The following is a 102,511-nucleotide window of genomic DNA, read 5'->3' on the forward strand; positions in this document are numbered from 1 at the left end:
TCGCAGGTGGCTGGGTGACCTGAGTCCTTAGGCCCCTGATGTGCGTAGGTGAGAACCCTGTTTAATAGGCAAAGTGGTGTCAAACATCAAACACCCACCTATCCACCACACAGCTGAAACAGTTGCAGTCTGCCAACAAGGGCCTATTCTCCTAAAATAGGCCCACACAGGTGCATGCAGCGGGAAAAGTTATTCAAAGTCCACGAACCATTTATACCTGGACAGGAGCTGCTTCTGTCCTGAGCTCCCCAGCTTAGTGGAGCTGGCAGATTATCTTTTCCCCAAATTGTGAATTTATTCCTTCTCCAAGGCCAGGAGAATGGCTCAGTGTGCTCAGCAGAGCCTATCTCAGGCCCAGGGAAATCAACAGCCACTGAAGCCACCTTGGGAGGTGGGGGGTGGTAAATATAAACAAGTACTTAGCTTTTGCTGAGAGCGCCTTTCTTCTCTGGTTCCACAGGTGTGAGTAGGCTGTTTCTCCCTGAGGAAACTGCATCCGGAGCCCTGCCATGGTCGCTCCAGGGAGTGATGCTTGAGGGTTCCCAGCAATTCAGGTCCGGCAACTTCTCTCCGCTTCTTAACAGTCTGTACCCCCCTGCCACTCAGTCTGTTTTCTAACTTTGCCTTTGGTGTCCAGGGCTCCTAGCTTGTCATAAATATAATCATTTCACTTGTTTTTTTGGGTCTTTGTTGTAAGAGGGATCACTGACTACTCCACCTTCTTGGCCCCGCCTCTAAACTGACTGGCTTTTTAACTTACGTGTATTTTAAAGGGGAACTTTATATCCCCACTTTAAATGGAAAAAAATATGTTTGTCAATACATTTAAAATAACAGTCATTAACATTAAGTGTTTGCCCGGGTACCATCTAGAACCATTCTGCACCCTCATTCAGAGCTCATCACATTCTTTCTTTTCAGCCTCCTGTGTGCTGTATGTTAGAGGGCTCTCCATCATAGATGAGGAAGCAGGAGCTCAGTGCTGTGACATGGGTCTACATGGAGGATGTCTGATATTGTCCATGCAGCGTTTCCCAAATGATGCTCTCAGGAACACTAGGTGCCCTTGAAAAAGAACTTAAACATGTTCTTTGCTGCAGGACTTCCAGCACCAAGAGGAGGGTTAAGTATACCACATTTCCCAAATTAACTCCACCAGGAAACTTCCCCCCTTCCCTGTGCTCTCACCTGCTCTCCCTCAGGAGCCTCTTGATGATCCCATCAAACATGCTTTGGGGAGTGCTTATCTAGACCAAACTCCTCCTTTATCAAGCAGGAAAGCAAGGCCCACATTTAGGAAGGGGCTTACTCATGGGCACATGGATCCCCTGCTTTCCCCCACAATGCAATACCCCACTCTCCTTCTACTCCTCTGCCCCGCCCCAGGCTTGCCATCTGTCCATTACCCATTTACATTACTCATTGCTGTCAGGACAATTCCTACTCATAGCAACCCTATTGGACAATAGAACTGTCCCATGGGATTTCCAAGGCTGTAAAGAAGCAGACTGTCACATACTTTTGCCCACAGAGGGGCTGGTGTACTCCAACCTTTTGGCTGGCAACTGAGTGCTTAACCACTGCACCACCAGGGCTCCTTATTTCTCCATTAAGAAGGGAAAAACAACCAACAAAGCCCTCTTTTCCTTTCCACAATGGGCACATTCACTTATCTAACATATTGAGGCCCTGCAGCCCTGGAGGTGTAGTGGTTAAGAGCTCAGCTGCTAACCAAAATGTCAGCACTTCGAATCTACTAGCCACTCCTTGGAAACCCTATAGAGCAGTTCTACTCTGTCCTATAGGGCCACTATGAGCTGGAGCCAACTCAATGGCACCTAACAACAACAACATCTGTCATTGATCTAGAAAATAATATTGGAGTCGTTATTGCCTGTCTTTGAGCATAGAGAATGTGGCTCAGCTGGAGTTGGTCTCACAAGGACTCGCAAGGACACATCAACTGGGCCCTGAGGTATAAAGACAATATAAAAAAAAAAAATTTTTTTTTTTTTTTATAAAGAAAATAGCTAATCGATAATTGTGGAAAATATATTATAGGGAACTTTTCACATAAGCCAGAACACAAAAGGCTTTCCACTCTTAACTTTTTTGTATTAATATTTACTGAACAGAAATTTGTTGGACCAATGAAGACCCTCCTGACTGTCCTTACCGAAACCCATACCAATGATTGTCAAGAGGGACAATTCAAAGTGTAGGATCAGTTTCTAGCCAATCTGTGAAAAGGTGAAGATTTTAATGGTTTTGCCCATTTTGTAGTGTTAATATATACTGATGACTCTAATGTTCTTTGGACTAGGGCAGACGTGGGTATGGCAGCATGCTTGTCCACTTCACAACTTTCGCCTTTTTGAACGTATGCCGAATAAATCTTTCCTTTTGCTTCACTAGACTTTGTGATGTTTTTACCTACCCTTCAACACCATGTAGCTGGCATCTAATAACAAGCAAGATGGACGTGGTCCTTGCAATGGAGGAGGTTCTGTAGTAGCAAGGGAAGACATTTGCACCCACAAATAAACAGTGTGCTTGTGACTTGCTCTCTAGATGTCTGTTGTCACTGCCCCAGTTATGACTTTTGGATCTGGCGTGGCTGGGTGTGCAGGAAAGGATTAGCTCAGTAAGTCTGGGCTGTTGCACACTCTGCACATTCCATCGAGAGGCTTGGCCCTTGCCTGCCTCCTGGGAGGTAACTCTCAGCCCTTTTAACATCCTGTTTGGTAAGCACCTTTGTTTACTTGAGGGTCTTGGGTCATGCTGGATAGTTACGTTAACGATGTGATTTATGGGGGAGTCTTGAGCCACATGGTATTAGCTTGACCTCTGGAGGGGCTGGGGACTAAAGGTCAGCCACGCCCATGTGACTGATCCCAATACACACCCCAGACAGCAAGGCTTGGGTGAGCTTCCCTGGCTGGCACTACTCTGTTGTCACACATCATTGGTGGGAGAATTAAGCACTGTCCTCCTGACTCCACTGAGAGAGGACAACTGGAGGCCCGTACCTGGTGGCTCCTGGACTCTGTTCTATGCTCTTTTTCCTGTTGGTGATTTTACTCTGTATCCCTTCATTGTAATCAATCAGAAGGTTTTTTAACTGGTGAGTATAATGCAAGGAACTCTGGTGGCCCATGGTTAAGTGCTTATCTGCTAACTGAAAAGCTGTCAGCTCCAACCCACCACCCACTCCTCAGGAGAAAGATGGTGGCAGTCTGCTTCTGTAAACATTACAGCTTTGGAAATCCTATGGGGTAGTTCTACTTTATCCCACAGAGTTGCCATGAGTCGGAGTTGACTCAATGACAATGGGTTCAGCTTGGTTGTTTTGATGAGTATAACAGCCTCTCTGAGTTCTGTGAGTCCATCTAGTGAATCATTGAGTCCAAAGGTGGTCTTGGGAACCCCTGAACCCACTGGGCTTTAGTTGTGCAGTTCCTGCTCTTATTGCCTCCCATCTGATGCCTCTTCAGAGAGTCACTGCCCCAGTTTAGGCTTTCCTGCCTCTGCCCTCGCTGACTGAAGCAGGCTACTATGACCACCTTCTGTGCCCAACCCAAAGCCCTTCCAGTGAACTCCTTTTCCTGTCCTTAAGGAATAAGTAGACTCATCCACAACCTCTTCATCTTGGCCTGATGTTTTCTCCCAGTTAGGACAGGGAAGGGAAGCACCTGGAGGACTCCTAGGTGAACTTCACCAGCTCCCCTGAACTCATGCCCAGTATCTAATCATGACTTTGTGTACAAGGACTGAGGGACTAGGGGTCTGCATGCACACACCACACACACACACACACACACAAACCTTCTCCATCTACTCAGTCTTCTACACATAAAACCCTTCTCCATCTTCTCAGTCTTGTTGTTTGTTGTTGTTGTTAGGTGCCGTTGAGTCGGTTCCGATTCATAGCGACCCTATGCACAACAGAACGAAACACTCAGTCTTCTTACGCCTCCTTTATACACTATGTGGGATGCTCTTCAGGTCCTCCCATGCCATGCCTCTCTCAGCTCCAGGCCTTTGCAAAGGCTATGTTCTCATCTTCTTTTCACCTAGCTGACTCCTGCTCACTCTGCAGTCTCTGCTTAGGTAGCGCTTCTTCCATTCCTCCCCGAGAGCCATCACTCTTGTCCACGATTGGTTTTTCTCACCTCCAGCAGACTCTAAAATCCAAAAGGGCAGTGCAGGGACAAGGTCCAGCCTGCTCACCATGACATACCCTGGCCCTAACACAATGTCTGGCACATGATGGGTACTCAAAAATCATTGCTGGATGAATGCAATGGAAAAAGTCCACTGAGGAGCAGTGTTTCTGGTTTCAACTCTGCTCCTTATAGGTCCGTGGCCTTGGACAAGTCAGCTTATCCCTGAGCCTCTACAAAATAAGAAGAGCTAGCCCACGCGCCTAGCTTATATGACAAGGCCTTTGAAAATCATCAAGTGATTGTTACATAAAACCTGCATTTCTAAGCCTCAGATGGCACTTCTCAGACAGATGGTCACACTCTAGTACACATGTGGCTTCCAGCTCCCTCCTGGCCATGTAAAGATTATTTATCTCCATTGTTGATTACTTAAAATGCCACTTCTAACCAAGTATCTGTCTGCTACTTTTGATGATGTCAAATGAAGTGTTGATTAAATGTAACTTATACCTGTGTTTCCCAAAACACAGCCCAAAGATCAGACCTAGGAGCATTCCCCGAGAGAGGCTGCAGACCACATGGCTCTTTTTAGGTGCATCAGCATGTTAAGTCATGCAGTAAAGAAAAACCCATAAACTTGGCAAAGTCTGAGGTTTCTAAAATTTACTTGACCATGGAGCTCATTTTTTGGAGTGTTTCTTCCATAGAACTAGCACTCAAGAACATACACCTTGGTAAATGCAAACTTAGGAAGCTGCTATGGCCCAGGTTCAAATTTGGGTTTTCTTGTTTTTCGTTTATTTACTTTTTTAGCTGTTTAATTGCTACATAATACTGAGGACCCAAACCAATAATTTCCTAAGCATTAATAATGGTGACAAGTACATTATTACACTACATTTACTAACTCTGGTGGGAACTCTGATATTTCTGCCCCATCCCCCCACCAGCCAGCAGTCATCTGCAGTCTGATGGTTCCCGTTTGTTGTAGAGGGGCTTGAGCCAACCTGAACCCTTGTCAACCTCCCTCAGGAGCACCTTCCTTGGATATTTTGGTCCCGTGGAATGTGGAGCTTAGTCACCACAACCTGACACCACAGGAGGAGCGGCCCCGCTCATTTAGAAGCAGGAGATTGACACTGCCAGCTGCTGGGGCTTCAGGTTCCTCGCCAAATAGTGATGCCTATCCTCTGAGAAATGACAGTCTTTTCTACCCAAGACTTTTAAAAGGCTTCATATGACTTCTAGTAATCACTTTGATAAATCACCAAGACGTAATTACCAAGCATGCAAAGAAGCCAGCCTTTGGCAGGCTGGGGCAAGGCCATCTCTGCTTTCGCTCTTGCCAGATCCCTTCTCTCCATCTCATCACTTTTCCCATCATTTCAGACCCACTTCCTCATCCCTAAAACTCTCTAAACACTCAAGACATCGTTTCTTTCAAGCGAATACTGCCTACACAACTTGTCAACAGCTACTGCCTTCGGATAGTGCCCCTGCTCAAAGGCAGCCTATTATTTCAAATTTCTTGCCATTTAACTCTTTACATGATTATCTTAGCTGGCTTCTTAAAGTAAAACCATACATAAAACACCTTGGTATCCACCCAGCATCTAGCAATGAATTGCTCAGTGAATGTTTGTGATGTAAACAATGCTTCCAGGGATGATTAATTTAAATGGTCACACCCAAGATAAAAAAAGCTGGGTCACTTTGTCAAAAACCACACTGACCAGACTTTTAGCATTCTACCTCTTAACATTACACATATGAAAAACACACAGAGCTTTGCTTTTATGACTCAAGTCTCAAAACTCATACTTTAAAAAAAGGATTAAAATCACAAAAGCTCAGCTTATAAAAGCATGACATTTGAGCAGGTGAAACTGCTGCAGAATTGCCAAGGTGGAAAGAACTTAATGCCACTGACTTTAGAGAACTGAACTTTGATGGGTTACTGCATAAGCCAGTACCGTTTAGATCAGGTAATGGGGGCAAACACAGGTATATTCTTAGTAAATTAAAACTTCCAAGGCCTTACCTTACCATTCTTCAATGGTACAAACAGTCCTTCTATAAAAAGATGTGAAATTCAGCCACCAGTGACAATGGACACAGAGTAAATTGCTGAGATGACAGGCGTACAGAAGTCTCTACCAGGGTCATTCATAGTAAAACTTTATTGAACAGAAAACCCAGCGAAGGCTTTCACCTCTGCCAAGTTCCCCTGGGTTTAAAGTAAAGCACTGCATTTTAAAAAGCAATTATACATAAGTCTTTCCTAGAAAAGTCCTGCTAAAACATGTCTAGCAATTTCATTTGATTATATAAAGTAGTACACTTAGTGTAATTTCAACATTCCAACAGGAATCAAATCGTACCAGCAGAACCATTTCTGCATCTATGACATCTATGTACAAACACACATGCAGACACACACATCTGGAGAAGTTCCTCAGGCATTAACATGCGACACTAACGCCTTCTACTTACAGTGCCTATTAACTACATACAGTATATATTAAAGCTCTTCAGAAGAAAGACATGAAAAGCCTTGTGCATTTGTTTGCTCATCAATTTGTATCATGGCTTCATGTCGTACTTTCTGCTTTTGCTCCATCACAAAAGCTTATCATCCTTGTTGGTTCATTTTTTAACAATTTTGTGTCATTGTCATGTCCAGGTGAGGAATCAAACTGGAGTCAGAAGATCCAGTCCATTCCTGTCGAAGCCACTAAGCAACCAGGGAGCAAACACCATCAGTTTGCTATGGCTGGAGGACCTTCTGGAAGAAGAGAGGCAAAGAAAGTCTTGAAGACGAGCCATGCTGTGCTCATGAACGAGGGACTGGTCTGCTCTTCGAGTACATCCCTGTCTGGAGGGAGGTGGTTGGCGTCTTCTGTTTCAGGATCAGAGCCACCTTCCTACAGTTAATGAAACACAAACGAGTAAGGTTGTGATGAGCACAAATAATTTATTAGGAGAGGGCAAAGTAAATTCTTGGCCCCGGCCTCATATGCAAAGCAGCCAGGCAGGTAGGACCCCAGGGAGCGATGTCCTAGGCTGGGCGGGCTCTTCCCCAGGCCTCCACAGCACCTCTGTGCTAGTGACAGTTCCATAGTTTTGAACATTGCTAGCAGCAAGTAATAAAGAAGACCAAGTAACTAGATCTTCAACTGTTATTAAACTGGTAAGTTAACCGCTCATGACTTACGGATATTCCTCTAGTTTTGGCACTGTTCTAAGAACCCCACAAAGGGAAACCCAGGATTCTAAAAACAAGTGACAATTTATATTATACAAGAATTTCCTTCAGGATCATGCATTAACCTGCCTTATAGAAATTCAATATCTGCCTATTATTTTCCAGGAAGTCTATTCTGTAAATGCGACATGCTTCTCCTTGTAATCCTCGGGTAGAAAACGACCCATTAGTAGTTTCTATGGTAGAACGCGTTGTAGTCCCGGACCATTTAGCACTCAAAATAGCGGGTTTTAAAAAACATTTACATGTGCCAAAATGCGAACTGCCACACGACAAAAATACATGATGGATTTTATGACACATTCAACGTTCTTCAAATATCTGCTGCTATAAGAATTAAAAAAAAAAAAAAGAGAGAGAGATATTTAGCCTAATAAAATGGTAAACCAAGTGGCTGGAAACCTAAAGGTTAAGGATTCGGGAGTCTGAGGTTCATGTCAGGCTCGCCTGGGCTCCATCGAGGTGTCATACCTGCAAGTTATTGTTGGGGTCCTGATTTACAGCTTCGAAAGGAGGACCATCATCTGGGAAGTTCTCGACCGGCCTCTGTCTAAATGGAAACCACCCAACGTGATGCCTTCAAAGGAAGCACATAAAAGTCCATCTTAGCTAACAGCACAGTGAGACTCAAGAATTTAAGCATCCTTCTCAATTAAATCAGGTGCCTCTCCCTTCCCTCTGGTCACAGCAGCAGCCCGATTAGAGGCTCACAGCAAGACCCATCTCTGGCGCTACTCTATCGCACTGTCTCCCAGACTCTCTCACAGGCCTATAAGGTCCCTGAAGTCAGGGACCATGCTGTATAAACCCAGCAACTTAAGAGGCACCTGGCACAGAGTAGGTGCTTGACAAATACTTGCTTATCTAAACTAAACCTTCACTTGAAAACCTTAACAGGGGGGAAAAAACACACACAAAAAACTGTAATTATAGTATTTCACAACACATAAAGATCTAAATTTGGTCATCTAAACATACGACTCTAGAGATGATGGAATGAACTAAGTTTTCTTTGAAAAATCCAATTAAATCCAAGTCTTGAAGCAAATGACAAGATACTAACATCGATCAATTCTGGATATATGAGTCTTACATTATTCTAAAAAAAAATTTTTTTAAGGATTTTAAAAAGCTAAAATAAAACGAGTTACTATAAAGGAAAACTCTCAGTTTCAATTACAAACAAGGACCCATCACTCTAAGCACTCCAGGCTTTTCAGCCTTAGCAGTACTGACATTTTGGGCCGAACGATTACTGTGGAGGCTGTCCTGGGTGCTGCAGGTATGGCAGCATCTCTTGCCTCTACCCACTAGATGCCAGTAGCACCCTTTCAGTTGTGACAACCAAAACACGTCTCCAGACATCGCCAAATGTTCTGGTGGTGTAAGGGGAGCCGAAATCACCCTGGTTGAGAACCACTGCGCTAAGCAAAGCCTCAGGTCTATAAAGGTTCCCTAGCTCTTCAGGGCTGCCAACAAGTCCGTGCCTGACCTTTATCCTGGACGGCAGCTGTAGCCTGATAAAGACAAACATATTCTTATTCAAAACAAAAACAATTTTCCTTTCCGTGCCTCAGTATGGCCACATTATCGCAGTGCGTGAGCTTGGAAGGTACCTCACCAGAGGGAAAGAGAACATTCTTCTTGTATTAACACGATTAGGCATTCTTGAATACACAATCAAGCCCTGAATTCTTTGTAATGGAAGTACCAGATTGACATACTTTTTAATCATGCCTCTTACATAATGACCAAGTTTGCTCAAAGAGGAGCTGAACGCGTACTAGGTCTGAGTGACCATACAGTGTAACTGTGGTAACGGGGAGAGAAATCATCCGCTTACAGGTACATAACAACGGTGGCCCCCATGACCATGAGGAATCTGCTCAGGGAGGAGTAGAAGTAGAGGATACTGAGGAAAACGGAGAACGTAGCTGCAGAATAGGTCCAGTCCAACCAATCTCGGTTTATCTCGTCATCTTCCTCTACGATTGGGCCACCTTGTGCATTCATCCGCAAATTCTGATTGGCTCCAGGATTGACCACCACTTGAGGAGCAGCATTCTGGTTGGCTGGCTGGTTTTCAGCTGGAAACTGGTTGTGAATTGGGGCTGGAGCCGGTGCTGTGACCACAGGTATCTCTTGTGCACTTGGTGGTGGGACAAAAGCCCCCGAGGCAGCAGTGGCTGCTAAACTAAGATAAAAAAGACAGAGACAGGAACTGTTGGGAGCAAAGCACTGTGAAGACAGTGGCTCACCTAACCTTACCTAGCAGGGGTCTTTACTGTTAACAATCAGAAATAGGTACGTGCAGACTTGGTTCTTCTTTAACGTAGTGAATAACTTCATTGCTGAAGGTCATATCCATAAATGCCTTGTCTGTCCCTGAGAGAGGCCACACAATAAATTTCCTCCAGAATTAAACATCGCTGTCACTATAAAAGTATGGTGCAGGAGCAAATTAAAATTTTTACAAATGCAAAAAAAAAACCTTAAAAATTGAAAAAAGAAAGGTAATATATTCTAAATAAATTCATCAGACTCTGTGCCAGACAAAAATCAATTCACAAATGAGGTAGCGCTTGTCACTTATACTCTCTTCCAGCCACAGAACCGGAGAGAGCAGGGCTCTGTAGAAATTGATGAAAATACACTCATCCTCCACTCTCCACTGTATAGGTGACATGGGTGGGACTGCCCTCATTCCCAGAAGCCCTGGCCACACCCACACTCATCCTCCACTCTCTACTGTACAGGTGACATGGGTGGGACTGCCCTCATTCCCAGGAGCCCTGGCCACACCCACACTCACTACTGCATGTAGTACTGCCGGGCGTATATCTGCTGGAACCAGGACAGCTGCAGCCACCCGTAAGTTGTGTAGCCCGTGAAACCAGGCCCCAGGCCTTGGAACGTCTGCTGGGCAGCTTCAGGTCTATAAAAGATTAAAAAAAAAAAAAATCATTTCAAGTTGGTTTAGTAGAATAAAAGAAAACTACGTTTAAATTACAAGCAGGGATTGGAGTCAAAGAGACAAGAAATGTCAAATGGACGTCCACTCTTAAGATGGAAGGATGGGCTTCAGGAGAGCTTTACGGTACACGGCGGTATGGTGCACCTGTGTAATGCAGGCACAGAAAGCGACGGCTGGTGAAGCCCTCCTACCGCAGCGCAGAGCCCACAGGAAGACAAGAGCCTCTTGTCCAGCACTGGGTTCTCATCATCCCAGTGACTAGAGCGACTGGTGCTTGTTTTGCATATAGATGAAGTAAGCTGGACCTTTTCAGGTTAAGCGGATCCCCGCCTCACGTTTTGCCTTGCTTAGTCTCACTGCAGGCCAAATACACGGCTGATCCTTTAGAAGGCAGCTCTAAAGCCCCTTCTCACAAAGCCTCTCCTGACAGATCTCTGCCTCTTCTCTGGTCCTGGATCTCATTATTGGAGCCAGTTATGTGTGCATGTGGCATCACTTGTGTGTGCTGTTGACCACCTGGTGTCCTGTACAGGCTGCTGGGCTAGGCACCTTCAATCTATTCTCACTCGACCCCAAATGACCCTGTGGGGAGGGTCATCTCACCCCCACTATACCGAGGGGGAGCCCGAGTAGAGCTTAGGGAAGACAAGAGATTGGCACAAGGTCACTAAGCTAGTTAGTGACAGGGCTGGATTTGAGACCTGGTTTTCTTTGGTGCCAAACTCACACTTCTTTCAGGCAACACAGCCTTATACTGCCATGGGCCGGGGGGTGGGGGGTCATCTTTGGCTCCGTGCTTCTCACACAGAGCTCCTGTGACAGCACTTCGCAGCACTGAAATTATCGTAGACTTATGGGAAGATCCAGGGCTGGTTATGTGGTCATCTGTGCAGGCCAATATATATCTTTAAGGAAAGCTCTATGTACTGGCTGTTCAATAAATATCTGCTGAATGAAGTCACCTGGTTTTAATACGGTGAACTTCGCAAAGACATGGGCCGCAACTCTCAAGTCACACAACCAGAATATCCAATTATCCAATTTGTATGCTGACAGTCTATTAACCAGATCCCATACCCCGAGTGTTTCTGAAATAGTCCTCTAATACAACAGGTCTTGGTCTGATACTATTTTTGATCATTTAAAAAAGCTACAGTGCATGAAGATGGGATGATAACAAAGAGCTTTCATTAATTTAGTTATATCTGATGATGGCATTATAGATATGCGAAATAACTAAAGTGTTTTTACAGCTGTATATATTTTTTTTATATTAAAACATGAGACAACATGATAGCTGGGACTCACTTCTAAACACTTACACAAACAGGGAAGCAGGTACTAGAGGAAGCAAGTATGATGAAGCTTTGATGGTTTATTGGGCCTGGGTATGTTGATGTTATACAGTTCCCTCTGCTTCTGTGTTTTTAATATTCATGTTTTGATAAAGCCAGATGTTCGAGTTTTCTTTTTATTTTCATTAAGAAAAAGAAAATGCCTCAAACATCTGGCTTTATCAAAACACAAGTATTAAAAACTAGTAGAAAACTACTAGGGGGAGGTGAGTAGGAAAGTTTCAGAATTTCAACTCAGTTAACAGATTATTTTTTTCTGTAGTAACTTCCATAATCAGGTGTTCCTCCAAGGGCTAGAAAACCCCAGTGTCAGGACATTTAGTCACTTCTGGCTTTTGCTCTAAAGAAATGGCCTTTTTTCCTTGTATCGCCAACACAGTGCTTAGCAGAGCACTCCTTAAAGTCTCTTCACCTTTTGTCACCCATTGTTACAATAAACAAAGCACAAAGCCAACCAGCAAAGCAGCAGCAAGAGGCCAATGACCAATTGCTTTTTCCCTGCAGCGGCGGGAATTAGGCAGGAATTCCCAATCTTCTTCGGGGCAATTGAGGGGTCAGCACAATGTAAACACACTCAGGTCGGAGGGACAGATGCCTACATTTTCCATACTCAGCCTCTGACTTTTTTACATGTTCTGAAAAGGCTGTGCATAAAGAAAAATTAAATACATACATGAACCCCTTTATAAAGTTTTGTGTGTTTCAATGTTTTGTGACTCTGTGTGTATAAAAACATGTTAGTCTTAAATTCTTGCTAACGTTACACGCTCCTGTTGTATAAATTAGTCCTTTATAATACTCACTCACCTAGACATGTTCTCCCATCCAGAGGGAGAAAGGTTTCGAAGAGCCTCCCTTTGTCTTAAACCATCACTTGAGGAATTCCCAGGGTACTGTCCCTGATTAAGACCAGTGGGCTGCTCTGTGGATTCAGCAACCTAAATAAGGATAATGCAAACATCAGAACAAAGGATCTGATGCAACTGTGTGAAATCAAGCTAAAAGGCTGATTTTGCTGTGAATGGCTTAGGACCCCCACCCAAACCTCTGAACCTGACAAAATTAAATAGGTGCAATGGTATGTAAGAAAATGTCCTGAAATTTGTTCAACCCAATTTTCAATATATGGATACTTAAAAAAAATCTTTATTTTTCCTTAGAGTAACTACCCTATAGTTTCATTAAAGTCTTCCAACAAAGTTATCATTGGTGAGAAAGCTTAGATAATGCTCTATCTGTCTTACAGATGCTAAATTTACTAATTTGACTCAACCAGCAACCTAAAGGAAAGAGAATTTCCTATGCTACATTCAGATGTTTTAGGAAATGCAATGGCAACGCAAACTTAGAGAATGTCACCATGTCTAAACATTAATACTATACATATGCAAATAATCCTTGTGAAACAAAAAAATAAATGATTGACTGTCAATCATAAATGAGTGTCGTCGTTGTGCGCCCTGCTCGTTGGGTGATTCTGGTACATAGTTGTTGGGCAAATCACACCCCAGGAGACAGTGTGATGTGTAACTCTGCTTTTCCACTACAACCCTAATGGAATAGTCTGCTATATTACAGGAAACTCTCACTGGCGCTGATAACAGATTTCCTAATTCCTGATACTCACTGAGGAAGAAAAAAAATGTCACCTGGTAAAAATACAATAAAATCTCTCGTAAAGAATTTTATCCTACCTTCTTTATTCCTCCCTTGAGAGCCTGAATGACAAGATTGTTCCCGTCATGAAAAACCAGACATACCTTTGCACTGGTTTCTGGCGTTTTTGAAGGCGTCTTCATGTTGCACACCAGATGCAAAACATGCCGTTTTTCCTGCTAAAAGTATTAAGGAGGCACTTTAGAACCCGAATTCAATCTGGTAAGTGCTTAAGACATTCAAAAGTTCATGTGTAAGCGATGTACCTTTGGAAGCAAGTCCCTGAGACACTGGTGATCCAACAACAGCTTCCCAGAATAAATTAACCTCTGGTCCTCTGGACGCTTATCATGGAAAAGAAAGAGTCACACAGGTCAGCAGCATTCGGCCCCAACAAGTTCCCAAACACAGAAAGGACTGTTTCACACAAATCATCAGAATATATGTGCTTTCCCCCATAGGAAAACACTTTTTCAAAGGCCTCATACACAGAACTTTTTATTTAGAAAGTGCTTAACTTTAAACTGATCAATAACATGCAGCAATTCTAAACTGAAGTCCTCAAAGGCTTTTCCTCACATACATATGCAGTTATAGAGGAGATGGTGAGTGGGAAACGGTCCACACAACTTTGTGAGAGTCAGTATCCCTACCTTCACGGGAGAAACTCTGAGAAATTGACTTGTCCAAGGTCAAGATCCCAATCCCTCTCCTCCTCCATACCAGGGATTTTAAAACCGTAACGACTCTAACACACTTTTATACAAAACTGACTTTTAAAATAGATTTTTAATGTATTTTGCACTTCTTTTAAAACCTTACTTTTAAAAACAATGGCCCCAATGATATATACCAGAGTACACTGGAACTCACCAACTTGTCAACCTACTCTTGCCAGAATAGCCAGTGACGCAAAACTTGGAACAAAGCTGTTCCTGCTAACAAGCCTGAGATTATAAAGCACACTGTTTAAAACCAACGAAAGAAAATAACAAAAACTATGTGTGCTTATCTGCATAAATCAGGATTTTGGACGTTGTGGAACTACAACAAAATGCAGAACTCTATTGGGTGCAGCGATCACCACTGTTCTCACTGGCTGACTTTATAAGTAAATGCCATATATATGAATTTGTAAAATACTACGATATATGTGGGACCCTGCATTATACTGAAGATTTCTGCCACTAGAACTGTGTTTGAAAACTAGCGCCCTGTAGTAACAGCTGCCTGTGGATCTGAATTGTTTTCTCTTTTAAAGGCCTGACTTGACATTCTATGCCTTTACCCAGAAGACGCATCTGAAAAAAAATACATTATCTTAAACAAACAACTGTTACAAAATAAAGCTTCTCACTTTATACCATTTTATACTCCCCCCGCCTAAAAAAAAATGAAGAACGTCCTCCAGGCATCCTAACTTTTAGATGTAACTTTGTATAGCTGAGAGGATGTTTTATTTAGAACTCTGGGTCTTCAAACACACCTATTAAGAGCGATGTTCCTAACCAGGGCAAGTCCTCAAGGAAAATGCTTCTCCACAACACTGCCTTTTACCCTATGATGCAACTAGAAACTACACCTGCTTCCCAGTTTGTGTACCTACTTGCCATTCTCACAGCCAAACAGCCACTTAGCTTCTTGGGAGCAGCTACCATAAAACCGCAAAGAATGCCAAGGTGAATTCTAAACGGCGCTGAGATAGAAACTTAAATAAATGAGCGAATTTCAAAATAACAACTCAGAAAGAAAATCCACTTCTACACTCCTAACGACAAAAACAACCTAACACAGGAGCTACACATACCAGAACCCTCTAGGGAAGGATTAGCAATTTCACAATTTTTTCCTGCCCCGGTGCCCTTTCCTGTTTAATCCAGGATTACAAACGTGGGCAGCACAAAACATTGCTGACATTTACCTAATATCCGAGGAGAAAGTAAATACAAGAGAGTCCAGAGCACAATCTCCATCACGTGGTGGGAAAGGAGGCGCTAAGGGTGAGGTTGACAGATGTGCCAACCAAAACAAAGCAAGGAAGTCTCCGTAAGTGAGGGGCCAAAGTCGTAAAACCCAGACTCAAGGAAGCTCCTTCTGCCTGCTTCCCCACGAAGTCACTCTTGACCATAAAGTGCGCCCGGCTCCTCCCTCGGACCCAGCAAAGGCTGCAGAGTCCAGCGCGACAGGGAGGGGCCGATGGCGGAAAGTGCACCGGGAGGGGAAGAGCCACGTCTTCCTCCTGGGTGTGGGACCTTAAGGACGCTGTGCCTGGTGCTCTAGCTACTGGCGCGGGGTGGCACCTGCACCCTCCTCTCCGCACTGAGCCGATACATTCATACAATTCATTTCACGGCATTTTTTATTTTCTTGTTTCCATCCATTGGATGCAATCCTATAGGGACACCTAGTCGCCCAGACGTCTGGGGAAACTAAGGCCTGGAGGGTGAAATGACTCACTCAAGGTCAAAATGCTGTTTCAGTGGCTTGGCTAAGGGTGGGACCTTGATCTGGGGCGAAGAGGAAGGGACCTGGGAGGTGGGGCAGGGCTGTGACAGCGTCTGGGGGCTTGGGGAAGTGGGGAGGTGGGGAGGCGAGATGACAGGAGACGGCAGCCCGTCAGGAAGGCAGGGTGATGGCGGCCAGGGAGAGGAGGCGACAGCCACGGGGCAAAGAGACGGGCGCCTACGGTACCGGCGGGCAGGGAAGGGGGGCAAGCCACAGCCTTGGGGAGGCGACCCGGCGGCCTTAACTGCCGCCGGAGGAAGGACAACTAAGGAGGAGGCTACTGGAAAGCGGAGGCGGACGGGGCATCCCTGGGAGGAGGGCTTGGGGGCTCCTCTCACCGGGCGCTCGGGGTAGACACGGCTCAGGTGGGCCTTGAGGTGACCCACGGTCCAGCTGCGTTCGCAGCTCAGCTCCAGGTCGCGGTGGCGCTGGTTGGGGCTCTTCACCAGGAGCGTGAGGGGCTCCAGTTCAGGCTGGGCATCTGGCTCCATGTCGGCTGCGCTGTGGGCTCCGCTACGCTCCGAGAAGCCAGGCACACGGCGCCGCACCCCCCCAGGCCCCAACGACGACGGTTCACGTCTCCCGGACGCGCGGCCCCGCCTTGGGCACCTTTTATAGGCACGCCGCGTCCGGGCCCTGCGACAGAACGCACTGTGGCTGCAGCCCATTGGCTGCGGTGGAGGCCACGGCCCCAACGTGGCCCAATCGGCGCGCGGATTGGGGCGGGCTGAGGACGTGGGCGTGGGTGATGCAACCGGTCGCCGTTGCGTCAGCCCGAGCCGCGGCCGTGGCCCGGGAGCCGGGGTTCGGCGGCCATGTTTGGGTGCGTTGGACGGCGTGCGGGGCAGTTCGGCCCTGCGTCGACCAGAGAGCTTCGTAGCTCAGGTTGCCTGGGGCGCCTTAGGGAAAGCCATCCCACCCGGCCCCCAGCCTCACAGTCTCGGCAGATTGTTTCCTCACAAAGCAGCACCCCCGCCCTTTTTAACCCCGGGCACCAAGGCCAGCGTCCCCTTTTCGTTCTCCCAGGGGCCCGAGGACCTGCGGTTCCACAGCCAGTCAGCTCGAAGAACGGCTGGGTGGCTCCTATGGCTGGGTGGCTCCTATCGGCGAGCCCAGCCTGGAGTGCGCCCGGGATGTGCATTAGAAGGGCAAGGAAGAAGTTGCGCAGACATAGTGGTCTGGGCTCGTGGCCGAGAGGGTGAGGACATCCAAACGGCTGTTACCAATTTATGGCCTCTTGGTCTTGAACGTTACACCCTCAAGTGTGGAATATCATCCTTATTATGAATGGCAAGCAGGCCACAGTCCAGCTTACACTGGGAGACGCTCGAAAAGGATCTGCACACATGGTTCCTTTCAGTTGGGACTGAGGCAAGGGAGGTTTCCTAAAATGTGACCACAAAGGCCTCTCTGTCATAGGCACTCCCTCCCTCCCTCCCTCCTTCCCGTCCGGAGGAGAAAATGTATTGAAAAGCAAAACTGACGTTGCACTGCCCCCATCCTTGTTCCAGCCCTGTTGGGACATTTGTTTTTCCAGGTGTGTCAGGGAGCCAAGGCTTGGTTTGGTAAGAACAGAAGGGTAGCAGGAGGAGCCTAGCGGCCTTAATATAAACAACATGAGGTGATTTCTTAGCTGTCTTTATACTGAGAACAATGGAGAGAGCCTTGGAGATAAATTGCCCTCAAGCTCAGCTTTCTAGGTTGGTTTTTGTCTGCTGAGGAGGGCTCGCTCTGTCCCTTTTCATCGTGGTTGGCTTCACGGATCGGGCCTGTGCAGTTAGTTATACAGGGCCCCATACTTGGTTTAGTGCTCTGCCATCGCTGTCTTGAAATTTTTAATAAACTGGAACAAGAGCCCCACATTTTCATTTTGTACTGGGTCCCACAAATCATGTAGCTGGTCCTTTTTATACTTCAAGATGGAAGAGAAAAACTGATTATGATCTGGTGTTGCTACTCATTAGAAGTTGACCTATGGGATAAGACCAGATGAAACAAGCAGAGGCCTTAGAGGGGACAGCTAGACAGGAGATAACAGCTTCACTGGGAAATTAAGTATGCCACATGTCATGGATTGAATTATGTCCCCCCAAAAAGGTGTGTATCAATTTGGCTGGGCCATGATTCCCAGTATTGTGTGGTTGTCTTCCATTTTATGATTGTAATTTTATATTAAAGAGGATTAGGGTGGAATTGTAACACCCTTACTAAGGTCACATCCCTGATCCAATGTAAAGAGAGTTTTCCTGGAGTGTGGCCTGTACCACCATTTATCTTACAAGAGATAAAAGGAAAGGGAAGCAAGCAGAGAGCAGGGGACCTCATACCACCAAGAAAGCAATGCCAACAGCAGAGCACGTTCTTTGGATCTGAGGTTCCTGTGCTGAGATGCTCCCAAACCAAGGGAAGACTGATGACAAGGACCTTCCTCCAGAACCGACAGAGGGGAAAAAGCCTTCCCCTGGAGCCGGTGCCCTAAATTCGGACTTTCAGCCTACTGGACTATGAGAGAATAAACTTCTCTTTGTTAAAGCCATCCACTTGTGGTATTTCTGTTACAGCAGCACTAGATGACTAAGACACCACATAACATGGTTTCGTCTGGCCTGTAGTAGCAAAGGTTGTTAATTGCCGTCAAGTCAAATCATAGCCACCCTATGTACAACAGAAGGAAACTGCCCAGTCTTGCGCCATCCTCATAACCTTTGCTATGTTTGAGCCCGTTGTTGCAGCCACTGTGTCAACCCATCTCGTCTAGGACCTTACTCTTTTTTGCTCACCCTCTACCTTACCAAGCATGATGCCCTTCTCCGGAGACTGGTCCTTCCTGATAACATGTCCAAAGTAGTGAGACAAAGTCTCGCCATCTGCACTTCCAAGAAACGCTCTGGCTGTACTTCTTCCAAGACAGACTTGTTCATTTTTCTGGCCAGACCTGTTTTTCTGGCAGTGCATGGTATATTCAGTATTCTTCACCAACAGCATAATTCAAATGCATCAATTCTTCAGTCTTCCTTACTCATTGGCTAGCTTTCACATGCATGTGAGGTGACTGAAAATACCATGGCTTGGGTCAGGTGCACAGTAGTCCTCAAAGTGATGTCTTTGCTTTTTAACACTTTAAAGAGGTCTTTTGCAGCAGATTTGCCCAATGCAATATGTTGTTTCATTTCTTGACTGCTGCTTCCATGGGCGTTGATTGTGGATCCAAGTAAAATTCAAGGTGTATGACAAACATTAGGACCCCTCAGGACATCTCATTGGTTTCCACTCAATAGCTGGGGAAAAGGTTATCCAATTTCTGTGATTCCCTCAAGTTATCTCATGAGGAGAGAGCTTCTTTTAAAGCACTTCTATGATTGTGTCTATAGCACATTTAGAAAAACATTAAATTCAAGTCAACACTGGCCGAGCCACTCCCCATCTCTGAGCCTCCATTTCCTCATCCGTAAAATGGGGAACATAATAACAGCCACTCCTAAGAGTTGTTGTAAGGACTGAAGAAATTAAAACCCAGAAAGCCCTCAGCAACATGCCTGGCATCCAGTAAGGGTGTAATAAATGTAGGCTGGTGTTAAAGCAAGCTGAGAGGGTGAGAGGGAGCACACAGCCTCTGGCCACAGAAGGTCACTTCATGACCATCGTGAGGCCAGGATGATAACACTGGGTGAGACAGGCCGGCCCCACTGACAGATGGAGCTGCTGGCCCTCCCTTCTGCTCACCAATCCTCTCCTTGTGCTCAGCCCAGTCGCTTTTCTGAGAGCCAAGAGGTAACCAAGTGTGGTCTGCAGGGCAGGGAAGGCTGCAAAGAAGGGGTGGGGAAAGCTAGCAGGGTGGGCTCCTCTGACCACCCAGTGGCGTCACTCAGGTTGATGTCACCCAGTGCAGTAACTCATGGTAACACCCCCCACATGGACCTCCTCCCATACTAGACCATAAAGAATCCTTAGTAATGTCTATTATCAATTTTAATCATAGAATAATATGTGATATAGTTGTAAATTACTTAAATGTAGTATTTCTCAAATTATATAAATACTAACAACAAAATTGTTTTGTAAAATCTTTTGACGTTGAATTACAACATTATTAGTTTTAGAAAAAAAAAAAAGCTTATGTCTTTAGAATAAATTTCCAGCAATGGTTTTAAAAAGAAAAAAAAAATTCAAGTCAACAAATGTGCCAGGACTAGGATGATAAACAAAGCACAACCTTGTCCTTAGTGACTTTACAAATATAATGGGGATGATAAGACAGTACAAAAATAAAAGACAACCCAAATGTCTCATAGGTTCCTGGGGGACCTGTGAGAGAGGCAGAGAGGAGGAGTCAGAAAAATTGATGGAAGGGGTGGAATTTGAGCTCAGGATGGAGGATAGGTGGGATTTGAAAAATACACACATATGACGGCCTCTATTGCTGCTATGAGTTAAAATCAGCTCAATGGCAACAGATTTATTTTATTTTATTGATTAACTACCACCCGTCTGTCAGTTTGTGGTAGTGCTGTGGCTTGAGTGTTGCTATGAAACTGGAAGCTATGCCACTAGTATTTCAAATACCAGCAGGGTTGCCCGTGGTGGACAGGTTTCAGAAAAGCTTCGAGACTAAAAGAGACTAGAAAGAAAGGCCTGGTAATCTATTCAGAAAATTAGCCAATGAAAACCCTATGGATTACAGAATTTTGTCTGAGACTTCAACTTGCTTGCTTTGGACACGTCACTGAGAGGGACAGATCAGTGGAGAGGGACAACACGTTTGGCAAAGTGGAGAGCCAACAAGGGTGAGGGAGATCCTTGATGAGAGGGATTAACTCAGTGGCCACAACAATGGACTCAGATATGCCAACAATCATGAAGATGGTGCAGGACCAGGCAGTGTTTTGTTCCATTACACATGGGATCACCACGAATCAGATTCAACTCAATAGCAGCTGATACTGGTAACTGGTATACCCATACAATGAAGCACTACTCAGCAACAAAAAGGAATGAACTACTGATACGTGCAACAGCATGAATGAATCTCAAAACCATGCTGAACAAAAGGACCAGACACAAAGGAGTACATATTATATGATTGCATTAATATGAAACTCAAGAACAAGCAAAACTAATCTATGGTGACAGAAAGCAGATCAGCGGTTGCCTGGGGATGGGGGTGGCAGAGAGAGTTTGGGAGGGGGTCTGGCAGTGGTGTGCCGATGCCGTCTTATATCGGTTCAGGAGTTGATTGTGAGCCTCTTTCCAACGCTGCTTTCAGTGACATCAGGTTGATAGCTTGAAATTGGCCAAATGGGAATATTTGCACCAGAGAGATCAGCAAATGCTATAAATCAGAGCTTTTTTTCTCCCTCAAGGAGCCAGTTATTAAACTTTTACCAGCACACTGCTGGGCATGAGGGAACTTTCTGGGGTGATGAAATGCTCTCTCATGTTGATAGACGAGTAGTTTATACATTTGTCAAAACTAATGAAACTATACACTTAAGACCTCTGTCTTTTACTATCATAAATTATAACTCAATTTCTAAAATGAAAAACAATTAAAAAAGGACAGCTGTCTGGGTCCCACTGCAGGCCTACCAATTGGGCATGATGCATCCAATTGAGTTCTGGTTCTAGGGCAAGGTTTAGGAACTACTGGCTAAGTGTGACAGTAAGTACAGGATTTATTTTAAAATAATAATAATGATAATGTCACTGACCCCCAACTGTATGTCAGTTTGTCATACTGTGGGGGCTTGCCTGTTGCTGTGATCCTGGAAGCTCTGCCACCAGTATTCAGATACCAGCAGGGTCACCCATGGAGGATAGCTTTCAGCTGAGCCTCCAGACTAAGAGAGACTAGGAAGAAGGACCCAGCAATCTACTTCTGAAAAGCATTAGCCAGTGAAAACCTTATGAATAGCAGCGGAACATTGTCTGCTATAGTGCTGGGAGGTGAGCCCCCCAGTTGGAAGGCACTCAAAAGATGACTGGGGAAGAGCTGCCTCCTCAAAGTAGAGTCGACCTTAATGACGTGGATGGAGTAAAGCTTTCGGGACTTTCATTTGCTGATGTGGCATGACTCAAAATGAGAAGAAACAGCTGCAAATATCCACTAATAACTGGAACCTGGAATGTATGAAGTATAGAATCTAGGAAAATTGGAAATCATCAAAAATGAAATGGAACATGTAAACATCGATATCCTAGGCATTAGTGAGCTGAAATGGACTGGTATTGGCCTTTTTGAATTGGGCAATCATATAGTCTACTGTGCTGGGAATGACAACTTGAAGAGGAATGATGTTGCATTCATCATCAAAAAGAACGTTTCAAGATCTATCTGGAAGTACAACGCTGTCAGTGATAGGATAATATCCATACGCCTACAAAGAAGACAAGTTAATATGACTATTATTCAAATTTATGCACCAACCACTAGAACCGAAAATGAAGAAATAGAAGATTTTTATCAGCTGCTGCAGTCTGAAATTGATCGAACATGCAATCAAGTTGCATTGATAATTACTGGCGATTGGAATGCAAAAGTTGGAAACAAAGAAGAAGGATCAGTAGTTGGAAAATATGGCCTTGGTGATAGAAACAATGCCGGAGATGGAATGATAGAATTTTGTAAGACCAACGACTTCTTCATTGCAAATACCTTCTTTCACCAACATAAACAGCGTCTATACACATGGACCTCGCCAGATAGGACACACAGAAACCAAATTGTCTACATCTGTGGAAAGAGAAGGTGGAAAAGCTCAATATCAGTCAGAACAAGGCCAGGGGCCGACTGTGGAATGGACCATCAATTGCTCATATGCAAGTTCAAGCTGAAACTGAAGAAAATCAGAGCAAGTCCACGAGAGACAAAATATGACCTTGAGTACACCCCACCTGAATTTAGAGACCGTCTGAAGAATAGATTTGACGCGTTGAACACTAGTGACTGAAGACAAGACAAGTTGTGGAATGACATCAAGGACATCATCTATGAAGAAAGCAAGACGTCATTGAAAGGACAGGAAAGAAAGAAAAGACCAAGATGGATGTCAGAGGAGACTCTGAAACTTGCTCTGAAACATCGAGCAGCTAAAGCAAAAGGAGGAATTGATGAAGTAAAAGAACTGAACAGAAGATTCCAAAGGGCCCCTCGAGAAGACAAAGAAAAGCATTATAATGACATGTGCAAAGAACTGGAGATGGAAAACCAAAAGGGAAGAACACGCTCGGTGTTTCTCAAGCTGAAAGAACTGAAGAAAAAATTCAAGCCTCAAGTTGCAATACTGAAGGATTCTATGGGGAAAATATTAAACGATGCAGGAAGCATCAAAAGAAGATGGGAAGAATACGCAGAGTCATTACACCAAAAAGAATTACTCGATATTCAACCATTTCAAGAGGTGGCATATGATCGGGAACCGATGGTTGTGAAGGAAGAAGCCCAAGCTGCTCTGAAGGCATTGGTGAAAAACAAGGCTCCAGGAACTGATGGAATATCAATTGAGATGTTTCAACAAACAGATGCAGCACTGGAGGTGCTCACTCATCTATGCCAAGAAATATGGAAGACAGCTTCCTGGCCAACTGACTGGAAGAGATCCGCATTTATGCCTATTCCCAAGAAAGGTGATCCAACCGAATGTGGAAATTATAGAACAATATCATTAATATATCACACACAAGCAAAATTTTGCTGAAGATCATTCAAAAACGACTTCAGCAGTATACCAACAAGGAACTGCCAGAAATTCAGGCTGGTTCCAGAAGAGGACGTGGAACCAGGGATATCATTGCTGATGTCAGACGGATCCTGGCTGAAAGCAGAGAATAGCAGAAGGATGTTTACCTGTGTTTTATTGACTATGCAAAGGCATTCGACTGTGTGGATCATAACAAATTAAGGATAACATCGCGAAGAATGGGAATTCCAGAACACTTAATTGTGCTCACGAGGAACCTTTACATAGATCAAGAGGCAGTTGTTCAGATAGAACAAGGGGATACTGATTGGTTTAAAGTCAGGAAAGCTGTGCGTCAGGGTAGTATTCTTTCACCATACCTATTCAATCTGTATGCTGAGCAAATAATATGAGAAGCTGGACTATATGAAGAAGAACGGAGCATCAGGATTGGAGGAAGACTCATTAACAACCTGCGTTATGCAGATGACAGACTTGAAGTACTTACTAATGAAGATCAAAGACCACAGCCTTCAGTATGGATTGCACCTCAACATAAAGAAAACAAAAACCCTCACAACTGGACCAGTGAACAACATCATGATAAACAGAGAAAAGATTGAAGTTGTCAAGGATTTCATTTTAGTTGGCTCCACAATCAACAGCCATGGAAGCAGCAGTCAAGAAATCAAAAGTTGCATTGCATAGGGTAAATCTGCTGCAAAGGACCTCTTTAAAGTGTTGAAGAGCAAAGATGTCACTTTGAAGACTAAGGTGCACCTGACCCAAGTCATGGTATTTTCAATTGCATCATATGCATGTGAAAGCTGCACAATGAATAAGGAAGACCAAAGAAGAAGTGATGCCTTTGAATTGTGGTGTTGGCGAAGAATATTGAATATACCATGGACTGCTAAAAGAATGAACTAATCTGTCTTGGAAGAAGTGTGGCCAGAATGCTCCTTAGAAGCAAGGATGACGAGACTGCGTCTTACATACTTTGGACATGTTGTCAGGAGGGATGAGTCCCCGGAGAAGGACATCATACTTGGCAGAGTACAGGGTCAGCGGAAAAGAGGAAGACCCTCAACGAGGTGGATTGACACAGTGGCCACAACAACGAGCTCAAGCATAACAGCAATTGTAAGGATGGCTCAGGACCGGGCAGTGTTTCGTTCTGTTGTGCATAGGGTCGCTATGAGTCGGAACTGACTCGACGGCACCTCACAACAACAAAGTCACTGAGAGGTGAGACTGGAAAGAATTCCTGGGACAGGTTCAGGAAAGACTTTGCATGTCACCCTTGGGAGTTTGAGCCTTATTTTGTGGACACCAGTTTTGTCAGCAGTGGGAAAGACATGATCAGAACTGTGTCAGGGGCAATCAGTCCAGATGGGTTTGAAAGGGAGAGACTTGGGGTCAGGGGACCTGACAGTTTCATTCAAGAGAAAATGTGGTTAATGAGAAGCTTGTTTGTTCTGTAAACCTTCATCTAAAGTACAATAATAAACAAATAAGAGGAGGAAATGTGGAAAGGCATTAAGCTGGACCAAAAATGGAAACATGAGGCCCATGTAAGAGAAGTTGCAGAGAGACATCAGCATGGACAGAAATTAGATAAAGAAGACTGCTCATGAATAAAAATAATGGCTAGCACTATAGAGTGCCTACCATGTGCCAGGCACAGCTTCTGGAACTCTGCATGACTTCATTCGTTCATTCAATACTCATAACACCCTTATGAAGTAGAATGCTGTTATCATATTCATTTTACGGCTGAAGAAATTGAGGCCCAGAAAGTTTAAGTAACTTGTCCAAGGTCACAGAGCTAATAAGTGACCAAGACCAGAAGCCAACTCTTTTTGACATTATTAGTTTTTAATTATATTTAGGCATAATTTATATACAGTAAAATACAAGGATCTTAAATGCATAGGTTAGTGAGTTTTGATAAATGTGTTCACTTGTGTAACTCACTTATGTCAAGACAGACAAGACTTCCATCATCCCAGAAAGTTCCCTAGTGCCCCTTCCCCATCAACCCCCTCACCCCCACCACTCCTGGTCCCAGGTATCCACTGATCAGCCTCTGTCACTACAGTTTGGTTGTGCCTGTTCTAGAAATTCATGTAAATGAAATCATACAGTATGTATTCTTTTGTGTCTATCAAAGACAGAAATTCAAGCAGATTAGAAAAAGAAAGATGGGAAGAAGGGAAATCCACATTCTCAAGTGAGGCTTCTGGACATATGGAAATGAAAGGACGATGGAAAATTTTCAGCTTGATTGTAGTCGTACTGCTGCAGTGCTATGTCTCTACAGTTACCTCCTTCATGTTTAAATTCTGAGAAGAGGAAGGGAAGAAGGAGCCAAGAACCTATCTCATTTTTTGGACATCAACTTATCAGGGTCAGGAAGGGGATTTACTAAAAGCCAAGCAGGTAAAAGATCACTAACAGTGCGTGTTATGTTTTAAATAATCTCATGTCTTGGGCCCTGCTGAACTTCGGTCCTTTGTTTTTGGAACACTTGTTTTTATGTGGTTTCTAGTGATTCCCTAAATAATTCAAACCCCAATCAGAAACCTTTCCTTTTACGGTCATTTCTGAAGTGCCAGTTGGGCAATGGGGGCAATGATGGTTCAGTGGTAGGATTCTTGTCTTCCATGTAGAAGACTGGTTTGATTCCTGTCCAATGCACCTCCTGTGCAGCCACCAGCCATCTGTCAGTGGAGGCATGCATGTTGCTATGATGATGAACAGGTTTCAGCAGAGTTTCCAGACTAAGATGGACCAGGAAGAAAGGCCTGGTGATCTACTTCCAAAAAATCAGCCAATAAAAACTCTGTAGACCACAACAGTCCAATCCCAGTGTGCATGGTGTCACCATGAGTTGGAGGCTGACTCATGGCAGCTAACAACAACAATCTGGTGACATACACACCATCATCTTTAGCCCAGGAAGTGGGCATCCTGTTCTGTACCCATGAAATCCATCCCACAGTGTAACTCTTGTGCCCACACTAAGCCAGAAGCAGCTTTCCTTCCTTACCGGAAGGAGCTCTCAAGGCAAACCTTCACTTTCTATGTGGCCAGTGATGGGGAAAGTTTTAGTTTGATAAAAGAAGGGGAAATCTCAGTCTGTAGTTCTCAATCTTTGAGAAGTGATGACACCCACTTCCCTATTCATTTCATGACACCTTGCCGTCTCTTAAAAGTTCCTGTTACATACATTTTTAAAAAGAAGAAAATTAATGAACACTAAGATGTCCCTTGAAAAAAAAAAATTTTTTTTTTTTTTTAAGATGTCCCTTGAATAGGAGACACCAAGGGGCATGGTCAATCTAGATTGACAATTGGGTCCGAACTACAGTAGCAAAACATTGGGTCCAACAGTTAACTGCAGAGTGAACTTTGAAACTCAGCCCTCACAAGGCTTAAAAGTGTACCCAGGACTGCAGGTCTAACTGCCTTGATGGGCTACTGCCTCCTTAGTCATGAGATCAGAAAACTGGATGGTGCCCAGCTACCACTATTGAACGTTTCGATCAGAAAACTGGATGGTGCCCAGCTACCACTATTGAACGTTTCTATCAAAGAATCAGTAGAAGAATCCTGATCAAAGGGTGGAAAAATATGGAACAGAAGTTCAAATTCTTACAGAATCCAGATCTACTGGATCTATTGAGGCTGGAAAAGCCCCCAGATCTATCACTCTGAGAAAATCTTCAAACCATGAACTGAAATTGTCCCTCAAAGTCATCTTGAAACTAAACAACTGTTTAGCTAAACAAGCAAATAATGTTTGCCACAAAAATTGTACTCTTTTAAAGAATTACCTATATGAAATCAAACTATCATCAGTAACTCTAAAGCCCAGATGAGAAAGGAGTTTAGGGTGTAGTGAGGCCAAGTCAAAGCTGATGAAACAGTATGAGAAGAGATAGTGAGAATGGAGATGTAATGTGAAGAATGTAACCAATGCTATTTAATTGTACATGGAGAAATTGATGAATGGGTAGATGTTCTGCTGAGAATGTTTTCACCAAAATTAAGTTTTAAAAAATGTATCCAGGCTTCTCTGTTATGTTGAAGATTGTCTTCTAGCCTTTCCTCCAATGAAGGAAAGAAGCAAAATAAAATAACTGTCACTACCACAACAAAATCCTTACTGATCCCTCCAAAAGGGGCTTTGGTGCTGGACTGGAAGGCTGAGTGGGTGTCTACTCCAGTTAACAATCTCTCTCAGAGTAAATACTCGGCCTAGTCCCATACTGCAGGTGCCAAGGCTCCAGGTTTATGGCTCTGCCCAACTGCCTGGCTTTGGCTCCAGAGCACACAAGAGTCAGGCGGGTCCTGCTTTCCAACCTGCATCCAGGGCAGGGATCACAAGCTGTACTGGGAGGTCCCACATGACTCTCAGAAACCATGTTCCTCTTTCCCCATCACAGCCCTGCCCAGCCCTCTTCTAAATATTTTGATTGCACACCAGCATTTAGCTTTAAAAAGAAAACGTATATTGATATTTATCTATTTAAGAATTTATGATTTTTTTCATATCTAAGGAGCGCTGGTGGTGCAGTGGTTAAGCACTCGGCTGCTAACTGAAAGGCTGGCAGTTTAAATCCACTCCACGGGAGAAAGATAGGACAGCCTGCTTCCTTAAAAGTTACAGCCTTGGAAAGCCTATGGAGCGGTTCTACTCTGTCTTACAGGGTTGGTATGAGCCAGAATCAACTCAATAGCAGTGGATTTTGGCTTTCATATTGTCATGGATTGAATTTTGTTCCTCAAAAATATGTGTCAACTTGGTCAGGCCGTGATTCCCAGTATTGTGTGATTGTCCACCATTTTGTCATCTGATGCAATTTTCCTACGTGTTGTAAATCCTGACTCTATGATGTTAATGAGGCAGGATTAGAGGCAGTTATCTTAATGAGACAGGACTCAATCTACAAGATTAGGTTGTCTCTGAGACCAATCTCTTTTGAAACATAAAAGAGAGAAGCGAGCAGAGACAGGGAGACCTCATACCACCAAGAAAGTAGTGCCAGGAGAAGAGCGTGTCTTTTGGACCCAAGGTCCCTGGGCTGAGAAGCCTCTTGACTGGGGAAGATTGATGACAAGGACCTTCCTCCAACGCCTGCAGAGAGAGAAAGGCTTCCCCTGGAGGTGACACCCTGAATTTGGACTTCTAGCCTACTAGACTGTAAGAGAATAAACTTCTGTTTGTTGAAACAATCCACTTGTGGTATTTCAGTAATAGCAGCACTAGATAACTGAGACGCATATATAGAATCTTTTCTATACTCTAAGTGGAATTTTGGTTGTGTATTGGTTTCTGGGTCTTTCTCTTTCTTTCTTTTTTTCCCTAATAAAGCCCCCACCTCCCCCAAGCTGGAATTTTTCATACTAGACATAGCATTTAGGCAAAGACACATAAAACTACAGAAATAGCTTTATGGCAACATTCTTGTTATAATAAAAGTAGGGCTTTTTCATCTCCCCCATGAGTTTAATCCAGCCTGCTCAGCCCTCCCATTCAATGTGGGCTTTTCCTCCTGTCATTACCAGCCCAGGCAAACACCTCCACCCATTCCTCCAGCTCTCTTATCTCTGCCACGGTCTGTCCGGTATCCCTTCCCTGCCCCAGCCCCAGATCACTCAGGTCTGCAGAAATGAGCCCCCTGGTCTGGTTCTTTGTCAACAGGCTCTGGTCCCCTCCCTCTGCACCTTGCCCTTCTACCTACAACCTCCTCACATTACCTGAACCCCACTTTCACCAGGGAGGGTCTGTTGAACACCTCCCTATTGCTTCTTGCTGTTGTGCAGTTTAGCAGCCTTTTCTGACCTGAAGACCTTCCTGGCCATGCCTGCCTGCTGCTGTCGAGTCGATTTTGACTCATAGCGACCCTGTAGGACAGAGTAGAACTGCCCCATAGGGCTTCCAAGGAGTGCCTGGTAGATTCAAACTACTGACCTTTGGTTAGCAGCCTTAGCTCTTAACCACTATGCCACCAGGGTTTCCAAAATACATACCATAGGTACCCTCTATTGACCTCTAAGGCTGTCTACCAGGATCTCAGCACCTTCAACAACTGGCTGGTGAGCTTGCTTTCATTCTTGCCCATCTCAACTCCACCGACATCCAGCTCATACCCACTCTCACAATGCTCACCTCCACCTACCTTTACCTCCTCTCCACTTTTCTCCCACTATCCTTTCCTATGATTCATCCACTCATCATTCATTCATTCACTGCACAAACATTTACTGAGTGCCTACTCTGTGCCAAGCCCTGTGCTGGGTACTGGGATACAAAGATGAGTCAGAAACAGTCACCATCAGAGCTGACGTGCAGCTACTGCAGTGGCTAAGAAACTGAAATACCCTTGTGCCAGTTGGTGGATAGACATTGCCCAGAGTAACCCCTAGCTGCCTCAGCCCCTCCCCTGAGGCTCACTACCACCAAACAACTAAAAGGTTTGTCAATCACTACCCTCCTAGAGCTCACAGTCAAAGTGTGGACACCTTAGACTTTGATAGTGCTCAAAACTGTTTACCCCCTCCAGAGCTTCAAGTTGGAAATGCACTCATACTGACCACAAACTTCCCTTTATTATTCCCCCATCTCCCTGTCCCCCATTCCCACTGAACACTCTTTTTGTCCTCATGCTAGCAGCCCCGCAAGTCTTCCCAACTCTTGCAGCTCTCTGCCCACCTTGGAACTCATGGCCAGCCACTTCCCCATACTTGTGCTATCTTCCTTGAGTTTTTCATGCCTTAATTTTCCATCCTTCTTACTTGGCCAGCCCTAGCCCTAGGAAACATGTCACCTGCATCACAAGAGAGTCACAAGGTCAGGTGTCCTGAGAGTTTTGCATCCTGAGGCTACCAGACTTCACCTGTGACCTCCTTGCTGCTGGGCAAAATTTTCGCCACGTTTTGTTGATTTACCGTTTCTACCTCTTCATCACTGTCTCCTTTACATCTTCAATCTCTTCTTTTACCTACAAATACACCCAGGTCTCTAATGTTCACCCTAACCCTGTAACAGAGACACTAACTGCTCAGTGAATATTCATGTACCCCCCAAATTTCCCAGCACTCTTGCAGTTAGGTGGAGCCATGTGACTACTGGCTTTGAGTGGACGTAACATGTCACCCTGGGCTGAAATATTTAAAAGCCAGTGCACTATGGAAAAGCGTCACACTCTATGATTCCAACTATCTGACGCTCTGGAAAAGGCGAAACTATAGAGTCAGTAAAAAGATCAGGGGTTCAGGGGGAGGGAGGGAGGGATGAATAGGTGGAGCACAGGACATTTTAGGGGCGATGAAACTACTCTGCATGATACTGAAATGGTGGATACATGATATTACACATTTATCAAAACCCATAAAACAGTGCAACACAAAGAGTGAACCCTGAGGGCCTACTCTGTCCTTCGTTCCCTTCTCCGTGCCTTCTGAGGCCCATGGTTATCTGGGTTCCCTCCAACGCTCCTCTCCAGGGTGTTTTCCTGGTCTGCTCCTCTCCCACTGCCCCTAAATGTAGCCTTTCTCAAGGTCCTAGCCTTGGTCCTCTCCTCTCTCTACACTTCTTTCTTGATGATCTCACCCAAGCTCTGGCGTCAATATCCCTGACCGTGGCCATGACTCCCAATCTATTTACTGTCACTGCTTTCGAAGAGCTGCAAGCTACCAGTGAGATACTCTGAGCTCTTCCCAAGCTCCAGGATCACAATTCTGACCACCTGGATGTCTTCACACTGAAAATGTCCAAAATCAAACCCACTTACTCTCTTTTCCTCCAGCAATAAGCCTCTTATATCACCCCATTTCTCCATTATTGTAGGAGAACTACAATACAGGCTTAACTTCTGGGGCCCTACCATATAAAAAAAAAAAAAAAATCCAGGCAATTCCCAGTTCTGGTAGATTCTATTTCTTTACACTCTCCCCATCTCTTCCTCTTTCTATTTTCTCTGCCACTCTTAAGAGTGTTTAGCCTTGTTAACTTGCCTTTGGAATTCTGCATAGCCTCTTCCCTGGGCTCCTGTCTCTTCTCTTCCTGCCTTCTCCCTTCTCCTTCCCAACCAAGCTTCCTAATTTTACCTTCAGTGTCTCTCCTCCCCCCAAAAAACAGAAACCAAACTTGTTGCTGTCAAGTCAATTCTAACTCATGACAACCCCATGTGTTACGGAATAGAAAAATGTTCCCTGGGATTTTCTTGGCTGTGATCTTTATAGAAGCAGATTGCCAGGCCTTTCTTCCACGGCACTGCTGGGTGAGTTTGGTTAGTAGACGAGTGCAAACTGTTTGCGTCACCCAGGGACCCTATTGTCTCCCCAGTGCTTCTGACTTAATTGTGAGCTCTCAGCTTGACAGTCAGGGCTTTCCACATCACGACTTACCCAGTCTTATTTTCCCATAGATATCCCTCATACTCCCAGCAAACTGGTTTATTCCTTGTTCCCCAAACATGTCTGAGGCTGTCCTTGCTCTGTCACTTGCTCGAGCCATTCCTGCCACCTGGAATGCTTTTCTCCAACCCCAGCCCCCAAGTCTGTCTGCCGAATCCTACCTATCTTTCAGGGCCTATTTTAAATACTGTTTTCTTTACAGAGACTTTCCTAATTCCCATGAGCTAGTGTGTTTGCTCTCTTCGCAGCCCATCTGGCATTTTATTTATCTCTCTTATGAGGTGGGATAAAATGCACTTGCCCTTTCTTGCCGCTGTCTTTCGTCCACATGACAGTCTGCCGACCAGCTTACCAGGGCTCTGTCCACTTGGTATTTTTAGAACCTGAGTTTGTTCTGGCTCCCTTTCAGGAAGCGGTTCCTGACCTGTACTTTCAGTCAGAGGATTAAACCTCCCTTCAAGACGGGGATTACCAATGAAGCCGGTGCCTGGGCTTTCCTGGGCCCTGTTTTGGTGAACGCTTTTGAAGTTGGCAGCATTTTTTCTGACATCCTGAGCTATACACAGATAAAAGTGAAACCCAGCTGCTTTGCATGTACTTGGGGGCTTCCAGCCAGATGGTTCTTCTCAAGAACATTCCAGCTGGTCTCATCATCGTGACACCTGCCCCTCCCTTGCCACATCAGAGGGGCCAGGCGGGTGTCTAAAAGGACATTCAGGCCAATCTGGACTCTGTGTGGTAATGAGGCCCACAGCTTTCTGCTTGGGACTGGAACTCAGCCAGCCTATTGAGCGAAAAATGGGCTGTACTTGCTGACTTCAAAGCCAAAACTAGTCTGGGCAAGAACTGAGAGAGGATTCTAAATCTGGAGGCTGAAAAGCCGGGAGGGCAAAACTGGGAGCTAGCTGGGCAGTGGATTCCTCCCCAGGGAAAAAAGTGAGGCGCCCTTGCTGGGGCGACTGGGTGGCTGCTGACTGGGGCTGGGCCTCGCCCTATTGACCCACATGTCTATGCCTCAGGTTTTCCATGTGCAACACAAGAGAGGCCTGTGGGAATTACACACTAAAACTTGTGAAAACCAGAACCTGTGTAAGACGGAAACTTTTCAGAGAAGGAAGATTCAAATATTTTCCACTAACAGAGAGCGATAGAAAAGTGGTAAGACTGTACCCTGTCAAAGGTGGAAAACTTGTGAGACCTGGAAAAAACAAGGCGGTCCCGTCAAGTTCCGGCTTTCACAGGTTTCACTGTACCCCCCCCCCTTTCACCCCCAGCACACACACACACTAAAACTCCTAATGTGAAGCATTTTACTACCCAAAGACAGGGAGAAAAACACGGTGTAGACACAATCGCTCACCCTCCCACTGCCCAATAGGCCAAACAAGGACCTGGAAGGCCTTTGAGGTCCCCGACCCAAGAGCTCACACGGTAGGGCAGTGGGAAGTGGTGGGCCAGACTGGGGTGGGGCTGGGGGGACAGGAAAGATGACTGGAGAATGTGTCACCTCCCCAGCCCCCACCAGGCACCCACAACTTCAGTCAACAGGCACCCACAACTTCAGTCAACCATGCATGGGCCCAACCACACTCATCGGGAGGCCAGCTGGCTGATGACGCCTATTCTGGTCCAATTCTCTTAATTATACCGACTGAGGCCCAGAGAGGTTGAGTGGCCTATCTGAGGTCACACAGCCAGTTTCAGGGACAGATAGAAACTTAAAACCAGGTCTCTGGGTGGCCATCCCAGGTCTCTTCCACTTCACCTCTTTACCTCTCTGTTTGAGTAAGTGGAAAATACTGGGAGACTTTTACCTGAGGCTGAAGAAAAGGGTTCCCCATAAGTGTAAAGATGAGTAGAGAAGCTGGGGGAGACTAAGTGGCCCCTGTAAATATTCACACACAAATCCTGCAATGTGACCCACAGGCCCAGTGCAAGCTCAGGAAAAAGTTCAATTCAGGGTCAAAAAAACAATACAGCCCATTTTTTCCAAAACATGCTGGGAGTTGAAAAACTGTATGTTCCAAAATAAATAAGTTCTGTTGACAGAGAAAGTATTTTTATTCATTTCATTGTTTTGGGCCTCACTGTTAACTCAAGATTTTGTTTTTTTGTTAAAAAGCGATTATCATTGTTAAAAATTCACTGTTTCCAACATAGTGAAAGTCTGGGGTCTTTTTTAAACACTCAAAGCCAAAACAATCTGTTCTCTTGAGTTAGGGTCTCCCTGAGGTCTGAAGAGGGAGTGCCTGTTCACAGGGAAGGTTCTCTTCCAGGTGGGCCTCGAAAGGCAGGCATCCCTGAGGCCGTGCTGTATCAGGAGTTGGGAGGTTGGTCCCAGGGTCCAACTGAATAGCTCAGAGGGCAGGTCTCCTGGCAGCAGAGGAGCTGCCCCCAGTAAGCGTGGCCGGTCTCCCAGTTTCAGTCTCTGGGTCTCCCAGCCTCTCCAGGCAAACCCTGAGGCAGTAAAAGCACAGGGGATTTTATAACTGTCTGGGAGCCCGGAGCCTTTTGGTCCCCATAGTAGGTTGACCTGCAGAATGCTCAAGCCCTTTGGATTCTAACCCCACCTAAGAGGGGGAGGACAAAACCCAGGAAGGCCTTGTTCCTTCTGCCACCCCAGTGCCACTGGAAGAAAGCATGGCCAGTTCTATCACCAAACAACTCAACTTTCTGATGTTTGTGGATCTAGAGCTGCAAATGGCCTTTCAGGGACCATCACCCACTGGCCTTGGGTGTCCCTTAAGGCGCCTTCTGCTCTTGCATCCTACCTTTGTGGGGTAAACACTCTCGGGGTGTTCAATCCATAGTAACCTTACCTGAGCCAGGTCTAAGTCCTTTCTCCATGTGACCCAGCTTCTCTCCCACCTCTGACCCCCATCTTACATTCAGGCTGATTTAGAAAATAATATTGAAGTCATTATTCCCTGTCCTTGAGCATACAGAATGTGATCCAGCTGGAGCTGGACTCACAAGGACACATCAACTGGCCCTGAGGTATAAAGACAATAGCTAAAATAATCTTAGAAAATATTTTTGGGGGAACCTGTCACATAAGCCAATCAAGCAGAACACAAAAGACTTTCCACTCTTACCTTTTTCTATTAACATTTAGTGAATAAAATTTATTGGACCAACAAAGACCCTCCTGACTGTCCTTACTGAAACTTGCCCCAATGATTGTTAAGAAAGGCAATTCAAAATGTAGGATCACAGTGTCTAGCCAATCTGTGAAAAGGTGAACCTTTCAATGCTTGTGCCCATTTTGTAATGTTAATATATACTGGTGGCTCTGTAAGGTTCGCTCCTTGGACTCAGGCAGACATGGCTGTGGCAGCATGCTTGTCCAGTTTCCCATTCTTTTCTATTCTGTAATATTCCTTGGATTTGAGCAGACATTAGCTGTGGCTTTTTGGCTTCCCACTTTTGCCTTTTTGAATATACGCCAAATAAAACTTTCTTTTTGCTTTACTGAACTTTGTGATGCTTTTTCCCTACAACAAGCCTGACCTCGGCTCCCTCCTCCACCAGCTCTGTTCTCACTGGTGGTTCCTCCTCGCCTATTCTTAAACCTGACCTTGGGCTGGGTTTGGACATGCTCCTTCCTTTTTGATCCTTTGCCCAGTCTTGCCATCTGCTTCCCCACCTTTGACATCTTTGTCCTTCATCTTTAACCAAACCCATAATTTCGCCCCCTTCCCCTAGGCTCCTTAAATCTTGCTCCTTGTTTAAAGCTCTTAACACTCCCACGAGTTAATACTCTCCTCACATGTCTTGTTGATTCCCTTTTCCTCCCTGTGGGATCAGCTGGGGAAATAGCAGAAATGCCTAACAGTGGCCCGTCCCCAATCAGCCAGGCTCCTCGTTGTGCAGACAAACACAAACGAAAATCTAGACTGTTTTTCAAATTGTGGGTCACCACCCATTAGTGGGTTCTGAAATCATTTCAGTGGATTGCAATTAACACTAAAAAGAAACAAATAAGAACAGAAAATAGTAGAGTGCATCACCCATTGTTGTTGTTAGTTGCCATCCAGTGGGTTCCGACTCATGGTAACCCCACATGTGCAGAGTAGAACTGCTCCATAGGGTTTTTGAGGCTTTGACCTTTTGAAGGCAGAACGCCAGGACTGTCTTGCTAAACACCTCCAAGCAGGTTTGAACTGCCAACCTTTCACTAGCTGTCGAGCGCTTACCTGTTTACATCACCCAGGGACTCCACATCACATGCCGTAAAGGTAAATATTGTCTTGTGACATTTTTGTTTCAGTTGTATGTGTGTGTTTTCCAAGTCTCAGTGTAAAATATATTTCTTACTGTGGATTGCAGTCAAAACGGTTTGAAAGTCCCTGGTCTAAAGAACAAACCAAAACACTGAAAACCTAGTTATTGAAAGTGAAAGAAGTGAGAAGTGGTTAAAGAAATTTGCGTTATTATGGAGGCTCCAAGGACCTTGTATTCCTGGTGCAGTGCAGTGAATTAGTTTGTAACTCCCACCAAATTACTGACTGAGACTATGCAGATGAGGTGCTTGTGGCCCACCAAGGGAATTGGATAGCTTGCTACGTAAATAAGGTGCATGGCAGACTTACAGGGGTGGGATCATGCAAATAAGGTGTATGGAACTCTAATGAGGGGATCGGTTAGTTTTGCCATCTGCTAGGCTTAAAACAAGCCATCCCAGAGGCAGAAAGGGGGATCTCACAACCACCAAGAAAGAAGAGTAAGGAGTAGAATGTGTCCTTCGGACCCAGACTCCCTGCACCGAGAACCTCCTAGACCCAGAGACAGCGAGAGACGTCAGCGAAGAGCAAGAAGCAGTGGCAGCAGAGGCAGCAGAACCAGGAGACCAGTGGGAGACAGCGCCGTGGGCTTCCTGGCCCACAGAGCAAGAAAGCTGGGTGCCTTTTAGCAGAAGGCTTCCTGGCAGAGTGGGGTGCCTCACAATGGTGGATTAACCAATGAACACGGTATGCACTGGCCTGCATGAAACAAGGCACACATGTGCTTCATTGTATTTACTTGCTAATCTGTGATGAGCAACGTTAGGTGGGTTTTACCACATGATTGATGTTGAGGGAATGCCCCTACAGTGCTGTATTCTTTACCTGGCTTCCTCCCCTATAGTGTTATATTGAGAAATGTTTCCTTTGCTGGGCTTCTCCTCCCACCCCGAGCTTTGCATTGGAATCCCACTTTTGCTTGGAGGTTATATGTAAACCCCATTGCGCCTGCGAAGTATGATTAAGAATGTTGCTGACGTAACTTGTATGAGCTCCCTACTTGTAAACCCTTTTAAAAGTAACCTGCCTGCCCACCCTTGTCGAGCAGTCTTGGCAGCAGCAGCTCCGACGGATTCCTTTTCCTTGTACAATGAAATGAAGGTGCCTTTCCTGTTCTCCCACCTCAGACTCTCATTTATTGGGCAATACAAGTCATGTCAAGTAAGAACCTGGGGTTTCTACCTGGTAACATTTCAGTGGGGGACAGGTGAAATTGTGCACTGCAGATTGGTGGGAAGGAACAGTTGGGCCTGTGTGTACCTTGCTTATTGGGTAATCCAGCCCTGGCTCTGGGAATTTATCAGCAGAGCTAAAAGAGTTTTATAACACTTGCCTGAGCAGGGCAGAGGCTGAGGGGCCAGACAGAGGTCTGAGAAGAGGCTGTCCTGATGGAAGAACTGTACCCTGAGCATTCCTGAACCTGAATTGTAACCTGTTTCTTCCCTAAGAAACCCCATAACTGTCAGTATTTTCTGTGAGTTCTGTGTGATTTAGGAAATAATATTGGAGTCATTATTCCCTGTCCTTGAGCATAAAGTGACCCAGCTGGGACCAGGCCCACGAAGGCTCACAAGGACAAATCAACTGGGCCCTGAGGTATAAAGACAATAGATAGGATAATCTTGGAAAATACCTTTTAGAGAACCTTTCACATAAGCCAGTCAAACAGAACACAAAAGACTTTCCACTTTTACCTTTTGTCTATTAGCACTGAATGAATAGAAAATTTGTCAGACCAATGCGGACCCTCCTGACTGTTGTTACTGAAACCTGCACTGATGATCATTAAGAAAGACAATTCTAAATGCAGGATCACATTTTCTAGCCAATCTATATAGAGGTGAAGCTTTCAATGGTTTTGCCCATTTTGTAATGGTAATATCTACTGAGGACTCCATCATGTTCTTTGGACTCAGGCAAACATGGCTGTGGCAGCACGCTTGTCCATTTTCCCATTCTTGCTGACTGTAATATCTCCTTGGACTCAGGCAGACATGGCTCTAGCAAAGTGCTTCTCCACTTCCCACTTTTGTCTTTTTTAATAGATGCTGAATAAAACTTCTTTTGCTTTACTAAACTTACCGATGTTTTTTACCCTGCAACATGTGTGAGCATTGCAACAAATCACCAAACCTAGCAGAGAAGTAGTGCGGTGGGAGGGATAGTTGGTGTCAGAACTGATAAAATGGTTGGAGGGTGGAGACCTGCCTGACCTCCACCTCATTAGGAATCAGCCTTGGGCTGTCGATGCTGATGGTGACTCTCCTTCCCCTTTGCAAGGTAGAGGTCAGCCAAGACTGGGCCCGCCCACCATGCCATTTTTGCATTCGTTGCAAAGGTTCCAGACTCATGGAAGCATGGGACTTTGTAAGAGAAAGAACTAGAAGGTATGGGAAGTAGAGCTTTGGATTCTTAGATGGTTACTTTGGTTGTTGTTACCTGTAATGGCTAAAAGGAAAGTAAGTGATGTTTGCTATAGCTAAGAGGAGAAAAGCCCAACTGGAGTCACCTGGGGCAAAAGCCAGGTTGATTAAACAAGATGACTGACGGGTGGCCAGGATCTACTGGTTCCACCAGGCCAGAGGCCTGAGGCCATATACAGACAAACGGAAAGATAGTCAAGGGGTGGAGAAGCTGAAACTGGTATGAGTTTATTTGAACTACAGATATGTGGAAACCCTGATGCCATAGTGGTTGAGAGCTTGGCTGCTAACCAAAAGATTAGCAGTTCAAATCCACCAGGCCTGTCTAGGGTTGCTATGATTCAGAACTGACTTGACAGCAGGGTTTTTTTTTTTTTTTGGACTATGAAAAACAGACTACATGTATGATAGAAACGCATATTGGGTATTACAGATTACAGACAGTGTGTAAGTCTACTTTTAGCCAATACTTGGCTGGATATGCTGAAAGAGAAACTCGGATTTGCCAGAAGGAAACACAGGCTGTTTGCCTGAATGCAGCAGCCCTGTGTATAAAGTACATACTATGGTCTTTTTTTTTTTTTTTTTTTTTAGGTGGACCTGAGCTCTGCCCAAACCCTTCTGAGTCAGGAACTTTGCATTTGAAAAGACTTGCAGAACTACCTAGAACTGCTGGGAGAGGAGGAAATTTGCATTTGAAGGAAGAACCTACAGAAAAAAAATGACTGTTTTGCTTTTTGAATTTCAAGCAAGTGGTTTGTCTTTGGATGCACTGAGTCAGGAAAAGTCAGTACCCATCAAAAGAAGCCCCTTGTGAAGTTAGAGGAGGTCAACCGGTGCTCCTGTCATGCCACTCTTACACCTGGGTACTCCTGTAAGTCTTACAGGTGGGGCTCCCAGTCTCCTGGCTGCTGGAGGAAGGAGGTGTGATTTGGGGACTACTACTGGGGGAAGACCTTCCCCCAGTAAAGAAAAACTTTTTAGTTTTTCTTTACTGGGGGAAGGTCTGCAGAAACTGTCCAGATTCACACCCAGCACTCTGACTCAAACTTGCACACAAATCATAGGCTGAAATCTTAATTAGCTATAATCAAAAGAAAACTTTAAAAAGGAATAGGGATCCTCCAGAGAGTTTTCCTGCGTCTCCATCTATTTCTCCAGCCCATAAAAAAGAGGCCCAGAGAAAATGTCTGATGGAAGCGGGGTGAAGCCGAAGTTTGGAAGTCTACCAGCTTCTTCCGTCAGATCATCAGAAGCCAACCCTTCAAGTGTAACAGGACAGGAGCCTGGTCCGGTGGAATGGAAAGTGTCAGTTGTCCCACGCACCTCCAGCCTTGGGCAGGGATGGCCAGGTCTGGAGTCACTGACAGTAAAACGTGAGCACGTTTTCTTGGTTTCCTCGGATCAGGATGACCGGGGGTCTGAGGTCCTGTGACAGGGTCTCCAGCCAGGCCATGTACAGCGAACTGGGACACTTCCCCTTCCTCCCTATGGGCAAGGTGCTGCAAGGCAGGAAGAAGCAGAGAAAGGAAATCAGGAAGGGGCCTCCCCACCCAGCCAAGCTCATGGCTTGTTTTCTGAACAGCAAGTCTGTGTATTGTTCCCTTCAGAGCCCCTCTTCCCACCCATCTGATAAAGAACCTCCCGCTTTTTGAAGCTGAATGTTAATAATAAGGGTGATGGAAAAAATTGGGACCAGATAAGGGTGATGATTGCATACTAGGAATGCCACTGAACTGTACATGTGAAGATTGTGGAAATGGCAAATGTTTTGTTACATATACGTATTTATCACACACACACACACACAATTTTAAACAAACAAAAAAATCCTTGCTCAAAACAAACCTTCAGCTGTGGCCTGCAGGCCCACATGATCTCATCCCCGCCAACCCCCATAACCTCATCTCCTACCACCTTGGCCTCCTTCATGCCCCTACAGTCACAGGGGCTTTCCTTCCATTCCTGAAAATAAATAAATAAATAAAGCCAAGCTTTCTCCTGCCTCAGGGCCTTTGCACTTGACGGTCTGTCTCCTCACCTGGAAGGCAGCGCCTACAGCTCCCTACCTGGCTGGCTTCTTTGCATCACTCAGGTATCAGATCAAGCCTCCTTCTCTGCTCACCCTGTCCAAAGTGGCCCTCCCACCTCTATCATATCACCCTGATTTCCTGTCTTCTTAGCACTTCACACCCCCAAATCCATCTTTTCATTTGCATGTGTGTTGTTTGTCTGCCCCGACTAGAATGTATGTTCATTCACCAGCAGGCCAGCTCTGTCTTGTTCACCACCCTTTTCCCTGGGCCTAGAACATAGCCTGATACAGTGGGGCTCAGTATAGGTTTAAGTGGGTGATCCCACCCCATCAGGCCACTTGCATCTCACCAGCCTCACTTCTCCAGCCCCACACACTGCCCATAGCCATACAACCTGATATGTTCCCAGCCTTCAGCTGGGTGTCTCTGTCCTGCCTCCTGCCCTGCATGTCTGGCCCTGGGAGCCAGGCCTCTGTCCTTGCCTTTGGAGAGCTCCCTTATCGGAATTGTGCAATGCTATGCAATGAGATGCCTTGAGAATGCTGTTCAGCCCTATCTTCATAGCTGTTCCAGGAAGTGGCTTTTCTACCATCCTGAGAATTCCAAAAATGCACTGGGATGGCCACAGCTGCCCGTCTCAGAGAAGGCAGCGTCTCAAAGACCAGCTGGTGTTACATGAAGCTGGCGCACCAGCACCTTACGTGGAACAGCACTTTACAGTTACTTTTCCTGAAGCACATCCACAGCCGTCATTTCATCTGAACCTCAAAACAGCCCTGGGAAACGGGCAGGGCCTGCAGCCCCCTGCCTCCTCCATAGTGGAGAGAATGCAGGCAGAAACGGGGGTGCTGGGCAGCACTGGGTTTCAGAGCACAGGCTCTAACATCAGAGATACTATATCTGAGTGACTGCTCCTGTTATGAATTGAATTGCGTCCCCTCAAAATATTCTGACACACACGGGGTTGCCATAAGTTAGAGTCAACTGGACAGCAACTGGTATTTTCCAAGTATCTGGTGAGCACATCCTTACTACCAATCGAACCAAACCAGACCAGCTGCTGTCGAGCCGATTCTGACTCATGGTGACCTCTTGTGTGTCAGAATAGAACTGAGCTCCATAGGGGTTTCAATGCCTGATTTTTTGGAAGTAGATTGTCAGGACTTTCTTCCCAAGCACCTCCGGGTGGACTGGAACCGCCAACCTTTTGCTAAGCAGCCAAGTGTGTTAACTACTACCCTTCTCTAAAAGGCAAGTTCTCCAAGATTAGGGAAGGAGGGTGGGAACAAGGACTTTTCCTTATGCTATTATCATCTGGAAACTGGTGGCGTAGTGGTTAAGAGCTACAGCTGCTAACCAAAGGGTCAACAGTTCAAATCCACCAGGCGCTCCTTGGAAACTCTATGGAGCAGTTCTACTCTGTCCTATAGGGTCGCTATGAGTTGGAATTGACTTGACAGCACTGGGTTTTTACTGGGATCATCATTTAGTTAAAATGTGTTTGCCTGGTGACTTCCCAGGGAAAAAAGGAAGTAGGGATGCTGAAACCAAGCTTTCTTGATTTGGCAGTTATGCCAAAAACTGAAAACGCCCTCTAGGAAACACTACATTGTTTTCAGGGACAGAATGCAGAAATGTCGAAGGCCAGCACCTCCAGTGCCAATCAATGATACGCTCTGTTTTTGCTCACAGGATGGTCACGCCTTAAGCTATTAATCTTCAGAAATAAAGCTGCTCCGGGAAGAAAGGAGCTTCTTGCTCATAATTGCATCTCTTAGCCACAAAGAAGTATAACCTTGGATCTGACCTAGAGACAGAATGATCACCTTGCATCAGAACTCAAGTCACAGGCTTCAAGATTCAATCTCCACTTACTAACTGAGAGGTCCCAGGCAAATTGCTTAACTCCTCTGAGGCTCAAAACCAAAACCAAACCCGTCGTCATCAAGTGGATTCCCACTCATAGCGACCTCATGGGACAGAGTAGAACTGCCCCACAGGGTTTCCAAGGAGTGGCTGGTGGATTCGAACTGCTGACCTTTTGGTTAGCAGCCGAGCTCTTAACCACTCTAACACCAGGGCTCCTCTGCGGCTCGGAGGAAAGGAGGACAAAAAAATGAAACCCGTTGCTGTTGAGTCAACTCCAGCTCATAGCAACCCCATGTGTTACAGAGTAGAACTGCTCCACAGGGCTTTCTTGGCTGTAATCTGTATGGAAGCAGATCACCAGGCACCAATGGATGGTTGAACCACCGACCTTTGGGTTAGTAGTCGAGCACAAACCATCTGTACCGCCCAGGGACCTAAAAGTGGGGGAACGGGGTAATAAAAGAGCCACTTCATGGAGTTTTGAAAATTAACAGGCCCAACACCTTGAGTATCATAAGCACTCAATCTATGAAATGAAATATTATTACTATTTCATCCCAGTCAAAATATTGTTCCACTATAAAAGCAGTACAAATTCATGAAGGAAAATATAAATTAAAGGAGTAAAAAAAGCTGACTAAAATTATTCACTATCCAATCCCAATTACTATGAATACTTTAGAGAATTTTTCCCATTTTTAAGTTCCTTTGCGTATACATTTTGAACTTGATTGGATCCCTAAGATATATAACATCCTGTATCCTTGAAGCTTAATGTTAAGCATTAAATAGACACAATCCTTGTAAACATCATTTTAATGGTGCATAATGTTTCCTTCATGGTTTACTGAACCTATTGTTATCATGAAAGTCTCAGGGTCGTGTGAAAAACTTATGGCTTTGCCAGCTTTTGCCAAAGGAAGGGAACAGGGCTCCCTAAGAACTAAGAATCTGGGTTGTTTTTGTCCCTTTCTCCACAAGGGCAACCATATGGGTGACCAATGTCGGAGAAGTGATTTTGAGTGGTAAAGCATGTGTTGTTGTTGTTAGGTGCCGTTGAGTCGTTTCCGACCCATAGCGACCTTATACACAACAGAACAAAACACTGCCCGGTCCTGTGCCATCCTTACAATCGTTGTTATGCTTGAGCTCATTGTTGCAGCCACTGTATTGGTCCACCTCGTTGAGGGTCTTCCTCTTTTCGCTGACCCTGTACTCTGCCAAGCATGATGTCCTCCTTCTCCAGGGTCTGATCCCTCCTGACAACATGTCCAAAGTATGTAAGACGCAGTCTCACCATCCTTGCCTCTAAGCATTCTGGCCGCACTTCTTCCAAGATAGATTTGTTCTTTCTTTTGGCAGTCCATGGTATATTCAATATTCTTCACCAACACCACAACTCAAAGGCGTCAACTCTTCTTCTGTCTTCCTTACTCATTGTCCAGCTTTCACATGCATACGATGCAATTGAAAATACCATGGCTTGGGTCAAGGGCAATTTAGTCTTCAGGGTGACATCTTTGCTCTTCAACACTTTGAAGAGGTCCTTTGCAGCAGATTTACCCAATGCAATGCATCTTTTGATTTCTTGACTGCTGCTTCCATGGCTGTTGATTGTGGATCCAAGTAAAATGAAATCCTTGACAACTTCAATCTTTTCTCTGTTTATCATGATGTTGCTCATTGGCCCAGTTGTGAGGATTTTTGTTTTCTTTATGTTGAGGTGTAATCCATACTGAAGGCTGTGGTCTTTGATCTTCATTAGTAAGTGCTTCAAGTCCTTTTCACTTTTAGCAAGCAAGGTTGTGTCATCTGCATAACGCAGGTTGTTAATGAGTCTTCCTCAAATCCTGATGCCCCGTTCTTCTTTATATAGTCCAGCTTCTCAAATTATTTGTTCAGCATACAGATTAAATAGGTATGGTGAAAGAATACAACCCCGATGCACACCTTTCCTGACTTTAAACCAATCAGTATCCCTTGTTCTGTCTGAACAACTGCCTTTTGATCTATGTAAAGGTTCCTCATAAGCACAATTAAGTGTTCTGGAATTCCCATTCTTCACAGTGTTATCCATAGTTTGTTATGATCCACACAGTCGAAAGCCTTTGCATAGTCAATAAAACACAGGTAAACATCCTTCTGGTATTCTCTGTTTTCAGCCAGGATCCATCTGACATCAGCAATGATATCCCTGGTTCCACGTCCTCTTCTGAAACCGGCCTGAATTTCTGGCAGCTCCCTGTTCATACACTGCTGCAGCCGTTTTTGAATGATCTTCAGCAAAATTTTGCTTCCATGTGGTATTAATGATATTGTTCTATAATTTCCACATTTGGTTGGATCACCTTTCTTGGGAATAGGCATAAATATGGATCTTTTCCAGTCAGTTGGCCAGGAAGCTGTCTTCCATATTTCTTGGCATAGACGAGTGAACACCTCCAGCGTTGCATCTGTTTGTTGAAACATCTCAGTTGATATTCCATCAATTCCTGGAGCCTTGTTTTTCGCCAATACCTTCAGAGCAGCTTGGACTTCTTCCTTCAGTACCATCGGTTCCCGACCATATGCCACTTCTTGAAATGGTTGAATATCGACTAATTCTTTTTGGTATAATAACTCTGTGTATTCCTTCCATCTTCTTTTGATGCTTTCTGCAACGTTTAATATTTTCCCCATGGAATCCTTCACTATTGCAACTTGAGGCTTGAATTTTTTCTTCAGTTCTTTCAGCTTGAGAAATGCCAAGCGTGTTCTTCCCTTTTGGTTTTCCATCTCCAGCTCTTTGCACATGTCATTATAATACTTTACTTTGTCTTCTCGAGATGCCCTTTGGAATCTTCTGTTCAGTTCTTTTGCTTCATCAATTCTTCCTTTTACTTTAGCTGCTTGATGTTTCAGAGCAAGTTTCAGAGTCTCCTCTGACATCCATCTTGGTCTTTTCTTTCTTTCCTGTCTTTTCAGTGACCTCTTGCTTTCTTCATGGGTGATGTCCTTTATGTCATTCCACAAGTCATCTGGCCTTCGGTCACTAGTGTTCAATGCATCAAGTCTATTCTTTAGATGGTCTCTAAATTCAGGTGGGATGTACTCAAGGTCATATGTTGACTCTCATGGACTTGCTCTGATTTTCTTCAGTTTCAGCTTGAACTTGCATATGAGCAATTGATGGTCTGTTCCACGGTCGGCCACTGGCCTTGTTCTAACTGATGATATCGAGCGTTTCCATCATCTCTTTCCACAGATGTAGTCAATTTGATTTCTGTGTGTTCCATCTGGTGAGGTCCATGTGTACAGTCACCGTTTATGTTGGTGAAAGAAGGTATTTGCAACAAAGAAGTCGTTGGTCTTGCAAAATTCTATCATTCCATCTCCAGCATTGTTTCTATCACCAAGGCCATACTTTCCAACTACTGATCCTTCTTCTTTGTTTCCAACTTTCGCATTCCAATCGCCAGTAATTATCAATGCATCTTGATTGCATGTTCGATCAATTTCAGACTGCAGCAGCTGATAAAAATCTTCTATTTCTTCATCTTTGGCCCTAGTGGTTGGTGGGTAAATTTGAATAACAGTCGTATTAACTTGTCTTCCTTGTAGGCATATGGATATTATCCTATCACTGACAGCGTTGTACTTCCGGATAGATCTTGAAATGTTCTTTTTGACGATGAATGCAACACCATTCCTCTTCGAGTTATCATTCCCAGCACAGTAGACTGTATGATTGTCTGATTCAAAATAGCCAACACCAGTCCATTTCAGCTCACTGATGCAGAGGATATCAATGTTTATGCATTCCATTTCATTTTTGACGATTTCCAATTTTCCTAGATTCATACTTTGTACATTCCAGGTTCCGATTATTAATGGCTGTTTGCGGCTGTTTCTTCTCATTTTGAGTCATGCCACATCACCAAATGAAGGTCCCGAAAGCTTTACTCCTTCCACGTCATTAAGGTCAACTCTACTTTGAGGAGGCAGCTCTTCCCCAGTCATCTTTTGAGTGCCTTCCAACTGGGGGGCTCATCTTCCAGCACTATAGCAGACAATGTTCCGCTGCTATTCATAAGGTTTTCACTGGCTAATGCTTTTCAGAAGTAGACTGCCGGGCCCTTGTTCCTAGTCTGTCTTAGTCTCGAAGCTCAGCTGAAAGCTGTCCTCCATGGGTGACCCTGCTGGTATCTGAATACCGGTGGCAGAGCTTCCAGCATCACAGCAACACAAAAGCCCCCACAGTACAACAAACTGACAGACATAGGGGGGGAGGTAAAGCACATGCAAACTAAAAAAATCAAACCCATTGCCATCAAGTTGATTCCGACTCATGGCAACCCCATGCGTCACAGAGTAGATCTGTTCCCTAGGGTTGTCAATGTCTAATCTCTATGGAAGGCCCCTGGGTGATACATATGATTTACACTGTACTACTAACCTAAACAGAGGCCCTGGTGGTGCAGTGATTAAATGCTCAGATGCTAACTAACAGGTCTATAGTTCGGACCTGTGGGCCACTTCTCAGGAGAAAGATGTGGCAGCCTCTTCCATAAGGATTATAGCCTTGGAAACCCTATAGGGCAGTTCTACTCTGTCCTATAGAGTCGCTATGAGTCAGAATGGACTCAACGGCAGTGTGTTTGTTTTTTTGGGTAACCTAAAGTTTGGCAGTTCAAACCACCCCTGGGGCACTGTGGAAGAAAGGCTTGGCAATCTGGTTCTGTAAAGATTACAGGTAAGAAAACCTTATAAAGGTCAGCTCTATTCTGTAACACTTGAGGTCATCATGAGCTGGAATTGACTCAAAGACAATGGGTATTTTGGATGGGATCTTTATGGAAGCAGATCACCAGGCCTCTCCTCCCACAGCACCCTCTGGGTGGGCTCAGTCCTCCAACCTTTAGGTTAGCAGCCAATCCTAATCCACTTGTGGCACCCAGGGACCTTAAAGCATATGCGGGGAGTTGGAAAGCAGGGCGTGCCCTAGAAAGTAACAACTATGAGATCAGGGCTTTGCCAAGTCAGAGGTCTTCAGGGTAACCCAGGGGTTGGGGCTGAGGGTTGGGGTCGCTGTGGTGGGGGCTGTGCAGGGCTTGAAGGAGGGTTACCAGGGGTTCACTTTACCTGGACATAAGAATCACTTGGGGGTGTTGTCATACTTAGGGAAACTGAGGCATGCAGGTTCCAGGGCCTTGCCCAGAGCTGTGAAACCAGAGTCTGCACGGGAGCAGACCGGGGTTCCTATGTTTGATGAATGCCCTCCCCCACCCACGCAAGATCCACAGGATTGGGATAACAGCTCTGCACTGTGCCTGAGAGGCACCTGGGGCAGTGAAAATCCATTTTTCAGAGGAATGGATGAAGAACACATGCCAGGGTTTTCCTTAGACTTGCAAAAAAGGAACTGGAAAAAAGAGGTGTCTGAACCCCACGGTTAGACAGGAACCGGCTGGGAGTCCAGTGGAGGGTTATCGACCTGATTACAGGGCTGGTTTACAGCTGGGCAGGCAGAACTGAAACAAGGAGCCGTTCCTCAGACAACTGCTGATAGTAGCCAAGTGTTGCCTCAAACCAGCTCTAGAAAATGGTTTGGGCCTGTGCTCAGAAATGCTGGACAATGCGAACTGTTTCTTCCTTGGAATTTTGGAGGGGGGAAAAATTTTTTTTTTTTTTTTTACCTTGCTGGGCTCTACCTCAGACCCTGATCTGGGAAAAAAAGGATTGAGGAATTTGCCTCTTCCACAGCACCCCGCCCCCACCCTCGTTCTGAGGAAGTTGACCCTCAGAGTGACGTTTTAGAGCGCCAGGCATGTCTCCAGGTGCAAAGATGCAGCTGCTGGTCCTCCCCTCAGAGTCGCCTGACAGCGGGGGCCCTAGCAGCTGTAGCTGCTGCTGTGGGGTGTGAGGCTGTGTGCAGGCGTCTTCTCTGAGGTGACTGGACTCATAATTATCCGCATCAGCTAATTCCAAGTATGCGGAGCCAGGGGCGGGGGGGGGGGTGGTTGGTTTTCCCCATGAGATGGGGGGGGTGGGGATTCAGGAGGGGAGAGGCGCCAGTCAGCAGGTGGTCACCTCCCATGACAAAATTCCTCATCTTATGGCCTGAGTAGGGAGCCTGGGTGGTGCAAACAGTTTGCGATTGGCCGAAAGGTTGGCAGTTTGAACCCGCCCAGGGACTCTGCGGAACAAAAGGCCTGGTGATCTGGTTCTGCAAAGGTCACAGCCTAGAAAACCCTATGTGGAAGGTGTACTCTGTAACCCTGGGATCCCCACGAGTCGGGGGCCGACGCAAGGGGTAGCAAACAACAACAACATGACCTGAGCGACGGACTGATTTTAATGGCAGATAAACTTATAATTACACCACGTTAGAATGAAAGAGAATCTTAGAATAATTCAGTTTAACTCAGCTTGTTATACTTATGGAAACTGAAGCTCGGAAAATAGTGGGTTACTTTTCCAAGGCTACCCTGTGGGTCCAAAGACAGAGACAAAATGCAAAGCTGCATCTCTGAACAGAGGCCCTCTCGCTAAGCCGTGGATTGCTATCCCAGGGACCACACCCAGGGAAAGGGTTGGGGGGGTGGGGCACCTGAGGACACAGCCGTCCCCACTCTGACTCTGCCCACACCTTCACCAGCCTTTCCCAGGAACATTCTTTGCCAGGTTTGGCCAGAGGCTTGGAGAGAAACCCAGTCCCTTCCCTCTCACTGTCTTACATCAAAGGAAACAATGGAGAACTTTCTTTGTATAGAAAATGATCTCCCTGAAGGCCTTGGGTAGCCTTGTTTCAGGCACAGCCAGCTGCATGGACGTGTGTCTTCTGTAGTCACATAGGACTCCATGCTTAGGAGGGTCCCACAATTGGTTTAATGCTCTGCTGTTACCATCTTGAAATTCTTAATAGTTTGAACGACAGGACCCACATTTTCATTTTGCTCTGTTGCTGTTGGGTGCTGTCAAGTCAATTCTAACTTATAGAGACCTTATATGACAGAGGAGAGCTGCCTCATAGGGTTTCCTAGGCTGTAATCTTTAAGGGAGCGGATCACCAAGTATTTCTCCTGCAGAGCTGCTGGATGGGTTCACAGCTGACCTTTGGGTTAGCAGCCAAGCACTTAACCATTGCACCACCGGGGCTCATAAATTATGACCCATAAATTATACAGTAGGTTCTGGTTTCAGGGTATGAAAAAACAGATTCAGCAGGCCTCTTGCTGCCCCGTGGAATTTCCAGGTGGTTAGCCCCCAGGAAATGGAAGAAAGGCCAATTATGCCCCTTAGCAAATACCCCTTTTCCATCTGAGCGGGGCCTCTCTCTGAGTCCCACTGAGCAGGGGACACAGTTGGCTTCACTGACCACGTGTTCCTCCTGGCCTCAGACAGAACAGAGCCACACTGAGACCCTCTCTGTGTCACTGTCACCTTCTACCTCACCTTCCTCACCCCTGCCCAGGCCAATACCCACGGAGGCAACTGAGAAAGGGATACAGGCAGCATTGGAAGCCTGAGGGCCCTACAGGAAAAGAACCTGGACCAGGTTTGGCACCAACACTAGCTGGGGCAGCAAAGACCCAAAGAGGGCTGAGTGATTCCCAAACAACTTGGAATCACTTTTCTTCTGGAAAGAGCTGGGCTCCTTTTGTCAAGCTGGGTTTGGCAGGAAGAGATCGGCAAGAGGGGAGTCGTGGGGACCTTAGGTTTCTGTCACTCAGGTGAAGGGTGGGAGTAGCCAGCAGGCCCAGCCATATGCTGAGAACCACCTGGGCTGTGTTTACAGGCACTTTGGGCTCTTCTGCCTCAAAGGAAGGGCTCAGTTCCTCAGCTGGTGCCCACCTCCCGTGCCCCTTCCGGAGCTGACACCCTTGACCTTCTCCTCCCACCAGGCACTACTTACATGACAACAAGAGCAGCATCTCGGGAGTAATCCAGCAGAATCTCATTCAGCCTCACCTGCCGAAGGGACTAGGGCAAGGAAAAGACAGGTGGTCACTCCCCACACCCTCATACATAGACCCCCTGCCAAGCCCAGGTGTCTTTTTTACATTTGAACTGGATACATGAACTATCCTTCCTAATTTATTAGGGACTCTTCTGCCTCCAGGAAGGAAGGGACCCCTTGTAATAACTGAGTGCCAAGCTCACCTCCTTCAAGAAGCCCTCCTGGTTTTTCTCTTGCCTGACTTTATTATCCATGGCCATCTAGTCGATTCCAACTCATATACTGGAGCCCTGGTGGCGCAGTGGTTGAGCACTTGGCTGCTAACCGAAAGGTCAGTAGGAGAACGATAGGACAGTCTGCTTTTGTAAAGATTATAGCCTTGGAAACCTGATTCGGCAATTCTCCCCTGTCCTACAGGGTCGCCATGAGTTGGAACTGACTTGATGGCAACAGGTTTGGGTTTTTTGGGTTTTATTACCATGACCACCGGGATAGTAGGAGAGAGAGTACGTTGGGTATTAGGAGAGCCCTGACAGTTCGTAGCAGAGAGAACCTGAGCAAGTCCCTTTGCCTCCCTGAGCTTCACGGCCTTCATCTGTAAAATGGGTTTGATATTATACAATAGCTGCCCCAGGGGAATTTGGGGAGGATAGAATGAGATAATCTATGCAAAAGCACCGAGCAGAAGGCCTGTCATGCAGAAGGCAGTAAAAGAGGAAAGGACTTGAACCAGGGGCGGGGCACTCCACTTTCTCTTCAACTGAGTCTGTAAGAGCCTCTCTGGCCACTGCCTGTTATTTTCCAGAGAGAATGAAGGTGTGAGCCCTTTGGGGCAAGGTCTCCTGGCTCACAGATCAGGGAATTCCCTAAGACTTGTGCAGAGTTGAGGGGAGGGAGGCTCCCTCTCACCCGAGGGCTTTTCTCCAAGTTGTTCAGAAATAATTTACACTCAGAATCTGATAGTGTATGGACATCCCATTTTAGAGAAGGGAAAACTGAGAGGGAAGTGAGTTGACTTAAAGGCTCACCATCTCCCACCACTGACATTGGGGGCTGGATAATTCTTTGTGGAAAGGTGTCCTGTGCTCTGTAGGATGTTTAGTAGGATCCCTGGCCTGTATGCACTACATGCCATTAACACCCTCCGCCCTCCAGGTATGACAACCAAAAATGTCTCCAGACATTGCCGAATGTCCCCTGAGAGGCAAAAGTTCCCCGGTGGAAAACCACTGACCCATAGCACACAGCGGCAGAGCTGTGACCTCACTCCCCACCACCCCACAGCTGGTCCCCCACCTCCTCGGCCTCAACAGCCACTTCAGGAAGCACTTCCCTCCCACCCCCATTCTCCCTTAACTCTTACTAGAGTCCTGAAGAAGCAGTTTAGGAAGGAAGAGGACACGGCTTTAGGCTGCGTCTAGGGTGGGGTCTATGGACTAAAGGGAGAAGCTTCTAGAAGGGCACAAAGTGGGACATCTGAGCCCCCTGAAGGTCCGCCAGTTTTGTTGCTTTAGGAAAAAAAAAAAAAGACCAATCCCATCACAGAAGTTGATTCTGACTCATAGCAACCCTGCAGGACACAGTAGAAAGGCCCCATAGGGTTTCCAAGGCTTGTAAATCTTTGCAAGACTACCACATCTTTCTCCCGTGGAGCGGCTTGTGGGTTCTAACTGCCGACTTTCATTTAGCAGCCAAGTGCTCCACCATTGTGTCACCAGGGCTCCTTTTTGTTGCCTCACAGAATAAATTATACCTGACTCTCACCATTTGTCCCACTAATCCATGCCAGAGGACACTGGAGACGAGAGGAGGACTCCAGACAATCCCCAGCTGGGGGCCTCAACGCAACAATGGCATACACTTAGACTACTGGGCGACCTGCCAGCCTAAGCATTTGTGGCTGGAGGATGCCTCTGAGGCTGGGAGGGGAAAGCATGGTTGAGGGGTGGAGGGAGGGACAAAGGAAGCTCAGGACACACGGGACATACGGCTCTGATCCAGTGGAGCACCTTGACCCCATTTCCACTCCCACCCCCAACAAGGCCCTTTCCTCTCCTGCACCTTGGTTCTATTCTTGTTGATCTCCTCATCCGAGATCTTCCAGGGGCAGTCCCGCCTCATCTCGGTGACAGTGGCCTCGTCTTTGAAGCCATCATTCAGGCGGAAGGGTGCAATCATGTTCTCAAACCGCTTGGTGCTGGGGACAGAGAGAGAAGTAGACTTTGGGAGACGGCCCAGTTTCCAGGGGAACCAGGTCTCAGGAGGGGGATGGTGGTGGGTGCCACAGGAGTGTGCTTTTCAGGTGAAATCCATTGTGATGCTGTTATTTACTTCAAAGCAGCTTCCCTATTGAATTAAGCCCTGGCCATTGAGGCTGACATTCAACCAACTGACCTGGGATCCACGCTCCACCCACCCATCCATTCAGCAGGTGTTTACTGATATGGTGCAGTTCTACTTTGTCCTATAGGGTTGCTAGGAGTCAGAATCGACTCGTTGGCAATGGGTTTGTTTTTTGGCTTTTTGTTGACTATGTGCCAGGAGTCCCTGGTTGGTGCAAAGATTTTGTGCTTGGCTGCTAGCTGAAAGGTTAGCAGTTCAAACCCACCCGGTAGTGCCATGAAACTAAAGATATGGCAATCTGTTTACAGCCAAGAAAACCTTATGGAGCCATTGCCTTAAGTCAAAGTCCACTAGATGGCAATAGGTTTGGATTTTTGTTGTTGTTGTTTTGTTTTTTGGTGCTTGAAGCTGCAAATTACCGCTCTCTGCCCCTGTAGCTCCAAGCACCAAAAAAACAAAACAACACACACACACACACAAAAATGTTTTTTTTTTGTGTGTGTTGTTTTGTTTTTTGGTGCTTGGAGCTACAGGGGCAGAGACCAGTAATTTGGTTAAGTGCTACGGCTGCTAACCAAAGGGTCGGCAGTTCGAATCCACCAGGTGCTCCTTGGAAATTCTATGGGGCAGTTCTACCCTGTTCTCTAGGGTCGCTATGAGTCGGAATCGACTCGACAGCGCTGGGTTTTTGGTTTGGCCCTCCAGGGTTTACCCAGGCTTAAGTGCAGGCTGGAGGAAGTCAGGTACCATCAGAATGTGCTGCAGAGAAGGACCAGAGCATGCAAGAGAAAAAGGTCTTCTCTGTTGGTGAGGAGCAAATCTGCATTTGAGAAAGCCCTTGATGGACAGAGAGATAGAAGATGTCCCAGGTGGAGAGGACAACATGAGCAAGCACGCTGCCCCATCCAGCATCTCTGGTCTTTAAACTAGTTGCCGGGGAGTCATTTCCGACTCATGGCAACCCTATGTGTGTCAGAGTAGAACTGTGCTCTGGGGGGTTTTCATGGCTGATTTTTCCCAAGTAGATTGCCAGGCCTTTCTCCTGTGGCACTGCTGGGTGGATGTGAACTCCAACCTTTAGGTTAGTAGTCAAGTGTGAACTGTTTGTGCCATCCAGAGACCTCTAGCAAATGGTAAGACTCAAAATATCCACATCTATTATCTGGCCAGCCACGTGACACTGCCATTCATCCTTCCTTTTATCTTTGACTTCTTTTCCCCTTGTCTACATTTTTTTCCTTATCCTGGTAGGTGGGAGATGAGGACAGAGGGAAAAAGGGCTGGGAGGTCAGGATTTGTCATTGTGATTGCTAGTTGCCATCAAGAAGGCCAGGATAGACCTTACTTTGTGGAGGAGACAGGGTCCTGGAAAACCACACATAGACTGATTTACATAAAACAAATCCAATGACAAATGTCTTATTTTATGATCATGAAATTGAATCGTTTTAGAAAGCAAATAAACCCTTGAGTCAGAATTGATTCGACGGCAATAGGTTTGGTTGGTTTGGACTGTACAGTTGATCCTGGATACAAATTCACATAAAGATTCGCTTAAAGTCTGTGCACCTGCCACTGCATAGAGGGAGAAGAAAGTTGCTGCCCAAACCTTTTGGCATTTCTCCCACTCCAAGCACCAACGTGCTAACCAGGGCTTCGAACCAGTTCTTCCCAGCTCAGTCATGGCCGAGGAAGTGAGACTAGAACAGACCGGAAATTCTTAAACTTGGGTGAACTGGAACAACAACCAGAACAGGAAAAACGACAGGTCCAAGCCCAACTAGAAACCTAATTTCCCTCTCAGAAAATAAGGACAGCCTGTGTGCTGCCTCTAAATCTCTTGCCCCTTGAGCAGAGTCAGAAACAGCAGTGCCCCACCAGGAGATGTCTGCAGACCACGCTGCTTTGAATGTGTGTTGCTTTCTACAATCCTGCCAATAATCCAATCTCATTATGCCTCTTCCAGTCTCCCATTTCAGGGCCTTGACCCATAATTTTTCTCATTCCAGCTATCGTTCTGGATCACTCAAATTGTACAAATTTGGGTCTGTTCTGGTTTCACTTCCTTGGCCATGACTGAGCCGGTTTGAACCGGTTAGAAGCCCTGGTGCTAACATAACAATGGGTGCTGCAGCTACCATGCCCACATCCCCTTGGCCCTGAGGAGGGAGGTGCCTCTGCCACAGGTGATTGGGCCAATGGTAGCCAAGAAGCAGACTTCACAGTAACCTCTCCCTTGGCCTGGAAGGAAGGGATGAGCTGGGCTGGTCACAGTCCCTTTATCAGGAATTTGAATTAAGCAACACCTAGAGAAGGAGCCAGTTTGCAGTGGAGCTGGAACTGCAAGGACAGGTCAAGATGTGGCCAGCTCACATGGAATCCAGACTTTTAGGAGCCTTTGAGGTTGGATGACCCCCACAACTATTACCCTGAGGAAATCTTTAAACCTTGAACTGAAATTATCCCCTGAAGTCATCTTTGAACCAAATAATAGTTAGCTTAATTAGGAAAGAATGTCTGTATTAAACATACTCTTTTAAAGAACTGTCTATGTGTGATCAAGCTGACAACAGCAACTCAAAAGGATAGGCGAGAAGCCTGGGGGGTAGTAAGTTTGTGTTAATGATGGTGAAACTGTTTGGAAAAGGTTGTTGAGCAAGGTGGCACAACTTGAAGAGTGTAACCAATGTCACTGAATTGTACATGCAGAAGTTGTTGGAGGGGAGCATGTTTTATTGCATATATTTTCATCAAAAAAAGAAAAGATATGGAGAGCTCAGAAGCCATGAGGAAGCTGACACCACTAATGATGGGAGCGACAAAGGTAATATTTAATCAGCTTTGACTCTGGCCCAGATGCTGTGTTAAACACTAGGTGGATAGTATCTAAGACAAAAACAAAAAACAGTGGTTATGGAATCGATTCTGACTCATGGTGACCCCATATGTGTGCTCCATCGGGTGTTTAATGGCTGATTTTTGGGAGGTAGATTGCCAGGCCTTTCTTCTGAGGTGCCTCTGGGTGGACTCGTATCCCTAACCTTTCAGTTAGCAGCCAAGAGTATTAATCGTTTGCATCACCCAGGGATGGCAGTGGTTCGCAAAGCAGGGTCCCTGGACCAGCATCACTAGCATCCCCTGAGGGCATGTTAGAAATGCAGGTTCTCAGGCCCCACCCCAGACCTACTGAACCAGAATCTCTGGAGGTGGGACCCAGCAATCTGTGTTTTCACAAGCTCTTCACAGACCTCTGACGCAAGCCAGGTTCGAGAACCACTGTTTTATGAAATAACTCAGAGCCCTGTGGAAAATTTAGAAAACCAGTTGCTTTTGTAGGTAAAATCAGTTTCGTGAGCAGCCAGCAGCCTGGGCTGACAGAGTATGAGACCGGAAACACCCTCGGCCCCAGGTATGTGGGGGTGGGGAGCCTTTGCAGATAAAACACTCACTTTGCTCACGTGGCAGACTCAGCATGACCTGGCCACCAGTAAGAGCTTACAAAACACCTGATCTAAGAAGGGCATAAGGAGCCCTCATGGCACAATGGTTAAGTACCCAGCTGCTAACCGAAATGGTTGGCAGTTCAAACTCACCAGCAGCTCCAAAGAAGAAAGACCTGGAGATCTGCTCCTGTAAAGATCACAGCCTAGAAAACCCTATGGGGATAGTTCTACTCTGTCACAGGAGTCCACTGGACTGCACCCAACAACAACAACAAGCGCATGCAAATATTCATCAGCCTCCAAAGCCAGGTGTGTTTCTGGCAAAAACCAGCAAACACAAAACACGAAAATAAACAGCGGCAACTCTCTCTCTTCCTCTTTCTCTCCACATGTGGCAGCTGGATGGGAGGAGAGGACAGCCCTTTACTCTTGGCTCATCAGAGAGAAAGGAGGCAATGGGCAGAGGGGCTGCGAGGCACACAGCCGGCCCTTCCACCCAGAACCCCCAGCACTGAGAACTCACTGCTCGGCCTGCGGCTTCTGGTTGATGTCGGGAAGGACTTGAATTTCGTGGAATCCCAGTCGGAACTTGCTCAGGAGAGAAATGATCCTGGAAGAGAGACAGAGATTTTAAAAAAAGCTTTCATTCATTCAGTGGATTTTTATTGAGCACCTGCTAAGGATATAGGTTTAGACAAGACAGACGAAAAAGAACCGAAAGCAAACATCCTACCCTCATGAAATTTACATCTTATCAGAGGAAGGACAGACAATATACAGAGACTGAGTAAAGTGGGTCAGATGAGGTGAAGTGGTAAAGTGCCAAGGGGAAAAGTAATTGACCAATATTTCCCTAGTGGAGTTCCTGGGTGCTGTGAACAATTACCACCCTTAGCTGCTAACCGAAAGGTTAGAAGTTCAAGTCACCCAGAGGTGCCTCAGAAGAAATGCCTGGTGATCTATTTCCAAAAAAGCAGCCACTGAAACCGCTGCGATGCACAGTTCCACTCTGACACACATGGGGTGGCCGGGAGTCCGAGTTAACTCAATGGCAACTGGTATTTCCCAAGTATCTGGTGGGCGCATCTGTACTACCAACAAACCACACCACACCAAACCAAACCAACTGCTGTCAAGTCAACTCTGACTCCTGGCGACTCCATGTGTGTCGGAGTAGAACTGTGCCCCAGAGGGTTTTTTTATGGCTGATTTTTCAGAAGCAGATTGCCAGGCCTTTCTTCCGATGTGTCTCTGGGTGGACTCTAACCTTTCAGTTAGCAGCTGTACACGTTAACCACTTCATCACCCAGGGACTCTTACCTCCATGGTAAACCAAACCAAAACCCACCGTTGTCAAGTTGATCCTGACTCATAGTGACTCTATAGGACAGAGCAGGACTGTCCCATAGGGTTTCCAAGGCTGTAACCTTTATGGAAGCAGACTGCCACATCTTTCTCCTGCTGAGTGGCTGGTGCATTTGAACCACCGGCCTTTTGGTTAGCAGCTGAGCACTCAACCACTGCGCCACATCCTTACTAGTGTGCCTCAGAATGTAATGTGTCTACACATGTGTTGGGGATCTTGCAATAATGTAAATTCTGATTTACTAAGTCCAGCATGGGGCCTGGGATTCTGCATTTCTAATTAGCCTCTGTCCATGGATCACACTTTGGGTAGCCTAGGTCTGAGGGATGGGCAGGTTGAATAAAGGAACTTACAGAGTAGCTAAGGCAACGAGATAACACTCATGAAATAAGCACAGAGCCATGATGGTGCTGACTTTGGGTCCAATAGAACAGAGGAGGAGAAGCCAACTGTGGTTTGTAGCCGTCAGGGAAGACTTCATGGAGGAGGCGGTGATTGATTGTTATAGACCAAGAGTACTCAGGGGGTAGGGTGGGGTGTCCACACTGGAATCACCCAAGGTGCCTTCAAAACAACACACCTTCCTTGGCCCTTGTTCTGGGCAAGGCATGTGCTGGTAATGCCCCAGGCGATTCTGCTAGTTAAGAACCACAGGCTTGTTGGTGGGGAATGGGCAGCCCATGAGGAGGAGTCCAAATGAGCAAAGACACCAGAGTGTGGGGACAGAGCATGAATGGGGATGAGCTCACTGGGATGGAGCACAGCATGTAGGGGGAGAGGATGGAGGCCTGAGTGACCAGGCTGGGACCCAGTGCACTCAGCAGAGGTCAGCAGGTTGTCAGCAGGGAAGCCGCTGCTGGCTCCTGAACTTGGGGAGTGAAATACTGAAAGCAGAACCGTGGGCAGAACCGTGGGCAGATTTGTCTTGGTGTGCAATGGTGGAGGATGCAGGCCTGGCCCCAGGGTCACAAGGAGAGCAGAAGATGTGGGCTATCAAGAGACACTTGAAAGACAGAGAAGGCAGTGCTGGAGTTTCACAAACTTGCATGAAGGACATCCGGCTACCCAACCGTGCCACGGCCTTAAGCAAAACTAAGCCTACTGAACAAGCTTGGAGTCAGAGCTGGCACAGGAAACTGAGCACGCAAAGCAGCCTTTGTGGTCTATTTGCTTTTAGGAGATCCCAGAGAAGCCAGGTGCTGCTTTTCCCAAGCGACGCTCTCCTTAGCATGCTGGGCAGGGGTCTTCCCGGGGAGAAGTTCTGAATAGGGGTGAGGACAGAGATGGGATTGCCGGGGTTGCCCTAGACTCACACAGGGGCGACTAGAGGAGGGGGGTCGTGGGGCTGTGATCCTGACCTAGGACTAGGGTAGAGGGAGTGCTGGGGGCCACGTGGCCCCCTCTCATCTAGGCACCGTGGCTGGGGTTGTTACAAAGGGCATAGAGACTGTGCAAGATGTCTTCTGGTTTGCTAATTAATTGAGCGACCTTGGGCAAGTCACCTAATCTTTCCCAATCTGCCTGCACAAACCTGTAACTCTTTCAGCTCTGACTTCCTCTATTCTATGACTCTTGACATCAACTGACTGCACTCTGACCTTCCTCCATTCCAAGAACCTTGATGTCAATTGACCTTGCTCTGACCCTCCTCCCTTCTCCGACCTTTGACCTCACTTGGGCTCGCTATAAAGCAGCAGTTATCCAACTCTAGGCACATGTATGCCACCTGCCCAACTCCTGCCATTTTCACACCTGTGCACTATCTGTGTTACTATTCGCTCCTTTTTACTTGAAACCAGCTCACGTTCTTTAGTAGATAAAATTCAAAAGGAAGTTTTATATGACATTTTAAACAGAAAACCAGCATCTCTTGCCAAAGGAGGTGACCAATAAAACCCATGCAAATAAGCTAATGTTACTAAGTTCTGGCTAGATGCTGTCGCTTGCCAGCCTACCGTTGCCTGCTCTCTCTTGCTTAAAATGAGAGATTAACACGGGTTACCAAGCAGAAAGAGAGACCTTGGCCTTCTAAATTATCCACAAAACTGAAAGAGAATTAAAGGTATCAGAAGATGCCCACAGCTGACATGGAGTTCTGGGTAACACAAACTGTTAATGTGCTCAGCTGCTAACTGAAAGGTTGGAGGTTGGAGTTCACCCAGAGGTGCCTTGGAAGAGAGGCCTGGCAATCTACTTCTGAAAAATCAGCCACTGAAAACCCTCTGGAGCGTAGTTCTACTCTGACGCACAGGAGGTCGTCAGGAGGCAGAATCAACCCCACAGCAACTGGCTCCGGTTCTCCCCGGGGAGACGAGTGGTTTTAAAGTGTAACACCCCTCCCATCGTGGTTGGGAGCAGGGCCTCTGTGCCTTATTAAAGTGGGACAGGAAACCAAAGCAGCATCCAGAATGGCCAGAAAGCTGTTCCTGCCCAGAGCTCTGCTCCCATGACTGTGATCCAGGGAGAGGAGCCCTGGGCGTCCGGGGTGTGGTGGTGTGTGTGGAGGGGTGGGGGAGGCACAGAGCGGCAGGGGAGGGGCAGGGCAGGCAGCCTTGGTGGCTCTGAGACAGGCCGGAGCTGGCCTTTCCCGCTTACGCCTTTCTCTCCTGGTCCATCCTGTTGATCTGGCCGCCGACAAACACGCGGACCTTGCACTTGCTCCACCTCTTCCTGCGGCCCAGGAGGTAAGGGATGAGGAGGGTGAGGCCTGGCAAGGAGAGTCTGTGAGTCAGGAGGAAAGGACCTGCAGGCACCCTGGGTTCCCACCCCACTCCGCCACTAGCCAGCCCCTTCTCCTCTCAGAACCTCGATTTTCCCATCTGTATAGTGAGCGGTGGTGGATAGTGAGCACGCAATCTGAGCCAGAGTCACACGTGGTGCTCTGTGGGCTAGGGTGTATTTGGTCTGCACCATGCTTTTAAATAAACGAACTTGCATTTACTACTGGGGAGATTTCACATGAAACTTTAGATCGCTGGCATTTCTTGAAGTTTGAAAATGTCACCAATGGGCGGGAACTCTCATCTCTCCCTGTCCTTTCTTCATATGCAGCTAAGGACCAAGTGTCATTTGTTGTTATTGTGTTGCATGCCACTGAGTCACTTTTGACTTGTAGCAACCCTATAGGACAGCGTAGAACTGCCCCATAGGGCTTCCAAGACTGAAATCTTCACAGAAGCAGACTGCTACATCTTTCTCCCAGGGAGTGGTTAGCAGCTGAGCACTTAACCACTGTGCCACCAGGGCTCCTTAGCTGTCTTTTGGCACTGCGGAATCCTGGACAAATGACTTCACCACGCTGTGCCTCCATTTCGTTATTAGCAAAGAGGGGTTAGTGCTAGTAGGTACTCCCGGGGGACTGCATTAGATTAGCACACGTGAACACTGCGTGTCATCATGTAGGAAGTGCCCAGTCTATATTATTATATTTATATATATTCAATTGCCATCAAGTCGATTTCGTCTCATACCAACCCTTCAGGACAGAGTAGAACTGCCCCATAAGGTTTCCAAGGAGTGGCTGGTAGATTTGAACTGCTGAGTTTTTGGTTAGCAGCTGAGCTCTTAACCACTGTGCCACCAGGGCTCCCCAGTCTGTATTAGCTGTTGTTGACTGGATATATTCTGTTAGAGCAGAGACATTATTTTCTCTATGATGCTAACAAAAGTGCTAACAACGGGAGCCTGGGAGTCACACGCTTTAAGGGAAACGGGAGAGAGCATACTGCTTTGCGAAATGAATATTCCTCAGCTTTCCTGGGCACCAGCCCACCTCCCACTTTATGTCATGGGCCTGTAACCCCTGAACTAGCCCATTCCTAAGGATGGTGGTCTGAGGGTTCACCCTTATGTTGATATTAGCTCTTCCCCTGAAGTTCCCCATTTTACAGCTAGAATTCTAGAGGCCAGGGAGCAACGCCCTGCCAGACTCGCCCAAGCTCAGTGGTGGGCTAGGGCCCCCATTCCTCTTTACTGGGCTCTGCTGTCCTACCCAAGATCCCTTGATGAGACCTGGACCAGAAGGACCTGCCCAGAGGACTGAGCCATGGAAGAAAACCCTGCCCAGGAGAGCTGATGTTGAAGAGGGTCCTGACCTCCGTCGTCAAAGAGCCAGTAGATGTCAATGGTCTTCTTGCCCTGCTCCGACTGAAAGATGGTGCTGGCCTGCTCCTCTCGCACCAGGGCTTCGGGGTCCACTGCAGGAGGAGAGGAGGGGCAGAGCAGAGTTAGATGTTTGCAGAAGGAGCTGCCTTGTTGGGGGGCGGGATCGTCAGCACTGGGGGTGGGCACGGCAGCTGGAAGCCCCAGGTCGCGCATGCATCGCTAACACCCCTTCTGACGCTGAGACTTGATTCTCCTGCAGGTCATCCAGGAGCAGAAGGCTGGGAACCACAGTTCTTTGCTCCCGGGATTCCTGTGGGCATTGGCAGGGGTGTAGGGGTCCCAAAACCTTCTGGGCAGCCCACGCAGAGGGCAAACTTTCTTTGTTAAATTCCTTGTGGCCCTTGCAAATGCCCCCAGGCTGGCCTCAGTCCCTGCAGTGTCAGGCTCCCTGCCTCCACAGCAGCAATGGAAGAGGACTGAAGGAGAGTCCATCACACCGTCTTTGCCACAACATTGAAACTCAACCAGAGGGGTCCTGGACAGGGTGGAATGTGGGCCCAGAGCCTACTGAACGAGTCCCACGATCCCCAGACATGAATTCCCCACCAGGCTGGCTTGGCCCCAGCAATCTTTAATTTCGGCCAAGCCCTCAGTGAGCCGACCCCAGGTGTCTCGGGAGCTACCATCACAAGGAAAAACCTTCTGCCCTTGACCAAGTTCCCACGTGGCCCACCCGCAGGTGAGGGTGCTCTGAGCCTCAGGTGGGGAGGGGACTGACGTGTGCCCGAGACTGAATGCCTGGCTCTGTTGGCTCTGGCTTCTTTACCGTCCTCCGCTGGGTCAAACACGGGGTTAACTGCAAAAGGAGGAGTGGGCTTTGGTTCACAGGCTTCCTAGCCCAGGGGTTGTCATGGGGGAAAAAGTCCTGTCTCCTCACCTGGCATCTAAGGCCTGCCCCACCTGGCTGCTGCCCCTTCTGACTTGTCCTCTGCCCTCACCTGTCACACTCCAGCTGCAGTCTTCCTCCAACATCCCCAGCACTCCTGCTCGTTCCTGTAAATTTGACTTCTTTCACAACTATACCCATTGCCCTTGAGTTGATTCCGACTCATAGTGACCCTATAGGACAGAGTAGTACTGCCCCGCAGGGTTTCTAAGTAGGTGGATTCGAATTGCTGACCCTTTGGTTAGCAGCCAAGCTCCTTCACGACTATAATCATTACCAATTTGGAGTCTACACATTCATATATGACTATAAACATAAAACAGATCCCTACTCTGTGCATCTTCCAGACCCAGATGTCCAGTTTTCATGGCCTTTCCATTTGTGTTTTCATGTTTCGGTTTATTTATGTGAGCACTTACTTCTCTCTCCATTTTTCTTTTTTTCTCTATTAGATCATTTCCATCCCACCTGTTGCAAAAACATTAACCATGATTCAGGGAGCTCTGGTTCCAGTCCTGGCTCCGCCCCCAGCTGGAAGTGTGACCTTGGCCTTGAACTGTCACTTCCCCTTTCTGGGCCTCAGCTTCCCCATTTGGAAATCTGAGGGCCTCTAAAGGCCCATCGAAAGCTGGCCTTCTAGGAGTCTGCGGCCTTTTACTATGTACTAATGTTTCCCTCTCTTCTCTCTACCACTTAAAAAAAAATTGGCTTCTAGAATTTTCTGGAACCCTGTTCTGGTTTTGGACGGGGGCGCCAAGTAGGCGTGGTGTGTACTCACTGTGTGCCTGCATCACCTCCGAGACATTGAGGCCCTCTCGCATCCTCATGACACACACACCGAAGTTGAAATCAAAAGCATCGCTGGAAAGAGGGGAGACGGGGTCAGGCTCCTCTAGCCCAGCCCCATACTGGGGATGTGACCCAGCTCCTAGGGGACCAGATGTCTGGAGGTGGTCCTGCCTTCCACCACATCCCTTCCTTTCTCTGTGCCTCACTTTCCCTTCTGTATATTGAGCAGTCAGGGCTAGACAGTTTCCCCTCTTCTTCCATGGTCTGTGGCATGGTGGATCCTGCACTCAGGGGGAAACCAAGCCAGGCCTGTCTTCAAGCTGGGCCCTGCCCTCCTGATACATATGGATAATCCTCCCAACCCTGCCAACAGAGATTGGGGTGGGAATTATTATCCCCATTTTACAGATGCAGAAACTGAGTTTTGGGGAGTAACTGGCCCATGATCATACAACTAAGGATGTGGCCAGCTGGAATTAGAATCCAGATCTCTTGAATTCCAAAACCAGGGCTCTTTGCACTGTACCACACCATCTCTCTTTAATAGTTGAGAATGCAAACTCAGAGGACAGGCAGGCACATGGGAATGGCCTTACTCATGGATGCAGCAACATGTTGTCTATATGCAATGTCTCTTCAAAAATACATTTACTGCCTTGTTGACACAGTGCCCAAAAGTCTACCAGTAGGGTTTGTTCTAATGGGCAAACCATTGCCCTCTTTGGACTCATTAATTACACATCTCTGAACAGGAAACTTGCAGTTCCCAGCATTTTGAAGTTCTGGAAATGTTGGAGCTAGAGGAACTTGGAGACCAGGTACACCGCTGCCTCCTGTGGCAATTTTGTTAGAGGCAGCTAAGATTTACTGCTCAGAGTCACACAGCTGGTTAATGGCAACTCGGGAACGGGCCCCCAGGTCCCCAACACTCAGCCTTGTGTTCTTTAAATGCTACTGCACGCTGCCTCTCTGCACAACATCAACGCAGAAAAGCAACTCAGGCTGGCAGTTCTCAGACCTTGCACAGCAGAAGCTGAGGGAGAAAGTGGTCCGATTAACCCCGAAATCCCCGGGGAGTTCAGTCCCCCAATCTCATTCCCTGAGTTTTTGCCTCCTCTGCTCAGTGAGACCACCTTAGAGCTCACGAGCTGACCATCTGGTAGCCTTCTGTGGCCCACAGCTTGGCCTGAGGATTTCACTTAAAAATGCACATTTTTGGCTTCTTGAAAAACTAGATGATTTGGCAACACTGGGCCCACATTTCTGCATAGCCACAATTGGCTGGAGCAAAGTAGCAGCTGCTCTCCGGTTTGCCACAGTCCCCACCACTGTCTGTTGTCCCACACCTGTCCCACTTTACTCTTTGTGTAACCTGCTTGACCCCTGCCAACCCTGGTGGCCATGACCCATAGGGCAGGGTAGGGGACCCTTGGCCTTTCTGTTTCTTCCTCACCTTTGAACCAGTGAACTCACAGCTTCTTACACTGCCCCCTCTTCCTTTCCATTTCCCAAGGCCCAGGAACCTCCCCTGTGCCCCCACTCACTGCAGGACGCCAATGTAATCTTCCACTGTCGCCGGGTGAGCCGACTGCCAATTCTTCTTGAACCCAAGCACCAGGATGTTGGGCTTCATCCTCCCAAGACCTGTGGCCTGCCAGGGTGGGGGTAGGCGGACCAGCAGAGGGGCAGAGCTGGTGATCAGGCTTCATGCCCCAAAGGGACTCTGTTCTGTGACAAGTGGGGCTGTCTCTCAGCCCTGGCCAGTCTCTCCTCCATTTAGCAAGGGCTCAGGAAATACACCCCCCTGTTCAGGGTCCTGTCCACCTGGACACATTCATTAGAGGGGCAAAGCTACAGCCAAACTTATCCTTTGTGGCCTTGCCAGCCCTGGGCCCAAAACTGGGCTGTCCTATTAGTTCTGGATTATCCCAGCTCCTGCTTCTCCAACAAATTATTTTTCGTAACAAGAGATGTGAATTTCTGCTCAAGTCTGGAGTATTCCTGGGTCATCTAATCTACACATTTCTATATATCTCTTTTTTATAATTTTGAGAAACATTTAAAACTATTGAAAAGAATCCCCATATGTCTAACACTCAGAATTAACACCTGTTATTATCTTCTGTATCTGCTTTCACAGAAATGAGAAAACTGAGCAGGAAAATGAATTGCCCGGTGGAATATTTTAGATCTTGATCCAAATTGTGTTTGGATACCACTGGGTGCTATCTAAATATGGAAACATTTATCAAACGACACACTTAATATTTTTTCACTTTACTGTCTGTAAATCGTATCTTAAAAAACAAAAAATGCCCCAGGTCACACAGCCCTCAGACTCCAAGTCAGGTTCCTCAGGTCCTGGGCACTCAGAGGGAGTGCCTGCATCAGCACTTTTGGAGGGGTGGGAGAGGGGGGACTGGTGGTGCAGCCAAAAAAACCAGTTGCCATCAAGTAGACTTGGACTTATGGCAACTTCACGTGTGTCGGAGTAGAGCTGTGCTCCACAGGGTTTCCAAGGGCCGATTTTTTGGAAGTAGATTGCCAGGCCTTTCTTCCAAGGTGCCTCTGGGTGCACTCAAACCTCTAACCCTTCAGTTAACAGCCGAGTGTGTTAACTGTTTGCATCACCCAGGGACTCCCGTGGTGCAGCAGAAGGGGCTTAAGCTGTATCCCAGGGCTTCCTGACTCCCGGGTTGTCACACCAAGTAGTGAGTCCTGCTGGGAACCCCCAACTCGTGGCACCTGCATGAGAATCTGTGCCCCACTTCGGAGGTCCTCGGCGATGACATCTGAGTAGAAGGCCTTGATCTTCCTCTTGTTCAGCCACTTGGTGTGCCCGCTGGCAATGAGCCGGAGCTCCGGCATCCTCTGCTTGCGGGGTCCCTGTGGGCCAGGGTGGGACGGCGATGTCAGGGATGACCTCACCCTCCAGCCTGAGAATCAGCCCCTTGCCTGCCCTGAAGGCTCAGCAGCACCCAGGGGTGCCTGTTTCCCTTACAGAGTGAGAGGAGGGGAGAAGGTGGGGGGAGAGAGGCAAGATGGTGGAGGGATAGAGTAAGCAGGAAGGGGAGGGGAAAGAACTTGGCTTAGTCTGGCTCCGCTTGCTCTGCCTCCCCTCTGTCCCCCACCCCGTGGGGGACATCGCACCCAGGCGGCTTCTCCGAAGAGTACAGCCACCTTCAGAGGGGACTCACAATGAGCACGTGGCCACAGATCATCAGGCTGAGGTTCCGGGTGAAGGTGCCCACAAAGTCCACCAGCGCTGGACGGAAGTTGGGGGGCCCCGTGAGCACCAGGCACTGGGGGCTGGTGAGGGGCAGGGAAAAGGGTAAACCATTAGGAGAAAGCCCACCAGGGCCTGGCACTCAGGAGCCACCCTCTCGGGTCTCCTTTCCCCACTGGAAGGACGGGTGAGCCATGGTGCGGCCTTGGATAAGACGCTATATGCTCTTGGCCTTATCTACCTGGCTGTAACTCCAGGGTGACATTCATGGCCCTTTCAGCTGGGTCTCCATTGTCCTTTCTGAGCAGTCCCCCAGACACTCCACTTGGGCAAACCACCCTTCCTTCTCCACCAGGTGCTCCTGCCTGCCCCCGCACGGCACAGAGTTGGGAAGGATAAAGACTTGGAGTGAGGAGACCTTTCACTTACAAACTCCCTGGGTGGTTCAGCCTCTGCATCTCAAGGTAGCAGAGGGCAGCAGTTGAGGGCCACCATCAGACTAAACTGGCCACTCACCAGGGGTGTGACAGGGCCAGCTACTTAGCTGTGCCTCAGTGTTCTCATCTGTGAATGCGGTCGGTGACTTCGTGTACCTCAGAGGTGCTGAGGTCATGTACACATGAGGCAGTGCAAGGCACTTAGCGCAGTGCCTGGCTCATGGTAAGCGCAACATAAAGGAAAAAACAGTTGCCATGGAGTCAGCTCAGACTCATGACCCCATGTATGTCAGAGTGGAACTGTGCTCCCTAGGGTCCTCAATGGCTGATTTTTTGGAAGTAGATTGCCAGGCCTTTCTTCTGAGGAGGGGTGGACTCGAACCTCCAACTTTTCGGTTAGCCCCTGAGTGTGTTAACCATTTGTACCACCCAGGGACTTCAGCAACATAAATGGTGTTGGCTATTATCGTTGTTGTTATTGTGTTTCCTCACTGGTGAGAAGGGACGGTGGGTGCACAATTCTCCTCGCAAAGCAGGGGAATCAGCTTTGAAGTCCCGGGAGGCTCATCCCAGCCAGCCTCGGGGTGTTATTGGTAATTATTAGTGAAAGCATGGGAATCACACCACCAAATCATCCTTATATTGCTCTTTGCAGTTCACAGAGCATGTTCCGCTGTGAAAACTGAGGCACAGAGTGGTTACTCGACTTGCTTGGTCCCCACTGGGCAATGTCCACCCAGGTCTCCTGACCTCCTGGGTACTTCTCCTCTCCTGGTTCCCTCTCTGAGTGTGGGCTGTGCCCACCTCAGGGGACAGGTCTGGGCCTGGAGCCAGGGCCTGGGGGTGGGCTCACCGGTAGTTCTTGATGTGGTCCTCCACCTCGTTGAGGCCCACTGAGTGGCTCAGGGCCAGGTTGTAGGAGCCAGCCTGCACCGAGGAGCCCCAGTTCACCTCTGAGGGCATCGAGGGATGAGCGGGAGATCAGAAGTTTCAGGTAAAAACATACAGAGGGAGTGAGTGAGGGAAGGAGGGTGGGAGAGCATAGCATCATCTCCTTTGGGCACTGAGAAGCCACGGGAGAGGGACAGCCCGGCAGGGGTATGCCTGCTGTTCCCTTCCCAACAGTTGGGAGGCCGGAGCCCCACATGTCATGTGGCTATATATTTAAAAGTTACAATTTGAAATATTCCCCCCACTTTGACACACAGACCTCCCATGGTCTTGAAGGCCAAGTTCATGGCTCTCCTTGCCCGCTCCTCCAAGCTCTGCCCTCATGCCCTTCAAGCAGCTGCTCCTGGCCCTCTCAGGCCCAGCATGCCCACCAGTGGGTGCCCATGCTCAGAGGGCAAGCCTGGGAAGAGGCCGCCCAGGGCCTAGGAGCCAATTTGGTCCTTTGGGTAGGAAATCCCAAGGTCCCAGGTATCTAGAGGTCAAGGTGTGGGCTCTGAGGGGCACATTCCTTGGACTACTTGTCCTGAGGGGAGGATGAGGCTGGAGGGCCCAAGGGGAAGAGGTGATGAGCCCCTACCCCCCGCAGTCGAGAGCACGCACCTGGCTTCTTGTAGAGGACGTAGAGCAGGAGGAAGAGGACCACACCAATGGCGATGAGGGCTGCCCACCAGGTAAGAAGAAACATGATGACCACTGAGACAATGGCCCCAAACAGCGACGCCCACTTGCTGTAGTACCGGAACGAGGGTCTCCAGCCTGGGCCGGGGCAAGGTCCGAGGGCACACTTAGCCTCTGGAGCCTGCTCCTGGGCCAGAGCGGCTGCGCAGGGCCTGGGCAGCCAGGCCAGCAGTGCCCACAGCTGGGGTCCCAGCCTGTGACCCACTGGCCATCCACACTAAGGTGTACCGCCCACCCTGCCTGCTGGGGCCAGGCCTGGAGGGTCTAGGAAGGACCACTTGCCCACCTTAACTGGCATTTTACCATGTTGACAGGCCACATCAAGGAGGATGTGGCCATCTCTAGCCAAATACCGTCACAGGATGCCCAATGTCAACAACAGCACCAGCTCCCATGGAGTAAGGTGGTGAGATGGAGGAGAAAGGACATGAACTGGGAACCAGGAGGCCCGGGCTGTAGCCTGGCTTTGCCACCACTAGTAAGAGCTGCCCCCTCACAACCCCAGGGGGCTCCATGCTCCTTGCGGTCTTCATAAAAGGCAGCCCAGAGACCAGCTCATCAGTGATTTGGGGCTAATTACAGAAAGTAAAGACTCTACTTCCATCTTCCAGAAAACGTTCATAACAACAAAAATCCATGAGATCTGCAATATGAACAGCACCCCCTAGAGCTGTGGAGTGTGCAACCCCCAGCAACCACATGTGACAGCCCAATCTGTGACTTTGGGCAAGTCCCCTCCATCTCTGGGAACCAGACTCCTTGACTCCTATATGATTGGTGGGGGAGGGACTAGAAAAATCTCTAGGCTTCCAACTGTAACAGCGTGTGAATCTATGGAAAGTACACACTCCAAGTGCTCACTAAAGGATGTTGGTGTTATGAGGTGCTGTCAAGTCGATTCCGACTCATAGTGACCCCATGTGACAGAGTAGAACAGCCTCACAGGGTTTTCCAGGCTGTAATCTCTATGGGAGCAAATTGCCAGATCTATTCCCCTGCAGAGCCACTGGGCGGGTTCAAACTGCCAACGTTTTGGTTAGCAGCCAAGCGCTTGACCATTGCAACACCAGGGGTCCTTTGATAAAGGATAGCTGTGATTAACATTATATGAGCATTCCCTTAATTGTTTTCAATTTGAGAAGGACATTGGTCTGTCCACCTCCACCACGCCTTCCTTCGCCACCACCCCCAAGTGCCCCAGCCTGTAGGTCCCCCTCCCTTGGAGGGGTGAGGGATTGGCTTACCTGCTGAGTTTGTGATGGAGGCATGGAAGCAGCTAAAGTTGATGAGGGCGTAGGAGCACAGGAAGAAGTTAGAAATGATGGGGGCGATGGTGTTGAGCTCGGCTTCAGGGATCCAGAAAGAGAAAGGACAGCCCATTGGGAACTCTGCCAAGGAGCCGCCTGATGCCCTACCTCACAGGGTGGGGGACCCAAGACAGGCCACTGAGGCTCAACCTTCTCATCTGTGAAATGGGTCCATCATTTTGTAAAGTTCAAAAGGACTGTGTTTTGTAAAGTGTAAGTGCCATCTGTGAAAAGGGAAGGGGGAGGGCAGTGGTGAGAGGAGAACCCACAAGGCGATGAGGTGGCCTGAGGCGGTGGCTGTCACAATCTTCTGACCACAAATTCCAGTAAGGAATACGTTTTACAGTGTATGACCCCAGGACACTGCGAGACCACATCACAATTCCACCCACAGTGGTAACCTCCCCAAGAATTGGCTCCTGCTCTTTCTGGCCTCACTGTCCCCCTCCCGTGCATGCCCAGACAGGTCAACTCTTGCATGTGAATCCTTGTCTCAGGGCCTATTGTAATGATTTCATTTAATCAGCACAGGAGCCCTGCCCAGAGATCTGAGACCACGGCGCTCAGTCTGAGGTCTTGTCAGAACCACCCAGATAAAAAGATGTCAAATCCAAGTTGGGGGTGGACTCTGGGGAAATGGAGTTCTGGGACCCTGGCAGGAGAAGAGGGGTACAGGGAACACCAGGCCCCACTAGACTGCCTCATCTCCCCGTGTGCCCCTGCTGCCCCTCCACTTGGTTCAAGACCCAGAAACGTCTGGTATCTGGAAAGGTTCACTTGAGTGAAAGCGACAAGATTGTTGGGGTGAGTCCTTCAGGAGTGGCGATGCCGGCCTGAGAGCAAGGATTCTCTGTGGCAGGGAGATGCTTACCAGCCCAGGGAAGATCACCAACAGCCTCCCCGCCTCCCACCTGCATGGAGAGTCAGGGTTTGGGGGCCACCACACCTCGCCAGGGCCACTGCCCTTGTTCCTTGTTGTCCCCTCTCTCTTGAAGAGTTCCGCCTCCTTGGCTAAGCAAATCAGGAAGTTACAGTATGTGTAAAATGTGTGTGTTTGCACCAGAGTGTGTACTTGCCTATATGAATGTGTGTGTCTGTGCATGTGTGCAGAGGCACGTGTGTGAGTGCATACGGATGGGTGGGCGTCCATGAGTGTGTGCACACGCATATGTGTGTGTTCACGTGCGTGCAGTGCATGTGTGTGCATGCATCTGGATAAGTGTGTGCATGTGTGTGTGTGCAAACACAAGTCTCTTTCTGCCCATCTGTGTCACGCCTGCTATGCGCTATCACTCCCGTTTTGCAGATAAGGAAACAGATGACACAGCTGACATGTGGCAAGGCCAGGATAGAAAGTCAGTCTGATTAACTCCAAGCTTGGGCTCTTTCTTCTAAGGAATCCCCAGCCTGAGAAACTGGATTTGTCTAGCTCATACCTATGAAGACATTAACTCAGTCATTTGTATTGACTCCCAAGGAGATGGGAATCCTGGTGGCGTAGCGGCTAAGAACTACAGCTGCCAACCAAAAGGTTGGCAGTTCAAATCCACCAGGTGTTCCTTGGAAACTGTAGGGGCAGTTCTACTCTGTCCTATGGGGTCGCTTTGAGTTGTAATCAACTTGACAGCAATGGGTTTGGTTTTTTGGTTTTCCCAAGGAGACCAGTCAGCTCTGTGCCCCATGGATATCTCGGAAATTAACGTAGCCCCGGGGGCTGTCCCAGCAGCCAGGACCCAGGAATACAGAACCAGAAAAGAGGCCAGGGTCCCCTCTACAAAACACAAGGGCCCACCTGCCTGGCCTGTTTAGGCAGAAGCTGTCTGGGGGCAGGCAGGGGGACCACACACCTGACCTCCCCAAGTCTCCTTCCAATGGGCTTCATCCACTGCCTCAAGAGTTATCTGCTGTTCGGACAGGCCCATAAAACAAAAGGAGAGTAAAGAGGCACACCAGCCCAGGGACAAGGACTAGAAGGCAGGAAAGAACAGGAAAGCTGGTAATAGGGAACCCGAGACTGAGAAGGGAGAGTCTTGACATGTCGTGGGGTTAACCAATGTCATAAAGCAATATGTGTACTAACTGTTTAATGAGAAACTAGTTTATTCTGTAAACCTTCATCTAAAGTACGATTTAAAAAAAAAAGTTATCCACTGAGTGCCCGCTAACGGCCAGGTCCAGCTGAGCGCTGGGCACAGGGGTGACTGGACAGAGAGGAGGCCCTTCCCCATGCCCTGGAGCCTCTTACCAATGATGATGAAGGCCACAGCGATGGCATAGGCCAGGAGGTAGCTGCGAATGGGCTCCTTGTTCTTGCCATAGCCTTTGCCAAAGAAGCCGATAAGTGGGTACAGCTGGTCCTCACAGAGGCACTGTGGGTACAGGTCACCACACTTATGCCCTGGCTGGACCTGTCACCCTTCTGTGACCTCCATAGGGCACCTTCTCAATTTGGGTCACAATTTCTATTAAATGGGGTGGTATCCCCACTCTCGCATCTCCCCAGGTCTGGGAAAGCCCTGGGAGACAGTGTGAAGGCAATAGGAGAGGGGCTGATCACATTGGGCCAAAACTGGATGGCGCCATTTCAGACATGGCGACAGGCTGCATGGGTGGGCGAGAGTTATGGGTGCCACAGGAAGGGGACAGCGTCCTTGACACTAGCTGTCCTGGTCCTTCTCCCTTCGGTCCCAACACCCCGGTCACATGACTCCTTTGTGCCCACCTTCAGGCCTTTGTATCCATCACCCAGGACTTTCCACGTGGGCCTCCCAGCCTACCCCACGGGCCCCCTTCCATCGGTGGTCTCACCTGGAAGACTTTGGCAGCGGAAACAAGGCAGGCCAGGGCGGAGGAGAGGGTGGCCCCAAAGATGCCGGCTGTGATCAGGGGTGCGAACCCTGACACCATGCTCATAGTCTGTGGGATGCAGGGTTCAGGGCCCGTAGTGGGGGCTGGGCTCAGAGCCCCCAGCCCAGGCAGGAAGAGACTGGAACCTGTAGCTCCACCTGAGTCCACAATCTTACTTGGGATCCCAGTGCCCAGCCAGGTGAATTCTCATCTCAGCCCTGAACCCCTCTCCCTGACCCTGGGTCCAGCCCCCCATCCTCAGGTGGGAAGGCTTCCTGGCAGAGCCAGCTGAGACCCAGGAGGGTGAGGCAGGCCCCCTGCCCCAGGCCCAGGGGTACCTGGTAGTAGTTGATGAGGCCATAGCGGCAGCTGTGCCCCTGGGAGCACTCGGTAAAGTTCCAGCCATAGCCGCAGGCCAGGCCTTCGCAGGTGCCCACACCTGGGGTCACCGTGTCGTTCAGTCCCCCGGAGGCATCACGTACCACACAGGAGCCTGGAAGGAGGAAGAAGGTGTGAAAGGCTTCCTTTCCCTCCCCTCTGCTCTCCTCCCCTCCCATTCCCCAAATGCTGGCCCCTTCTGTGGACAGCAGGATGCTGTGGGGGGGTCAGCTCTTCCTTGATCAGGTAATAATAACAATAATAAAACAGTTGCCGTCAAGTTGATTCCAACTCATGCTAACCCCGTGTGTTTTAGAGTAGAACTTCACTCCACAGGATTTTTAATAGCTGTGACCTTTCAGAAGTAGATCATCAGGACTTCTTCCAAGATGCATCCGGGTAGATTCGAACCACCAACTTTTCAGTTACTAGCCAAGCACTTAACTGTTTGCACTACCCAGGGACTCTGATGATAATAATATTAATAGCTATTTTTTTGGAGCAGGGGCACATACAACGTGCCAGACACTGTGCTAAATACTTTATAACAACCCTGGGAAACTGCTATTATTTTCATTGTTGTCAATCCCATTTTATAAAGAGCTTCAGTGACACATTGTCTTCCTTAAAGCAGAGACCTGGGTCTTAAGCCCTGACTGCCTGTGACCGAGGGCTAGCCCCTTGGCCATCTGTGACAAGCTTGCCTCATAAGGTGGTTATTGGGAGCAAGCACACTTGGGAGGATCTCGGGGAGAGGGAGGTGTTAACAGAACAGGCCTGGGGTCCAGTCCCACTCCACCACTCAGTGGCTGTGTGACATTGGGCAGGTGACTTAACCTCTCTGAGCCTGGTTTCTTTCTCGGTAAAATGCGGGACATGACAGTGCCTGGACTAAATGAGGTAAGGCATGTAAGGGCCGAGTACGTGGTAAGTCAGTTGTTATTATTCCTAGAGTCGGAGTATGTTTGTTGTGTAGGAGCTTCACACCCATGAATCTGGAACCCCAATGTTTGAAAGGACCAGAGGGATTTGTCCGACCCAGACCCCCTAAATCTCCCCATGAAGATGCTCTGGTCCATCAAGGTGCTCCCAGGGATAGGGTTCTAGACTCGACTTCCTAGGACCACTGTGTCCTCCCAGCCCAGCTCTCCCTGTCAAACAAGCTGAACCCTGCCTGCGACTCCCTGTCCAGTGGTCTGGGTCCCACCCATGGGCCAAAGAATGAGGCTGTGCCATGTGCTGGCAGGCTCCACAGGGCCCACGGAAACTGCGGGTGGGGGCTGGGTTCCTGCCCCCTCCTCTGCCCCCAGGGTCCGGCCACTTACCAATGGTGGCTGAGATGGCCAGGTAGGAGATGGTGGTCCAGAAAATGGCCATGAGCGTTCCCTTGGGGATGGCTACTTCGGGGTCCTGGGGGAGGGAGGGTGTCAGACAGCCTCTGGGCCTCCTTCTTGCCTGAGGCTGGGGGCAAGGGGGGCAACAACCCCTGGCCTTGGCTTCTTAGGGCCTCCTTCCAGCAGAGAGAGGAAGGAGCCTTGGGATTGAGGTCCCAAAGAGGAGGATGAGACATAGCCGAGAGCGCGGGGCTGAGACCACATCCAGGGCCCTGGGAGCCAGAGGCAGGAAGAGGAAACCCAGCCAGCCCATGTCTGGTCCAAAAGGGCACTGGGACCAATCCCTGCTATGGGGGTATTAAGGGTGAGGGTGAAGATGGCAGGGGTCGGGGGTCAGCGGCCTGAGTTCAGTTCCAGATGACCAACTAGGCCACTTGCTTATTCTCCCACCCCTTGGTCTCCTCATCTGTGAAATGGGGGTGACAAGGCCCACCTCACAGGATGTTGGCCAAATGCATTAATCCATGTAAAGCTTCCAGGTCAGAGCTCTGCTCACTGTCAGCCCTAACACGCGTTAATCATAATTATACATCAATGGATTTTTCTGCTGCCATAATACGATATAGGAGCAGAAGACAAGCCTCAAACTTTGACCTTCCCCTGTGAGACAGGCAGAAAAAACTCTGTATTTTCCTAACCACAGTAACAAAGTTTTACATACACAAGGGGTCCCTAGGTGGCAAAAACGGTTTGCGATCAACTGCTAACCTAAAGGTTGGCGGTTCGAACTCACCCAGCAGTACCGTGGAAGAAAAGGGCTGGCAATTTGCTTCCATTAAGATTATAGCCAAGAAAACTCTACGGAGCAGTTAGTTCTACTTTGTAACACATGGAATTGACTCGACGGCAATTAACGACAACAATAGACACAAGTCCCTTTTCCACGTAGCAAGCCCCTTCTGTCTCTGAGTTTCATTTTCCCAATTCAGACATTGGGCTAGCAATGCCCACCCTGTCCATATCATGGGTGGTTGTGGGGATGAAAATCAACATGTAATCATGGTTGTGAGGTTGCTCCGCAAATGCTAAAGTGTCGGGGAACATAAGGGACAAGCAGTACCAAAAACAGCCCAAGTGGCACAACAGTTATGTACTCGGCTGCTAACTGAAAGTTTGGCAGTTTGAACCCCCCAGCAGCTCCAAGGGAGAAAGACCTGGCAATCTGCTCCCATAAAGATTACAGCCTAGAAAGCCCTATTGAGCAGTTCTATTCTGCCACATGGGCTTGCTATGAGTTGGAATTGACTCAACGGACCCAACAACAACAAAAAGCAGTACCACTGGCAACTTCGTCATCACCTGTCTAGGTCTCTGCTCCAGTGGCACCACCTCTGGCCACCCTGTCTGTCTACATTTGCACCCCACCCCTTCTCTGCTTCGTTTGTCTCCTCAACACTTGCCACCGTCTGATGAATGTCACATTTTACTTATTTGTTTGTCGTCAGTCTCACACCCTAGGATGCCAGCTGCAGGAGGGTGAGAGTTCATGTCTGGTGTGTTCACTGCTTATCCACAAGAGACTGGCAGAAAGCAGGTGCTCAAAACGCAGTTGTTGAAGGAACTGTGATAAAGTCAAGGTCTCTTTGTTCTAGAAACTTACATTCCAGCTCCTCTGTCACCAGGGTGGCCCTGGGCAAGCCCCTGAGGCCCGCTGAGCATGGTGCGCTAGTCGTAACATGGGGGTGATGACGGTATGACACTCTTAGGTCTGCCTTGAGGAAAGTGCTTGGTGCCGCTGGTCACATGGCAAAAATGACAATGACAGCAAGCGCTTAGCTAGTCCTCTGTGCCAAGCCCTGTTCTCAGCACTTTCTGCGAATGAGCTCATTGAATCCTCACCAACCCCCTGCAAGGTGGAGGCTGTATTAGGCCCATTTTATAGTTGAGGAAACTGAGGCCCAGAGAGTTTTTTTTTAATTTGTTTGTTTTTTTAAGGGAACTGTCCAAAATGTTGCAGCAAAGACTCCACCAACAAGAATTGCTCTTCTGCTTTGAAGGCCGTCTATGAAATCCCATGGAATGAGCCAGAAGGCCTGGTCCAGGAGGCAAGGGCCCCTTCAGGGCTTGAGGACATTTAAGGCAAAGTGAGGTGTTGCCTCCTCAGCTCTGAAACAGACGCCTGCATGCTGGGCTGGATGGTAACCTAAGGTACTTGTTAAAGCATCCAGATAAATCCAGCGAAGATTGTGGGGCTTGGAGGAAATCACCAGCTTGACCCCTGCAGTGACCTCGGGGCAGGAGCCCAGGCCTCTGCTGGCCATTCCAGAGTGGTGGGGAGGAGCCAGACACCCACAGCCGCTCTCGGATATCTAGGCCCAGCTACATGACCCCCGGGGCATAACCATTTAGAACCAGGCCAAGCTTCAAAATGGTCTCCAATGCACCATTTTTAATTCATTTAAGAAAACACTTCAAGGAGAAACTTTTGAGTGTGGGAAGGGTTAGTTGGGATCTCCAGTCCAAAGGCAGGCTCCCCACCATTCACACCCCGCCCCTATAAGCCTGTTTCTCCCACCTGCAAAGTCTCACAAGGCCTAGCAGCAATTCTGCCTCCGCCCCAAAGTTTTTTTGGATCCACTAGCCAACATCAGTCAGTTTTCTGCCTTTCTGCACAGTGTACTCTACTCTAACACTTCCCTTCTGCTCCATTTCACCGCCATTCACTCAACAAACGTGCAGAGCACCTAGTATGTGTCAGATTCCAAGACAGGAATAGGGACATAGAGTACACATCCGTCCTTGAGATGTGAGAGGAACAGATGCATAAACGGCCAGCAATCATTATGGAAAAGCTGCTAGGGGAATCATGACTCTAATGGGGAGGACTGAGGGAGGTGTAAGGGTAAAGGTGGTATTTGAAAGAGGAACAGAGTTTGCGAGGTAAAAAACAAGGGCAGGGAGTCCTAGGCAGAGAGGATAGAGAGGCAAAGGCATGGACAAGCGACAGCCCACTGATGAGTGACACGGGGAGGTGGAGCAGGGGCCATGGGGATGGCGGCTGTGGTTGGAGGCCTTGAATACTGAGCCAAGAAGCCTGCCTACATGGTTGAGGCAGTGGAAAGAGCTCAGCAAAAATGTGCATGATCAAGGCTGAGTTTTGGAAAGGTCATAGTTGGGACAGTCTTCCCCTTAGGCTGAGAGTCCCAGGAACACAGGGAGGAAACGAGACCACTTTTGGGTGCCCTTCAGAGCCTAGAGCACAGTGGATGTCAACCAACAACCCCAGAATTGAACTGAGTTGGGTTGAGTTGAGTTGAGTTGGATTGGGTTGGATTGGATTGGACTGGATTGGACTGGACTGCACTGGATTTTAGAAGCTCTGGCCCCCCTGGTTTCAGTGCCAAGCTTGATGGTACAGCAGGAGATACTGGGAAGAGAGGGAGCAAAATTCTGCTCACAGCTGACAGTGCGAGGAGGCCGGAAGGATGGGCATTCTGCTCACCTTGAGATCTCCAGAGATGTTGGCCCCTGCCAGGATGCCTGTGGCCGAGGGGAAGAAAATGGAAAACATCCCAAAGAAGCTGCCGTCCACACCCCGCCAGTCAGGCACTAAGTTCTGGACAAAAATGTCCCCTGGAAAACCAAGGCCTAAGTCAGGGTCACTCTAGCTTCCATCACTGGGCCCAGCTGTGGCATCGGTCGGCTCCCCTGGCCACCTCTGGCCATGCAAGTAGGGAGTTCCACTCTCCCAGTGCCCACAGGATGGGCCAGATCTGTGGGTGGTCTGCTCCTGCCCCCAAAGCCCTGGGCAGTGGCCCAAACTACACGTACCTCGGTAGCTGAAGAAGCCTTTGGAGGCCTTGTCTTCAGATGGGGGGATCAGCGTCCCCACAAGGTAGTTGGCAAAGGAGACCATGATAATGAGGAAGAATAACACCTGGGCCTGGGGAGCAGAGGGAGGCCTAGAGGTCAGATTGTCCGGTCCCGCTCATTCAGGGAGCTCCAGCAGGGAAGAATTTGCCCAAGGTCCCTCACTCATTTAATTGATTAATTAATTAATTCCTTCAACACCCACAATGCAGCAGGCTCTGCTCATGAAGTTGAACGAGACAGCCAATGTCTTTGTCTTGGCTAATGAATAGTAAGAGGAAATCAGAGTAAGAAGGGTATGGTGGGGACTGGGTTGGGTGGTCAGGGAAGGTGGCTCTGAGAAGACATTGGAACAGAGGCCTGAAGAAGGAGGAGTGAGCCATAGAATGATCTAGGGGATAAGCTTGGTGCATTCAATGAACAGCAAGGAAGCCAGAGTGCCTGAAGTGCAGAAAGCCAGAGGGAGAAAGGGTCTGAGAGGCAGCAGGGGCAGAGCGTGCCAAGTCTGCCAGCTATACCCCAACACGTCTTCTTCCCTTACTTCATAGTAATAAACCTCTGCTACTGGGCTGGATAAAGCAAAAAACCAGTTGCCATTGAGTCAACCCCAACTCATGTCAACCCCATGTGCGTCCTAGTAGAGCTATGCTCCATAGGGTTTTTGATGGCTGATTTTTCAGAAGTAGATCGCCAGGCCTTCTCTTCCTAGGCACTTCTTGGTGGGTTTGAACCTCCAACCTTTCAGTTAGCCAAGCACATTAACCCATGGACTCCATCTGGCTGGATACATGGTTCAAAAAGAGACCACACTTCCCCAGCCTCCCTTGTAGCTATGTGTGGCTATGAGACCACGTTTTGGTCTATGGAATGGAAGAAGTGATCTGTGTGACTTCCAGGTTGTGATGTAAAAGAAAAGGGAGGATTGTGGACATGGGGGTGCATCTCCATCATGGACCAGGTGGGTAAGGGTCACTTCCAGGGGTTGGAGGAGCCTGGGTACCCGACACCCTGGACTGTGCACACCTGGACTGTTGCACAAGAGAGAACAGACATCTCTCTGTTTAAGCCACTGCTACTTATAATAAATTTTTTTTTGTGTGTGTGTGTGTTTTTGGGTTACTTACAGTCTCTTTGTCACAGCAGCAGAACTTCCAGCCCAGCTAATACACGCAGCCAGGCAGAACCGGGACCAGGACCCAGGTCTCCCAACCTTCCCCACAGGACCACTCCATCCTACCCCCACCAGCTCCAGCCCCTCCTCACCTTGGATTCCCATTCCATACCAGCCAGGGAGATGGCCAGCAGCACGGTGACGGTGACCACGCCGATGATGCGGATGTCATTGGTGGGGTCCACAATGGGTGAGTCATGCTCCTGGAGGAGGGGACAGTCCAGACTCCATCTGCGCTCCAAACCTCCACCTCCGGGGAGCCCTCTGCCTCGCATTCACCCATTGATGGCGCCCTCTGGTAGGAAAACACAGACTCGAACATACCCGCCCACCACAAGCAGCCACTGCATAAGGATGGACAATGTGGCCCTGAGGGCAACCACACTCCTGAAAGGGACCTGTGGAGTGATTTTTCTTGATGAGATCATCGCTGTCACCCTCAGTGGTCAGATTGTGGCCTTGGTCCCTGGTAGATGAAACCAGGCAGGAGGCCGGGAGGCCCAGCTCAGACGGAGTGGAGCAGAGTGGGGTGGGTGGCCTGGGGTCCAGCCCCACCTTACCTGGAGCAGGTCCCGCACCGTCTCCGCAAAGCCCACGGTGTGCATAGCCACAGCCACAGCATTGGCAAAAGCGAAGATGAGGCCAATGGAGCCCCCCAGCTCTGGTCCGAGACTCCGGGAGATGAGGAAGTAGGTGCCACCTAACGGGGCCAGAGCCCAGAGCCGTGAAAGCAGAGGTGCTTGCTGGCTGGGGTGGGCTCAGGGTAGGCAGAGGTCGAGGATGGGAGTGGGGGCCCACGGGGCAGGATGACTGAGAGAACACCTTTGTGGGGCGGAGAGCCTGCCTGGAGCCCTCACCTGGAACTGGAAGGAGTGGCCTGGGGAGTCCCAGTTGGGACGGGGCTCCCAGGGCGAAAACTGGGGGAGTCTACCAGAGGAGGGCCTGGGGGGATGGACGTAGGGTGGGTGGTACTGGGGGTGGGCGGGGCCTACCTGACCTGACCTTGCCGTTGGTGGAGATGGCGGAGATGGAGAGGCCCGTGATGGAGGTCACCATGACTGAGAGCAGGATGATGATCCAAGTGAGGACTGTGGGGGCAGGTGAGGGATGTGGTCACCCCAAAACTCAGCCGGGCATTTCCCAGATGGGGAGGGACACCAGAGGAGCCATGTGAGGAACTTGAGTCACTTTCCCTCTCTGAGCCTCTGTTTTCTCATCTCAGAAATGGGCCTCTGTCCATCTCCTGGCATATTCTAAATAACCAAGGAGATGACTAGCCAACATAGAGGATCATTAGGTATGAAAGAGATAGAATCCCCCTTTAACTACTAATAAAAATAAAGCAATACCTGCCCCTTGATGAGCATCTCTGGGTGCCAAATCCTGCGCTGTATTGCTCTGTGTATTGTTAGCTGCCATCGAATTGGCCTCTGACTCATGGCACCCCATTCACAACACAAGGAAACACTGCCCATCCTGCACCATCCCCATGATCAGTTGCAGATAAGACCCTTGTGATCCGTAGAGTTTTCATTGGTTGACTTTTGGAAGTAGATTGCCAGGCCTTTCTTCTTAGTCTGTCTTAGTCTGGAAGCTCCACTGGAACCTGTTTAGCGTTATAGCAACACACATGCCTCCACTGACAGATAGGTGGTGGCTGTGCATGGGGTGTTACCACCCCCATTTTACTGATGAAGAAACCCAGGCTCAGAGAGGTTAAGAAACTTGCCCAAGGTCACACAGCATGATATAGAATTAGTATCTGAACCCTGGTCTGTCCAGAGTTCAAGTGTCTAATCCCAATACTCTGTAGTAGAAATTGGTTCAAAGAGGTTAAAGGATTTACTCGAGGGCAAACCAGGTAGCGGGTTGGGCCTGCTGACTCCACCTCCAGTGCTCCTCTGCCACACCACCCTGACCTTCATCATTGGAGGGCTGGAGGCTGAGCTGAGAGGGAGCAGTCCTGGCCTGTGGTCTCTGCAGCCCAAGTGTGAGCCTGCTCCAGGGGCCTTGCAGGGCCAGGACTTGAGCATCCACACCCCCTCCAGGAGGCAGCACTCACCAATGCCCGCCTGGGCCGTAATCCAGGGGAGCCGCAGGTAGAGGATCACACCCCAGATGTTGAGCATGCAACGAATCTGGGAGGAGAGTGGGGTCAGACGCTGCCTGGGTGGGCCAGACACTTCAAGCCCAAAGACACAAGTCCCCGTCCCTGTCCCCAGTCATGGCATGGCATCAGCCACCTGGGCCTAGGGAACCCTGGATCCTTTCTTTGCTTTACCCACTTCAGCGGGCTCTGGTCTTCTGGTTTTGTGGGGCGGGGGGTGGGGGGGTGAGTAGCACCTGGAGAACTGCCTGCCCTTCCCCCATTCTCCTGGTCTCCATCAAAGACTGAAGACTGGCTGCAAGCATCCTCGCCCCTCACTCCTGTTCCAAGCACTGACCCCGACCCCGTGTCTGCCTGCCCCAGCCACAGCTCCGAGTGGCCAGCTGTTGGCCCAGGGCCTGGCGTTTAAGTGAAGCTCAGCAAACGCCAGCTGAGCCAATGCCCCATATTGGAGCAGAAATCAGAGCTGGGTGCTGTGACTTCAGCTTCCAAATTTAAAGCAAAGCCTGAGGCTGTAATTGAGGCCACAGTTCCTGGGTGGGAGGGGCTGGTGTGGTCCTCAGCTCCAGCCACGATGTGGGGTGGTCAAGGCATGCAATGTTTACAACTAGGAAGGCTTCTTAGAAGGCCCCCAGTCTGCTCTGAGATGCTAAATAGAGGCCATTCCAGGCTCTGGCCAACAGTCTGGAAAGGAGATCCCGACTCTGGATATGAGCCTCTGGGGCAGGAGTGGGAGAAGACTTACTGTCCAGATGGGGAAATGGAGGCACAGCCAGTTGGCAGCAGAGATCAGCACCTGGGCTTCCTGCCTCCCAGGGCAGGGCTAAAGCTTTCTTCTACATCCTATGCAGTCCTGTCTGTAAAGTCTCATAATGCCGTCCAAAGCCAAGCTCACTAGACTCTTAAGTGTTTGGGGATTTATTTGTGCTCCACACTATAGTAAATCTTCCCCTTTCCATCACAATGGAGAATGAGAAAAATATGGTTGTGGAGTTTTTGTTTTGTGCTGCCCCCTGGTGGTACTTTGAGGAAACACAGCTTTTCTTCTAGTAACTCTGGCAGGCGTTGTCGTAAGCGCTTTTACATCTCATCAGTTAACGCTCATCACAACCCTGTGAGTAGACACTATTACCTCCAAGTCACACGACTAGTAAGTGGCCAAACCGCGATCTGAACCAGGGCAGTTACCTACCAGGTCCTTGCAGGCATAAGGGAGGGAACCAACAGACACTGCCCGTGGAAATGGATTCAGCCTAGGGAGCAATTGAAGGTGGGGGCAGCACAAAACCAGTGTGCAGATGGGGAGACTGAGGCCCAGGCTGGGCCCTGGATCCGCCCTGGCCACTAGGGCCTGTAGGTAAGGGCTGAGCTTAGAGGAAGCCTTGTCTCCTCCCCTGCCCCATCCCTGGGTCATCCACGACCCTCCACTCCCCACTCACCATCACTCCTTTGACCCAGCCGAAGCGCACGGGCTCCCCAAGGTCCTTCTCACCGTTGGCACCTGCCTCATCCTCCACCAGCCCATCGGTCATCTCACGGCTGGGCCGGCTGTCGAAGGTCAAGGCATGCAGGTGGCTGCCTTCCTGCTGGAAGCCCAGAGGCTAGAGGTCAGGCAGGTGGGGGTGGGGTGGGGGGGACTGGGTCTCTGCATCCAGCGCCCAGCCAAAGCCGCAGTGAGCAGCCTTGGGGGCTTTTAAAAAGCTCCACAACTGCAGTGCGGAACAGACGCCACGAGAGGCTGAGAGTTCGGGGTGCCTCTGTTCATAATACTCCTTCCCCCCATGAGATCAGTGGGCCTCAGAGCTGACCAGGCACTTGCACAGCCTGTGAAGGGACAGGGCAGGGCTATTGTCATGTCCTACTCGCCCCAAGAGGTGACAGACACAGTGCAAGACCACACAGCAAGTCTCTGGCAGAGCTGGGGCTTGAACCCAGGCCTCCACCTCAGGGAAGTCAGTAGGTCTCCTGGTTGTGCCTGAGGTGACTGAAGCCTCCCTTTGGGGTTTTCTTACAGACATCTCATCTCAACAGCTCTGTATGGAGCAAAGGGCCATGTCTGGCCATGGGAGCCAGGATGGAGGTTTGTTCAGGGATGGGCAGGAGTCCTGGGAATGTTATGAGTCTCAGCCCCCAAACCAAGAATGATTCTGCCCAATCGTCAGATGGGAAAAGTGAGGCCTAGAATGGGGTGGTGAAGACCCAGCTCCCAGCCCTCTATCCTCCACAACCGAGCCTCCCAGGCAGCAAACCCAGTGAACCCCCTCTCTGACCTTCCCTCCCCCTCTTCTCTCCATCTTCTTCAGCTATGTGCAACCTCTGTTTGCATGCTTCCACCGACTGTGAGCTCATTACCTCTTTATACAGCCCACCCTACTTTTGGGTTGCCCTGTGACTGGATAATGAACATTACAATGTCTATGACATGTGCCCAGAGCTTTCACCTCTACTATTTCATCTGGGGTTCACAAACCATGAAGCAGACACTCGTCCCCATGGGACAGATTACAAACTGAGGCTCAGAGAGGTTAGGTAACTGGGCCCAGGTCACACAGCAGACAGTGGCCCATCTTCTGAGACTTTGCTTACCTTGAGGAAGGAGTGTAGGTCGGCCAGTGTGGGCCGGACCTTGCGGGGCTCGCCGGGCAGGGCACTGTTGGCATAGTGTTCATAGGTGGGCACCACATCGATGGTGTTGTAGCCAAAGGTTCGCATGTAGAAGGTGCTGCCGTGGGTCAGATGGCTGGGCTGGGTGTTGTCGTAGGCAGTGGGCGGTGGGGGCTCGTCACTGCCCAGAAGCTTGCTAATGGTGAAGCGCCCACTGCACAGGGTTGGGTTCCCAGGCGTCTCTGAGGCCGGCAACTCCGCCATTGTGGCTCTGGATGCTAGAGGAGGGGGCTAGGTCGGCAGGGACACGAAGGGTGGCTTTATAGGCTGGGTCTGCAGTAGGGAGGAGGCAGGGGAGTTGGCCCAAACTGCCTACAGCTGGCAAGCAGAGTCCCCAGACTGGCTGGGAGGAGGGAGCGCGTGTCTACAGCTGTCCTGCCGCCTTTTGATCGCTGAGATAGCAGCCTGCCTTGGACCAGGAGGGGAGGCTGGCCCCAAGCCAGACATGGAGCTGGAGCCAAGAAGGCAGAGCCAGCTCAGCCCCTGGGTTCTGGACGGGCATTGGAGGTCCCCAGCAAGGACCCAGGAAGGAGCAACTCCCCAGAGAGGACCTTTTGGAGCCCTACGAGGGGCCCTAGAGATGGCCTCATGGTCTCAGGATTCACTATGGGTCCCACCCTATCAAGTTCAAAAGACTCTCGCTTTAGTATATGATTTGGCATTTTTGAATAAATGAATGGCATGACATTTAAAAAGGTACACTGTGTATATACAAGGTTAGTCCCTCTCACTCCAACCTGCCTCCCAGTGTCTTACGTGTCCTTCCAGAGACATCCTTGGTATACATAAGCCATGAGCACATATGAAGGAGTCCTGGTGGCCCAAAAGGTGAACACTCAACTGCTAACCAAAAGGATGGGAGTTCAAATTCACCCAGTGGCTCCAAGGGAGAAAGACCTAGCAATCTAATTCTGTAAAGATCACAGCCTTGGAAACCCTATGGGGCAGTTCTACTCTGTCCTATAGGGTTGCTATAAGTTGGAAATGGCTGGACGGCACCCAACGACAACATATGTGTGTACCCCAGGGTACACAAACCAGGGCTCAGCAGGTCTGAGGTGTGATTCTGCAGCCACTAGATGACTTGATGAGGTTCTGGGCTGGTGGCTGGCCAGTGGCCTTCAAGACCGCTGGGCACTGGCTCCCACATGGGCATGCTACCCTGGGCTCTGCCTGCAGTGCCGCCAAGTTACAGAGCCCCACAGAGCTGGACTCCTGCTTTCCCACCCATCCCAGAGCACGCTCCCTGGCTCTCACAGGGGTGGTGAGGCACTGTTCCCAGACTGGGCCAGGTCAAGATCCAGTTTTGCCAACAGCCCCGAGGTGGTTCTTCAGTGCCCAGTGGTAGCAAGAGCAGCACTCTGGTCACCAGAGGCACCTAAGCCATTCTGGGGGTGAAACTTGAGTTGTGGGGGTGAAACAGGTGGGTCAGAGTATAAAGAGACAAGCTGATGTGGTGGGCACTTGCTATGCCACAGGGTCCCCTTCAGGAATGAAGGACATAGTCCCCAGACAGCTGTGAGGGCTCTTGGCGCTGGATCCCATGGTGATGGCCTCAGCTGAAGAGCCCTGAAGGTCATGCCCTTTTACCTAGTAGCCGGCACCCCATGGCTTATAGATGTGGGGGGTAAAGGCCTGGCTCCCTCCCCCAAGACCAGCACTCCCCCTGGAGGGGGCTGTGGGGGTGCCCTGCAGCTGTGTCTCCCTCTGCCTGGTCCTGCCTCCCCCCTCTCCCACAGCTACTGACCCCAAGAGCCCTCCCTGGGCTGTCCCAGCTCAGGACCTGCCTCTAGCAGGGCACAGAGGCAAGCCGAGATGACAAACTCAAAAGGTTATGATCACTGTGCACCTTTTTGCACAGCTGATATATTTACTTTTAAATATATGTTAACTTTTGAAAAGAATCTTCTCAGGGCTGCCTGCACACTGGATCTTATCTCAGTGTCTGCGTCCCAGGGAACTAAACCCATGACCATTGGGAGTGGGGTTGCCTAGTGGCTCACAAAAAGGTCACTCATCTTTCTGTCACCCTTTCCTTCAGTCACCACTCAGCACGCCTTTGCTGAGCACCCACCATGCTGGGGGAGGCAAGAGCCAGGGACTCAGGGTGGGCACCATCCCTGCTTTCAGTGTGCTGCTGAGTTAGTGTGGGAAATAGACATGGAAAGAGGCCAGCCGGCGGGTGGTGGGGACAGTGATGAGAGATGCCCCCAGAGTAGGGTCAGGGTGGGACAGCAGGGAAAGCTCCCTGGAGGAGGGGACCCCTGCCCCGAGTCTTGGAAGATGAGTTACTCCTTCTTGAGGCAGAGAATAGATGGAAGCCCAGCTCCAGGCACCTGAGTTTGGCCTCTGCTCAGGCTCATCATCCTTGGGAGGGATGTGGAGGGACACATTTTCTCCCTCCACGCTGACCCTGCTTCTTCAGACTTGAGCTCTCAAAGCCCATGTGAGTCCCCAGGACCAGATCCAAGATGCCAAGTCCTTGGGGCTCCATGGCCTTCAATAGCAAGTCACTAGCTGATGGGGACTTAGCAGTAGCCTGCTGCTCCTGCTGCCCCCTCTTTGCTCCTGCTGCAGAGGGGCCCACGACAGGTGTGCCTGTCGTCTTCCACCTGTAGGCCAGGTGGAAGTGGGAGGGGGAGGTGCTTAGACTGTGTTAGGGCCGCAAATGGGAGTCACCCTCCAAGATGAGGGTGGCTACACTGGGTCTAGGAGCCTCACAAAACCGTGGATGAGTTTTCATATCCAAGTGTGTTTTTCTGAGGGGGAGGTCTGAACTTCATCCAGCTTGCTAGAATGTCAGCCCACGAGGGCAGGGATGTGGCCTGTTTTGTCCACTGGTAATCCCAAGGGGCTGGAACAGCACATACTAGGAACTCCGTAAATGTTGAGTGAATAACAAAGGGGACCCAAAACCAAAGGCAGAAAAGAGCTGTTGCCACAGAAACCCTTGGTGACACAATTACCCCGTGGGAGAGGTGGATGCAAGGGGCAGCTCTGGGGCTTGTCACAGTTCAGGGTCTGCCGGGCACAGAGGTGAGCCGGATGACACGCTGCACACTTCTTGCACAGTTGAAATATTTACCATATGCATTAACTTTTTAAAGGCTCTTCCTGGGGCCCCTCTTAATGACGCAGGCTCACCTGCCCCTTCCTGGCTTTCCAGCCCCGTCCCCACTCAGGCCTCTGCAGGAATGTGCCCCCAGCCCTCACACCAGCAGCCAGTGGGGTGAAGGCTCCAAGGCCAGGACTCCAGGCCAAGGTCCCCCAGTCATGGTCACCTTTTCCCCTTCCCTGCAGCCCCACCTGCCTTGTGCTGAGTTACTCATTCCCTCCCATGGGGCCCACGCGGCCGATCTTATCGCCCTCTCTCTCTTAAATTGCCACTTCACTGGTGAAAATTGCAGCCACCAGCATCCCCTTACACCATTCTCCCACACCATGGCCCTGGGGCAGATTTGGAAAATTCCCGATTAAGATCTCAGGAGGCGAAGAGGCCAGAAGGGGTCAGTCACCCAGGGCTGGTTTCCAGCAGAACTGGGAAGAGTCAGGGGCCAAGGATTTTTTGGGCGACCTTGGGCAAGTCACTTCCCCTTCCCTCAGCAAAAGCCCATCCTGCGCCAGTCCCATGTTCCTTCCAGCCCTGGAAGGGAACATCTGCTTCTTCAAGAAGCCTTTCCTGCCTCTCAGCATCTCCCGGGGAGGGGGATGGGGTCTAAGCAGGAGCCTTCAAAGGGCTGATCCCTGGAACAAATTGAAGGGATCGTCAGACACCTTGTTCCAAAGCACAGACAAGGAATCTCTCATATTTGGATGGAATGCCCTCCAGTTAAGAAATCCTCACAGAGGTACTCTTCTTGATGAGGGACATGGCTGTGGGTCACACACGGTCTCTGCCTCCCAGGGCTTCAGCTGCCAGAACTCACGGCCAGATGGCCTCCAAGCCCTGGGGAGCTGAGAGTCGGGACTCAGAATAGAGTGTGCCCTGAGCAAAGCAATTCAGTTCTGGCAGCTTCCTTGTGACTTGCCCAAGGTCACACAGCACCTGACCTCGTGGGCCTCAGTTTCCTCATCAGCAACATGGAGATAATATCTAGGCCAGTGTCAGTTATTTCTCCCCAGCCAGTGTCAGCTCCCGGAAAACGTAGACTGAGTGGCCGAGGTCCCCTGGCATCTCCTGGGTCTCAGAAGGAAGGTAAGCAGGGCCAGTAAGTGGAACAGAAAAACAGCAGTCAGGACTCTCCTTACAAGCACAAACCCTGGACCAAGGCTGAGATGGTGCAGGCAGCAGGGCCTGCTGCAGCCTCCAAATCTGAGCCCCTGTCTTCATGGCCACAGAGGCATCCCAGCACTTATTGTGCCCCACCTGTGTACCTGGCACTGGAACTCACAGCCCAGCGTGGCAGACAGACCAGCAAAGAGAATGTGGTGGTAGAGGGGGAAGGCCACCCAGGACAGGGAGAACAGAGCTGGATGGTGACAGATGGGGAAACGGGCAGCAGGAAGGATAAGAGGGATTCTGGGGGAAAGGCAAGGCAAGTGGTGAAGGGAAGAGGGGGGCCGGCTGAACCTCAGATGCCATGGGGACAGGGGCAGAGGGAAGAAATGGGAGATGAGGCTGGAAGGGGTCATATTGTTTCTTCCTGCCACACGTATTTATTGAGCACCTGCTGCATATCAGGCCTTGTGCTGTGCCAAGCACAGTGGGAACAAGACAAAGGCCCTGCCCTCTCGGAGCTCACATTCTAGTGGGGGAGACAGACAATATCCAAACCACAATTATTATAATAAGACATTCAGTGATAAGTGCAATTAAGAAAACAAAACAGTGTGGATAGTTGTATGAGGAGCTTTTAGGCCTCCTGAGGAGGAGACATTTGAGCTGAGCTCCAACAACGAGAAGGAGCACCCATATGGAAACAGGTGTGAGCTCGGGGTCCCAGGCAGAAAGAAAAGCATGTGCAAAGGTCCTGAGGCAGGAGTGTGCTTGGGGCTTCAGCAACAGCAAAGAGGGCGGTGTGGCTGGGGCAGAGGGACCAAGGAGATGGGGTTAGACATGGCAGGGGCCACATGTATAATGGTCTATGATGGTCAGATTTATATTTTTCCCAAAGATAATTTTCCGTGAAGAATGGACTGAGGGAAACAAGCGCCAGGCAAGGAGACTAGACAGGGGTCACCACAAGTACGTGATGGTGGTGGCCAGGCCAGGGGTGGCTGGATGGTGAGAAGTGGTGGGATTTGATCATATTCTGAAGGCTGAGTCGACAGAACCTGCACACGGGCTTGCATGGGGCAGGAGTGTGAGGGAAGGGAAACAGTGGTGCCATTTCTGAGCTGGGGGACCCTGGCTGGAAGGGCGTATCATCAGAACGTGGCCTTTGTCACGCAGTACAAGGCAGAAAGCCACAGGGCCAGGAGAGGCCTGGAGGCGGCTATGGCGACAGTCAGGCAGGAGCAGAGAGCTGGGCCCCAGCCATCACACCCCTGCTCATGGACTTCAGTGTCATCTGGGAACCTCTAACAAATGCCGATGCTGCAGCCCCGCCCTGCGGATTCTAGTTAACGGGCCACCTGGTAGGGGGTGGGAGCATCAGTATTTTAAAAACAAAGCTTCCCCAGAATTCTGAGGAGCAGTCAGACCTAAGACCCAGCCAGGTTCTAAAGACAACAATCTTTCACACACAAACCCACCCCATCCCCATCTCTCACCCCATCCCCACGTCCACACATCCGACTGGTCCAGTCTGGTCCCTCGAGGCTCGCCTGGAGAGGATGGGTATGATGCAACCCTGGTGTCGTGAAATAGCCGGGTAAGAGGATGCGCTGCTCGTCGGCCTGATTCACAACACCAGCTGCAGCAACGATACCAGAACTCAGCGCTGCCGGCGTCCTCTGGAGGGTGGCTCTGCGGGGCTGGAGACAGTGCCAAACCTGGGCAAACAGCCTCGCCCACTGATGGCTGCCCTTGGCCAGGGCCAGGGCTGAAGCAGGGCCTGTGAACGATGGAGGCTGGGTCCCTGCCCTCGGGGGGCTCACAGACTTGATGGTAGGTGGGGAAAGGGTAACCAAACAAACCAAACCCAGTGCCGTCGAGTTGATTCTGACTCATAGCGACCCTATAAGACAGAGTAGAACTGCCCCATAGAGTTTCCAAAGAGCACCTGGTGGATTTGAACTGCCAACTCTTTGGTTAGCAGCCGTATGTAGCACTTAACCACTATGCCAGCAGGGTTTCCGAGGAAAGGGTAGCAGACACAAAACCCCATCCAGTGCAGTGGGTGTTGGCCCAGGAAGGCCTGGGGAGCCAGAGGCTGGAGCGATCCAAGGAGCTGGGGTTTCCCTTGAGCCTCACAGAGCACGTGGGTGTGTTACTCTAATCCTGGTCCTCCGACCCAGACAATGCTATAGCAGAGGGACACTAAAGTACACTGAAGCTTCTGGAACTAAAGCAAAAAGGGAAACACACACGGTGACTTAAGTCATTTCCATTGTTCAAGGAAGGATGCCTGGTTCCTTCCTCATTATGGTCAGACTTGAGGTTTTGTTTTGTTTTTAAACACATTTAGCCAACATTTGTTCCACAATTAACTGTAGATATTAATAATGTGTTAGACACAACCTGGGTGCTTTGGAGGATACATAGAAGGACAAGGCATGACCACTGTCCTCAGGAAGCATATGGTCACGGGAGATAAGGCCAACAATACATGGATAAAGTGGTACATCCCTGGATAAAATGCTTTTTAGGTTCAGAGAAGGGGTGGCTTCCTCTGGCTGGGGTTAAGAGTGGGGTATGGTGTATGAAATAGCACAGTTAGAATAAAGGCAAAGGAGATAAGCAACTATTTAAGAAGGAAGAGAGCCCGCTGTTAGCTTGGAGCTTCCTGGCAGCCAAGGCAAAAACAGGAATCATAATCGGTAGTTACTACCTGACAAAAGCGTGATATTTATGGTTGAACAACATGATGAACAAAATTAATGTCACTGAACTGTACCTGTGAAGATTACTGAAATATCAAAAGTTTGGTTACACATTATAGTTACCACAATTAAAAAAAAAGTGTGCTGTGGGGAAAAAAGAGTGAGATTTAATTTTTTTCCTCCCTCCTCCCTTTTCATAAAGAAAATAAATTTCCATTCACCCTTCATCCCTCCATCTAGACTTGGCTGAGAAGTTTTCCAATAAGGGTGTGGCCGAAGCACCAATGCTCTCTGCTCAGAGCAAAGAGAAGCAGCCACTCTAAGAGATGTTAAGTCCAGCAGTGATGGCTGTAACCAGTGTTCCTCCACCTGCTGCAGGGTGTGCTGCCATTTGCTGCCAAGGGACCCAAGCCCACCGCCCTTCAGCTCCCCACCCCACCCATTCATTTTGGAGTACACCCTAAGCTATTCTAACTTGACTGTTAACCTTTTTTCCTTCCTCGAGAGCATTAGGGGAAATGTGGTCATTCTGCTTGGTTTTGAATTCCAGGAGTGCATGTCTCATCAGCACCTCTTTCATGGGCTCTCTTGGAGGCCCGGGAGCCTCTCAGCTGCTCCTGCAGCAGGGACCAGGGGGCCTGGAACAGGGGCAGATTACCCAGTAAGTAAATTAAGCCCAGGCTTAATTGTGTTTCCTTACTAACTTGTAGTGTACAGATTAGTAAATAAACACTGCAGATTAGTAGCTAAGCACAAGTGAGCCTGTGTACACCTTGCTTGCTGGGCAATCCGTCCCTGGTCTAGAATCACAGAGCTGCTTTTAAAAGCTCAGCTCCTGCTCTCTACCCCATACCCAGATCTGGCCCTGGACACCTGGAGGGAGCGGGCAGGATGTGAGCCCAGAGAGGCCTGGGGCCAGTCTGGCTCCGCTACCACCTACCTTACCTTACGGCCTCAGACTCGGCCCTGTGTGCCTTAGCTCCATAGTTTGTCAAGGAGTTATTTCCACAGTCAATAGGATTTTTGCTGCTCAAGAGAAGGGATTTGTGAACGAAGCATTTTGAAGGACATTAATAACGCTCTGCAAATTTTTTTTTTTTTTTTTTTTTGTCCCAGCCCATTCCAAAAACAAAAAAAACAAACCCATTGCCATCGAGTCGATTCCGACTTATAGCGACCTTAATGGACAGACTAGAAATACCCCATAGGGTTTCCAAGGAGTGGCTGGTGGGTTCGAGCTGCCAACCTTTCGGTTAGCAGCTGAGCTCTTAACCACTGTACCACCAGAGCTCCTCAGCCCCTTAGCTACTAGAAAGGGAAGGTGAAGGAAAACCAACTCATCTCAGACTGTTTAAGGCAGTGATTCTGGTTAAGGCAGCTACTAAGATTCACTCAAAAAAAAACACAAAGAAAAGTTTAGGGCATGGGGAGGCGTGGGGGAAGGGGAGCCCAGGATCAGAAAGCGGCGACCCGAAGAGTTGGCTTTGGCTGTGTGCTGTCATCAGAGCTCAGGCTTTTCACAGCAGCAGGAAAGCTCAGACAACGCCAGAAGCTCAGGGCTGGAGAGGCACTCCCACATCATCTGGTTTCTGGTTGTCCCTTTACCAGATACAGAAAACAAGCTGCTCACTTCCTTAATATCCCAAAGCAGAGGGTCTTCTGCCAGTGGTCAGCCAGCACCCCCAGGGTTCAGCTGCTAGATAGCACTCGGCCGTCCGGGCTGCATTTGTGCTAAAGCGGAGAGGAGGATCAGATGCAAGAGAGGCCTCTGGTCCAGGCCTGTCCATGGCAGCCTTTGGAGCTCTGGCCAGTTGCAGCCCTGTAGGGCATGGAGCTCACTGTAGCAGAAGTTGGTCCTCACCCTCAGGGAGCTCACAGTTGGCGGCAGCACTGTGCACTGGAGAGGCTGGGGACATGTCCCCATCAAGGCATGTATGTGCCTGTCAGTGGTAGATGCAGGAAGGTGGGAGCGACACTAGGAGAGAGCATGTTTGATGAGGGGCCAGGGATTCAAGCAGGGCCTGGGTGAACTCAGCGTTGACAGACGGAAAATGTGGCCCCTACACATAGTAACATGCTTCAAGGGACACCATTGTGACAGGCTGACCCCTCAACATCAAAGACAGTGATGGATGGTTGGCTTTCATCTTGGTGGTTACACAAGGTGCAAGCTGACCCCAGTGGGCTTAGGCATGGTGCGTTTTTTCATAACCAGGGAGAACCTGTCCTCTTCTTGTTAAGTGTATCTCAGATATTCTATTATTTATTGAAAACTTGTGCAGGGGGTGGGGGGACCTCCCCATTTAGAAAGGCCCAGAGGTATACTTCTTCACTTCCTGCTTCCAGTCAGAACAAGGGTTCTTGACCCTGGCAGGGCATGAAAATCACCTGGGGGAGCTTGTAAAAAAAAAAACAAAAACTGATCAGATAAACAAAACGTGGGACATACATACAATGGCGTATTACTCAACCATAAAGAGAAGTGAAGTCCTGATGCATGTCACAACATGGATGAACCTAGAAAACATGCTGAGTGAAACGAAGTCAATCACGAAAGGACAAAAATTGTATGATCTCACTTATATGAGAGCCCTGGTGGCACAGTGGTTAAGAGCTAAAGCTGCTAACCAAAAGGTTGGTTTGAATGCAACAGCCACTCCTTGGAAGCCTTATGGGGCAGTTCTACTCTATCCTACGCGGTCGCTATGAGAATCGACTTGACAGCAATGGGTTTGGTTTTTTTGATTTCTCTTGTACAGAACAAGCAAATATATAGAAGCCAAAGATTATTATTGGTCACCAGGGGTGGACAGCAGGGGGAAGCGGAATTTTGCTTAGGGGGATTTGAGTTTATGTAAAAGGTGGTGGAATAATTTGGAAAAGTTTTAACAATAAAGGTTGTACAACATGAATATAATTAACGTCACTGAATTCCACATGTGGAAATTGGTGGTTTGGTTGTGTATAAGTTTTTTTTTTTAAGAGAAAAGCACAAAAAAACCCACCCATCAGTGCCTAGGTCCCTCTCCAGGCCAATTAAAACAGTGGCAAGAACTCGCCAGGTGATTCTAATATGTAACCAGGGCTGAGACCTGCACAGCTGGAGCTATACCTGGAAACCCTGGTGGTGTAGTGGTTAAGTACTACAGCTGCTAGCCTAGGAAGTCAGCTGTTCGAATCCTCCAGACGCTCCTTGGGAACCCTATGGGGCAGTTCTACCCTGTTCTATAAGGTCGCTATGAGTCGGGATCGACTTGACGGCTGTGGGTTTTATAGAGAATAGAAGGCGTGTTGACTAAGGCTGTCTGCAGCAGAGAACCTGGCTCTGATCGATAAAGGTAATGCCGATTTAGAGTTTCTCAAAAATTATCTTGCACGTTGTTTTTAGAGACCTTTTTCTCCTGAGTAGACACATTAATACACATGCTGACCACCAGCCCTTCACTGGAATCATTGGCTTGCTTCCAAGGGCGCAGGTGGCCTTATCATCATTGGTTTGTACAGACAAGTGGGAGCCCCCAAATCACACCTCTCCGACCCATGTCTCTGCTGCAAAGGCCACAGCCCCCCAGAGTACCCCCATATACTCACCTCTTGAACAAGGAGGATGGCCCACAGTCAGGCTTCTGCTTGGCTAGGGAAGGCTGAACGTGAGGCTGCGGCCTCTGGCAGGTGTCCACCTAGATCCAGGGACCCTCTACTCACCTGAGTCTCGCAGCTTCTCCTGCTCTGAAGCCATAGGAGAGATGGACAACGGCAAACATTGCTGGGCTGTAAGAAGCAGCCAGGTGGGGCTGGGCCAGAGGGGACTGAGGATCGTTGAACCCTGGGAGCAGGGCCATCTCCAGGCACAGCGGCCATACCACGCGATGCTCCCCATCCTGGCAGGTCTGAGTCCTGGCCACTACAGATGTCTCCCACCATCGCCACCACAGGCAATCCTCCTCTGATCTCCCACTTCACCTGTCCTTTCTCAAGGCATTTCTTAACACTTCCGATTTTGTTATGGTATGTCTCTTCACCCCAACCACACTGTGAGCTTAAGCAAGCGGGGACTGTGCCTCAGTCTCAAAAATCTCCCCAAGGGCCCTGGTGGGTGCTGAATGGATGAGTAAGCAGTTTTCCAGTCAGCCTGGGAAGAGAGAGCTACTTTTATTATAAGAGGTCCCAGTGAAATGTAAGTTCCCGGAGGGCAGGCATCTCAATTTAGTTCATCGTTGTGTTCCCTGATCGTAGAATAATGCCTGGCATAGGGCAGGTGCTCAAATCTTTGCAGGCTATTGTGATAGGCAAAAGAACCCTGATGGCGCAGTAGTTAAGAGCTCAGCTGCTAACCAAAAGGTCAGCAGTTAAAATCCACCATCCATTCCTTGGAAACCCTTGGGGCAGTTCTACTCTGTCCAATAGGGTTGCTATGAGTCAGAACTGCCTCAACGGCAACAGGTTTGGTTTGGTTTTTTGGTGATAGGCAATAGGTAGGTAATTCATGTAAATTAGCTTATTCTTCCCAATAGACTGACGGAATAGGAATTGGTATCCCCACTTTACACAGGAGCAAACTGCTCCAGAGAAGTTAAATGGCTTGCCATCAGTCACATGATTACCAAGCGGTGAAGAAAGGATTTAACTATTCTGTAACTATGAGTTGGAACCGACTTGACGGCAACAGGTTTGGTATGGGTTTTATTCTGTAACACATAGGGGCACCATGAGTCAAAATTGACTCTACAGCCAAGGGTTTGTTTTTTCAGTCCAAGACCAAAACTTGCGCTTTCTTGTTAAAGTGCCAGCCCTGAGGCTTGTGGGGCCCAGCCCAGCCCTGCTCTTTCATTCAGGGCGCTGTGCTTTGAGTGCCTTCAGTCATTGCCCATATTCACCGCCTCTTCCCTCTCCCCAGCCTCCACAGCTGTTGAGCTCGGAAATCCTTCTTGGGCAGTTTGTGCTTTCTCAAGCTAACGAGCACTGCCAGCCACCAGAGGGCCCCACCCCAAACAGCTGCACTTAAGGAAATACAGTGCCCTTTGGTTTGGTTTAAATTTTCCTAAATATACAACCCAGCTGATCCATCTGGCTGACCAGCAAGAGAACTCACCCCAGAGACTCCGCCAAGTTTGGGAGGCGCAGTGGGGTGGTGAGGGTGAAGGTGATACCTCTCGGCTAGCTGTTTGGGAGGGAGGCATTTGGGGTAACTGAGAAAAAAGAGTTTCCACCAACTTCCCGAAAGAGTCTTTCCCCCAAGAGGAAGATTTCCCAGGCTCAGGGATCCCACTCTCCCCCACCATCAGTCTCTCACTTCTCTGTGGCAGTTTGCTTCCCGGGATGTCTATGGAAACCCAGCTGCTGCCAGGGAACAACCAAGGTGCCCTTCATGTTGGGGTGACCAATGGCCCTAACTTTGTTCTCTCTCCTTGTCACTTAGGTGGCATTTTTAAAAGTTTTTACTGAAGACTAAGAAAGTATCTCCACCCCACTGAAAAACCTCCAAGTTTAAGAGACCTGGATAACAGGGCTACCTTTTACCCCAGGAGCCCACCTCCCCCTGTCCCCACCGATCCCTGTCAATAGTTTCCCTCCTCCAGCCAAAGACCTGCAGCTCCAGGAGGCGGTACAAAGCCCAGAGACAACCATGAAACCCTGTGACGGGGGCTGGCAGGCACTTGTTCAAGGAGCAGGGCCCCCACGCAAAAGGAACGGGCTGAAGCCCTTCCATGCAGCCCCTGCCAGGGGAGCACACCCAGGCCACCGGGCAGCTGGAGCCATGTCACTACAGGGCTTCTCATCAGGGCAAGGTCCCCCAGGTGGAGAGATATATAAACAGCCCTCCTCCTTCAACTATCTGGGCATTCACTGTTCCCAAGCAAAACCACATGACCCAGATCCTGAAAACGTCCCTCCTGCTCAAAACACAGGCAGAGACTGTCCAAGAGTCCTGTAGTTAGGCCCAAGCCTCTCCCACCATCTGACAGAACCACAGCTCCCAATCTTGCCTCCCCTTCCTCAAAGCAGATGGCCAGTTCTCAACCCCCATTTAAAATGCTTGCCGCTGAAGGTCCGAAATAATAGATCACAGTTTAATAGCTCCCAGACCCAGAATGCATGCCGCATGCTGGGTTCACCACCAAAATGCTCTTGATTCGTCATCCCACACACCTGGTACAAGACTCTGACCTCCCTCAGACCCTCCAGAACATACTGGCTCCTGGCCGGGACCCAATTCGGAGGCTGGAAGAGGGAGAGAAAACCTTTGGGGGAGGGATGGGAGTCCTGTACTTACAGAGACCTGTAGGGACTTCGCTGACCCAGGGACTGGCATGGCAGGCTTTCTGAGCCCTCCTGGCAGGGAGTAGAGAAAGGGCCTGGCTCATGCACCCCCAGGGCTGAGAAGAGGCACTCTGCCGCCCTCTGAGGAGCCTTCAGGCTGGGCCTCAGCTAAGGACGTTCTTGGGAAAGGAGGCCCCAGAGAGGCTTCCGCTCCACTGAAGGACTAAACAAAGGGGGCACATGGCACATTGGGAGAACATTCCAGAAATTTACTGGCTACAGATAGGGGTGGTGGTGAAGGAACAACCTAGACAGAGTAAACGCAGAAGTTACTGTACAGAAGGGAACATGGGTAACACACACCAACCCTCCCACAGGCTCTCCCCTCTCCCCACAAACACCACATAGAACAGCAATGTCAGAAAAGACAAAAGAAAGGAAAATTAGCCAATGGAACAAAGCACCACATTTCTAATGACTGTTACTAATCAAGTGAGAAAAAGCTGTACCTTGCCTCCTTCCCCTCTTTATAAAATACATGACATTTGAAATGCCTGATGGAAAAATATCCAGTAGATGACAGCAGCTGAGTTCAACTGGGGCCCACAATTATCCCACTCACTCTGCCTGCCTGGTTCTTCAACTGAATTCTAGTTACTGCCCTCTGTCAAGTATCTTCATATCTCACTGTTATTTCAGCTGCCCACAGAATCACAAACAGTGCAAGAGATCAGGGTAATCTAATTTAGCTGGAGAGTTTCTAGGAGCCCGTGCCAGACCTGAAGGCCACTAGGCAGCCTGTGCCAGCAGAGGCCAGCCGGCTATGGTACACCAAACCTAACCTAAACCCACTGCTGCTGATTCCAATTCATAGCGGCTCTACAGGGCAGAGTAGAACTGCCCCAGAGGGTCTCCAAGGCTGTAACCTTTACGGAAGCAGACTGCCACATCTTTCTCTCATGGAGTGGCTGGAGTTACTGCCGACCTTTCAGTTAACAGCCAAGTGCCTTAACCACTGTGCTACCAGGGGTCCTTGCAGCTAGGGTAGTCAGATAAGACCGGGATATACTTATACTAAAAATAGATTTGCTCTTTACCTGAAATTCAAATTTAACTGGCAGCCTCATAGTTTATTTGCTAAATCTGGCCTGGAGGCCATGCAGCCTTGGATACCACCCAACAGCCCTGCTGGGGCCGCCCAAGGGTCTTCAGCCTGTGTCTCAGCTGCTAGAAGTCCCCTCTGGGGTCACTGAGTCCCCACATCCTGCTCAAAGAAGAGACGCCACGGTGTGAGGCAAACGTTTTCACCTCCCCCATTCCTAACAAGAGGTTCAAGGCGATGGGAGATTCTGCCAGCCACCCCCTACTTTTTTTTTTTAGATCGGGCCTTTATTGTTGTTAACAGTGAATCAAATTCCCACCCCTTCCTCTCACTGTCCCCTAGGGAACAGCCCCGTTCTATCTGACCCAAGCAGACATTCCTTTCCTCCATCTTTTTCCAGATGGAATGCTATTAAGGGCCCCCAAGCTGAACCAGGGGTCTGAGTCCTGGCACCGTGGAGCTGGCAAAGAGGATGTGGGCAGGTGGGTTGGCACTGGAGGGCCAAGCAAAGAATCCTTCCTCATTCAAACATTTGTGGAGTGATCCATGTGAACCAGACAGACAGGGAGGACACATAGAAGAAGCCTATTTAAAAAACCAAGCTTAGGACAGAAAACGTTCCTCCTTCTCTGGGTTGGCAAAATAGAACCACGAGTATTTCCAGTTAGGTGATCCTGGCCCAAGGTGGAGTAGAAGAGAAAGCCCATTTTCTCAGACTTATGAACAAGTCTGGGACGAGGACAATGCTTGTTTGATCTGGGCTATCCCCAGCTGCCCACCACGGCCCAGCACCAGGTGAGTGTGGGTTGTAAACATCTGCAGAACTGAACTTGGGTGACACACACATACATGGAGCCTGTTTCGGCAGGCCCTGAACTATAGCCGTCACATCAGCTATACGAGAGACAATGTTGGGAGAAGCATAGATCATCTGAAATTCGTTTTCAAAACATTTTAGCCAGTGGTCTTAAAATTTTTTTTTCCAGTCAGAAACAAATGGCAGGAAGGCAGACTTCTTTCCCTTGTCTCCCTGCATGTGAGGGATACTAAGATGCGATGAAACTGACAGAAGATGGACTGGAGGTGGGATGACTTCTGAACTCAGCCTGAAAGACTGAGGGACACCTGGGCCCTGAAACAGCCTCAATCCCCCCGGAGTTCTACACATTCCCTGTTTCCTATGTTTCTGACTTCTTCCTGCTATTCTGGAAGCGCAGGAGCAAATGCCCTTTTTACAGCTATAAAACGAGCACCTTGCGTGATACCATCAAGTGCACATCCCCATCGGGAGGCTGATAGGTTACACCTTCTCCCAATTTGCTGGACACATGCAGGGTTCAGTCAAGCTCCATGGCTGACTGCGCCTGAGCGCCCACAGAGTCAGTGGGGGGCCTTCAGTCAGTGGCAGCACTCAGGCCGGGGGCAACTTGCCAGCTGGGGTTTCATTCTCCAGCTCAGCTTCCAGTGTGCCCGAAGCACTTCCTGAGTGGCATGACAGAAATCTGGTGAGTGAAGCGAACCACCTCATGAGCTGGACAAACATTCTGACGCCTTGTGGAGAACAAGGGTTGTGGAAACCCAGTCTGAAGCAGCAGGGCACTGGCGCATTTGCGCAGCACTGCTGGATTTAGTCTGGCCAGGAGTGTTTACTCAAATAAAGTAAATGAGGGTAAGAATCCAAAAAGCAAAGAATAGTTCTGTTTTTTTTCCTAATCAGCAAACGCAGACGCTGTGGGAGGGGTTCTCTATAGCGCTGTGCTTCAAGAAACCCAAACACTAGGATTTAAATGATGCATCAGAAGGATAACAGTGGCTGCCGAACTGTCATTAAAAGTCGCTAATTAGACTAAGTTCTTAGGGGGCAGAGCTGGGCCCACATTCTGCCCCAGTGTGAACACTTTCTGCTCTCTGATGAGACCATCCCGCTCAGGAGTGACAAAACCAAAGGATTCACTCTAAGACAGCTCACCAGTCCTACCTCAGTTTTCCCTTTGAAGTTGGGCAACCAGAGCTGTTTTATTGGAAAATAAATAAATAAAAACCAAAAGAACAGGACCCTTGAAATAAATCTCGAGGCCCCTGAAATGGATCCAGATCAAATCAGCCCTTCTCTTTGAGTGTCTTGGTGAGTTTATCATGAGCCACTCGGAGGCAGTCACTGCCCCGTGGATCTCCAAGTTGCCCTGGTTTCCTTAGAAAGACTGGAATCTCACCCCTGGAAGACAAGAGAGACTTCCAGGGCCACCTTCTGTTGCTTTAAGTAAATGTTGAAACTGTGGACCAACGTCTGGCGAAAAGATTTAGTTTCCTGAACAGGTAATAACCTGTCACACAGTCATGATTTCTGGGCACGGACTGAAACCATGGACACGTGGAAACGTATGGATGTCATGGCCTTGGAAACTCGCCTCTGTCTTCCTTGTACACAAGTACTAGATTTGCTCCCTGAAGCTGGCCCTTCTGGTATGAGCCTAATTATCTTACTTTTGCCACAAATGTCTTGCTCCGAGCAAGTCCTTAACTGCCACCCCGGGACTACTCTCTTCTCAACTTCACACGGCTCCCCATCCCCCCATGAGGGCAGCTTTTGTCCCCTTCTGATTTATGTCATAGGAGGGTGGCCCTCTTCCCTAAGTGGGGCTCCTGTGCATTTCTCTCTTTAGAGAAGGCAGAGCTGCATGACGCCGCAAGAAAGGCAAATTCACAGTCAATTCTCGTGAGAGGATGAAGTGGGCCAGGGAGCAAATACATATTTAAGTAACTTGAGCCTTCTCTCACCTAGGGCAGTTATATTTCTAACTGCAAATGAGATCTTCTATTAAAAAAATTAAGTCACACTTTATGAACAGTCCACAGAAGACTCTTTTAAAAGCACTGTTACAACAAATGACTTGATGTGTTTAAAATACAAATGAGTATTTATAAGCAGGGCACCACTTACTAAATCAGGTCCCTCGCAGGGCTCGTCTTCCGAGAATTTCTAGCAAAGCTCAATTAAAGGTGAGCGCTCCAGGGTGAAGAGATGGAACTAGAGAAGGAAGGCAGACAGCAGCCCCTGCTGACCCTCAGGCTCTATCCTTGATGGAATAAAGAATCCACCCCACCGACAGCAGATGGTCCCATTATCTTTCCATCTTTCCGTTTAAAAGCCATCCCCAAAGGAAAGATAACAATTATTTTAACAACTCAAGGATGGCGAGGGTAACCACACCCCCTGACAAAAGGGAGATTTCTCTCTAGAAGCAAAAAGCACCTTTAGCGGCTCTTGAGGGATCTTAACATCCTTCTGGAGAGTCACAGTCTCAGGAGCTGTCCGTAAAACCAGCAGGGTGGAGCAGTGCCCAGTTTCTCATGACCCCAGGTGACCCTTTCAGGGACAAACACTTGTCCTCTTTCCTCTCCAGACTTTGGCCCAGGAATCTGGGACTGGTGGTGGGAGAGAGTCAATGACAGGGACAACTACTGCTCAGGCCCAAATACCAAATGCCCCATGGCATCCAGTTTCAGCACACCACAGGGCAGCTGACCACCAGAGAAAGGAAAAGAAGAGCTTAAGGCTCCTTCAACAGAGGGTCTACATAAGCATGAGCAGTCAGCTCCAAGGAGGTAGCTGCTTACCCTTCCTCAAGCTCAAGCCAGGCGCCGACACGTCAGCATTTCAGGCTGTCTTTTCCTATGCCTATGTCTCT

At 48.7% G+C, this 102,511-nt stretch overlaps 2 protein-coding genes across 3 annotated transcripts; both read right to left on the bottom strand.

The window, feature by feature from the left end:
- Positions 1-6,328: 6,328 nt before the first annotated feature.
- On the bottom strand, positions 6,329-16,521 carry HERPUD1 (homocysteine inducible ER protein with ubiquitin like domain 1). Of its 2 annotated transcripts, XM_003416294.4 has the most exons (8): positions 16,260-16,520; positions 13,683-13,760; positions 13,521-13,595; positions 12,568-12,698; positions 10,244-10,366; positions 9,275-9,625; positions 7,903-8,008; positions 6,329-7,090 (listed from the first exon to the last, which is right to left on the bottom strand). In XM_003416294.4, the coding sequence occupies exons 1-8, from the start codon at positions 16,410-16,412 to the stop codon at positions 6,926-6,928; spliced, it is 1,182 nt and encodes a 393-aa protein (XP_003416342.2). In that variant the 5' UTR covers positions 16,413-16,520; the 3' UTR covers positions 6,329-6,925. The 2 variants fall into 2 exon arrangements, with proteins under 2 accessions (XP_003416342.2, XP_010594376.2); XM_010596074.3 differs by lacking the exon at positions 6,329-7,090 and having other exon boundaries at positions 9,432-9,625; positions 16,260-16,521.
- A 23,207-nt stretch (positions 16,522-39,728) lies between these two features.
- SLC12A3 (solute carrier family 12 member 3) lies at positions 39,729-84,839 on the bottom strand. Its single transcript, XM_010596075.3, has 26 exons — positions 84,458-84,839; positions 83,311-83,457; positions 81,827-81,902; positions 80,757-80,852; positions 80,325-80,464; positions 79,857-79,967; positions 78,555-78,666; positions 78,226-78,356; positions 74,715-74,799; positions 73,350-73,504; positions 72,973-73,080; positions 72,410-72,533; positions 70,102-70,203; positions 68,780-68,935; positions 68,082-68,181; positions 66,763-66,874; positions 66,311-66,451; positions 65,110-65,216; positions 63,555-63,637; positions 62,609-62,686; positions 61,821-61,922; positions 60,322-60,433; positions 56,884-56,970; positions 52,636-52,771; positions 50,530-50,597; positions 39,729-40,232 (listed from the first exon to the last, which is right to left on the bottom strand). The coding sequence occupies exons 1-26, from the start codon at positions 84,737-84,739 to the stop codon at positions 40,091-40,093; spliced, it is 3,093 nt and encodes a 1,030-aa protein (XP_010594377.1). The 5' UTR covers positions 84,740-84,839; the 3' UTR covers positions 39,729-40,090.
- Between the last annotated feature and the right edge of the window lie 17,672 nt (positions 84,840-102,511).

This window comes from Loxodonta africana, chromosome 21 (genome assembly GCF_030014295.1).
Source record: "Loxodonta africana isolate mLoxAfr1 chromosome 21, mLoxAfr1.hap2, whole genome shotgun sequence".
NCBI lineage: Eukaryota > Metazoa > Chordata > Mammalia > Proboscidea > Elephantidae > Loxodonta > Loxodonta africana.

Bases quoted from the DNA above. Each gene is read 5' to 3' on its own strand.
- HERPUD1 (XM_003416294.4), bottom strand. From the start codon at position 16,412: ATGGAGCCAGATGCCCAGCCTGAACTGGAGCCCCTCACGCTCCTGGTG. The intron at 13,761-16,259 runs GTGAGAGGAGCC...TTCCATGATAAG, and splicing joins GTGTCTACCCCGAGCGCCCG to CGTCCAGAGGACCAGAGGTT. The intron at 7,091-7,902 runs GTATGACACCTC...CATTAACTGTAG, and splicing joins ACCCCAACAATAACTTGCAG to GAAGGTGGCTCTGATCCTGA.
- SLC12A3 (XM_010596075.3), bottom strand. From the start codon at position 84,739: ATGGCGGAGTTGCCGGCCTCAGAGACGCCTGGGAACCCAACCCTGTGC. The intron at 81,903-83,310 runs GTGAGTGGGGAG...CTCTCCTCCCAG, and splicing joins GCTGGGTCAAAGGAGTGATG to ATTCGTTGCATGCTCAACAT. The intron at 74,800-78,225 runs GTGAGCAGAATG...TCCCTCCCCCAG, and splicing joins ACATCTCTGGAGATCTCAAG to GACCCCGAAGTAGCCATCCC.